The 144179-nt window shown below is 43.5% G+C and overlaps 3 protein-coding genes across 4 annotated transcripts; 2 read left to right on the plus strand and 1 right to left on the minus strand.

The window, feature by feature from the left end:
- Nucleotides 1-13890: 13890 nt before the first annotated feature.
- CMPK2 (cytidine/uridine monophosphate kinase 2) lies at nt 13891-24451 on the minus strand. Of its 2 annotated transcripts, none has more exons than XM_063125823.1 (5): nt 23598-24451; nt 22198-22312; nt 18658-18859; nt 16618-16851; nt 13891-14308 (listed from the first exon to the last, which is right to left on the minus strand). In XM_063125823.1, the coding sequence occupies exons 1-5, from the start codon at nt 24261-24263 to the stop codon at nt 14185-14187; spliced, it is 1341 nt and encodes a 446-aa protein (XP_062981893.1). In that variant the 5' UTR covers nt 24264-24451; the 3' UTR covers nt 13891-14184. The 2 variants fall into 2 exon arrangements, with proteins under 2 accessions (XP_062981893.1, XP_062981894.1); XM_063125824.1 differs by having other exon boundaries at nt 23766-24448.
- Nucleotides 24452-28548: 4097 nt separating this feature from the next.
- On the plus strand, nt 28549-46109 carry RSAD2 (radical S-adenosyl methionine domain containing 2). The gene is made up of 6 exons (XM_063125138.1): nt 28549-28828; nt 30588-30749; nt 37694-37923; nt 40230-40379; nt 40940-40972; nt 43094-46109. The coding sequence occupies exons 1-6, from the start codon at nt 28561-28563 to the stop codon at nt 43256-43258; spliced, it is 1008 nt and encodes a 335-aa protein (XP_062981208.1). The 5' UTR covers nt 28549-28560; the 3' UTR covers nt 43259-46109.
- A 2609-nt stretch (nt 46110-48718) lies between these two features.
- Nucleotides 48719-115192, plus strand: RNF144A (ring finger protein 144A). Its single transcript, XM_063125825.1, has 8 exons — nt 48719-48745; nt 91922-92067; nt 103567-103671; nt 103876-103936; nt 104866-105073; nt 106949-107096; nt 109038-109127; nt 114551-115192. Exons 2-8 carry the CDS (start codon nt 91933-91935, stop codon nt 114680-114682), a joined length of 879 nt encoding a protein of 292 aa, XP_062981895.1. The 5' UTR covers nt 48719-48745; nt 91922-91932; the 3' UTR covers nt 114683-115192.
- Nucleotides 115193-144179: the final 28987 nt, after the last annotated feature.

Below are 144179 nucleotides of genomic sequence, written 5' to 3' on the forward strand. Positions count from 1 at the left end.
CTTTGGAGCAGCCCTGCCCCCCCCTTCCAATGTGTGGCTACTATGGGCAAACACTCCTTATGACACTCCAGGGTGAGCCTTTTTTGTGTTGCCAGTGGCAGGGCTGGGTAAGGCAGAGCGACATCCAATCACTCAGGGACGGCTCTACTGTTAGGCAGAGTGAGGCAGTCACCTCAGGCAGCGAATAATAATAATAATAATAATAATAATAATAATAATAATAATAATAATAATACAATAATAATAACAACAACAACAATAATAATAATAATACAACAACAAATCTATATAAATAAAAATGTAAATGTTCGTTGAAAAAACAGACGTTATATCTCCGAAAGTTCTTCACCGATTGCTTTGAAATTTTGACACAACGTTGCATTCGAATACGCGAGCGTTGTTATGTAACTATGTTCTATATGGTGTAAAAAGTTTGTCTTAAAATCGAAGAAATAGGCCTCCTCAAAACCAGTCCTGCTGATCATTGTGACATCGCCAACCAGTAGGCCAATCCACTGCCTCTGCCTCCTCTCCTATTTGCATGTTCTCTCCTATTTGCTCTTATAGGTCATTGTGCCATCGCCAACCAGTAGGCCAATCCACTGCCTCTGCCTTCTCTCCTATTTGCATGTTCTCTCCTATTTGCTCTTATAGGTCATTGTGACATCGCCAACCAGTAGGCCAATCCACTGCCTCTGCCTCCTCTCCTATTTGCATGTTCTCTCACAATTGGCTGAGTGAATATAGATGTCACACCTGTGACAGTTACATGTTCTGAAGAAAGGTAACTGCCAGGAGTTTCCACTAACCTCCTCACCGTAAAAACATCCTTTTTTAAAAACCAAACAATAGGCCAATCCACTGCCTCTGCCTCCTCTCCTATTTGCATGTTCTCTCCTATTTGCTCTTATAGGTCATAGAAGCAACAATCTTGACAGGACCTTTCAAAGATGAAGATGTCCTCATTCCTCGCATTCCTATGATTCCAACAGATACGCCATTTCAATTTAAGAGATTGCAATTCCCAATTCGATTGGTGTTTGCAATCACCATCAACAAAGCTCAGGGCCAATCTTTAGAATTGTATGGTTTAGATCTAGACACAGATTGCTTCTCACATGGACAATTACATGTTGCGTGTTCTAGAGTCGGCAAACCAGACAATCTCTATATCTACACAGACAATGGAACAACTAAAAATATTGTATATCCACAAGCATTGTGAAATTAAACATATTAGAAACATCCCCTTTGTCTTTTCTTTCTTTTCAATTTAACCAGACTGAGCCACAGCAACGCGTAAATAATATATTTCTTACTCACCTCTCCCTCTGGTTTGAGGCGGGGAACAACATTGAATACAAAAATACATACAACTTAAAAAACATATAAAACTAATACATTATTACAATAACAGCCAGACATCTTAAAATTCAGCTGGGTAGGCCTGCCGGAAGAGATCAGTCTTTATAGCTTTTTTTAAATTCAGAAAGACCGTTGAGTTGGTGGATCCCTCCCGGCAGGCCATTTCACAGTCTGGGAGCGGCAGAAGAGAAGGTCCTCTGGGTAATGGTTGTCAGCCTAGTTTTGGCTGACTGGAGTAAATTCTTCCCAGAGGACCTGAGTGTGTGGGGCAGAAGGCGATCCTGCAGGTAACCTGGACCCAAACCATGTAGGGCTTTAAAGGTAATAACCAACACTTTATACTTCACCCGGAAACTAATTGGCAACCAGTGACATGATTTAAAAATTGGTGTAATATGGTCACCCCGAGGTGTACTGGTGACCAACCTGGCTGCCATATTTTGAACTAGTTGAAGTTTCCGGACTAGGCACAAAGGTAGCCTTATGTACAGCACATTACAGAAGTCAAGCTTCGAAGTTACCAGCGCGTGCACTACCATCTTTAGGTCTTCCAACTCTAGGAAGGGGCACAGCTGGAGTATCAGCCGAAGCTGATAGTAGGTATTCCTGGCTGTCGCATCTATCTGGGCTGTCATTCAGAGCAACAGATTCAGGACCACCCCCAAGCTATGAACACAGTCTTTCAGGGGGATTGTAACCCCATCCAGAACTGGTTGACACACCTCCAAACCCAGATTAGGGCCTTTGACAGTAAGCACCTCCGTTTTGTCTGGATTTAGCTTCATTTTGGTTTTCCTCATCTAGCCCATTACCAAGCATTCATTCAGAGGAGACACACTATCCTTAGCTGACGCTGTTGTTGAAGGCATAGAGAAATATATTTGGGTATCATCAGCATACTGACAGCACCCCACCCCACACCTCTGGATAATCTCTCCCAGCGGTTTCATGTAGATGTTGAACAGCATTGGGAATAGGATGGTGCCTTGTGGTACACCAGCTCCCTTTGAGGAGCAGCTATCCCCAAGCATCACCATCTGGAACCTGCCTGAGAGATAGGACCGAAACCACTGAAACACAGTGCCCCCAATTCCCACCACCACCACCCCAAGGTGTTTCAGAAGGATATCATGGTCAATGGTATCGAAAGCCGCTCCAGAAGTACCAGCCGGGACATACTCCCGCTGTCAATACTCAAGCGTAGATCGTCCACTAAGGCAACCATACCTGTCTCAGCTCCGTATCCTGCCCTGAAGCCAGTTTGAAATGGGTCTAGAAAATCTATACCATCCAAAACTGCTTGGAGTTGGAAGGCAACTGCCCTCTCAATTACCTTGCCCAAAAACAGAAGATTTGATAGTGGTCTATAGTTATTAAGTTCCAGGGGGTCCAGAGAGAGCTTTTTTTAGAAGCTGCTGTACCACTCCTTCTTTTAAACATGATGGAAAGCTCCCCTCCCTGAGAGATGCATTAATAATATATTGTAGTTGTAATCTAACTGCATCTCCTCCCTGGGCGACCAGCCCAGAAGGACAGGGATCAAGAGGGCAAGTTGTCCTCCTCACTCTTCCAAGCAGTTTGTCCACATCCTCAGTACACAACAACTGAAACTGATCCAGCGTAATCCTACTCGCAGAGTTGCTGAACACACTATTGTCAGCTTCTACTATAATTACGGTGTCTAAGTCAGCTCTTATCCGAGAGATTTTATCAGTGAAATGATTGTTGAAGGCATCACAGCAAACTACCGAAGGCTCTGAGATCAGGTTCAGGGGGGAAGGTGCCTGAGTTGGACCCCTCACCACCCTGAGCAGTTCTGCTGGACATGAATTCGCAGGTGCAATGCATGCAGAGAAAAAAGCTTTCTTTGCTGCACGTATTGCCACCCCATAGGAATGAAGATATTCTCTATGTCGTGTCTTGTCAGATATAAGTCGAGTTTTCCGCCATCGGTGCTCCAGTCATCGTCCTTCCAGCTTCAACTCCCTGAGATCTTCTGTGTACCAGGTTGACCAGTTAGAAGCAGGTGGGAGAGCACATTTGGGGGTGATCATGTCGATAGATGGTGGGAGGCAGCAGCAAGGTGTGGGAGGAGAGAGAGCTATGGGCCATGCAGCTGGCCCTTTGCCCCTTAAACTAGCCTGCTGCTTTCATTTGTGGTGGATGGTGCTGTCCCATGGCCAGTATCAAAGAAAGATTCCACTGCCTGTCCAATCCGCTTTTGTACATGGAACGGGAGGGGGCGCCATCTTGCCCTTTGCCTCAGGCAGTAAAATGCACTGCGACCCCCTCCCCCACTCCTTTTCTCCTCACACACAAGCCCAGTGCAGCCTCTCCAAGCCTCCCCACTCCCTGCCATTATACCTCTTCTTTATACTCAGAAGGACACCATGAAAGCACAGTTTTACTCAGAGTTAAAGTGCCATCCCACGAGCGTTTTACTGCACGCTCATCACTGGGCCCCCACGGATTGCTCACATGTCGTTGTCTGCCTCTCGAGTGTCTTCTGCCCCTTCTGGCCTTCCTTGCGCCACAAAAAACCCAGAAAAAGCCTGGTTGCTGCTCTCTCCTGCCGGACTGAATGGGCCTCGTTCCTTCCTGTTTACAGGAAGTGATGTCGGAGCGACGACAGAGAAGCGATGGGAGCCGCATGTTTCTACCTAGATGTGATGGGGCTTTTTGTCTGTGTTATAGTAGCATTCGTGTCCTGCAGCAGAGAAGAGCAACACCCTGAGCAGCAACGGGGGTGTGACAGGGTGTGTGTCCATAATGACTTGTTCCACCCAAAGCAAAGAGTGAGGCAGAAGTGATCTATGAGCAGACCTGGTGGAAAGTTAAGGCTAGAGGAGCCCCACTTTACTAGGGGAGTTAATCACCCCCAGGGCAATAGGGATAGGCAAAGAGGGCAAAGGCCTCAGCTCCACGAACTGGGTGGGGACTGTATACTAGGGATGTGCTCCGCTCCGATTAGGAGCGTAGAAGCAGTAGCGGATTGGCCTGCTCCGCCTTACCCAGAGGCGGAGTAGGAGCGGACCGCGGACCCCCTAGAAGCAAGGCGAAGAGAAGCGACCATTTTTCGGAGCTCCTAGTTCAGGCGGAGCGCTCCGGTCGCCATCTTGAAAACATTTTGCCATAGGATTGCATTGCGGCAAATAATCGCGCATAACTACGTTGTTTTTGAAGCTATCATTCTGAAAATTCTTGTGCACAGAGAGTCGTGGATGGGGGTCATTTTGAGACCACTCTCACCTCTCTGCGTTGTCTGGGTCGCGTGCTATACTTTTGTGAAAATCGGGTCAACCGCGCGGCTCAAACGGCGTTTTCGGCTTTTCGCCCATAGGATTGCATTGAGGGAAAGAATCGGGGATAACTGGGGGGGGGGTTTAAGCTATCATTCTGAAAATTCTTGTGCACAGAGAGTCGTGGATGGGGGTCATTTTGAGACCACTCTCAACTTTCTGCATCGTACGGGTCGCGTGCTATATTTTTGTGAAAATCGGGTCAACCGCGCGGCTCAAACTGCGTTTTCGGCTTTTTGCCCATAGGATTGCATTGAGGGAAAGAATCGGGGATAACTGGGGGGGGGTTTAAGCTATCATTCTGAAAATTCTTGTGCACAGAGAGTCGTGGATGGGGGTCATTTTGAGACCACTCTCAACTTTCTGCATCGTACGGGTCGCGGGCTAGACGTTTTTAAAAAATCGGCGGGAAAAATACCTTTTTCAAAGGGCTGAGGGGCAGAGTCAGCTCCCGGTCATGATGATCCCAAAGTTGGAGGAGGGCATAGGCAAAACAGGTAACTTGGGATTCTGGGAAACTTCTCTTTCTTCATCTGAACGGGCTTTTCCCCGTGTTTTTTAACACAGTAGCCCCACCAAATGCACAAACACAACCTGAAATCATATACTAAGCCAAGAATAAGAGATAGAAACACAGCACTGCTCCCCACCCTAACCTTGGTGAACAACTGAATCGATGTGGTGCAAGGGGATGAGCTCCCCTAGGGCATCTCATCGTGGACGTGCCCCCACTCTCTCCTGCACTGGAAGGCCATTAGAGCCTTCCAAAGAGAGTAAAACGGTGGAGCAATGCCTATCATGAGTTGAAGTGAATGGTCACTTTTCAGTGGTGGAGCAATGCCTGTTATGAGTCGAAGTGAGCGTTTTACTTCTTCTCAGAGCTGTTGGTGGCTGTCAGTGTCTTGAACTGGCAGCTACTTCCCCCTCCCCCGGGCACGTCCCCCTATTGCTGGTAAAAGACAGATATAGCCTTTTAAAAAAAATTCTTCTTGCTGTTTATTGAGCAACACTGCTGCTTTTAATTCCACCCCTCCTTTGTTTATTGATTGATTTATTCCATTTTATATGCATTACTGGCTTATCCTTGGCTCACTTCCTTATGCCCCCAGAAATGCCAGCTGCATGCCTGCCTGCCTTCCCTCCCTCCTCCCCTGCCCACCTCGCAGGGATGTTGTGTGTGGGGTGCCCGATTTTCAAAAATTCGCCAAAAATCAGGGGATGATGGGATTGCTTTGAAACTTGGCGTGCGTGTGTATATCCCCATGAGGTGTCATGGTGCCAAACATGAGGTTTCTAACTTGAACAGAAAAAAAGTTGTATAATTTTTTAGCTTTCAATGCAAGCCTATGGGGGGGGGGGGAAACGGAGCTCCGGATCCGGATCCGGAGCTCCGGGCGGAGCGGAGCGGAAGTGGGCGGAGCGGGGGCGGGGCGGAGCGGCCCGATCCGGAAAATGGCGGATCTGCAAGTGAAGCAGAGCGGGGGGTCCGTGCACACCCCTACTGTATACAGCCCTCAGGAAGACCCTGCACATTTAAACCATTTCTCCCAGCCAGTGGGGAGAGGGTTGCCATAGCTCCTTTGCATTTCTGTTGAAGATGCCTGCTGGCCCTTCCTCTTCCTGGCCAAAGCCAAGAGCTCCATTCCCTACATCCCAGGCTCTGAAAAACACAAAGCAGAGAAAACTGACACAGCCATGCATATGGGAGGAGTGGGGAAAAGCCATCTGAAACCACTTTGCAAGTTTAATGTTCTGTGCAGCCACAACCCAGGCCTGGAGGACTGGGGGCACTTAGAAATATATTTGGAGTTTCCTCTTCCTGTGCCCAAATATAAGCCTAGTAAAGTGGGTAGCCAGAAGACATTTCCTTCAGCACCAAAAGTGGAATGAACACACTTTTGGTCACCCAATGAAGCTGAACAATGAGAGCTTCAGACAGACAAAAGGAAGTATGTTTTCACACAGTGCGTAGAATTCACTACCAAAAGATGTCGTGATGGCTACCAACTTCGATTGCTTTTTAAAAAAGAGATTGGACAAATTTATGTAAGATAAGGCTCTCAATGGCTACTAGTTATGATGGCTATATATTAACTCCGTTATCAGAAAAGGTATGTCTCTGAATACCAGTTGCTGGGGAACATGAACAGGAGAGAGCTATTGCCCTCGTAACGTGCTTGTGGACTTTCCATTGGTATCCGGTCATCGCTGTGGGAACAGAATGCTGGACTAGAAAGACATTTGGTCTGATCCAACATGACTCTTATGTTCTTATCAACAGTTCTAAATGTCAGATTTCTCTTTACGTAGGCATCAAGAAAACTTTGGCTATTGTGCGGTATACAAATGTTATTTATTAATGAATGAAGGAGACTGAACCATCCACATACTCTGGTTGGACTGCGTAGTGGACCAAAATACGTTTTCTAGAGCTAAATATAAACAAAGGACCTCCGCAAATGGCTGGTTGCCACTAATGTCAGTGTGGTGTGGGGAACCAATGTGGTGTAGTGGCTGAAGTGTTGGACTGGGAGTCGGTAGATCTGGGTTCTAGTCCCCCCTCAGCCATGGAAACCCACTGGGTGACTTTGGGCCAGTCACAGACTCTCAGCCCAACCTACCTCACAGGGTTGTTGTTGTGAGGATAAAATGGAGGAGGATGCTGCCTTGGGTTCCTTGGAGGAAAAAAAGGCAGAATATAAATACAGTATTACTTTTCACTGCAGAGGTTACACTAGTCTTTGGATGTTGCCAGTCTAAAGTTTATACTCACCAGTCACAGAAGATGTTAAGGGTTCAAGTAGGGTTCAAGTAGGCCAAGGACAGCCTACTTCAGTGCCATAGTTTTTTTTCGATTGTAAGCCTGTGGGCAGGGACTGTCTTAAAAATATTTTTGTAAGCCACCTTAAGAGCCTTTTTTGGCTAAAGGGCAGGATAAAAGTGCTATAATAAGTAAATAAGTAGTTCAGTATTGGAATATATGATTTCTAAAGAAGTTTTTGCCTTTGAGCATACCCAAAATGTTTTTCTTTCACAGCTAGGAAAGTGCAGCAAAACAGGGATGAGAAGTAAAGGCTTTCAGGTCAATCACTTGTTGAAGGTGCATCCCATTTTAGAAATTAAGCACTGTGTATATCGAACCATTTCAGGTGGGCAGAGGCATGTTGTCTTAAAGTAGCCTTCCCCAACCTGGCGCTCTCCCGGTGTGTTGAACTCTGATGTCAGTGGGGCGGTGAATCCTCTCTGGGTTTCAGTGAGAACTCTGAAGGAGCTATCACTTTGGATAGCTCCTTTAGAGTTCTGAGTGGTTCTGACTGAACCCCAGAATGGATTCACCGCCCCACTGACATCAGAGCCACCATCCTCTACTGGTTGGACAGCAACTTCCATAATTCCCAGCCAACAAGGTTGTATGACTTAAAGCATTTTGTCAAAGGAAGGCCTCCTGCCTTGTGCACAAAATCCTGCCTTACCCAACATCACCAGCTCCACCATAGAGCTGAAGTATGGCCTGGAGCCTCAGAGTGAGTGTAATACATTCTGCTGTTTCAGCATTCTTTATCTCTGTTCCCTATCCTTCCAAAGCTGGAAATGATTGCCTTGACAGAAGGTATTTGTTGTTGCCTGGATGGATTTGAGATGGTGTCCTGCCTAGCTCTCTTCTGCCCTCTGGTGGCTTTATTTGCTCATTTCTTTAAAAACCACCACCAAAGAAATGTCCTAAAGAATCATGAAAATGACAAAGAGTGAGTAATACAACTTGAGAGACTAGTATACATTGTGGAGGCCATTTGCAGACAAAAGCCTTCATCACCAGGCCCGGCTCGCATGGGCGTGGGGAGGTGATTGCGCGGGAGGTGAACAGGACCCGTGGCGCCTTCTTATTGGCCCCACGATGGTGGTACCACTGGTTCTGGGAGGGGCGAGCAGCACTGTTTAAAACTTCGCCTCACCTCTCCGCACCACTTTCAGTTTTGCAGCTCAGTAGACACACACATCAAACTAGTAAAATCTGGTTTGAGAAAAATCAGGGCCTTGCTTATCCCAGACAAAATGGAAGCTTGACGTGACCAGACTTGTTCTAATGACTTTCTAGTCGTTTCCCCATCATTACATTTACCAAAAGTGATGTTGTTGTTCGGGTTGCACAAATGTATATTGTTAAATATAAGTAAACTTAAAATAAGATGGGATGTTTTTGCTAGACTACCATTCTTCATTTATTTTCTTTCTTTTTTCAGTTATGCTCTGATCTCCCTCTTAATCTTCTGAAAATATGGACTTTCTTTTTTGGTTTCAGACATTTGTAAATCGAGATATTTTTACATCTATAATGGTTTGTAATGACTGAACGTTTTAAAATAATTTTTGAAATGTTTAAAATGTAAAATCAATTGGGCATCTTACAGGAAAGTATGATTCTGCTTGTAAAAAAAATGTTGTACATACTTTTTGAGGGAGAGAGTTCACTTATAGCACCAAGCAAGTTGAAATAACCTTCCTCTCTGTGGAAATGTATCTCATAATTTGCACATCTGGGAAAAATCTAAAAGATTCCTCTAATTGTTTCAAAATGGTTGAATCTACAGGATATTATTTAATCACCAAAACAATCTGATCCTTGTAAGAGCCTCATAAAATAAGGAAATGTAATTAACTTTCCTAATATGCAAACTGTATTGGGGTTGGGTTGGGTTGGTAAAGCTTGATGCAGTTAGATTAGGGTGACCATATGACCGGATTTGCCTGGATTTGTCCGGGTTTTTGATGGCAAATCTGGGAGGGGGAGGGGAAATCCAGATTTTTTTTCAAAGACCAGCTCTAATGGGAATTAACAGAAATGCTTATAACTCCGTCATTTTTTAAGATAAAAACATAAAACTTGGCACAATGGTAGCTCTTAGGAAGGGCTTTAGTCATACCAAATTTGAAACAGATCCGTTCATCCATTGATTTTTTAGGAATTTTTTAAAAATTGAGGTTTAAAAATTATTTTTAAAATCGTCATTTTTAAAGATAAAGAGATGAAACTTTGCACCATGAAAGGATTTAGGTAGAGCTTCAGCCACACCAAATTTGAAACAGATCTGTTCATCCATTGATTTTTTAGGAATTTTAAAAAATCGAGGTTTTAAAATTATTTTTTAAATCGTCATTTTTAAAGTTAAAGAGATGAAACTTTGTACTATGATAGGATTTAGGTAGAGCTTTAGCCACACCAAATTTGAAACAGATCTGTTCATCCATTGATTTTTTAGGGATTTTTTTAAAAATGAGGTTTTAAAATTATTATTTTTAAAACTGTCATTTTAAGGATAAAGAGCTGAAAGTTGGCACCATGATAGCTTTTAGGTAGAGCTTTAGCCATACCAAATTTGAAACAGATCTGGGGCCAGTAGCAAACCCTGTTAACAACAACAGCAGCTTGCAATGAGTGAAGATACAGTCAGAAAAGATATTTGAGGGAAGGGGAGAATGTAACACAGAGAATATAACAAAAGCTTCAAAGTACAGCAAAACCTACAAAAGTAGGAGTGAGTGAAGTTAATTTCAGATACATTGAATCTCTCACTTGTTCTTTATTTCAGTGATTTTAACATTAAGATGTTATGTAGAACAGATTTGTCTTAAATGTGTGCTGTAAAATAGACATGTGACCAAGGCCATGTTCAGGTGGGCATGCCCCCTTGGTACTGGACACGCCCCCTTGGGGGCGACCATGTTGTCCTCCTTTTTGGTTTCCAAAATATGGTCACCCTAAGTTAGATACAGTGATGCCTACGGTTTTAGTTCTTCCATTTATATTCCAACTTTCCTCCAGGGAGTTCAAGGTTCTTCTCCCACTCCATTTTATCCTCACACCAACCGAGGTTGAGACTTAGGCCGTTGCTAGATGAGGAGTTAGCCTGGTGTGAGGCCCGGGCTCCCTGCTGTGCATCCAGATGACACACAGGGGATCCCGGGGTCAGGCCGGGCTAAGTCCTCCCTTGACCCGGGATAACCGGATCCGCTTATGGCCCGGCTTTTCTGAAGCCCTGGGCTGAAGCCGGGGCTGCGGAAGGTCTAGCTACTTCCGTGGCTTTTCCCGGCTGCTCGCTTATTCACGAGTAGCCTGGAGAAGCCACGCACTGGGCACAGCATTCCATAGGAGCGCTGTGCCCATTGGGCTGGGAGGGGGGAATCACGGTGGGGGGGGAGATGGGGGCCGGGGGAAAGAGCGGACCCGGCAGGAGAGATGGCGGGGAAGAGCGGAGACAGGGTGGGGAGATCATGGACGGGGGGGCGCAGAGAGGACATCGGACATGGCAGGCAGGTGATCGAGTGGGCTGGCAAGCGGGCAGGGGGGCATCAGACATGGCGGACGGGGGGAAGAAGAACAGGGCCAGGGCATGGCGAGTGAGTGGGCAGGGGGGCATCAGACATTGTGGGGGGGAAATCAAGGGCAAGGGGAGTGGGGAACCCTGTATTTTTTAAAAAAAAACTACTTACTTTTCTGTTGGTGCGCTCCTGAGCACATGGCCCTTTAACTCCAAAAAAAATGGAGGACTCGACAGGGCTTTCCCTTACCCCATCATGTGTTACGTGTAGAAAAGGGCGACGGCCCACGCCAGCTGTAGCGCGGCGTCGCCCCTACTCCCCACCAGATTATCAGGTAGGTCTAGCAAGGCCCCCAGTGACTGGCCCAAAGTCATGAGATCAAAATGTCTACATAAAGTAGAACGTGTGGTATATGGAAGACGGTATGCCAATTTAGGTTCTGGATTTCTGGGATAAGAGTCAACCAACTCCATTTCAAAAAGTTGTCATATTTCAGCTGAGTAAGGCTGCACTCCTAAACACACTGGCTTGTGCATGAGTGGTAATTGGGCACTGTGGTGGTAGATGACAGGCCCAAAATCAAAAGAGGGTGGAACCACTCTTCTCTTTCTCTCCTCCCCCCTCCGCCCCCTACTGTCTTTTCTTTCAGTTTCTTTTTCCTCTTCACCCTCTTCCAGGCCGTTTCTACACCTGCCCTTTTTCCAGGGATCATCCTGGGATCATCCCTGTGCATGCAAATGACACACAGAGGATCCCGGGAACAGGTAGGGACGATCCCTCCATTTGCCTGGGATAATCCTTAGGTGTAGAAAGGGCCGCCGTTACCCCAGATATTAAGAGTCATCAGGGGGAGAACAAGCAGATTTAGCCCACTCGAGCTACACTATCAGCCCTGTAGATTTGCCTACTTCTGGTGTAGAAAAGCTGAATAGAGAATGTCTTTTCTCCTCTCATGATATCAGTGTCATTCAAAGAAACACGTTGAGGATAGTTTCTAGCAGCAAATGTACTTCTCCGCAACATGCAGATTTAATTTATGGAATTCAGGTGATCACTACGCACCTAGATACCTTTTCAAGATTAAACAAATGCACAGAGCATACATCAGTATTAATGGCTTCTAGTCGTGATGGGACCTACTATATTCAACATCTGGATACATCACTGGACATCAGTTGCCAAGGAGCAACAGCAGCCATTGATTTGTTGACTTCCTAGAACAATCTGGATGGCCACTGTGGAAAATAGGTTGCTGAATTAGGTTGACCTTCAGAGATTCAGTGCACGAGGCTGAAATCTTGAATCCTTATCAGGGCTGTTTCTGGCTTCTTTGCAAGATTTGGATGGGCTCTTTGTAATGGCAGACACATGATTTGAATTGAATTGCGAACTTTCTTTCTTCGCAATGCCCTGTTTCATTACACAGCATCGTTTAGCGGCTTAATTATAGATCAACGCAGCTGTTAGTAAAAGACATCAGCAGTGTGAAAGCTTTATTGTTTTATCTCTGATCTTGCAGTGATACGTGGAAAGGGAATGAAGTCAAGAGGAAAAGTGTGGGGCCAGCTTGGGAATCCAGGAGGATTGGGACTGTAGGGGTACTGGATTTGGGACACGGACTTGTGGCTCAACACCCTTGCTCTAAATGCATGGTTAAGTGCCAGCCTGGTTTATTTTATATGGATGCACGTTGACAAAACAGAGTCAGAAAGAAAGTTAACACAGTGCAAGAGAAATGACAATAGCTACTTTATGCAAGGCATTTTACTCCAACGACTGAAACGAAAAATCGTTACAAAAACAAGGAGAGGGAAGGAAAACTATTATGCCAATTGGCTGCTTCGTATCAGTGAAATCAGAAGATCTCAGGTCTAGCCACTGAACATATATACAATTTCTACTGAAAATGTAATGAGTCTGGTATAAAAAAAAACCATTGGATTTCTTTCCTCCATACAGATGTTTGAAAAGACCCAAACCTTTATTGTCTGAAATGGTTTAGATAACAGAAAATGTTAACTGGTAGTGGGCCAAAACTCAAGAACGTGGATCTAAACTATCTTCCATAGTAATCTAGAGCTGGAGCTGAATTCAAATCCAGGAGGCTTTGCTATTTGCTTATGCCCCCTTTTTAAAGCAGTGACCAGAAACTCTCTCTGCTGCCATTTCAGTGTGCTAAAATGGGAGTGGAGCAAAATGAGTTGCATCAATATGCAGTAGAAAAGTAATCGTATGGCAGACTCACACAGACACAATTCTTTTCAGCCACAAGTTTACATCTCTAAATCAGAGTCATTAATTCTCAGGCCATTATTTATTTCACATTTTTGTGAGCTTTCATTAAGTAGTCACAAAGTCAAATCAGAGTAAGAGCAGGAAGCAGTGCCCTCGCTCTGAATGACAAATATTTTCACTCCATTTTACCCCTGAAAAACAAGTGAAATACACCTGATTTACCTCCATCCTAGTGAGATTTCTCCATTACAAATCCCTAGTGCTCTTCACTAAACTGTAACTTATGACAAATGGAAAAATCCATGACAGTAGTATCAATCCATCTTAAGTTTGCAGTGTGAACATTTCCATGCATAGCCTGCTTTTTCTGACATAAAGGACACCAGATTTAGTCAAAGTAGACAGGGCTTTCTTTTACACTTTTGCTCACAGTGTCTGATCTTGAGTAGGGTGACCACATGAAAAGGAAGACAGGGCTCCTGTATCTTTAACAGTTGTATTGAAAAGGGAATTTCAGCAGGTGTCATTTGCATATATGGAGAACCTGGCGAAATTCCCTTCATCGCAACAGTTAAAGGGGCAGGAGCTATAGAGTGACCTGATTTAAAGAAGGGCAGGGCACCTGCAGCTTTAACTGTTGTGATGAAGAGGAAATTTCACCAGGTTCCCCACATATACAAATGACACCTGCTGAAATTTCCTTTTCAATACAACTGTTAAAGATACAGGAGCCCTGTCCTCCTTATCATGTGGTCACCCCAATCTTGAGGCATGTGCAATTCATAACCCTACTTCCGTATTTTAAAGAACAGCTGGTCCAATAAAACCCTATTGCCTCTTTTGCCTTATGCGTCTGACTCTGAGAAAATGCAGCTACTAACAGTCCTATCCAACACCAATTTGCTGGGGAATTTTGGAGTGACTCCTTTGTGTTGAAGAGTATTGGCACTAGTGCATTCCCAACCAACTACAGTAAATGACAGTGCTTTTTAATCACATGTAGAGCAGCTTTGAGAACCTCTTCTCTAGAGGGACTGGCGTCAACTGGTTGGCATGTAGGATTCTCCATCCTTCTGTAAGACTCTTCGACTCTACCAAAAGAAAAGGGGCAGGTAGCATTACAAAAAAAATCAGATACGGTCCATACTTAACAGCTATCAACAGCAAAACTTTCACTGTAGCCTTACTCAGAAGTAAGTCCTATTGAGAGCCTAGGGACTTCCTCCCTAGTAAGAACATAAGAAGTGCCATGCTGGGTAGACTGAGAGTTCATCTAGTCCAGCAGTCTGTTCACACAGTGGCCAGCCAGCTGTTGACCAGGGACACGGTGCAACAGCACCCTCCCACCCATGATCCCCAACAACTGGTGCACACAAGCTTACTGCTTCAGATGCCAGAGGCAGCACATAACCATCAGGGCTAGTAGGCATTGATAGCCTTCTCCTCCAGGAATGTATCCAACCCCCTTTTAAAGCCATCCAAATTGGTGGCCATCACTACATCCTGTGGTAGTGAGTTCCATCATTTATCTATGCACTGTGTGAAGAAGTCCTTCCTTTTATTTGTCCTGGATCTCCCACCAATCAGCTTCATGGGATGACCCCGGGTTCTAGTATTTTGAGAGAGGGAGAAAAATGTCTCCCTATCCACATTCTCCACACCATGCATAATTTTGTACACTTCTATCATGTCTCCCCTTAGCCTCCTTTTTCCAAGCAAACAATCCCAGCGCTGTAATCTTCCCTCATAGGGGAGATGGTCTAGCCCCTTTTAGTTGCCCCTTTTCTGCACTTTTTCCAGCTCTATAATATCTTTTTTTAGGTGTGTTGACCAGAACTATACACAGCACAGAATTCTAAGTGAGGTCGCACATAGATTTGTATAAAGGCAGTATGATACTGGCAGTTTTATTCTCACTTCCTTTTCTTGTAATGCCTAACATGGAGTTTGCCTTCTTTACAGCGGCCACACACTGGGTTGACATTTTCATTGAGCTGTCCACCACAACCCCAAGATCTCATTCTTGTTCTATCACTGCCAGCTCAGATCCCACCAGGTTATACTTGAAGGGTTTTTTTTGCCCTAATGTGCATCATCTTACACTTGCGTACATTGAACCGCATCTACCATTTGGATGCCCACTCTCCCAGCTTGGAGAGATCCCTCTGGAGCTCTTCACAACCCCTTTGTCTTTTAACAACCTTAAATAATTTGGTGTCATCGGCAAACTTGGCCACTTAACTGCTCACTCCTAATTCCAGGTCATTTATGAACAAGTTGAAAAGAATTGGTCCCCATACCGATCCCTGTGGGACCCCAATATTTACTTCCCTGCATTGGGAGAATTGACCACTTATTCCTACTCTCTGCTTTCTGTTCTTTAACCTCTCCTCTTATTCCATGACTGCTAAGTTTGTTCAGAAGTCTCTGGTGGGGGACTTGATCAAAGGCCTTTTGGAAGTCCAAGTAAACAATGTCCACTGGATCACCCCGTCTACATGGTTTTTTGACACTCTCAAAGAATTCTAGAAGATAGTGAGACAGGACTTGCCTTTGTGGAAGCCGCGTTGATTCTTCTTCAGCAGGACCTGCCCTTCTATATGCTTACTAATTTTGTCTTTAACACTGCTTTTAACCAATTTACCTGGAACAGATGCAAACCTAACCAGCCTGTAATTTCCTGGATCCCTTTTTAAAAATTGATGTGACATTGGCCATCTTCCAGTCCTCTGGTACAGAGGCTGAGCTTAGGGACAGGCTACATATTTTTGTTAGAAGGTCTGCAATTTAATATTTGAGTTCTTTGAGAACTCTAGGATGGATACCATCTGGGCCTCGTGATTTATTTGCTTTCAATTTGTCAATAAGGTTGAGAACTTCATCTTTTGTCACCACTAAGCTTTATAATGTGAGGTGTTTTGTTTTGTTATTGGATCCTGGCATTTTATTTTACTATTGTTTTAGCTGTTTCAAGTTGTTTTAACTTTCTGTACATTAAAGGTTTTATGTTATGTTGTATTATGCTGTATTTTAGAGTTGTTGTTAGCACTTTGGCTATTGGGAAGTATAGACATATAATAACTGAATAAATGTCAATGAATGAAGGAACTTGCTTTCCTAGTCTCGACCATACTCTACCAGATTTGACCCAGCTTTATTAAACACAACACCTCTATTCCTAGCACTGAATCATCTGTCAATCCATGTCCCATAGACTCCTTATCTGGGGCATCACAACCAGCCAGGACAGTTGTAAGAACCATAATGGGATGTGCACAGTTATGAATGGGATGCCCACATGCATAACTCATTTGTTTAAATTAAAATGATTTTTGGACCGCCTTTAAAGGTAGAACCCTCTTGTATTGACACTTAACCATATTATAGTTTTAGTACGTACTTTTGACGGAAAAAAGTATTTCCTTCCAGCTCAGCCTCCTCCCTTGTTTTCTCTAAGCCTCGTTCCTGCAGTCTCCTGATCCTTTCCTCAGGGCTAATGGTTAGCAACAAGACAACATCTGGCCGTAGAAGATCTTCAGGCCAGTGATACACCTGGTGATGAAGCGGAGGGAGATTTTGCACTTTCCCACTTACTTCGGAGGCAATAGCGTATGCAGCCGTGCTGTGCCAATACCTATCAGGTGAAAGGTAGCGGTGTGAGATTCATTCTGAAGGCATCTCTCATTCTGTGCTTCGAGAACATCCCAAAACAGAATTTTGCACATGAAATAAACTTTGCAAATAGGTAAGCCTATGTCTATCAAAATTAGTACATATTATTTATGCTGATTTTGAACGGCATTCGTCATATCTGCACCGTTTCTCAAAGGAGCTTAAGGCAATATACATGATAAGTCCCATCAGCCCCAGCCAGCATGGTCAATGTTCAGGGATTATGGGAGCTGTAGTCCAAAACATCTGAAGGGCACTGAGTTGCCTACTCTTGTTCTATCCAGTATAGCACAAAGGCATCACTTTAAAGTTTTGTCAGGGAGGATGGAGACAGTGGTGAAGGTGTTCAATAGTAACTAGGGACCGTTTTGCTTCGTTTCTACTTAGACAAGTGGCTGGAGAGAAGTTTAAATGGGACAATAGTTATGTGGAATGAGGGCACTGGGGACTGAGGGACAAAGAACTTTCTTTGGGATGTGTATCTTTGTCTTTACATAGTCAAACACATTCTGCCCCGGCTGCTGGAAAAATCATCAGAATCTCCACTGCATTTTAACAGGAACTGACAGCAAGCTTCCACCGGTGTCTTCTACCACGAGGACTACAAATGTGGTCTTTCAAAAATTATCTGGCATTCTAAGTATGTCAATATAGGCTACAAGTTTAAGCACAGTTAGACGAAAGCATGTTCACCAGAAACAATGAGATTGTTTCTAAAAAAACAACCACCGGCGAGGGTTCTATGCACTGTTCACACAGCATGTGAACCATGGGTTAGGATGCTTGTGTGTTGTCCGATCGCAGCAAGTTTTCGGCAAGGTGGATTATCGAGTTGTCTGAACGCAGCCAGGGTGGGTTGTTAACCACCCTAAACAATCCAACAAAAACAAGTTCTCAAGGTGGCTTGTTTGAGAAAATAAGCCACATTACATGGTTAACAAGACACCCTGGCTGCATTTAGACAACAAACAAACCACAGTTCAAAACAACCTATACTTAACCACTGAATGAGGGCTAGCATGCTGTGTGAACTGATCCAAAGAGCTCGACATGCCATTTGGTACCTTTTTTCTCTCTTTTAGGATGCTTTTAGGATTTTTTTAATGATATTTTAACAATGTATGCTACGTTTTTAATCAGTATTTTATGTATTTTATACTTACTGCTGTTCCCTGCCTCCATCAAAATGGAGAGGCGGGTAAGAAATAATAATAATAATAATAATAATAATAATAATAATAATAATAATAATTTTCTCCTTTGAAGAACAGAGGCCCACGCTATCTCTCCCTCCCTCTTCCCCCCTCTCTCTATACATGTAGTGTTGCTTTTGGAACTCCTCAGAATTTCTTTCAATACAGGCTTGTCATATGGCATGGGGAAACTGCGGCTGGAGAAACACAAGTTCAAAGTCCCCTTGGGTGTGAGGAACTAGTTACACAGTCTGTGGTTCTAGGCCAATTATTTTAGGGTAATATTCAGTAATCAAAAACCAATGACCAACCACACATATATACTTGAGCTTTGTAAAGGCTCCAAATGCAAACAGTGTTAAGTAGGACAAAAGTAAACTCCATGCTAACCTCAAACAGGAAATGGATAATGTAATGATAAAACAATTCATGATATCTTCCTAGCTTTACTGGAAATAGCAGAAACATCGCAGCTTAGCCAGCATGGCTATCAAGGGACTGGGACAAGGGTTCTCAATTCCCACAACTCCGCTCCACATAATGTGCAACTAAGAAGATAATTCATTTTTACAAACCTGTCTACAATCACTGTCGACTTCATGGATTCTTTTGCGATTTCAGAAGCAACGATGTAGTTGGTCAGAGCATAAAACGCTCTCCGTATGAGTGTCGGTTCATCATCAAAAATCTTTCTCCACCGGCTGACACAAGGTGGAGGAGTTCTCAAGAGGACAGCGTTCAGTGAGTCCTTCAAAGTTTGAGTTACTGTTGTTTTGCCTACATTTGATACAGGAAGGAAAACATCCCTCATTTGTCATAGAGTGCAAGAGTTGTTTGGGTTTAGAAGAAATCAGATCAGATAAAGATCATGTACATAAAAGCCCAACACTCCATCCCGACTAAGGGCTAAGACGTCAATAAGAAGACCAGGAGGATCCCACAGTGGTTGAAGCACTAGATGGTTATTGCTGTGGTTGAGAAAAGGAAGCAGGAGCTCAAGGCCTACCCCTGGAATGGAGTTGAGACTCCTGCCACCTTCCCCAGTGACACTGCCTCAGAGCCACCACGAATTCTGGAGCAAGGAAGTACAGAGTGGCAGGGAAGCAGGAAAAGATTACAAGACCCTCCATCGTCGCCTTCCCCACCTGCTAGTGCTGCTTCATGAGGCAAAGTCTGGACCCCTCCTCTCCTCAGAGAGGCCATTCTGACCAACTGTCTTGCGAGCAGGGGAGGAAGAGGAATTAAAGTATCGCCATAGCTGTCTCTTAAGATACGCTCCACCCACCCACCCCGCCAAATTGTAATTATATACATCCCCTCTCCTTCTTTATTCCTTGTGTGTCCTGTCTTAAATTTAGATCTTTAAGCATGAGGGCAGTGGCTGCAGCTGGGACCCTTTTAGCTAAAGGGTGGGGAATAAATGTTGTAAATAAATTAAGGGAAACGCCAAGCCAGAGGATGGCATAGCATAGTTCAGTCTACCCCAAGCTGGTGCCTTCCAAAGCTTTGAAATTACAACTCCCATCATCATATCTGTCCACCATGTTGGCTGAGGCTGGTGGGACAGGTAGTCCAAAACATCTCGAGGGCACCAGTTTGGGGAAGGCTGGCAAATTAGGAAGTTCTTTGTTCGAATCTTATCCTTGCCATGAACTCACTGCATGCTCTTAGGTAAGCCACCATTCTGCCAGCCTCAACTCCTGCCCCCACCCCCCACCCAACACTCACACACTGAACCACTACAATGAAGTAGTACTCATCTACCTGGCAGCGTTGTTGTATAGCTTTATGGTGAGCAATAACGTTCATGCGCCTGGCAGGGTTGTTGTAGAGATCACAACATACATGAAGCACTTTGGACACACAAGGGTGCCAGGTATTATTATGGATGCAGAGGTCCTTTCTGTAGCCTCCCCTGGTCTTCCTTGACTAAGCCTTTAACTTTCCGCCATAGAAATGATGGGAGGCAGTTCAAAAGCATCCCCTGAAAGCCCCTTAAATTTGGCAGCATCTGTCATATGCACATTAAAAACCACATACCATTATGCAGCCAGAAATTCAGAGCTTAACTTCAATGTCCCAGAGTGAATTTTTTACCTCAGGAGGGGAATGGAGGTTCTGTTGGGAGAGGAGGGGGCAGAGTTGTTTCCCCCCTTTCTCTCTGCCCTACTTTGATTCCCTCACGCACTCTCAATTTATGTTCTTCTGCCTGCCCTCCTGTTGCGCTTGTCCTCGTCTATACGAAAGCAGGATTGCTGCTCATTTAAATTTAATCCAAATTTTAGCTGATTCGCATGTAGGCAACGAGCGTCACACTGCAGCAGCAACAGCGATTTATATCCTGATATTTTTTTAATAGTGTACTTGATAATGCGCACATTCGCTACGAAGGAGAGACGAGTAAATCTATAAATTCTATATGCGGAACTCTGCATATTCGTATAGTCAAACCAGGATGGGGGAGAAAGGAACGAGGCAGCAGAGGAGGAAGCGAGAGGGGACTGTCACTGCCTTTGTTTTCCTAAGCTCTATCTGCGGAGCTCCCATAGAAATCAAACTGAAAACAGCGGGTGCGAAGGAATGAGGCAGCCGATAGGTGGGAAGGCAGGAAATCAGCCAATCAGATTGTCCTACCCTCAAAGCTCCACCCACATGTCAAAATGTGATTTAACTCCCCAACGACACATAACCATAATGCGGTGCACACTTGGACATTGACCTAAAAGTCACGGTAAATAATATGCGCATTATCATGGTTAAAAGCCGATGCTGCAGCAAATGGACGGCTGCGTCATGTGTCCTAAAATGGGAATCTGCGCATTTACTTCAGTGTAAAGAGCCCGTGTAGATGTGCCCCTTGCCTCACACCACAAAGAATAGGATCACTGAAAGATGGGCTTTCCCAATGGCCATTTCCATTATTTCCCTAAATTCCCACCCTAGTCTGTGCTGTGGAAAAAAGATGTGGAGTTCTTCCTGTTAGGTCGCATCCACACTACAGACTTAAAAAAAACAAGTTTCGGAGTCCTTTACTCTCCCATGAAGATCTTGGAAATTCTGTAACCAGGGAGATCTCAGCACCCTCAAACAAAAAATCCTGGGATTCTTTTGAGGAAGCCATGACAGTTGAGCTAGTATGAAGCAAATACAAGTCTGTAATACACATAACAGACTATGAGGCAAAGATGTCTCATTTTGACTGACTTTAAAATCTATTCACCTCTCCTCAACATGCCATCCAGCCCATTACTCTTTCATTTATTCAATTATTTATTTGCTGTTGTTTACTTTGTCTCCTTTGGACAGTTGAAGAGCCCTCAAAACAGCTAACCTTCAGCAGACACACATACGCATTCATAAAGTCTTTCTAAAATGTGCCATCCGCACGCTTTTATATTTAACTGTGCAGCAACGAAGCAAGCAACCGTTGTAATCCTGAAGTCTTATGTGACACTTGTTGGGGAAATGTGAGAATGGGAGTCAGTGATAGCTTGTAGTTAAAAGAAAAATGTATGTTTTAATTTACAATTAGTTCAATTCCTTTTATTACAGTCAACAGACCAATAAGTGTATGTTTTAATGGGAGGGGAGATGTTACACATTCTAATGTTATGCATGTTATTTAGTAGTCCTGTTGAGTTTAGTGGGGGTCTCAAATAAGCACCAGGGGTCCACAAATATTTTGGGTTGGTGGGCACATTTGGAACGTTGAGAGAGCATCATGGGTGCCATTAGAGGGTTTTTTGTTTTTGCCAATTCATAAAATAGCAGCCATGGTGGACATGGCTGATAACAAAACATTCATTTCCAAGAAAAAAGCTGGTGAGTGTAAAAGAAAGATACGCAAGGACCACAAATAAAGATGGTGCTGGTGGGCAACACTTTGCAACATGCCAGCCTCTCAGTTTTTTAAAAAAGGTAATTCAAAAAATCACACCATCAGAAAAAGGCCTGCTCCTACTTTGTTGAAGCAGGTGTGATGCCAGGCAGTTTTTTGAGAAGTAGAAAAAACGCACTCCACATGCGTATGTAGAGAATTGTTTTGCTACATAAAAGGTACATTGATACTTTAGTGCTATTTATTTAGGGCTTCTTGTTTTGCCTTAAGTTCTTACCTGTTGCATCCAGTCCCTCAATAACGATCACAGGGAACTCTCCCTTCTTTGGATGCTCAGGGCACCTATCCACAAGATCAAGGACCACTTTGGCTTCAGGAATTAGAGAAATACACTGGAATGAAAACATGCATTAATCCAAAGCACCCAGTGTTGAAGTTTTGTTCTTGCTCTTTCCTGCAAGCACATCCCTGACTGATTTCAGCACTCAGGCTGTCCAGATGAGAAAGAGGACAGGGCTCCTATACCTTCAAATAGTGGTGATTGAGGGAAATTTAGACAGTGCAGCTTGCCAGACGAGATACACCTGCTGAAATCCTTCTTCTATACCACTAAAAGAACAGCCCTGTCTTCTTCTTTTTTACATGACCATCCTATGCACATTTAAGCACATAGGAATTCATCGCAAACGTCTGGTTGCCTTAATGCGAGCTCAAAGTTTTATGAGATGAGGAGAAAATAACACAACCAAATAGTGCTGGTTTTCCAGGATTCTTTTTTTTGGGGGGGGGGGGGAATCCGAGTTCACCTATCCCCTGCAGCCCCTTCCCAGGGGGCCAGGAGACATCCGCATTACCTTATACAGGGGCACCGTGGGTATAGAGAGATTCACAAGTCCAAGTTTGGACATTAGAAGAAACAGATAAAGGAAAGCACAATACTTCTCATTCTCCACCACTGTTACTTATTTCCTTTGTCCTTAAATCCTTTGGTCTGATCCCATAGCCAACCCGCATGTGTGCAAGGGTCGGCATAGGGGATTAATTTCTCCACAGAAGAGTGCCAAGGTGCAAGCCTTCCTGTAAATGAGTTGGGCCTGTTCAGACAACATGCTAAGCCATAGTTAGACCACTAACCCTTTTTCAGCAAACGTTTGGTGAGCATGTTTAAACCATGGTTATGTAGCCACCATGGTTAGAAATGGTTTGCATGAAGTGCTAAGCCATAATGTTTAGCTCAAAATGCTTAACCCACCATAGCTGTGGCCCAGATGCAACCTGATACCTACATAGTACCTAGCTAAGATTAATCCAGCGTCCAAATGCTGAGTTTGAGAGGCTGCAACACCAAGCCAGCTTTCCCTCCTCCCCACCTCCAATCCTGTTAAAGTGTTCCGGGGAACTAAAAACTTGCTCATTTGTTCTGTAACATTTTTGCTTGGTCCTCACAATGGTGTTATCTGACTAGATTCTGGAACTTTGTGACCTAGAAACCTTGCAGACGCCTCCCCTCCCCTCCTGTCACTCATATGCTTCACACATGCTCAGAAGTGCCCTTTTTGCTTTAGTATTTCATATATTCCAAATCCAGGGCTAAGTCATGAGCATGTTGAAAAGCCGCAGGAGGACTATGCCAGGGAAGCCCTGCTTGTGTGAACGGGCCTCTAGGAAAGTACTAACCTCCTCCAGGACCCCGCGGGCAGCTTCTAGGGAGCTGAACACAGCGGTGTCGAAAAGGTGCGGAACGGCAGGATGGAGCTCCGGCTCTTCCGCAGCAACCACGCGCGTCCTGCCAAGCAGCTCTCTCCCCTCTGCTGCCCCCTTCAGGCACCACAACGCCCGCCACACCTCGCCGTCTTCAGCCGCCTCGTACACCGACAGATGGGTCGGCGCGGGCAGCAGGAGACGCAGCAGCTCCTCCAAGGCGCGCTCTGTGTCCGGCAATCGCTGCTGGTCTTGAACTAGGAAGCCTCTCTCCAGCGCAGCCTCTTGGGGCCGGTAGGAGAGGAGGGCCAGGACTTTGCTCCGAGGCGAGAAAGGCTCCCGGCTCAGGCTCTGCTGCAGATTTCTGTGCAGCCTGGCAGCCCGGACGCGTTCTCGGGGGCTTGGCGCGGCTGGGACGCAGAAGGAATAGCATCTCCCGGGACGAGGCAAAAAGCACCGGGGCGGCGCGCCCTGGACTGGGAGGCGCTCACGCGGGCTGCTCAGAGTGAAGTAGACCAGATCCGAGCTTGGGGATTCCACCACGAAGCAGCGCTCCGGAGAGGCGGGTTCTAAACGCAGCGCCATGGCAGGCCTCGACCTGAGCAGCAGCAGCGAGGGCACAAGGGCGCTGCGTTTTAGCATTGGCGCACGAAACCCGCAGCGTTGGGCGAAGCCGCCTTCGGGGTCGGGGAAACGAAAGCGATCGGTGCTCTTGAAACAGGGCGGCTGCTAAAGCGAACGGCGCTTCGTTCTTATTTCCTGGGACGGCAGGCGCGCGCGCGCGCTGCTGCGAGAGCTTGCCGGGGAGAAACAAAAGTGACTCGTTTTCAAACGGCATCATGCCGCTCGTTCTTGCAGAGAAACGAAACTTACGTGGTAGGAGGAAGTAATGTGTGCTGCAAAGCAAGACCTCGCCCTCCCAGGGACGTTCGCCAAAGCAAAATAACAACCAGAAAATGAAATGGAAACTGACATGAATGGGAAATGAAACTGACACATGAAAAGATTCCGCGGGGACAGCCGTATTAGTTTCAGCACACGCGCGCGCACACACACACAACTCTTAATAGATCGGGACTGCAATCCCGTGCACATTTACTTAAGACCCATTGAACCCACTGGAGCTTCAGAGCACACAAGTATAGGATTGCACTATTAAGCTCACTCTTATACAGGGGCTTAACGTAAACACTGGGACACAAAATGGAAAAAGTACACCCTCTGATGATTTTATAAAAAAGATCAAAGTATACAGCAGGGGTAGACAAAATTAAAAATTGGCCCATGGGCACTTGGCAGTTTGAGAAACTATCCTGGGCACCACCACAAAATGGCTGCCATGCAGGGGCATAGCAAATCACAAAAGACAAGTAACTGCCCAAAGATTGAGTACAAGGCAATGGTGGGGTCTGAACTCCCACAGTTTTGAACACCAACAGAAACCTATTTCACAGGAGGCAAAATCTCTTTTCTCTCCCCCATCCTGCTGCCAGCCAACTCATTCCCCCTGTCTCTCTCATTCTGAATCATCACCCATACCCTGTATCTCTCTCTTTCTCACACACGCAGACCACAGCTATCCATCTTCAATCTATACACACAAGCATCTTGCGTATCCATCATGCATTCCTACACATGCATCCCTTCTCTTCCTCATTGCAAGAACACAAAAAACTCAAGATCAGTTTTTCAGGACCCTTCAAAAACCCACCCAACCCTTTCCCTGCCTTTCCCTCTTTCTCACATACATGCATCCCCCATCAATTCAGACATACGAGCACACCCTCCCTCTTACCCCAGGTAGCTCCAAATTCCACCCCACCCCATAGCCCCTGCTGGCTTCCCTGAACCTCCATCTGGCTTACCTGCCGTCCTTCCTAGCCCACCTCCCTGCTGTCTGCAGCTTCTCTTAGGTTACCCAACAAAAGTAACAAGAGTTGCAGTTTCTTCTTTTTTCTTGATTACTGGGCACACTGCAGAGGAAAGCATCAGCCTGCAGTCAACACCAGCCATCTTCATTTCCTAAGAAGGTCTCTGAGCCCCATGTTTGGGTCAGAGGCATTAGTGGGAAATGAAGATGGTTGCAGGCAGCTGCAGGCCCTCACGTTACTTTGAAGTAATCACAGCTGCTGGTAAAAAAAAAAAAAGGAAAAAAAGTTAATTGAAAAAAGTGCAAGATAAGACCAGATAATCTGCATTACCATTCACAGCATCTATAATTGGTGCTGATAACAGCACAACAATCTTCCTAGTTTTGCTATACTAATTTAACATTGGTAGTGAGATGGACTACTCTGGTCTGAAAGGACCTCCCAGTGGGCAAAGCATAACCAGGGACAAAAGCCACAGACTCAAGATTATGACTGGAATCAATTAAGTGGTTTATTGATATGTAAAGCTCAATAGAGCAATGGAAGAAAAATAATAGTGGGAATTCAAATAACCACATGGAACAAAAAAGGAAAACCCATGAAACTAAGGCTATTGGTTTATAGAAACAGCGCAATTCACCACAGCAATGAGGAAATAATATCACAGGATGGCACCAGCAAATAAGTCGCTTAAGAATGACATTGACAAATCAGACAAATTTCTACATAAATCCTAAACCTGCATCTTTCTACCAAAAAATCCCTCCAGCACATTTAGTTGAAAAGAATGTTAAGTTCCAGAACCAATTTTAGACTGCCTATTATTGTGGAAGAAAGGTCATAGCTATATTTTGCTTCAATGCCATCATTTCTATCAATTTGGTGTTGGAATCCATACATGGACATATGGATGATTCCACCTTTCATGGGTGCCCATAACCTATCTGGAACCCCTGCTACCCGTTACCATCCACATACATGTCACTTTGACACACTTCTCTTCAAAACAACCAGAATATATTATGACTTCTTTATCCGCTGTGACGCCTCTTGCTGCTCCTTTGGTATCTTATTAGGCCTGGGGTTCTTTATCCTTATCACTGACTTAAACTTTGCTTCAGCAAAAATTCTTGGCAGAGGTTGGTTTTTTCCGTTCCTGTCATCCGTTTTACTTCATTCTGGCTGAATTTGGATTTGGTGGTTCCTTGGGCCAGATTTACAACACACACAGCAACAGCATAGATGCTGCTTTCCAAAAGGCTGCAAAGGAATACATGTAAATATTCCAGCTGTATGAGCAGGTTGATATCGTGCATTTACCCCCATCAATAAGAAGGCCTCATGCTGTCTGGGAAGGAGGCTTCTGTGTGATGCTAATGGGACAAAGTTTTGACACAGGGTGCTTCCAGGCAGAAGGTTCCTAACGCTACCAATCAAAAGACATATATAAGAAGAGCCATGCTGGATCAGACCAAGGATCCATCTAGTTCAGCACTCTGTTCATATAGTGGCCAACCAGATGTAGACCAGGAACCCACAAGCAGGATACAGGTGCAACAGAACCCTCCCACCCACGTTCCCCAGCAACTGGTGTATGTAAATTTAGGCCTAATCTACACCAAGCAGGACATTGCACTATGAAGCGGGATGAAAGCGGTATATAAAAGGCAGGAGCCAAACCAAGCAAGATATAGCAGTATGAAAGCGGTATATGGTATGTGTCAACGGGCCCCAACAGTTGTCAGTGCACTTCAATACTGCTATAAAGCAGTAGTGTGGCCCCTGCCATTTATACACCGCTTTCATAGTGCAATATCTTGCTTGGTGTAGATTAGGCATTACTGCCTCTGGTATTGTGGGAGAATCTACACTAGAGCTCCTACTGTTTGTGCATGCAATTGTTGCTCTGGAGGCACACATTAATGAATGCAGCACAGTATCCATTGGATTTATTACATAATCAAGTGCCACACACCAATGCATAGTGTTGTAATTGTGGAAGAAGTTGAGGGTGTGTGTGAAAGGTTCTATGCGTTTTATCATTTGGGTCTATAACTCTTACACATGCCACAATGGGGTGATCACACCATCACGTTGGCTGAGTTCGGAGGACACACTAATCAACTGGGAGGGGGGTAATAGGAACAAAATGGGAAACAACCATTGATTAGCATGTGGTCTAAACTCAGCCCGTTTCATTCACAGAATTTTATGGGGTGGGGTGATGGCAGATGGCATCATCTATCATTCACAACCTCCTGTATTTCCCAAAGTTCCTTCAAACTTTCTTACTGAGAAAAATCCATCGAGGAAGAAAAGATAGAATAGCTACAGACTGCCTTCCATTTGTTAGTGCTAGAAGTCAGGACTCCAGTGGAAAGAAAGAAAATCCAGGAAAAAAGTGGTGGAAAAACAGAGAAGGGTTACAAACGGGAGACGTTGCATTGCGTGGGTCAGGGCCGTGGCACCAAAAACAGCCCCCACAGAAAGAGGGAAAGAAAGGACGTTCACTGCCAGGCATAAGTAAGGGAATATTATGAACCACTGAGGAATTTTACTATATTTAACGGTATACAAATGCTACAGGTAAATAAATAAGGGAAGTTGGAGAAGCTTTAGGGTTACCTTCTCCTTCGCCCTTTAAAACAAATCAACAACCTGGGAAAGGCTTGCACCTGTAGGGTTTATGTCTGTCAAACAAAGGGTAAAATCCAACACAACCCCTAATTTAAGTCCCATTCATTTCAATGGGTCAACTCAAAGTGGCTTACATTGGATTTTACCCACAGGAACTCGCCTTCGGAGTGGGCAGTGTAGCGGGTCTAGCGCGTTTCCTTTCGAAGCCCGTCCAGCGTGTTATCGCCCCATTCCCCGCCGCCCTTCGTCCCCACGCATATGGGTCAACATCGCCTTGGCGCCCGGGGCCAGCCAAGGTTTGCTGCGCGGTAACGGAAACCGAAACTGCACTCTCCGCCGCGGCGGTCACATGCGCCCCGTTATCGGCTCGCTTAAAAAGCCGCGCGGCTGCCGAGCACCGCACAGACGCGAAGCGTGAGACCGCGGCAGCCATGCACTCGTCCCCCAGCCAGCTGCTCCGCCTCCTGCTCCGCGCCCTGAGCGCCCTCTGGAGCGCCCTGGCGCCCCCCTGCCTCTGGCTCTGCCGGGCGCGGCCGGGGAAAGGCGCCCCCGCCGCGCCGCCGGTGCCGCTCAGCGTCAACTACCACTTCACCCGCCAGTGCAACTACAAGTGCGGCTTCTGCTTCCACACCGCCAAGAGCTCCTTCGTGTTGCCCCTGGAGGAAGCCAAGCGGGGGCTCAGCTTGCTCAAGCAGGCGGGTGAGTGCGCGTCCGGGGGGCCCTGGCCGGCTTTGGGCACAGGGCCAGTGCTGGACTGGCAGCCTTTTGTTTTGCGGGGACGGAAATCGGCTGGGAAGCGCCTCTTGCCAGGGAGGCGTAGCGATGAGAACCTGTTGCAGGTTTGCTTGGCACAGAAAGAACCCTAACGACAGGGGAGGGAGAACAGGGGCATCCCTTACTCTCCAGGCATTGGTTTGTTTATTTAAAGGATTTTTATACTTATTTTATTTATTATTTATTTATTACATTTTCTATACCGCCCAATAGCCGAAGCTCTCTAGGCGGTTCACAAAAATTAAAATCATAGTAAGACAATCAACAGGTAAAAAGCACAAATACTTCCCTTCATGGATTGATTCTGGGAGCGTTAGGAATATGCATGTTTAGGCAGAAACAAAGTCCTACAACTCCCAGCATTGGGCTTGTCTAGACTATGGGTTTGCCCCTGGGTGGATTCACAGTAGCAGCGGGTCATCTACGTAATGCAGCTGCCATTGTGAAGCCATGCAGGGCAAACTCCAGAAACTCTGCTAAAAAAAGTCGGGCACTTACCCTGACTTTTGTCTGCGGAGGCATGTCACAGCCAATGGCGCCCCCTGATTGATTGCCATCGGCTGGACAAGGAAGGAGGCAGACCTCCAGGACCTCAGGAGAGTCCCCTGGTAAAATAAATAAATAAATAAATAAATAAATGCGGGGGGGGGGGGGGGAGGAGAGGAACGGGCCCCATTCCTCTCCCCCTCCCCAATTTTTTTTATCTGTATCTGTGAAGTTGCATAGATGCTGCTGCTGCTACATCTACTACTTTTAAAAAAGTAGTACTGCTACTTTTAAAAGTACTACTACTACTTTTAAAAAATCCAGGGGTGGGGGAAAGAACGGGCAGCCAGAGGGAAGAGAGGTAGTCTGGGTGCCCGTCATCCCTTTCCTCGTTCTCTGGCTGCCTCATTCCTCCCCCATCCCTCCCAGTGCTCAGCGCAGCAGCAGCTGTGGGGAAAGTCTGCACTTGCGTTCCTTCCTGTGCAGATGCCATGAAGGAATGCAAGTACGGGAGCTGGAGGCCCAGTCAGGCTTGCTCGGGCATGCTGGTAGCTGTAGGACCTTTTTTTTTGTCTAAACATGCATAGGATTGCACATCAAAACTATAAAATACAGTGCATGACAATTCCAGCAGCCCAAGAAAAGAAAAAGGTGCTGCCTGTGGATGATGGGAGTTGTAGTTCAAGCTATCTAGAGGGCGCCAGGTTGGAGAAGACTGCGCTAAGGACTTAAACCAGAGCGCAGAAGCTCATTTGAAATGCCAAAATACACCTGTTGCCCCTAGGTGTGGACACTCCCCACCCCACCCCAAGACTGCCTGCCGAAGCCCCACTTTTTCCTCAGTCCTCATTTTCCATAGAATCCAGAGGCTGACTTGAGAAAATCACACCACGGGAAAGTAGACCGATCTCATAAAGACCGCATGATATGTATGTAAGAAAGGGGGAGTGCTGATAGAGCACATACGTGGCATGCAAAAAGAAGTCCCAGGTTCAGTGCCTGGAGAAAAGACTCCTGTCTGAAACCTTGGGGAGCTCTGCCAATAGAGTAATTTGGTATGAGATAGTTTCATATTTTCATACATGAAAAAGAACAGAGTATGGTGAGAGGTTGTGGTTGTGGTACATGTGTCCTATCTATCTATTTAGCCACCCATCTTGCTATATTTACTCATTTTTCCTTCTGTGCCACATTCTAGGTATGGAGAAAATAAACTTTTCTGGAGGGGAGCCATTTCTGCAAGAGAGAGGCGAATTTGTGGGGAAGCTGGTCCAGTTTTGCAAACAGGAGCTGAAACTGCCAAGCGTTAGCATCGTGAGCAACGGCAGCATGATTAAAGAAAGATGGTTCAAGCGTTATGGTAAGAGAAAGAATAATCAGGTGCTTTATTATAATTATTATAGAATTTATTTGATGTGCTGGCAGACTATTTTGGGGGTGGGTGGAGAGGTAGGAATGGAATAGATTATACTAGAAGAAGGCAGTGCTGGTTAGCTGGAACCCTGGACAGAAGTATTCCACAGCACGTTTTTGTTGTGGGTTTCACTTGTAGCAATGAAATGCTCAGGATTGGGACTGGTAGCAGGGTGAGAAAGAAAATGGTGAGGGAAAATGGTCCTGGGGTGAGGGAGAAAATGGTGTCTTTTAATCCCTTCCCCACTCCTGAACCTCACCCGCCCCCCTGAGAGCCCTACACAGCACAATACGGCTCCTGTTCCTGGCTGTCTGAGCCTTGAACATGAGCACTTAACTTGGGCGTTGGGGATGCGCTACAACATTTTGTTACAACTTTTTCATCTATTTTCATTCTTGGCTGCCACCTAGATGTGTCACTTTTATCATAAGAAACATATTCTGGCATTTCTAGGATGTCTGAATCTCTCTCCTCTTTGTTTATCAAGAACCACTTGCCATTATTTAAAATGTGTCATTCGTTCTTCATCCTGCTTGAACGCTGAATCTGCCAAATTGGCAAGCTTTTGGTTCAAGTGGAAGGTTAAATGCCACGATTTCTCCTCTTAATGTGAGCTTCCCACCTGCATGTTTTGTTTGCTCCTTGCGCAGGTGTACAAATCCGTAATGTGCGCAGGGATGTGTAATGTGGAGGTCCACATTTCTCTTTGAGGCGAAAATAGAAGTAAATTAAAAATAGAATTACAGAAGCAAAATGTTACCAGTTGGATGAAGAAAGAAAATGACATTGACGCAACTGTGGGAACTCCTTTTTATGACATGGGATTACTTACTGCTTTGTAAACACTCATTAAAAGAATTCTCATTACTAGCATTTAAAGGAGCAAGTATTTACTAGGGGTGTGCATGGACCCCCCGATCCATTTCTCTTCTAGATCCGCAATTTGTGGATCAGGCCGCTTCATTCCACCCCGCTCCACCTATAGTCCGCTCCGCTCCGCTGCGGAGCTCCGGATCCGGATCGGAGCTCCGCTTCCCCCCCCCCCATAGGCTTGCATTGAAATCCAAAAAAGTCTACAACTTTTTTTCTGTTAAAGTTAGAAACCTCAAGTTTGGCACCATGACACCTCATGGACGTATACACACGCATGCCAAGACTCAAGCCAATCCAAGCCAATCCAAAAATCCCCTGATTTTTGGGGAATTTATGAAAAACGGACATCCCATTTTCAGACATGGACTGTTCTCTGACAATTTGACAGATTAAAAAAAATGGAAGCCGGCACCCTCACAGATGCCATCTAGATCCACAATCATGCCAAGTTTCAAGCAAATCCCATCATCCCCTGATTTTTGCCGGGGCTTAAACCTTTTAACTCACCCCAATTCACACCCCTTTCGATATCTCCGTCAATTTTCACGTTAGAAACCTCAAACTCGGCACCATGATAGATTATCCATGGATACACATGCATGCCGAGACTCAAGCCAATCCCATCATCCCCTGATTTTTGGGGAATTTATGAAAATCGGACAACCCAGTATCTCAGGGATTTAAAGCTGCAGACAGCTCAATGGGGCCATTTCAAAGGAAATCCCAACATGCCATGAATTGGGGAGTAGAGATAAACCTATATGAATCTTCTTCCACACTTGAAAAATTGATTTGGAACTTCCAAAAGTCTAAGTGAGCGCAGGAAGGACTTATACCCTGAGTCAAAGCAACACACACACAAACCACCCCTGCGAGGCGGGCAGGGGAGGAGGGAGGGAAGGCAGGCAGGCAGCAGACATTTCTGGGGGCATAAGGAAGTGAGCCAAGGATAGTTTCAAAGCCAGTAATGCAAACCATCCCTGTGAGGTGGGAGCAGCACAGAGAGATGCCTTTTCTTTTGCATCCCATAACTAACTAGGAGGCTAGGAGGATAAGAGTAAAGCTTTGCGATCCTTGCTTCAGAGTTGATTGACTGCACTGTGATCACAACCATTACTAAACAACAAAATAATAATGTTAATAGCAGTACTAATTAATATTAATAGCAACAATAACAACAACAACAACAATAAGGAGTTGAACCACAATGAAAGCCTGCCTGACTTCACTGAAGAGGAAAAGCCAGGAGAGCTTGGGCTATGGGGTGTAAATAATATAAAATGGAATAAATAAATAAATAAGGGGGGGGTGGAATTAAAAGCAGCAGTGCTGCTGAAAAAACAAGAAGATTTTTTTTAAAAAAGGCTATGTCTGTCTTTTACCAGTAAGAGGGAAGTGGACGTGCCCAGGGGGAGGGGGAATTAATGCCAATTTGACTGTCCCTGTCTAGGGACCACTCTTTAAGAAGCAAACTTACACTTCAACTCATGATAGGCATTGCTTCTCCACTGGTTACTCTTTGGAGGGCTCTGATGACCCTCCAAGGGTGGGATAGTGTGTGTACACTGGGCATGTCCACATGCCCTAGGGGAGCTCATCCCCTTGCACCACATCTATTCAGTTGTTCACCAAGGTTAGGGTGGGTAGCAGTGCTGTGTTTCCTATCTGTTATTTATTTGCTTAGTATACAATTTCAGGTTGTGTTTGTGCATTTGGTGGGGCTACTGTTTTAAAAAACACTGGGAAAAGTCCGTTCAGACTAAGAAAGAGAAGTTCCCAGTATCCCGTTTTGCCTATCCCCTCCTCCAACTTTGGGATCATGTGATCATGACCGGGAGTTGACTCTGCCCCTCAGCACTTCAAAAAGGTAAATCTCCCGGGTTTTTTACCTGATTTTAAAAAAAAATATAGCAAGCGAACCGCACAACGCAGAGAGCTGAGAGTAGGCTCAAAATGACCCCCAGCCACGACTCTCTAAGCACAAGAAGTTTCAGAAAGGTAGCTTAAAAAACAACAGTTATCCCCTATTCTTTTCCGCAATGCAATCCTATGGGCGAAATTTTCCAAAATGGCGATCGGATCACGCCGCGAAAAGAGAAGCGCTCCGTCTATGGGCGCTTCTCTTCGCTGTGCTTCTAAGAGTCCATGGTCCACTTCTGCTCCGCCTCTGGGCAAGGCGGAGCAGGCCAATTCGCTTCTGATTCTCGGATTCTAATCGGAGTGGAGCACACCTCTAGTATTTACATTCCAAACTAGGCAGTCAAGTTCAAAAGTAATGCGAGATGTATGAGCCCTTGCCATGATGATCTGGAATGAAAGTAAGCCTGACAACTTCCTTAACCTTCCACACAAAAACACTTGCCCCAGTTTAGCAAGGGAGATCCACATATGGAAATCGCCTTTTGTTTGTGATGCTGATATAAGCACACGTCCTCATCAATTTGTAGTATTTCTCTGGGCCCCACTGAATTGGCTAGCTGCAACTTTCAATACTGATGGGAATGCAAGTGTGACTAGTTGCATGTGTTTAGAGTGGAATGAGGGCCGTTGTTTGTAAGTATAATATATTTACGTTGCAATCCTATGCATGTTGAGACAGAAAAAGTCCTACAACTTCTACAACTGCTTGGAATTGTTGGACTTTTTTTGCCCAAGGATGTATGGGCTTGGACTCTTATATTAGTGTACTAGCTGATATGCCAGGCATTGCTCGGGTCTATGAATAATGTTTATTGAGACCTTAATGATATAGGGGGGATACAAATGTTTTAAATAAATAAACATTTATTTGACCCCTAAGATATATGTCTGTGAGGTAATCATCTTAAAGCAGCGTAGTTAACTTTTAAACAAATTAAATTCATTTCTTTTTTCCCTCTCTTACCCTCACGACAACCCTGCAAGGTAGGCCGGTCCTAGGCCTGTGAGGTAACTTTAAAACAAATTAAATTAGTTTCTTTTCTCTCCCCTGGCGCTCTCCCTTCAGGCCCAGGATGGCAAGCCACTTCCAGATGATGGCTGCCAGAGCCTGAGAAATCTTCCCTCCCACCCAAGGCATGCTGAGTGTTGTAGGCATAAGCCTTGGTCCCTGAATAACATGTTAATATTTGAACACTGTCTGAGGTGTGGTGGGAAACAACTGGAGAGTAGGCCGTCTTAGTTATGGCACCCTGCTTATGGATTTCTTTTTCCCAGGCAGTCTTGCTTAGTGACTGCATTGACGGTTTTTAAGTGCCAAGTAAATTTTTTAAAAAATATATTTTCCAAGGCCGTTTAACTTTTTTATGCTGCGGTTTCCCCCCGTTTTATTTATTTATTTATTACTTTTTTATACCACCCAATAGCCGAAGCTCTCTGGGCGGTTCACAGAAATTAAAACCATAATAAAACAACCAACAGTCTAAAAACACAAATACAAAATACAGTATAAAAAGCACAACCAGGATAAAACCACACAGCAGAAATTGATATAAGATTAAAATACAGAGTTAGAACAGTAAAATTTAAATTTTAAGTTAAAATTGTGTTAAAATACTGAGAGAATAAAAAGGTCTTCAGCTGGCGACGAAAGGAGTAGAGTGTAGGCGCCAGGCGGACCTCTCTGGGGAGCTCACTCCACAGCCGGGGTGCCACAGCGGAGAAAGGTTTTCACTAAACCACAACATTCCAAAACAGATGCAGGAATTACTGAATAAAGTTTATGGATATGACTATACCATTGAAACAGAAGAATGAATGGAGGAATGACTGATAGCTGAGGCTAGAATGGAATGGTGGGGCGGGGTGAGTGGCAGTTGGAGAAAGTCAGTTAGAAGGAGAACTACTACACTTCCCAGCATGGCTTTGGCAGCCCTCAGGTGCCCATGTCCTCTGAGAGGTGCTTTCCTCTTCTCGTTGCCAATGCTGCTCCTTGATAGAGCAGTGAGGAGTAGCATCCCCGAGGAGGGGAGGTAAGCAGCCCTTAGAGGACATGCACAACTTCAGCCAATTCCTGCTGGGACTGCCTCCGCCCGCACTTCTCACCCACAAAGTCCTCCATCAGAAGCCTGTACTGAAGGGCTGAGACTGGGCCGGGCACTTGCCCCCCTTCGTCAAGCTTGTTTTTGGGCATGCACAGAGTTCGTCCCTTTCCTTCCTCTTAAGGGTGAAGGCTGCATGTGTGCTTCTTTCAGTTTCTGAGAAAACAGCAATATCAGGACGGGGTGCCTTTGAGCATGTCCAGAGTTTGGCCTCTCAAAGACACGCTGTTGTATCTAGTTATGATTTTAAAACCACACATGGCAGGTGGTAGGAGGCACCGCAAACAGATGCAGCCCATTTATGTGGGTTGTTTCCTTTTATGTGGAATTGGGTTGACTGCTTGGGACTGACTTTAGGAATCATAATGGCCACCCAAAGCCAGTAAGTCTGACCTCCCACCTAAGGCATGCTGGGAGTTCTGCCCAAGGCATGCTGGGTTGTAGGCGTAAACCTAGGTTTTTATTAAATTCTTTAAAAATACGTAAAACCCCCAAATTCATGTTTTTTTGTGTGTGCTTTTTCTGATCCATGTACCCAAAGACCTGTCTGGGTGAACAGTGTTAAGGCAGTACCATATCTGGAAGTGGGTAAACATTTTAGGACATACATGACACAAACATACTTTCCGTCTTGTCGGTAAAAGAAAGAAATGGTATACCGAAAAAAAGAGAAACTTGAGAATTATGATCTGATTTGATCCTTTGTTGAATATTTTGGAATTCGTTAAAGTTTGATATTGGCCACTAGGTCAAGCTTTGGAGAACTTAGTTTTCACTTGCCTTTTTCACTTTCATCTTTACTTTTTCTTTCTGTTGTTATTTTCTGAAAGGTCTGCTTTCTTATCTACTTTTCCCATTTGCTCTCCTTTCATTTGGCTTTCATTATTATTATTATTATTATTATTATTATTATTATTATTATTATTATATTATCTGCCTCTCCCTCTGGATCGAAGCGGGATACAACACAAATACAAACACCATACAATACATATAATTGATTAAAAACGTATAAAACCAATACCTTATTAAAAGGCATCTTAAAATTCAATTGGGTAAGCTTGCCAGAAGAGATCTGTCTTTCTCAATTGGATTAATGTAGTGCCATTTTAGTTGGCCATTCTTATTGCCACATTAAGCCTTTTTAAAACGATTTTTTATTCTTCCACCTCCCCGTTTTTGGCTCAAAAATCTGGTATTGTTTGATATCGCTTTTCCCCATGCACTCATGGTTTTGATACTTGCTTCTTAGGTTTATCTTTCATCTTCGATGCCTTTATATTCTCTTAATTGGTCTCTGTGTTCTCATGAGTCATCGTTTCTTGTTAAAACTGCATGTTCCTTCCTCAGTTTCATATTTTTCTCATTACTTGTTTTCTATGGAACCCTTTATTAGCCAGGATTTATTCAACTGATTTCCATTATTTGAACAAATACTTTATGAGTGGTTTGTGACTAAATTTACCTTCTCCTCCCTGAATTTTAGGATTTATTTATTTATTGCTTTCTAAGTTGGAGGGGATGGTCTGGGTTTTTCTTTTTCTTTTTTTAACCTCATCAAAGCTTGTTAGCATTAGTATTAACATAAAGGTCATGTGTATAATGTTTTGCTCGTATAACAGCAGCTGGCAGGAGTCCTCAGGAATAGTTTAGATTTGCTGAATATCAGTATAATGGGTAGTTTCCAATAAACAGTATCCAATATTAATTTAACTTAAGTCCATTTCAATGGATCTACTCTAAGTAGGACTAACATTAGATACAGCCCATTGGAATTATTGCGTATTAACAAAAGAATGTTGTATTCATTTTGATGTTTTTAAAAATGAGTTTATTGATAATCAGTTAATAAAAAAAGAATAAGGGTTTAAAACGCTTTCTAGGCCTGTTTTTCTCTAGTCAAGTTTACAATTGATGGTCTGTAAATGCGAGCCTGCACTTACTACTTGATAACTTGACTGGTGGTGTTGACTACCGGTGATTTTTCTTGTGTTTCAGGGGAATACCTAGACATTCTGGCTGTGTCTTGTGATAGTTTCTGTGAAGATATCAATGTTTTAATTGGCCGTGGACAAGGGAAAAGAAACCATGTTGAAAACCTTCAAAAATTAAAGCAGTGGTGCCATAATTATGGTGTGGCTTTCAAAATAAACTCTGTGATTAACAGATTTAATGTGGAAGAGGATATGAATGAGCACATTGAAGCTCTGAATCCTGTCCGTTGGAAGGTAAGAACCACTTCCTCTTGGCAAACTCTATCAGATGGTTAATAAGGTATACCCCACAGACATTTTTTCTATCGTGTTCTAAAACATGGAAGCTAGTGACTCTTAAGGATATGTGTATAACAACAATGCAACCTATTGGATTGGCTACAGTTGGAATCCATGTGATCATTTGAACCAGCATTCCCCAACCTGGTACCCACCGGATGTTTTGGACGACAACTCCCAGCATTCTTGACCACTGGCCTTGCTGGCTAGGGCTGAGAGGAGTTGAATTCCAAAACAACTAGCAGGCACCAGGTCGGGGAAGGCTGATCTGAAATATTCTGCAAAATGGTTGTGCTTCAACTCTGTGACAATGTGTGGACAACCACAGGTTCCAGTAACTGCACTAGGACAACATTGCTGCAGTCACTCCAAAACAGACTGCACAAAGTTTAGAATGATATTTGTGCTCAGTCATCCTGTTCCATGCTATTCTTGCTTTAAGAGAAGGGTGTCTCTTGTTGATGTTGTAAGAGACACAGGGGTATTGTTGTAATTCCATGACTCTGTTAGCTCCTTCTTTGCAACATGTATTACAATGCAGCGCCCAATGTGACATCATCATGACACCCTGTCCCTTTCTGTTGTCTGCCTGACATTGTTGTCTACACAGCCTGGGGACATCATGTCATGTGTTATGTTACAGAACATTTTACGAGGAGCTCTCAATAGGTGGCAGTAGATCAATGAACACACGGTTCTGTGACTTTTGGAAACCGCTTTTTTGCTCCCATACTAGGGATATACAATGAAGCATAAACAACATTCCTCCCAAACTCAAGGGTTATAAATGAACCTATTTCTTTTCTTATCTTCATTGTCAAAACCATGGGGTCCTTGTAGTAGATGCTCAACATTTTTAAGTACACGGGTGCCTGGACTTCCAAGCCTTATTTTTGGGTTCCACATTCTGCAATACTCTAAAGGTTCTGAAAGAGCATAAAGTCACCGAAACTGGTTCCCAAAGTGTCCAAAATAATTAGGGCTGTAGTGTTTGATTGATTCATTAGATGAAAGAGGCCGGGGAGGGAAAGAATTCTGATGAAATTTCTTGTGGGGAGGCAGGGGTTCCCTTTACTTTGTAAGTGTAGGAGGTGGCCAAGGGGACCTTCATTCTGGTGGGGGGTTTTACTCTCAAAATGCCCTGTGTGCTGTCACAGCCTCATGGGCTCTTAACACAGAGGCTTCTGGCCCAGCAACAGTTCCTTGAATGCCCAGGAAGCCACATGATGTTGCATAGTCTCCTGAACATTCAGGAACTACTGCTGGGCTGAAAGGCTCTGTGTGAAGAGCCCTGCCACAAGTAAGAACAGGGCTTTTAGACGTTCTAGGAAAGCTCTTTTTCTCTCCCCCACCCACTTTAGCTGTCCATCCTAAAAGCCCTGTTCTTCCTTTAGAAGGGAAAGCTAAGGGAGGAGGAGGAAGAGGAAGAAGAGGAGGAGGAGCTCTAAAAGCTTACAGCAGGGTGGGGCTCTTGGAACAGAGGCTTTCAGCTCAGCCAGTACTTCCTGAATGCTCAGGAGACCATGCAGTGTTATGTGGCCTCCTGGGGATTCCAGGAACTGTTGCTAGGCTGAAAGGCACTGTGTGAAGAGCCCTTGATGCTGTGGCAGCACAAGGGGCATTATAATAATATTAATAATAATAATAATAATAATAATAATAATAATAATAATAATAAAAAAATAATAATAATAATAATAACACCTTGGCCACCTCCTACACGTACAAGGAAAATGGATCCCCTGCCTCGTTTTGCCATTAAATCAAAATTGTCATCCTCCCTGAGAAAGGCAGAAAAAACAATACATTTCACAGGGAGGAAAGGATTTCATGAAAGTAGGGGGCAGAATTTGGCACAGCACTGGTTTCCAGCACATTGCAAGCCAATACTTGGGTGGTGATGGGGTGGCATTTGATTTGGTTAGCTCACAAGTTACAGAGGTTTGCCAGAGGGGCAATATTTAGAAACTACATCCAGTGCAATTAGCCTCCTTGAGACAAACCAGTGATTCCATTGCTGCTATAGTTGAATAATAGCGCTCTTGGCTGCTATGGGGGGGAGGGGAACACTGTGGGGCACATCCTTTTGTAGCTAAGAGCTTTATAGTAGTGAACCTTCAGTAACTAGAATGTTGTTACCCTTGATATGTTGTATTTCTGCATGAAAGAGACTGACAGACTCCCTTCGTCACATCATTGTTTGTCATGGTAGTTGTGACTGGCAAACATCCTCTCTTAATCATACACATTATGTCTTCCAGGTATTTCAGTGCCTGCTCATTGAAGGAGAAAATACAGGGGAAGATGCTTTGAGAGAAGCAGAAAGATTTGTCATCAGTGATGAAGAGTTTGAACAATTCCTACATCGTCATAAAGATGTCTCCTGCTTAGTGCCTGAATCGAATCAAAAAGTAAAGTTACAGTGCTGACTATTCATAAATTCAGAAAGCAAGATGTTTAATTTGAGAACTAGAAATCCAAATGTGAATTGATCTGTTTTGTATTCTGAAAGGCACTTGCTAACAGAAAAATACAAGTACCTAGTTTCTTGGTTTCCCTGGCTGTAGGAAAGCTTTATATGGGTGACAATATATTTGTCAGAATTCTTGCAAGCTTGCAGTGTGTGTTTACAAGCACCTGGGTTGTGTATGGTTGGACCAATGGATTCATCAATGCAAAATGTAAATCCAGGACATTAAGAGGACTGGATAATTCTTCTAAAAGTTAAGAGATACAGAATTGCAGTAACCTAACTGTTGCCGATGAATGCTCCAAATTGGGTCATATACATCTTACAATTGCATTTTGCATAAACAGAAACTGAGATTGGGTATAGAATTCAGCATCCTGAAAAATCTCAGTTTTTATTTTAGAAAAGCAGTTTCTATCACTTTCACCGGTAAGCAACCTGGTGAAATCCAGATGTTTTGGACAACATCTTAATTAATTAATTTCTCTTCCCTTTTAATAGATGAGAGATTCATATCTAATTCTGGATGAATATGTAAGTCTTTTTCTTTCATTATTTTATTTATCTCACAAACACACCTTGAAAATTTCCCCAAATCTATGAAGCAAGGGCTTTATTTCAGCCATTGCCCTAAGAAGATAGCAACCTTAAAAATTTCCCCAAATCGATGAAGCAAGGGCTTTATTTCAGCCTTTGCCCTAAGAAAATGGCAACCCTACCTGCACTTCCTTAGAAGTGACTCCTACTGACATAAGTGGGCCTTAATTTCTAATTCCGTATTAAATATTGTTAATAAAATATTGTTAGGATTCAGATCCAATTCTTCCTAAATCAAAACTTCCTTACAGTACAATTGTTTACCTGTTTACTCAAAAATAAGTCACGTTGACTTCAGTGGAGCTTACTCCTAGATAATAGGATTTCCATCAAAACATAATCCAAGTCTCCACAAGACTAGGATTTTACGATGTTGCCTTATACTGAGTCAGACCTTTGGTCCATCAAGCCCACTATCAATGACACTTAACTGGCAGTGGCTCTCCAGGGTTTCAGACAGGATTCCTTTTCAGCCCGATCTGGAGATATCGGGAATTGAACCTGGGACCTTCTTCATACAAAGCATGGGCTTTACCACTGAGCTACAGCCCCTTCCTTTAACGAAGACTAACAAAGAGAGACAATTCAAGTAGTTAAAATTCAGTTAGCCCAGCTTATATTTGAAGATCAGACAGGGAATTATACTTCGTGTGCAGGAACCCATTGACATCCAGGGGGTTGGACTCGATGACCTTATAGGCCCCTTCCAACTCTGCTGTTCTATGATGTGCATAGCCTATGAAAGATGGGAAGTGTCCTCTTATTCACAGCACAATGAGTCTGAGCAAGATTGGGATGCTGCACAGCTATTTGTCCATGAGGGTCCTCTGTTATACATCTTCCTCACAGCTGCTGGGTACCAGAAGCGACCTTTGGAGGGTGAAGAGCAGATCACTGTGCAGCCACCGGTTCTTGGTTGTACAGTTCTGGAATATAAATTGAGTCAGGCTAGGTTTCCTTTGTTATGAGGAAAGATGACACCTATACTTGAGGGGACGGGTAGAAGCCCTACTTCTGAATCATTTCCCTGTTTGTCTAGTAGTCAAGATTTGTATTATCAACAAATTAAATTAAATTTATTACATTTCTATACCGCCCAATAGCCGGAGCTCTCTGGGCGGTTCACAAAAATTAACTGGCTCAGGTTTGATTCCTGGCGACAGAAATAGCCAAATGTGTATTTTTTTACCTTGCCCAGGGGACCTGCGGTCCAGAGGGTTGTGGCATAAAAGGGCTGAAAGGGGTTTGAGGAACTGTCACACATGTTCTTAAAAGTGCATTTTTGTTTGTATTCCCATGACTGTACTTATGTTGGCCAGAATATGTCTTTCTAATATGCATTCTATTCCACATACAAATAACACAAGAGTGGGTCAAAGGTTCTTTTACAGTTGTGTAAGAAAATACTCTTTACAGCAGGGGAAAATATGTATTACCTTAAATGAAATTGTTCAGAATTATTAGCTTCAGCAACATAACTTGCATGTGTGTATGCGTGAGCACAATCATAAGAGTTTACTGAGCTAGAGGTAGACACCAGGGCATCCTATTAGCACCAATTGTAGGTAGGATGTCAGAGAAACCTGCAACTGATTCAAAAGAGTTTGTCTTTCCCTGAATCTGACCTCTGGATTCCTCATTGGATGGCTTTTTCCAAGTTGCATGGATTCCGTGGATTTACAGATTTATTTTTAATTGGGGGGAGATTTGTGCAATTTCATTCTTTTGCAAATGTGCCAGTGCACATTAGCATGAGTACACATTAATACGAGTGCATCCTAGCTCAACTGCGCATTAGTGCAGATGCACATGCATTAGCTCATGCACTCTTGTGCAAATGTGCATTTTCAAATGAACAAATTTCTCCTACAAAAAAATCGATTCCATCAGTAAGTGGATGATGGAACGCAAGGTGCCTGACAATCTGTGAAACACAGACGGAATGGATATAACAAATCTGTACATCACTATTTGTAGATTATTTAGTATGTGATGGCGTTGGGGAAGGCTAGTTTAGGCTGTACAGTCACTTAATTCTCTTCTCTGTTGTTTTTCCAGATGCGCTTTCTAAACTGTGTGAACGGTCGGAAAGAGCCTTCCCGATCTATCCTGGATGTGGGTGTAGAAGATGCTATACAATTCAGTGGATTTGACGAAAAGATGTTTTTCAAGCGAGGAGGGAAATATGTCTGGAGCAAAGCAAATATGGCACTGGAATGGTGACTTAACCAACTTATTCTCTGCATGTGCCTTGCAATGAAATCATGTACAGTACCCATTTTGTTCCTCTCTTTAGAGAAAGACACATACAGGGATTTTTTACACAGAATTTTCTCTGCATTTTAACTGCTATAGGTCTATGCCAGTATTCCAGTGTGTGTCGCTTCTTGCAGGCAAAAAAAGGAGGCATAGGTTTGCCCACAAGTGGGAATTAGCTTTCATTTACTTATATTTAAATAATGGGTTGCAGCAGCAGCAGCAAACAAAGCTTAGTATATGTTGGTTTTGGAGAGGGAAATACCTCCTAAGAACACAAGATGAGCCAGGCTAGATCAGACGAAAGGCCTGTCCAATCCAGCATTCTGTGCACACAGTGGCCAACCAGCTATTCTTGAACGTTGGGAGAAGATCTCTCTTGTAAGTGTTGTACCGATGAATCTGAAAGTATTATCCAGCAGTACCCAATGCCAGTGGGGCATAAATATATAAAGAGGAAAGGAGATGATAATTGCTAACAAGGATGTGAGTGCTCAGGTACTCATTTATATAGGGGGGGTGGACAGGCGGCAATTGTTATAAGCCCAAGGATTTGGGATAACTATTATTAAGCAAATTGAAGATATGGTGGGATAGTAGACATGGGGGCTGTCTACACATGGGGAAAGCCCTATGGTGGCTGTGGTTCTGCACCCTGTCAATTACGTTTGCAGCCACTGTGGGGCTTTCCCGTGATGCTGCGTTTTGAAAAAGTTGGGGATTTGCCCCGACCTTTTCAAAGGGAGCAACGGCAACACGGCACTTCCGCCGTGTAATGTCGCTCTGCTGCCAATCTGAGCCACTCAGGGGTGGAGCCTGGTGGAAGGCAACCAGCGATTGGTTGCCTTCAACCAGGAAGAGGGTGGGGGCAGCTCCGGGACCTGGATGGCTGCCCAGAAACCCCACACTCCCTTCTCGGCATTGGGATTACCTGACACCACCTTGGGAGAGAGAAAGTGTGACATTGAGGAGGGAGGTGGCGCCAACCCAGCGCTGTGAAGACAGCCCCATGGACATCACTTAGAGCACTACTGAGGGTCAAGAAGAAAAAGACTATCTTCAATGAAGATATTGGCCCAATACATAGAGCTAAACATGTAAGTTTCAAAGATGGAAAACTCTGAAAAGGCCAATAGCCCAACCATGGCTAATACAGCTTTGGAACACATATTTCTTGTAGCAAAGCTTATAGAACAAATAAAATGGCACAAGCTCTTTTTTTAAATTGGGCATTATATTTAATACACCAGCAACCTGATCCATTAACTGGGTCTGTGCTTGTATTACTCTTTAAAGAACACTAGAACCCCACTGATTTGCCCAGTTCTGATGTGCTTTAAAGCCTTCCTCATGTTTATTACCTCAAGACCTGTTATTAATGTATTTGAAGTGTTGTAAAAAAATTCTTTGTATAATACAAGACAATTTCTGGGAGTCAGGGCCCCCTTCACCTCCACCTTTGCCAATATAGTCACTGAATTTCCTTTGGTGGCAACAAATAAAGTAGTGATTTTGCAAGAAAACAAGGTCCATGGGAGAATGTGCCATGTTTCCTTGCAAAATTGGCACTTTGGCTGCTGCTGTGGTGCTAGAAAATTTGGTGGTGGGAACAGGGATGTTGCATATATGGCCATGGAGGGCTGCATGTGACCCACGCCTGTTGAAATGTATAAAGGGAGGGGATGCAGAACTGTGCCCACTTTCTTGGGAGTATGTCCAAGTGAAGTCACTGGAACATTCGTCTTAATTGTGCATAGAATTCGGCAGCAAGTTTATGTTTTATTAATTGCATTATAAGTGAATAGCCAAAAAGCTGGATAAATCATTGATTGTTTATATATATTTTTAAAAAGAGAATTGAAGAATTACACATGGTTTGTGTATCTGTTCTTATAGTTTTAATACAGATGTATATTTGTAAGGATTATTATTATTGTTATTAAATGTTGTTAAAAGATTCTGTGCCCTCTTTAATAAGGCCTTGCAATTAAAAGTCTCATATTTCAACATAGGTATGAATGAAGCTTTAGCTGTAGAAACCCTCTTGGGGCTTTGTGGTTATACTTGGTACATTTATAGGAAAACTTGTGTACCTGTTCATGCGTTATTCCAATGGTCCCTAGGGTCCTGCATTCATTTCATCTCACAATTTTAGTTTTTCCTCCCTCATTTGTCTGCACAAGGCCTAAAGATCGATCCTGCAAGAATAGATGCAAGTGACTTCACTCAGGGTGGAACTAGAAGCTACAAGGGCTACCATGTTGCCTTTGTAGCCTGCAAATGTCACCTACAGGCTATTTTTTAATTGATTTTTCCCAGCTGGGGAGAGAGGAAATACCAGCCTCAGAAAGGCATTTACGGGGGTGGGGGTGGAATCAGCAGGTATGGAGTACATCCTCCACCCATCAGTGAGTCCGCCTTGTAAGTGCTCCGTGTCCCTATATTCTCATGATCTTAGCAAATGCGTTTAAGTATGGATTTGCCGAAAGAATTCAGCCCTTGGCAGTCGTATTTATTTGGATGCGGAAATGGGATTTTTTTTTTCAAAGTCAAATCTTCCAAATGGCAACTAAATTGAAAGAAACAACCCCTAAAATAAACCCTTTAGCTAAAAGCCCTCCCTTTGGTCACAATTTTTATTTTGTCTGTTTTAAGAGCAACATGGTAATATTTGGAAGATGAATTTTAAGCTAGTTATGATGACCCTTGTACATCTGCCAGGCATAAATTTAGAACAAAGCCACAGTGTCTATATAAAGACACAATATTGTATACCACTAGGGGAAAAATAAATGTGAAAATACTTCTTAAATTGCAATTCTCTTAATCTCTGTTTTTATGGCTACAACCATAATCATATACAACTCTAGTGGGACCAAAGAGTGTCCAGAATTTTCCCATGCTTATATTTCCTTTATATAGACTTTTTACATTAGTTTTCCCCTCTCCCCCTTCAAAATATGAAAAATACCACAGAAGCAATTATGGGGCTTGATTCCATAGCAGTTTAGTAAAATGTGCCCTGTCTTCAGATATAATGTTGCCTAAATAAAGCCTATAAGCCTACACCCAAACCACATATCTTTCATTATGGATTGTTTCATGCCTTAAAACCATCAATGCACATACATGTTGGAAGACGCATCATGGCGCTGCTATTCTAACATTTCAACCAGTGCTACCCCAGCGTTACAACCACAGTTTTCTGTTGATCCAGAATATCTGCTACTTAGCCGCTGACAGTATTTCAGGCCTACAGAATTGAAAGATATTAAGCTTATTGGTCTCCCAACTTTCTGCAACAGCAGGTGTCCCAAAGACTGAAACTACAACTAATGAATGTGTTTCAAGTCTTTTCATAAGGCCTTTCCCAGACAATGTTTATTGTGCAAGTCTTTCTCATTGTGTACTTCCTGGGGAATGGAGATGGCAACAAATTGCCCAAACAAGATTTTCTGTCCTAGGGAGCTTGCAGACAGAGTGCGCTTAGTGCTAGCAGTCAAGAGCCATTGTGCAGGTATTCCATTTTTTCTTCCTTAATGGTGTGTGTGTGTGTGTGGTAAGAAAACAGATGAAAGAAATGGTGGGGAAACACAGGATTATAAATAGAAGACCCGACCCCCTGTAAAATTCTGAGAATGAGGAATGGCAATTTTTTAATAAAAGCTTCATCTGGAAGGACCCCATGTGTGTCTCCTTTTCCAGGGCCCCCCTCAGTATTATTGCTCCCCCACGCATGTTACGATAATTAAAAGCGTGAAGATTTTTAAACTGTTTAATAAGCAACAAATGGCATGGATTGAGATTGAAATCAAAATCTCTCATTTCTGGAGATTTGGAGTCCCAAAGTGGTCCTGAATGTATGATCGTGGCATTGGATTGACTACATTGACCGACACTGGCAGATTTTTTTAAAAAAATAAATTCAGTACCACCAGTTCTCAAAAGTCATCAGCTGCCATTGCTATGCAAGTGTTCCGTACGTGACATCAAAAGCACCACTTTTATTTTTGCTTTTCTCACATGCATCTGTAACTTGAATAATGTTCACCCTACTTCTACTGACCCTAATTTTTGTATATCTGTTTTTAAGATTTTTAATCTTTGTAAACCACCCAGAGAGCTTTGGCTATGGGGCGGTATATAAATGTAATAAATAAATAAATAAATAAATAAAGGTACTATATTTAGAATGGTTCAAAATGGATACTGTTGTTTTTATGTTTCCGATGGTTTTTAAATTTTTGTGTACTTTTTAATGTTTGCTGTTTTTAACTTTTGTAAACCACCCAGAGAGCTTCGGCTATGGGGCGGTATATAAATGTAATAAATAAATAAATGAAGGCTGTGTTCTGCTTTCTGTCTTGAGAGTGTCTACAAGTGCTTAGCAGCACTTTGGGCACACTTGAAAATGCCCCCTTTACTATTCACACCAGCTCTTGAATGGCCATGTATGGTGTAGTGGCTAAAGTGTTGGACTCAGAGTCGGGAAATCCGGGTTCTAGTGCCCGCTCAGCCATGGAAACCCACTGGGTGACTTTGGGCCAGTCACAGACTCTCAGCCCAACCTACCTCACAGGGTTGTTGTTGTGAGGATAAAATGGAGAGGAGGAGGATTATGTATGCCGCCTTGGGTTCCTTGGAGGAAAAAAGGCGGGATATAAATGCAATAATACATACACGCACTTCATGTCCATCATGTTGTATGTGCCAGGGCAGAGTGAGGCAGCTGTATCATGAAAAGGTTGTGAATTATTAGTTATGATATCAATGATGTATTATAATACGTTTTACTAACGAAGAAAGGGAAGAGGTGCTTGTTACATTTTCTGCTTGAATAACTTGGCCATTGGTCGGTGTGTGGTATGTGTACGGGCCTCCATTTGCTGCTCTGCCTCAGGTAAACACCTGGTGGGCCAGTTCCGACCTACTACGGAGCTGCACTGGCGGCCCAGAGAACTAGCGGTGCCAACGCGGAGGCTCAACCCCTGCAGGGCCGGCAGGGGGCGCGCCGGGCGTGCTCCGTGCTCCGAATGTAGCGCTCGCTTCAAAGCAAAGCCGCTACGGCTGCAAAACCACTGAAGCTTAATGGCGTCCTTGTGCTCAGATTAGCTATTCCCTTTCCCGCCTCCCCCCCCACCCCGTTCACCCCACCTTCTTCCTTCCTAAGGGGAGGGGAAAGGAGAGGAGGGGAGAAAAGAAAAAGCGGCGGCGACTGACAAAGCTTCGTTTTCGCTGGGGGAAAGCGAGCAGGCAAGGCGGGCGGCGGAGGCGCCACAATGCGCAAGGCTCCGACACCCTGGGAAGGCTGCACGGGAGACTGAGAGGCGAAGGGCATCGCGTGGTCCATGCAAGCGGCGGCGGGCGCAGCAGAGCGCAGGAGGCGCCGGCTTGGAAGAAGCGGCGGCAGGAGCCCTTCCTCTTCTTCTTCCCGAGCGCATCAGCAGGAGGCGGGTAAGGCGCAGCGCCCCCAGGCTCTTTGTGTCTGCTTCCAGGCGGCATCCTCCGTGGGCTCTCGGTAGGCCGCCCAGATCTCTCGCTCAGGGGCACGAGGGGCGGCTTGGCCAGAGGCGAGAGCGAGCGCATTCCGGGCACACGCGCCTGCTATCCATCCATCTCTCTCTCTCTCTCTCTCTCTCTCTCTCTCTCTCTCTCTCTCTCTCTCACACACACACACACACACACACACACACACACACACACACACGCCATAGCTAGACCTAAGGTTTATCCCTGGATCGTCCAGGGGTCAAACCTGTTCATCTAGGTGACACACAGGGGATCCAGTGCTCAGGCAGGGACAACCCCTGGATGATCCCAGGATAAACCTTAGGTCTAGCTGTGGCCGCACACACACACCCCATAGGCGTTCACTTCATATGTGGCACATCGCTCCATCTATTCCGCGGTTTATATTTCATCGAGCCTTTTGTGTGCCTCTTCATCCCTTGCATGGCCAGCGTGGCTGCTCAGGAGGCGTGTTGCACATTTGTCATCGCGAGCATCATAGAGTTAAAGACCCGGGGAACGAAGAAGCAGCAGTAGCCAGGAGGATGTGGGGTTTTCCTGGAGGAAGATTTAGGCCACAGAGATGTAGGTCCCCATGGCTTGGGCTGTTCCCTTGGCTGGGCAAGTAAAGCATTTTGGGGAGGGGTGTATGTGTGTGTCTGCTATGGAGCCTGGACTGTGACTAATGGACCTCCGTTAATGCTCTCCTAATTATGTTGAACCAAGCAATTAGCAGTGCACAATCCCATGATGGTGTGGCATTGGAGAGTCACCAGGCACATTAGAGTAGGAAGTGTGATTGGCTGACCAATTACAGTCCTTTATTTCCGTAATGATATAGCTCATTAGATCATGCCTCCCCCCACTCCCACAGGGAAAACTCACCCAGAAGTTGTTAATCACAGGGAGGTGTTAATTGGGTTTACATGCTTTCTTTCCCTTTGAAACCTTATGAAAATCTTCTATGGGGTGGTTAAGCTATTAACATCACAATCATATACATGTCTACTCAGAAGTATGCCCCACTGAATTCAGTGGGACTTGTTCCCAGGTGCATGTGTGTATAGGATTGTAGCCTAAGTTAATCTTCGGGGTGTCAAGCATGACCCACATATTTATTGCCATACTGTTAATGAGAGACAGACACAGCCGGGTGTGGAAGGTACTTCATTGCCATAACTACATGGTGCGTATGTGTATATGTATCTGTGTGTGCGCACGCCCACCCCACAACTGCATACAGTTTGGGAATTCTGCCTTGCAATCCTGTGGCATAACCACATTTGGCACCCATCCTGGCCTTGCATTCCTTTTATGAAATGGTTTCTGTATTGGTACTTTCTCCCTTAGTGTCCACCCCACAGCCAAGGTAAGAAGGGGAGTGCAGGTGAGCAGAGATGTACAAGAAAACAGGTGGGGTGTGGGGAATGCAGCCAGTAACCACAGCCTCCCTTACTTTAAGAGCCAGACGGCCTTGGCATCTCTCTAGCTGAGGAAGAAGCAAGGAGAGCAATCTCCTCGCTTAATCCTTTCCACTGACAGCTTTTCTGCAAGGGAAAAAAGGGCAAGAACTGACAACCTTTGGCTGTACTTGAAGGTCTGTTGAGGGTTTGGGAATGGCTAGCAGAACAGAGGGGAAAGCTTTGGGAGAGTATTTAAGAAGCTTTCAGGGGAATTAATGTGAGGTAGCTGGGTCTTTATAAAGACTGGAGATTTCCCTTTGTTGGTTCTCTGATTTATTGAGGCCGGTAATATTTTGCCACTCGGAAATGTCGACATGGTCAGGCAGAGATCCCCCCAGCTGGTTGCCCTCAAGGTGTGTCGCCCCACAGCCTCTATCGTCCCCAGGCAACATGGCCAGCCAAGGAGCCTGCTGGCTATGGATGATGGGGGTTGTAATCAAACACATCTCAAACACATCTCAACAGCTATGAAAGGCTGTTGTCAAGTCATGTCCTTTGGCCTCTTTCATTCTTATACCAGTGACCATGTTCAAATGAACTGTCTCTTCAGAGTACATAGTCAAGAGCAGCTCCACCTGTCCTTTCAAATTATGGGTATGGATGAAGTGGGGGGTTTGTCTTACGTTGGGGCCTGTTCATATGTGAAAGCCAGTGCTTTGCCCTGCCCTGGCCTCCATGATCCCCTGTGACTGTCCCTTTTTACAGGATCACATGGAGAGAGAAAAATCAAGGTGGACACAGATCTCTGTGATAGCTCTGGCCGGAAAAGCAAATATGTGACTGATGAAATTGCAGCTGGCGGTTGCTGCCTGCATCCATTGTGGATGCTGGTATTTCTGCTTGTGATCCTGTACTGGGGTTGCTTGGGCTGGGCCAGTTGAAGACAGAGGGAAGGAAAAGTGTCTGCCCTGCATGTGTGAACCAGGCCTTTGTGATTGTAAAGGAACCAGGTGGTGGGAGCTTCTCTGGATTCATTCTTAGAGAGTACAAGGGTGTGATCCAGCTGATGTTCAGCTTGTGAACATGTTGTTACTCCTATTCCCATGCATAAGGTGCTTCCAAATGGAGGGCTCCTAGCACTACATATTAAAAGGCATTGTGCAGCTGTTCCATATTTTTCTTCTTAACGAATTTTCTGCTGTAAGAGAAAAGATGGCAGAAGCAGTGGGAGAACATGGGAAAGTTACAAGTAGAAGATGTCTATTTCTGAATGAGGCAAGCAGATGGTGTAATAAATGCCTCATCTGCTAGCATGCTAAGGGTGCAGTCCTGTGCGTGTTTTGATGGTAAAAGGTCCTACAACTCCCAGCATGCCCCAGCCAGCCTGACTGGGGCATGCTGGGAGCTGTAGGACTTTTTTTCGGTCTAGACATGCATATGATTGCATCCTTAGACATTCCGTGGTAATGGGCATGGGTGTTGTTGTTTGTCTTTTATTTTGCAATATGTTATTTATGCACTTTGCAAGAGTGGTTTTCAAAATCCAGCATATGTGAGTGTAATGGGGAAAGGGTGAGCTTTGGGGTGGACCCCCCCCCCCTTAGGGTGACCATATGGAAAGGAGAACAGGGCTCCTGTAACTTTAACAGTTGTATAGAAAAGGGAATTTCAGCAGGTGTCATTTGTATGCATTCAGAAACTGGAGAAATTCCCTCTTCATCACAACAGTTAAAGCTGCAGGAGCTCTGTCCTCTTGACCAGATACAAAATTGCTCCTGCAGCTTTAATTGTTGTGATGAAGCAGGAATTTCACCAGGTGCTGCATGCATACTAATGACACCTGCTAAAATTCCCTTTTCTATACAACTGTTAAAGATACAGGAGCCCTGTCCTCCTTTCCATATGGTCACCCTACCCCCCTCCCATTTTCTTCATCAACCTTAGGAGCTCTGATTTTGTGAATGATCAGCCTCCCCATGTTGCTGTTGGATGGCCCAGCTTCTAGGCTGCTCATGAAGTTTGTGTCTACTAAAATGGCTGAAGATTATGTGCGTCTAAAATTAGACTAGAAAGAAGCAGCAGAATTCTGTACGAATAAGTGTGGGAGGAACTGTGTGTTGAATCCTGCCTCCCCAAGGCCACAAAATGCACGGCAGCCCCTTGTGTGTTTCTCTCAAGAAGCTCTAGCCGTCTAATCCAAATGCTGACTGTTCTCCACTCCCTCTAACTCTGCTGCAAGGTTGGGCTCATATGTTATTCTTGGTATGTGTTTTAAAGTGAGCCTTACTAAAACCGCTAGCAGGAAACCCACAGAAATGGATGGAGAACGCTCTTCATTTGCCACAGGGAAAGTGGAAGGCAATAGATTGGGCAGGGGGTGGGGAGTGGCACCAGAGAAGAGAAAAATGACACCTTTAGTTCTGCTTTTCATGTACCGTGGTAGCAGCCCTTGGCCTTGATTCTTAACCTTGCTTTACATAAATTGATTAATAGCAAGAATAACAATTTAACAAATAAAACACAGAGAGGGGGTGGCAGTAACTACTATCAAGTCAAATCATGTTCAAATTACTGTACGCAGACTTCCAAGTTACACAGTTTCTTCCAGGGAAGGTGCTCCATGTCATCATCATCATCATCACCATCATCATCATCAAAATGGGGTTGGGGGGGGGATGGCCTAAATACCACAACAGAGTTAGGCATGTTTAAATCCATTGGTTTAAATGGGCTTAAGTGTATTGGATTTAGGTGTATGTGTTACAGTGTGTTTGGACTATGTGAGATCTGGAGTTTTAATATCTGAACCATGATTCTACCATTAGGCAGACTGAGACAGCTGTGGGTGCAGGGGACAGCAGCAGTACGTTGGGAGTACAGAACTGTGTGTGCCACATGCCCCCTAAGCTAGCTTGCAACCCTTGGGTGCAGTGGAAAATCCTCTTCCATCAGCACTGTTGAAATAAGATTGAACTGTCAGTCTGGTTAACATTTGTACATAGACTGGGAAGGGGAGGAGGCCATATTGACCTTTGCTTCAGGCAGCAAAATGTCTTGGGATGGCCCTCATCTGAAGTACTGTGATGGGTGACTTAGGCTGCAGTCATAGGCACACCGACTTGGGAGTAACTCTCATTGGACTGAGTTACTTCTGAGTAAACCTGCAAAGGATTGCCCTGATAATTGAATGAGGTACCCTGAGAGGGGCAGAACCTGACAGTTGCTAAGCCTGACAGTCGGAGAACACTCCAACCGGGTTTGGACGATCACAGGGGAAAAGAAGTCACCATTTCCCTAATTACCCAGGATGTGATGTGGATTATCGTGTCATGTGAACCCAGCATGGGTTTTTCTGTCACCGTGCACTGGCAAGGTGTGCGGCAGGGGTGACTTCTAAACCACCCACAACCCCTGCAACAAGCCACAGCTTGTGAGGTATTTTAGAATACCTCACTGGGTTTGGACTACATAACAACCCGGGGCGCAGGTAATTAGGCAAATGGTGGTCGCATGAGTAGCACGCATGGGGTGGGGAAAAGAAGCCATGGTGGTTTCATTTCGTCATGTGACCATCCGAACCTGGCCTCTGCAGTGTAGCTTTTTAAACCTGCATTTCCCATGGTGCTGGAACTTTGTGTCTTTTCCAGTTTGGTTTATATTTGGAGCATATTTTGATTAATGTCATGGGTCACCCCAAGTTCTTTCAAATCTAGTTCTCTTACAAGAATCTATTTTATTCCAGCAAACCTTCAGTTCTAATTATATGAGCCTCAGTGACTGGCCTTTGCCCTTTATGTCTCTTGTTGCCTACTGATTCCCTGCCATTCAAGCTTTGTAGCAGAGTTATGTGGGCCTTATAGTTTCTGTTCACTACTAACAAACTACAGTCTCCGCCAACCCCATGTCTTCCTGCTTGTCATTTAAAAGAAGGATGTCTACCAAAGATTTCTCTCCTAGTTAACTGAGAGCCAGTGTGGTATAATGGTTAGAGTGTTGGACCAGGAGTTGGGAGATCCGGGTTCTAGTCCCCCCTCAGCCATGGAAGCTCACTGGGTGACTTTGGGCCAGTCAAAGACTCTTAGCACAACCTACCTCACAGGGCTGTTGTGAGGATAAAATGGAGGGGAGGATTTTGCACACCGCTTTGAGTTCCTTACACAGGAAAAAGGCCGGGTATAAATGAAATAATAAATAAATGATAGAATAAAAATGGTTATAGATGGAAGGTTCATTGATGGAAATATTTAGAGCACAATAAGAATTAAAATCCTAAGAAGGAAAGCCCTACAAAGGCTTGCTTGTGCTCTATTGTGAGTACAAACTCTCAGAATATACAGTATTTAAATGTTTTATATAGAGAGAAATAATGAGGGGAAAAGCTTTCCTTCTGACAGCCTTCCCCAACCTGGTGCCTTCTAGATATGTTGGAATACAACTGCCCTCAACCCCCAGCCAGCCGGGTCAGTGGCTGGGTTTGATGGGTGTTGTAGTCCATTACATCTGGAGGTCACCAGATTGGGGAAGGCTGCTGTAAGTTAATTTTAAAAAGTTAGCCACCTTTCTTTCCTGGCAGGTCTCTTTGCTTTTAACTATTACCTGATAGGCAAAAATGTAATAGTTGGCATGGAGATGAACTGATGGCTAATGCTGCATGTAACTTTAATATATAGTCAGAGATGTAGGTTTCATTAGCAGGCACTAAAGCAGAATGAACTTGTGAAGTCATTCAGGAGATGAACCAGCTGCAACTGTTCAAATTAATCATGATATTTTTGTCACCGTGTGCCAACATCTCCATTACCAAACAGACTTTGGAATTGTACTGGTAAGATTGTTTATCCTTCTGGTTAGTTTTCTTCTTCAAAAAACAACAACATTATCAAAACATGCACTGGATTTTTGAATGGTCAACTATTTCAGGTTTTAGATAAATGTAAAAGTTCTTTAAAAAATAAAGCTTAGGTAGGTTCAACCACAGCAGGTACAGACATAAAATATTCCCAAATGGGGTTTCTTTTACAGCCTACTGCTGCCATGCTAGGTATCGCCCTTCTACAGTCGGGGATACCTGTGGTAGAAGTTTCCTCAGGAGTCAGGACTGCATGAATATGAGCTGTTCACTATTGGTTTCACTTTCTATTCCCCTCCTTTGTCCCTTGCGTTTATATCCAGACTCCTCCTCTTTGTTCAGATCTACCCCATCGCCCCAAATTTTCTACTCATTGACGTTCTCTATCTTTGCACTTTGAGAGAGGCAAGGCCAACAGAGAGCAAGAGCGAGCATGCACTTGTTTATACCACCTGCAGTGCAAAATAGGATTGATTAGGTAATCTCCCATCTCCATAAACTGCTATTAACATATTCATAGAATATAATTTTAGAAGTTATATAATTAGTATTCATGATTATATCTTTGTCCTAGGCTCCTTTTTTTACTAATTATTTAAGACATTTTAAAAATCTAATTAAAATTAAAAAATTCAACTTTTTTTTTTTAAAAAAACACACATTTTAAAACGTTTTTTTTTAAAAAAAAAAACCCAGATTTTTATCAACCCTGGTGGGTTCACACAATAAGATAACCCATACTCAAAAGTTGAGTATGGGTTGAGTGTAGGTGGTTGTTGAACCATGGGTTGCTATTGAAATATTGGTTGTTAGGTTGTGTGAGCCCAGTCATGCTAACAAACAATGGTTTAACAAACCACAATTCACAACCCAACAACAAACTATTGCTTCTCGTTATGGGTTGTTCTTGGTTAGCAAACCATGGTTGATTAGCTGGATTTACACAGCACAAGCCGCCATGTTTCAACAACAAACCACACTCAATCTTGAGTGTGGGTTGTTGTGTTGTGTGAATCCAGTCACTGACCTGGTTCTCATGATCATTGTGGCTGAAACAAGCCACGGTGGCTTGTTCAAGCTATGACACATGCGGGGTGCCATTTTCCTAATTACCTGTCCAGGCACAGCTCGTCATTTTGTCAGCCATGCCACCTGGATTTGGACGACATGATAAGCTGTGCCTGGGTGGGTAATTAGGCAAATAGTACCCAGCACCGAACACCATTTAACAGTGCTTGTTTAAGCTATAGTAATTGTGTGAACCAGGTTGCTGTGTCCAGAATTTCCTGCCCATTGCTCGTGGCATTGGCTTGCAAAGAACTTTTGGCCTTGTGTTAATGGGCTATTTGTGCAGAGTTCCACACATACCATCAGCCTGCACACAGCTGCCTCTGTCTTTAATTTTGGGAAAGGAGAAAGTTGTTTCGGTCTAATTGCGTGTTTTGTTTTGGTAACTGATTGTTCACTTAGCTCCGGTTATTTTATAAGCTAGTCACCATCCTGCATGATATAAAACAGCCAACTATCTTTGTTTTGACTATTTGTGCTTCTGAATGGATGGATAAATGGAAAGACCTGCTTCAGTTTGGTTCAGTAAGGAGACGGACTGATGCTTCTGAGAATACCAGCATAGCGTTTTACAAATGCCACTATATTGTTTGTGCTGAAGTAAATTGTCCATGTTTCTAATGGCTATGTTTGGCCTTTTGCATTCTTGTGGTTAGGGTTTAGTAAACGCTTGCTTTGCGGTACTTTTTTGATGGAAAAGTGCCCCAGCACCACCAAATCAGTAGGGTTATTCTTGCTTGTTGTAAAGTAACTGGTTTGAAAATAGCAACCGTTGACAAAGTTTACAGTATAATACAATTCCCAACTTTTTATAGGAAAGTATAAAAGCCAGCCCCACTTTTATCTATTTTGGTATAATGGTACAGCAAGTTCTTGGCACCTTTACAGCAATTGTAACCATGAGTGGCTCAATTGCTTCATTGAAAGCCGGTAGTTGATGTTTCATTTAAGATCTGTCCATATAATCATCCTTGCTGTCCTCTCCAGAAGGATTTGAAAGAAGGAGGAGGAGCCAATATTAGCCACATCCTTATGATTTTCAGCAAAGTACAATAGAACACACGTCTTTTTGAATTCAGTCTTTGGGAAATAGACATTCCAGCCTGGCTGGATCTCTTTAAAGATGTAATCATGTTTGGAAACTAGGTTCAGCTAATGCAGCTTTTGGAATGTAGGCGTTTTGAGCTACCAGCAGAAAACTAGACATACACACACAGACGCACAAATGAGCCTTTGATTTCTGCCTCTATAACAGTTCCTAGAGAGCTTCATGACCTCATGTAGAATGTGCTGGTGCTCTCTGAATCTGAGCTGGAAAACTTATCTGAGGCCTGTTTCACACATGTTTCACTTGTATCCCTTGGTTTTTTAAAACAACACTTGTTGGCTGACAAATGCATGCGTGAACTCATTCCACTGAAAAAACACAGCATATTAGTTGAGACAGAACTTTCTCATCTGCTGTGATGGCCCATTGCCACATGTAAGCCATCATTGGATATTGTAGTCATCAAGTGATGAACTATTTATTTATTTATTTATTAAATTTATATACTGCCCCATAGCCGAAGCTCTCTGGGTGGTTTACAAAAGTTAAAAACAGTGGACATTTTTTAAAAAGTATACAAAATTTAAAACCATCAAAAAAAAAATTAAATTAAAAACAACAGTATAAAACAGTATCCATTTTAAACAACAACAGTTCATGCCTGAAACAGGCCTGAGATACATACTAATCCAGCTAGATAGCTGTTCTCCAACTTTTAGAAAAGCCTTCTGTCTTAGTTACCAGTGTCTAATAGATTACTGCTTTTTTTAGTAGAACGCTCACACCAATGGATTTTTTTGTGTCAGGAAAAGCTGCTTCTTGACCTATTTCTGGATGTAGAATTCTCCGTTTCTTGTGCTTGATTCTCCTCAGCCACCGCAGTGCCAGAAGTCATCAGGACTAGAGCCAGGAACCTTTGGTTTGTGTGGTAAGACACCCAAACTGTGGCTTGGTGTATTTTCCCAGGCTGTTAAATGTTCTCAGGTTCTGGACTGGCTCCGCCTTCCCAGGCTGGCAATTGGACACTCCTAGACTGGAAGAGCTATAATAGGCGGTGACTTTGTTGGGTGGGACTTTGCCTGGCAACAGTGGTCTTCCTGGCTCTAGCATATTTTGGTTTGCTCTTTGCTCCTGAACCCTGGCTTTGGCATTGGTTCCTAGCTTGACCACCCCATCAGCCACCCACTACCACAATTCCTGGCTCCTTACTTCCCTCCGACAGCTGCCTGTGGCTCAGCTTACATGCTCTTGATATGCTGTTCCCTTGTGCTTTGTAGCTCTGTTGCTATACTGTGCCATTGTGGTTGCCTGAGAAATACCATGGGAATTTCCAAGATTTTTGTTTGTTTTACTTTCTTGCATCCCCATTTCCTTTAGTGTTATCAACCTTTTCATGTCCCCAGATCATGTAATTTCTCACACATCCTTAATCTGAAAAAATTAATCTCTTTGTGACTCTCTTTGATCCAGTAGCACACATGTTGTGGTTTTCTTTATCATTAAGAAGAGATGAATGGGATCCTATTTTAATGTGACTTGGAACGTTTACTCCTGAAATGTCACTGCCAGTTACTGGCTGCAAACTTTAGTGGATGTATGTGCGTATGTAGCAAGCTGTCCAATACAAAAATAATCAAGGCCAAACTGATTTTATACTACACTGGGTTTTAAATGTAATTTGGCTTCAGTGAAAAGATAACAATCTTAAGAAAGCGTTGAGTCCCTACATTCTATACTAGTGGCTTCCGAGGATCATGGTGTTCTTGCTCATAGTGCCATTGTTAGCTCCAAACTGTATGTGACGTTATCGAGGTGGTTTGGCCAGGCATGCAAAGTTTTTAAAACTAAATGACGGGTGGGCTGAGCTGGATTGGGATCATGGTGGAGGGGAGCTTTAAGGTATTGGCTGGGTTCACACAACACACTAACCAACACTCAGTGGTTGATTGTGGGTTGTTGTTGAACCGTGGGTTGTTTCTTGAACTGTTGTTTGAATCCAGGACATTTTCCACAGTGTGGCTTGTTAGTATGGTTTATTAGTTATCTTAGTATAGTATGGTTTATTTTTCTCAAACAATCCAGCTTGAGAACCCATTGTTTGTTGTTGGGTTGCTCAAGCCACCCTGCAGAAAATGACCTCAGTTGGGACTATTCAAGAAACAACCCACGGTTCAACAACAACCCACACTCAACCACTGAGTGAGGGTTAGCATGTTGTGTGAATCCAACCATAACTTCTGCCATGGTTCTGATTGGAATCACCCACCCGCTACCCCTGCTTGCTATTCACAAGGGAAAGAACACTCCTATTTTGTATTGTGTCGTTTGGCCCATAGACATCACACAGCAAATCTCCTAGTCCAAGGCAACAAAATTTGGATTTCCAGAGTGTTAGCACCACATCCCCTTGTGGAGTATTTTGGGTTGTTAACAGGTGCCTGCATGTATTTTTGGAGCACTTAGGTCTACCCACTTCCTAACTGCCATGCTACTTGTAAAATTATCATGAAGTTATTTTTCCACAATGTCTTTACAAAGTGAGTATTTCATTTGAATCTGGTTGAGAGCAGATATTTGCACTGTACTGAAAATTAATTTGCCCTCATGTGTAAATGCCAACTCTTGCCACAAATGGGTACAAGATTTTTTTTAACCAAGTGTGGTAAAAACCACTATGCAGTGAGCTTTCAACAACAACATACCACCTATGCTCTGACTCTTGCCCATCCTGGCTAATAAAAGCTGAGAGAGAGAGAGAGAGACTGGCCGAGTGGGTTAGTGTTGATGCTAATGCCTAATGCAAGGCACAAAGCCTCAGTTAAGATTGATATGCCAGCTATGCCCCTTTATAGAGCCTTTTGATCTGGCTACAGTGATCTATGCATTAGTTTCCTTCCATCTTGATTTTTGTAACCCGCTCTGCGTGGGGCTGCCTTTGAAAACTGTTTAGAAATTTCAGTTTGTTCAGAAAGTTGCAGCCATGTCTCCTACAGGGGTTGGATACAGGGCTAACGTTACTCGCTCCCCCTTTTGAACCAATGGCATTGGCTCCCTATTTCTTTCCGAGAATAATTCAAAAACCCGGTTTTGATGTATAAAATGACATGGGTCCAGGTTACGTGAAGCATCACCTTCCTCCATTTAAATCTGCCTGTGAACTGAGATTTTCCACAGAGACCCTTCTCACTGTCCCTCCAGGTATTCATAAAGTGAGAGGGCCTTTTCTGCAGCTGCTCGCCACCTCTGGAACTCCTTCCCCATGAAATCTCTATGAGTCCTTCATTTTAAGAAGGCAGTTAAGTTTTTTCTTTTTAATCTGGCTTTTGAGCCCTCCTGGAGATTCTTGCTGCTGTGAGATTTCTGTTCTCCTTCATATGGAAGAGTGGGATATCGATGATTTCAACTAAAGAAAGAACGTCAATATTTCATCCCTTGAATATTTAAATTAATTAGAAATTAAGATAATATATGGGTCTTTTATTTTAGCAGCTCATACAAAAAGGCATTTGCTTTGCTCAGCTGATTTTCTTTCTTCGCTTGTTTTTCCCTAGAATTCTTCACTAAAGAAAATAATGGGCTTTAATTTGACATGTATCATTTAATGTCCTCATCATTTCGTTCTTGCTTGCCCTTCCTCCATCAAACTATTTCTCTTCCTGCAGCATGGGAGGATTTATGCTTGCTGGCTTGAATCTTTGGGTCTGTTTTCCCAAATTACAATGTCACAACATAATGTTGTCCTTTTTTCTTTTGGTTTATGGCAGACTTTGTATCGATTATAAAAAGCTGTGAAATGCATTTTAAAGGTATCATAATTGGCAGAAGAATGCAGTATCTTAGGATCTGTTTACTTTTCAGTAAAGCACAATGAGAAGACCAGTTTATTACCTCAGACATATGTTTGCATCCTTGTTGAATATGTCAATCTAATTGGACTGTTCTACACAAGGGATGGCACTTGAGAAGTCTGGTTAGGGCTATCTCCCATCTTGTAATTCTCTCTCCCTCAAGATCAACTATTTCTTAGAATTTACAGGTAGGAAAACTTGCAAATATGTCCCAAAATTTACTCCCATCCCCACCCCCAGAATAGCCCATATGTCCACCATTATTTTAGTTAATACCTGTGGCATATGGATAAACTGAAAGGAAAAAGGAAGAATAACAGATCCAACTCCCCCCCCCCCTCGGACAGCCATCTGTTCCTGCTGCATTAGACCTCGAAATGGCCCTTTTTGGGGCAGATCAGGGGGTGATTTGGATCTCCTGGATTCAAATCACCCTTTCTCCCTGAGAAGGGTTTGGATGAGGCCCCTTCACTGCACCAGGCTGGAACCAGCATAGCTGATTTCACAACACCCACTCGTCTCAGTGGTGGGACAATTTTATAAGGTTAAGACACATCAGGACATAAAGCCGGGTAAAGCCTGGCTGCCGTGGGCTGGCTTGACTTTGAAGTGGCAGGTGATCTGCCACTTAACTCCCCTCCTCTCCCATTTGGGATTGCTCTCTAAACTCCTCCATTTTGCATACACTTCGTGGCCTGGCAAGAGATTCTGCTCACCACAGATGACCAGGATAATGGCTATTTATAAGCCTGAAGTGAGAAGGGATTTTTTACGTGGAATACTGTTGCATGATTTAATGGTTTAATGTGTTTTTAGCTGTGTATATTTATTGTTTTTTATTGTATGACTTTATCTGTACACAGCCCTAAGATTTTAATGATATAGGGCGGGATACAAATATTTTAAATAAATAATAAATAAATGATGGAAGCAAGGACTTCTAAAGCCTTGACACCTCATGGCGGTTAGGGTTTTGGAGGCAGGGAGGGGTGATTAGCTGGTTGTAGGTGGCAGTATTTGTTTCTGCTGTTATTATGTTCTCCTCCTAACCTCATTGTGCTAAGTACCACAGTGAAAGCCGAGTGAGAGTCAGTTTCTGATCCCGAGAGTTTACAATCTAAAAACAGCCGGGGCAAGCTCAGGACAGTGGTACAGCAAGGTGATGATTGGTGGGGATTAAGATCCCTGTCCTCTCACTTCAACTTGGCATCCACTCTGGTGGCCGAGCCATTAGTTACACAAGGAACCTGCCCAGTTTCTAAGCTACTTTGAATTTGATGCTTCAGTGGAAGCCCAAGAGAGTAGGAAGTACACTTCCCCTCTCAGACCCTCAAATAAATTTGGTTCTTTTTGGTATGGGTTGCATTTTCTTTGCCCGCGTAGTGGTTGATGCAGCTGTCTGGAGAAGGGACACAGGGAGTCCACCACAGCTAGAAGGTTTTTGCTCACATGGTCAGTGTTTAACTGATCACCATATTAAGGAATCAGCAGGATTTTTCTTTTCTTTTCTGCAGATGGGATTTGGCAGGAGATCCTGCATTTTTTAAAAAATGGTGGGATATAGCTTACTTGCTTGAGTCATCACATCTTTCTTGCCAAATTAAGACTGTCATCTTAGGGCCAAAGTACACATTCTGCTTCATCCTCGCCTCTTTAGTGGCCAGCTACTATTTCTCATCTGCAAAAGTCAGCCTTGGGCCTCATAGAGGTGGCAGGTGGGAGGAAGGAACTTAACCCTTCCCCCCTGCAGCTCTCTCCCCTAAGCTGCTTTCCATGTAGCCTTGATTCCAGACATGCTTCTATTGCAGACGGAACAGCAGGGTTGCGGGGAGCTATGATAGAAAACTCACGGCTGGGAGAAGGGTGAAGTGCTGTCTCCTACCTCTCACATTTTCTCCATGCAAATGGGGGAGGGGGTTGATTTAAATCAGCAAGAACAAAGGTTAATTCAAATCACTGATTTAAATGAAGTTTCCCATTGAAACTTTTTCGTATATTTTCTGAACAATGGTGCAAATCATGCTAATATACAACTAAATAATATTTACACTGTTTCATACTTCCAAGCAGGGTTTGCGTCCCTGTGAATATTTTTCAGGCTTTCCCTTATTAACTATATTTATTACTCATTTATTTAATTTATATCCTGCTTTTCTGCCAAAAATGGCCCTCAAGGCAGCTAACCGCAATAAAATACAGATTAAAACAAAATCATAGTTAAAACATGTTTATTTATTACATTTCTATCCTGCCTTTTTATTCTCCAAGGAACCCAAGGCTGCTTACATAATCCTCCTCCTCTCCATTTTATCCTTACAACAACCATCCTGTGAGGTAGGTTGGGCTGAGAGTCTGTGACTGGCCCAAAGTCATCCAGTGAGCTTCCATGGCTGAGGGGGGAGTAGAACCCAGATCTTCCAACTCCCAGTCTGACACACTGCACTGACTCAAATTTAAAAACACGGTCAAACACTTTACCATATAAACTGCACCCAACCAATTAAAACCCCATTCAGCAACAGACCAGCTTATATGCCAAACACCTGTCTGAATAAAAATGACTTTGACTGCTGGCGGAAGAACAACAGAAAAGGAGCCAACCTAACCTCAGCAGGGAATACCTGAGTTTGGGAGCGGCCACCAAGAATGCCCTGTCTTGCGTCCCACTAAACATGTCTCCTGATGGTGGCAGGACCAGCAGGAGTTTCTGAATGCTTTTCAAAGGCAGCCCAGATGGATGTAACTAAAGTATGCGTGAATGTGGCCAGATCTACATCTCTAGAAATGAGTGCAATTGGCACACCAACCTCAGTTGTGCAAACAGACTTCTGGCTACCGACAAAACCTGGACATACAGGTTCAGGAGTGAATCCAGGAGAACACCCAAACTGCAAACCTGAGTCTTCGGGGTGAGGGGGAGTTTTACCCCATCCAGCTCAGGTTGAATTGCTAATCCTGGATCTAGCATTCAACTAACCTGGGGCATCTCTTTCTTGCTTGGATTAAGCTTCAGTTTGTTTATCCAGTCCATTCCCGATCAGACACTGATTTAAAACTAGAACAGCTTATTTGGATTTAGATGAAAATGAGAGATAAAGTTGGATGTTAAAAACATACTGCTGGCGCCAAACCTCTAAACTCCAAACAACTTAGTGGTTTTATGTATATGTTAGATAGCATGGTGGGGGGCGGGGGGGGGACGGCAAGATGGAATTCTGAGGACATCACAGGCCGACAGCCATGGCGTTAAACAGGAATCCTCTAGCAGTACCTTCTGAAATGGCTCCTCCAAGAAGGACTGCAGCCACCATGGGGCAGTACCTCTAAATCCCATCCTAGGGAGACTCCACAGAAGGATACCATGATTGATGGGAATGAAAGCCAGCAAGATGTCCAGAAGAACCAATAGCGACACACTCCCCCTGTCCATTTCTTGGCATAGATTGTCCACCAAAGTGGCCAAAGCAGTCTCTGTCCCACAACTATGACTGAAGCCAGATTGAAATGGATCTATTTATTATTTATATATAATCCTATATTTCTAGGATCTCAGGCCACGTACAGCTAAAATTATACAACAATATAAAGCAATAAATATACACAGCTAAAAACAAATTAAACCATTAATCAACCTAAAACCAGTATAGAATTTAAAAGCAGTAAAACCAATTAAAACCGTTAAAACAATGTGCAAGCTTGATGAATTTAGCCATCAAAGGCTTTGTTAAAAAGCTATGTCTTTACTTAGCACCGGAATAAAGTCAGTGTTGGCTCCAGTGGGGCCTCCAAGGGGAGGGCATTCCACAATCCTAGATAATATGGCTCATCCAGAATCTCGTAGAGCTGAGAAGCCACCACACACCAGGGCCTAATCTACACCTGCCATTTATCCCAGGGTAGTCACGAGGTCATCCCTGAGCATCCAAACGACACACAGCTAATCCTGGGGTGAACCAGGGATGAGCACTCAGTTCTCCCAGGATAGCCGGGACTGCTTTTTTCCTGTTTTTTCCTGCCGTCTCGGCACCATCCCGAGGTCTGCAGGCAGTGTGGCTCTTCCTCCCGGGGTCCTCCCTCTTCCCCACGGGTATGAGGGCTCAGGAAACTGGCACAGAGTTATGAAGGGGGAGTCCGTGGGCATCGGGAGTAAGGGGGAGAACATTTTCGCCATCTTTGGGATGGAGCATAGTGTCCTCCAGCACCAAATTTGTTGTTTGTGGGGTTTTTTTTTAAAAAAAACTCACCTTCCCGCAGGATCGTGCCCACATAATTGCGCAAATGTCTCCTCTTTTTTTAAGAAATGTCGCCTCGGGCCGCCCCGCTTTATTTCTGGGACAACTTGCTGGCGTGTGGCCCCTGAGGGATGATCACGGAAGTGGAAAACTCTGTGATCGTCCCTCACCTCTCCCAAAAGTGCTGCAAGCATAGGTGCGCCCCAGGACTGTAAACCCAGAGTCTTGTTTGCTGCAGTAGTGGGGGAGGGGTCCATGAGAGTATAAGGGAAGGCCAACTTTTTACTCTGTCCCTGCAGCTATGCCTTTAACATCACTGTGATATGCAGGAATTGGCAGGTGTGGCTTTTTCCTGCATGGAGATACATGCGGTCACATGCAAATAGCTGCAGTTCACACTGTTTTTAAAGTCGTATTTACAGAGGCTGATTGAAAAGATGATGATCTATACAGGCAGGACTTGGCAACTCTATGAATTTGGTTTCATAACCAGGAGGGATGATTTGTGGCCAGTTTATAAAAATTGAGGCTATTTACTTATCCAGGTTTATAATGGGATTATAATGACTACCCTTTCTTGGGCTAGGTTTCTGCCATTGAGGAGCAGGATATGGAAGGTTGTAGTATTTTTTTCCAGAGACCTAGAATGGAGATTCCAAAAAACAAAAAGAACTCCACTTGATTTGCAACTATTGCAAAGTGGGATGTGACTGTGTTACCTGTTCATTTTCTCTTCTTTTTTGTTAGTTCAGCTTGTTTGATTTAACTAATTTTAACTCTGTGTACTGGGTTGCACAAACAACATTATTTGTCGTTTTTGTTGCTTATTTTCACACATTGCTGATTGTTCACTAGCAGTGGTGGAGTGGACCCAGAGCTCAGAGAGTTGAATTGCCGGGACCTTTTGATTAGCTGGGACAATGACATCATCTGCCACTCCCCTCAGATGTCAGGGATCCCCCTAAATTTAGCTGTAATCATCACACTAGCTGGGGTGTGTGTGTGTGTGTATTTTCCTAGCAACTATATATATTTTTGTGAGCTATCTCTGTGGTAGTCTGAAGTATCTGGGGGTGGCTTGGTCTTGAATGAGCATTTAAGATCTGTTAGCTTTACAAAATAGCTATTCTTAAAGGAGATTTTTTTAAAAACCTGCTAGAACTAGTTTGTTGACTTTGAGACCAGCTATTTCTCCCTGGTGCTGGGGAAAGGAACTCCTGGAAAATTTTGAGCTGGTGGTTTTATGCTGATTGGCAACAAGTTGTATCCCTCTCTTTCCCTTTGAAATGCAATCTCAGGTCTTTCCAGCCAAAGTCCAAATGCTACACTGCCCTTTGCCAGCTCACTATTCTATGACTGTCAGCTCATCCTAATCAATTGGGAATTATGCTACACATAATACACAGATAATGGATCAGTGCAATTGCCTGGATTTTGGTAATCCCCTTGGAAACATGGCTATGGGGACTGTCATGAGGAGCGCCTGCTTTTCAAACATTTACCATGTCAATAGGTTGTGGTGGCTGCGGGTTTTTATCTGGTTAAAAGCTGGGCCCTAACAGTGAAGGAACTGGAGTTGTTTCACCATAACCACGCTCCTCTGCTCGAGTTTCCAGCTGTTTTCTTGGCAGACCTTCTACACCTATAATAGCTGCCTGACTTTTAGCAATTATGCATGGGAGGCTTTTCCCATCACTACTTCACTTGGCCTAGGAAGACTTCTCTTCCTGAATGTATGCATGTCATGCAGGTGTTAAAGGAATAAGGAGCTGTGCCACACACACAAACACACAAGGTGGGAATTGGCTTACTTTCCCTTTTTTCCTGCCCAGATGTATTTACTCCTACAATTGTTACCCTTCCCCCCCCCCTCCCCTAGCAGGCGTCCTATGCCTTTGAAAAATACACAACAAGCAAAATTTCAACCTAAGCAGATTTCCAGCTTAGAAGTGCAATGATGGCAAAAAAATAAATAAAAAAAATTAGGCTTCCTGAATTTGTGCCCATCATGTGGCTGTAAGCTAATAAAAGAAAAGGAACTCTGCCAGAAAACATGGTTGCATGGTCTTCTAAAGCACCCCACCCCCTGGTTATTTTGCATTTGCATGATCATATCCATTGCTTAAGATGCAAAGGGGAAGGGTGAGTAATTCCATCACTCTAGCTTTTTAACAGTGCAATCCTATCCTACATATATACTCAGAAGTAAGTCCCAAGGAGTTCAGTGGGGTTTTGTCCCAGGTAAGTGGACATAAGATTGAGTCTTAGGGCTCATCTATACCAAGCAGGATATTCCACTATGAAAGCTGTATGAAAGCGGTATATAAAAGGCAGGAGCCACACGACTGCTTTATAGTGGTACTGAAGTGCACTGACAACCGTTGGGGCCCATGACACATCTACACCAAGCAGGTTATAACACTATGAAAGCAGTATATGGAATGTGTCAGTGGGCCCCAACAGTTGTCGGTGCACTTCAGTTGTCGGTGCACTATAAAGCAGAAGTGTGGCTCCTGCCTTTTATATACCACTTTCAGAGTGGAATATCCTGCTTGGTGTAGAAGAGCCCTTAGTCTAACTAGTGATCTTCTGCTTTTTGTCTGTTGCATTGGTGGGACTTTGAGTTTTCTTGTCTCCATATCCTGTATGTTCTTATAGGTTTGCTCTACCTGTGATAGAACAGGTAGTGGGTGTGGCAATAACATATATCATAAGCACTTAACGTTCTTTTACAGTAATTTAACTATTCCTCATGAATTACTGTATATTTCTATACCCACTTCAGGGCACCCCTCCTGTGTGTGGTGGGGAGGCAGCCTAGCACACCCAACTCAGAGTCTTGTCGGTAAGATCAGTCTGTTTGCACAGTTACTTCCCATTTAACCATCATTCTTTGGTTTCAAGATGTTGGTCTGTGTGGAAGACAGATTTCACAGAGATGAAAAGCACATTTTAACTGCAGTTCATGTTAGCGGTTTAGCTTAAAATGAGGCTTTGACAAAATACCTCAAAGACCTGTAAATCAAACCGCTTGAATGTCTCTTTGTAGACTTGTCAGCTGGTGCTAAATATTTTCATCAGCCATTTCACATTTCAGTTAAATCATCAAACAGCTCCAGTTCACAGTTTTGAATAAAGCTTAACACATCTATCTTGTTTCTTACTTTTCATTGGTTGTATCACTACTCAACGTTTTCACTCCCACCACAAACACACATGTACATTTTTTTTCCAGTTTGCCTGCATTTCTGACTACCAGGCTGCTGCTCTTTCAAAATAGTGCTCTTGTTGCTGCTCCTTTCTACAGTTCTTTGCTAAAACCCATTATGCACAAAGATTTAGTTCCATTTTACAACCTTCTAACAAATTTTAACTCCTGTTATTGCTCCGAACCAGCCAGGATTTTCAGGTGCCTGTTTTCCTTTCATAGGACTGTACCAACCACATCTAGAATTTGTGGAGGGGGTTGCTCGTCTCCCTGCCGTAAAAACTAAACATTTCAAGGAGTACAATTAGGGACACCAACATATTTAAATACGTTTATTTGGACCCATTAAAAATCATGAAGCAGTAACTAGTGTCTGAGTTTCACAGAAATCTTCATCAGACTTGATGTTAAACAAAGAGCTCGTGGGAGGGAGAGAGATTGCTGCTAAAGTTTGTGATGGAAGCCCAGTCGGCCATATAGTAGGTTTAAGGTGGCAATTTATATTTAAAACTGCCATCTTGGCCCTGTGGAGAAGAAGAAGGACCGAGGGACAGGAGCAGGCCGAGGAAACATCGGGGCCTGCTCCTGTTGGACTCTTCCCCCACCCCCACAGGGCAAACTGCCATCTTGGCCCTGTGGGGAAGAAGAAGGACCGAGGGGACAGGAGCAGGCCGAGGAAACATCGGGGCCTGCTCCTGTTGGACTCTTCCCCCACCCCTACAGGGCAAACTGCCATCTTGGCCCTGTGGAGAAGAAGAAGGACCGAGGGGACAGGAGCAGGCCGAGGAAACATCGGGGCCTGCTCCAGCTGGACTCCCCTCCTTCGAGAGCAGGACAATCCCATCAGCCCTTTTCCCAGTCCACTTAATTCTCTCTCTCTTTACCTCTTCCCTCCTGAACTCCTTTTCCTTGTGTGTCATGTCTTTATTAGACTGTAAGCCTGAGGGCAGGGACTGTCTTTTTTTCTAAGTGTAAGCCGCTCCGAGAGCCTTTTTTGGCTGAGGAGCGGGGTATAAATATGATAAATAAATAAATAAATTTAGGAAACAAGATGAAATACATGATGGCATTTCTCTTTGGACTTTTTTTTTAAAATCACAGGCATGGAGAGGGGCCTGTGATCTGTGCTGGGTGATGTTTGTTGGGAAAATTGCCAGAGGAGACAGGGCTAACACCGTCCCCCATCATGTTCCTTATCCAATTTACCCTCTCTCCCCTGGGGTTGCTTTTCCAAAATATTTAAAAGGTCAGAAATGAAATCTCTCATTTCATCTAGTTTGATCCTGAAGCTGCAGTTCTAAGCACACTTGATAGTGAGTAAGCCTGTTGAACTCTGTAGGTGAACATAAGACTGCAGTAACATGCTCTATTGTCTGGGCTATGATTAGATTATTCTGCCCATGGCAAGAAGTTGCAAGTTGCACCAAGACACATTTTATTTAAAGATTCTATTCGTTTTCCAAAACAATATTATACAAACCAACAGAAAAAAACAGAAAAAAGACATATAAAAAGAAACACATTGGGTTTAAACTGATAGAGGGTCATACAATAGCTTCGGCTATTGGGCGGTATAAAAATGTAATAAATAAAAATAAAATAAAAAATAAAATACATTTAACATATACATATATTTTCCCTTTACTTTAAAAACCAAAATGTAGGTGGAATCCTATATTTTCTTTATAATTCTTCACCATAACAGATTATATTTAGTTTCGCTTACATAGTCTAAGAAAGGGCATTGACAAATTACTTCTGTGTATGTTCCTGATTAGTATCTAAAATAAAAATACCATATTGTATAAAAGTCAGATGTTTTTGACTATTTTCAGTTGGTACATCAATTTTTCTAGCATAGCTATTTGCCACAGTTCCATATACCAAGATTTCAGTGTTGGAAGTTCTGCCGTTTTCCAACTTTTAACTAACACTCTTCAGGCTGCCATCAGCAGGTATGCAATTAAGTCTTCAAATGTCACTTTTGCATTTTGCATATTATTAATAGGACCAATGCTGAGGTAGTATGTACTGTATGGTTTGATGTGTGATATTTGTCATTTCTGAGAATATGATCCAAAACTGTGACACTACAGGACATGCCCACCACATATGGATAAATAAACTTTGCTGATTGTTTCTTCAACATTTTGTATTATTTTTGTTGGCTGTTCTTGCCAGGCATACTGGTGTGGTATACCATTGGTGTAGCAATTTCAGTGCATTCTCAACTAAGGGCCATTTATGTATGTATTTGTTTATTAAAATTAGTTTTAGAGTCCCACCCTTCTTTTGAAGACATTGAAGTGGTGTACCAGGCATGAATAAAAATAATGATTCTAAAAGCATAGCACACACTCAAAAACATTATCATAAAACAAATAACAACTTTAAAAAAAGCAGGAGAGTCTAAAACCATAAACCGATTTTTAAAAGCCTGGGAAAATAAGTCTTCATCTGATGTTGAAACACCAGTAAAGTCAGTGCCAGTCAAATCCGTGGGAGGAGACTATTCCAAAGCTGGGGTGAAAGCACAGAGAAGTCTCTCTCCCTTGTCCCAATTTTGCATACATCCCCAGGCAAGGGTACATGGAGAAAAGCTGCCTCTGATGATCTTAAGGCCACTATATCTTAAGCTATAGTAGGGCAGGAAGCAAAGACCTCTCTATTTCTGAAAATAGTTGTGGTGGGTTAGCTTTTCACTTGCTGGAAAACTCCTGTGGTGGAGTGTTCCAAGGAAGAAACATTTGCCTGCATGTGTTTTATTAAAAGTACAGTCAAATGACGGACCATCCATGGCCCTTTCTACACCTAAGGATTATCCCAGGAAAATGGAGGGATCGTCCCTGCCTGCTCCCGGGATCCCCTGTGTGTCATTTGCATGCACAGGGATGATCCCAGGACGATCCCTGGAAAAAAGGCAGGTGTAGAAAAGGCCTATGTTGCCTGTCTCTGTGTTACAAGGGTTAAGCTAGACGTGACTTAATTGACTGTATTCAATTAAGATGCATATTGTCATGTAAATAGCAGCCTTAGGGGTGGTCCAGTATCATCTGGGGTGAGGAACCTTCCTTCAACACCCCCCCCCCCGGGTGGTCCTGAGAAAACCACCATCCAGCTGCTACTTGCACCCCAAGACATTTTACTGCTTGATGTGGCGGAGCCAATTCATGTGCATGTGTTTATGGTCATGTCTTGGCCAATGAGAAAGGAGCAGGAGTGCTGTCTTCTTGTTCAATTGGTTCATCATCTGGGGTGGTCATATCTGCACTGGTCCATTAAATACATCTGTTCAGGAATCCTAAACTTCCAAGAACTTGCCCTTTGCTTTGTTACTGTTGTTCTGTAATGTAGATTCCCCTGCTCCTTTTCCAAACCACAAGTCTTGTTTTTGTTCTATAACTAGGCTGTATTCAGCATTCTGTTTAAAATGTCAGACTTTTAAAGGGCTCCTTAACTCTCTGTCCTCGTCATACTTTTTGACCAATGCCCAATCCCTCCCTCCTTCCAATTGTGCTATCTCATCTCAGCGTGTGACGTACTTTACATTCCCTTGATTTAAGAGGAGCTAGAAAGCATGGAAGAGATTGTTAAGCTGTTGAGCAGCGTCTTGAAATAAAGGTGCTTTATTTGAAAACATATGCCTATATGTACACATGAATGTTGGATGCTCAAATGGTTGTTCCTTGTTTTCTCTCTAACACTGGATAAAGAAGAATGAAGGGACAGGTTTTTGTTCTTGATGCCTGGTATATGTTGGAAAACACTTCTGTCTCTTCTGAAAATGTGTCGTATATGCAAGAGACATAAATGGCTTCAGGATAATCTCTCTCAAGATTCTCAAGAATGCTGGCATCTAATGCATGCTGAAAAGCCATGGGCTTTATCTACAATGCAAGGGCTTGACATACACATAAATAGAAAGCCCCTAAGAAAGACATGCAGTCAAAAATAATAAAAAACCAGAATGGCAGGGCACAGGCGGTGACCCCGGTAGCATCTCCCTTTCCTGATGCTTGACATCAGAGTGTCTCTCGCTTTGTCATTGTGAAAGCTGATTCCCGCTATGATGGTTTTAAAAATGATTTTCATAACCACCTGGCCCAGTAAATCCAGTTAGTGATACAGATGGAAGTGGGCGAGAGGAGAAGGTAAGAATGGAGATAATAAGCTTGGGGATCCACAGCCAATTGAATGGGCACTAGTGTTCCTAGTGAAGGCATGTATTTACAGAAGTCGATCTTACAAAATACAAATTTGTAGGAAAAGACCACTGAAATGTCGACAGTATAAACTTTGTAGTAGCTAAAAGGTAGGACATTAAGGCTGCAATTAGAGAATACACCCTTACCAGGATAAGCCCAGCACCTGTTATGAGAAGTCCTAGGCAGGAGGCTGTCTGCTGCCCCCTCCCCACCCTGAAAGGCCCCCAGCACAGTTAAACCTTAATGTTTAAACCTGGAGTTGCCCCAATTTCATATAAAGAGAAATGGGTAAAAGATGGGCTCTATGGGCAGAGAGCTAATCCTGTCATTCCCCCGCTCATAGTTTAAGAACATAAGAAGAGCCCTGCTGGATCAGACCAAGGGTCCAACTAGTCCAGCATTCTCTACACACAGTGGTCAACCAGTTGTTGGCCAGAAACCCACAAGCAGGACATGAGCTCAATAGCACCCTTCCTCCCATAGTGTACATAGGCTTATTGCCCCTGCTACTGGAAGTAGCACATAGCCATCAAGGCTAGCAGCCCTTGGTAGTCTGTTCCCCCACTAGCCACTTTTTCTCTCTTGGTGAGCTCTGGTACCAGGTCAGTGGAATGAAAAGCACTTTGGGCAGGGATACTTCAAGGACCAGAAGCAAATACAAGGACAGTGTAGGCAACCAGCAGCTGGGAGTGTGGGGTGGAGAGAGGAGAGAACACCAATTGCCAATACCAGCAGTATAAGGGATATACCAAAAGATAATACAAGCGTGGTAGGCGGTGAGGAGGCAATGTTTTCTTTGTTTTTTAAGTTCTAAACGTGACCAGGGGATTCGTCCAAATCTGAGAGGCAAAGTTTTATTTGAAGTCTTCCCTGAAGCAGCATGCACGGCCCAATTTCAACTAACATACGCACAGTGCCAGAGGACAGTTGTCTTTTCTTCAAATTCAAAAGCAGCTTGCTATTCAGAAAACCTGCAACAGCTCATTTAGCTCTTTGGTTACCAGCCTAATAAAGCCGGGGTATAAAGAGTGACCCCTTCGAACAAAAATAACAGTCGTATTGTGACCCAGTGCTTTCAGGCTTGCTTTTAGTTTAGCAGTCTTTCTAAAGTTTGACACCCCACCCCACCCCCCAGTCCTTTCTTGGAATATTGACCTAAATATCTAAAGTGTTCGCTGCCTTTTTGTAGGATAGGCAGTGCAGACAAAGGAGAGACTATTGTGCTAGGGCTTGCATTAGCTGTCTTGACAACAGTTGTCCTGTACACTCCGTTTTCACTTCTCTTTTATAAGGGTCTTATGCCAAACAGAACATGAATTTCACTGCCCTTAGAAACAATTTATGTTAGATTCCTTTTAAGGTATCTGAGATAAATAGTTCAAAAGATATATCACCTTTCCCCCTAAAGCCAGAAGATAGCTAGAGATAAAGTGTGTAGGTTGCTTAACATTTGGTAGCAAATTCCAGGGCAAATGAGAATAGAGTTGTCTACATTTTTGGCACTTTACTAAACAAGCCCAAGGTAAATTACTTTTTAAATTTATTTTTTTTTAAAAAAAGTGAATCATTTGCTTTGCTTTTGGCTTTCTAACTGGGATTTTTCTCATTTAAAATCCATTGCTTGATGAGGACTCTCAGTTTAATAATATTTTAGTGATGTAACAGGAATGTGTTCTCAGTTTTAAGTAACAGTAAAACTGCTGTCATCCAAAGAAGGAATTAGGGACGCAGAATTCATTTAACAGCTAAGAGTGGCTTTATATATTATATAATCTTATTTAATCAAAACAGGATCCTATAGTAGTGGTATCATGTTAACTGTTCCTGGTTTAGAGCTGCAGTTCTTAAACTCTGTTCTTTTTTGATGTCTGTGTCCACCGTCTGGGATGCTGCCTAAACAGGTTTCTAAATTAACTACAACCCAACTCCCTCTGCATTCCAATTCAGCTCTACAGGATGACATTAAGTGCTGCTTCCTGTTGCACACAACCCTCCCCATAGTGAAGCTATTTTCAAATATATGGAAACATTATTTTATTTTGGAACCTAGGAAGCCACCTTATACTGAGTCATCTAGTGGTTCATCTAGCCCAGTATAGTCAACACTGACTGGCAGCAATGGCTCTCTAGGATTTCATGTAGAAGTTTTTTCCTGCCCTACCTGGGGATGCCAGGGATTATACCTGGGACCTTATGAATATGAAGCAAATATTCTACCACTGAGCCATGATCCCTTGGTTGCTCTATGTTAGCCATAGTACCGTATTTCTTCGATTGTAAGACGCCATCGATTGTAAGACGCACACTAATTTCAGTACCACCAACAGAAATAAAAACCCTAAGACACACCTGTGATTCTAAGATGTTCTAGAGATGTTTATATGGGGAAAAAGTGCATCTTAGAATCGGTATGTGTTATGTCTAGTAAGTGATGAAAAAAAAAGTTGATGTTGTCTAGATTGGGGTTTTAACAGCAGGCATAAGCTCAACTATGAACCTCAGCCCAATTTCTGTCTTGATTAATCCATGAGTAGCATGCAGACTCTTAATTCCTGCCCACCTTACCCTTCAGGCAGATTTGTGTGTTAAGAATGCGAGTTGAGTGGATTGCTTGAGTTCAGCACATGGTGATACAGCCTTTTGAAAACTCACACATTCATCCAAACACACAAGGCCTATTCAGGTGTTCCAAATCCCCCAGACAATGAGGGGGAGCAGGTAGCTCTTCGCTCTTGTTGTCGTCCCTCTTGCCCTCCACAACTTGGAGGGTGTCTGTAGCAAGGTGCCTGCCCTACTCATGTAGCCCCTGCCCTACTCATGTAGCCCCCGCCCCCACAATTTATAATCCTGATTTTCCATGACTTTAAATTGCAATAGGGAAATTAACCCCTGAATGGGCTCCACTGTGCCCATCACAAAATGGTGAAAAATGGGTTGAATGCTGTGATATAAACATGGGTTGAATTAAAGACTTGAGCATGTAGTGAATCATGATCATTGCCTGGTGCCAAACACATCTCAGATGCACTTGACCCAAATACTCGTCATCACACCGATCTGAAATGGTTGCAATTCCCTCTTGTTTCGCCTTTTGCTTCCTTGCCTGCTTGGAGCCTTGGCTAGTGTCAGAACCAACTGAACAATGAATTCCTTGTGCCTCAAGGCTTATGGCTTGTGTTTCTCAAGCATCAGCCGCCCTGGTCTCCCATGTCCATGCCAAGCCACTTCTAAAACAGAGGACCATCTGGGGAATCCTGGAGGTCTGGATTGGGACCCCAGGAAGGTCATATTTCCCCCCTGGGCCTCAGGTTCTCCACCCCGACATATAATTTTACTGTTCAAAGAAAAAAAATACATTGTGTTACACCTTTTCTTAAGGTGACCATATTAAAAGGACTCCAGGGCTCCTGTATCTTTAACAGTTGTATTGCTAAGGGGATTTTAGCAGGTGTCATTTGTATGCATGCAGCACCTGGTGATATTCCCTCTTCATCAGAACAGTTAAAGCTGCAGGAACTATACTAGAGTGACCAGGTACAAAAGAGGGCAGGGCTCCTGCAGTGATGAAGAAGGAATTTCACCCTCTTGTATGCATGCATACAAACTACACCTGAAGAAATTCCGATTTCTATGCAATGGTTAAAGATACAGGAGCCTTGTCCTCCTTTCCATATGATCACCCTACCTTTTCTATTAACGCTTCTGGCTCCATGTTAGCAATGAAAGGCTCCATCTCATCCAGACAAACTACTTGCAGTTACCCTTTGGGAGACTGAAGCCATTTCTTTTGAAATGGGAAGAATCACTAATGCTAGTTTTCTACAACTGAAAGCATAACCTTGCCTACACGGGTCACATGGTAGTTTTGTTTTCTTTAAATTGCCTCTAAAGGGAAGGAAGAGCTCCATCGTAGGAATGTGGTGAATGCTAAAGTACATTTTAATTGTGTCCTGTGGTCTGAAATGAACACATTTAGAACCGTCTACAGCAGGTCTCCCACTGATAAAAAGGGGTCCTATGGGTGGGTTCAGGACAATGCACAATAAAGTCTATTTTTGGTTAGAAAAATGTTAAGCACGGTCTTTTCAGAACCCACCCCCCCATTTTGATTTTGTTTCTTTGGAAGCTAGATTGTCATGGGTGTAATTATCTGAACTACGGATGTTGGAAAACTTTGTTTGGTCTGCATTTGAAAAGCTAACCAATCTAATTCAGACTTCTCAGAACTGATAGGTATATTGGAGTAACGCAGTTATTCTTTGGATTGCACAGTTCTCTGAATTTTGCAATGCAGTTCTCAGCTCAAAAATGTGCATTATAACGGGAAAATGCATATTTTAGGGACAAATGCTTTCCCCAAAAATGTGCATTTTAGGGGGGAAGTGTGTACAACTTAAATTAATTTTTGTACATTGAAAGAAGTGGCAGAAAACAGCATGGAACAGCCTTATGTCTGAATTTAAATGAAATTGACACAGACTGGAAATAGATTGATCCTTCAATCCCTCGTTGAATTAATGTGGACTTAATTTCATATAATTCATTGGGTTTGGGTGCCAGGCAAACACCAACTTGGAACATATCTGTGCAAGGCTTTAAAAGTCTAGGCCTGAAAATCTTCATCTTTGCCAGATGCATTGGGGAGAATGGATCACATTGCTGACCTATTTCTGTCAGCTTTTTTCCTGTTCATATTTATGTTCTTTCCAGTTTGGAAATTTTCTCAGACACATGCAAGGACTCTGAATAGTAAAAGTTTATATTTGGATTTCTTATCTGCCGTTATGAGGGATTGCCAGTAGCCATGATTTTGCTCCCTGCTTTAAAACGTTTGGTATTTCTTAATGCTTTAGTAGGAGAAGTCCCCTGATCTTCTGGACAATTCTGCAGGTGTTTTAGCTGGAGAGCAGAAGGAATGTTCTCTTGCCCATCCTGACCCCAGTGCTGCTAAACGTTAGTTATGGCTAAATCCCAACAAAAGCAACGGAGCAAATATGCAAGTAATTTAATCTCCAATTTAGACAACTCCATTCTGATCCTCCAAGCCATGACCATCAGGAATGGTCCCTGTGATTGTGAATGGCAAAGAAGCCATTCTTTGCCATTGTGTCCAAACCTAGGGTGACCATATGGAAAGCAGGACAGGGCTCCTGTATCTTTAACAGTTGTATTGAAAAGGGAATTTTGGCAGGTGTCATTTGTATACATGCAGCACCTGGTAAAATTCCCTCTTCATCGCAACAGTTAAAGCTGCAGGAGCTCTGCCCTCTTTTGTATATCTAGCTAAACTAGTGATCAGATACAAAAGAGGGCAGGGCTCCTGCAGCTTTAACTGTTGTGATGTAGAGGGAATTTTACCAGGTGCTACATGCATACAAATGACACCTGCTGAAATTCCCTTTTCTATATAACTGTTAAAAATACAGGAGCCCTGTCCTCCTTTCCATATGGTCACCCTACCGTCGTCCAAACCGACAGACTATAGTATAAGCCTCTCCAAATGAATCTTTGATGCTGGTTTGCAAACTCGGTTTGTAGAGTTCACTCAAACTATAGTTTGCCAGTTTAGACATAATGACAAACTGGGTTTGTTCAAACCAGGAAGCAATGTACAGTACTTGTGTTGGTCTTTTTTGTAAACTGCTCTTGGAATATAAATGAAGGGTGGTATAAAAACACCTTTAATAAATGTATGCAGGCAGACTTTAACAACCCATTCACAAACAATCCAGGGGAAGTAAACCATTGATCGTGGCGAACAAGAGAGGTTGCATTACAGCAGCTAAATTATGCTGCCTTTAAAAAATGTAGTAGATATTTGGGAGTGAGTCTGTTCTCTAGTTCTGAATGGCAAGCCCTTCCCTTTCTGGGAATAAAGCAGTTCTGATTGGTGAGCTGGGTTCGTTGGCTTGGGTGTGGCCTTAGCTAGACCTACCTGTTAATCCGCGATTGAGGGGTGAAGATCTCACGATGGTTTTATCACAAGATCCTCCCTCTGTTTACACGCAGTGCACGATGACCTCAGACGGAGAGGCGTTGCGCCCGCCATTTAAAAAAATTTCTTAAAGAAGCAGCAGAGCACGAATGCTCGTGCGCAAAAAGTTTTTTTGTTTTTTTTTTAAAGGAGGAGCTCTGCGCTCCGTGTGCAGCTCCCAGCTCCTCACGAGTAACCGCGAGGAGCTGGGACAAACCATGGTGCCCAGCCACACGTTCCGTGGTCTCAGGTTGAGCCCGAGACTGCAGAAAAACTGGGCCTAAAGGGGAGGATGAGATCCAGGGGCAAGGGAGGGATCATCCCTCCCTGATTCCGGGATCCCCTGTGCATCATGTGGAGACGCACAGGGACGATCCCGGGTTTTGCCCCGGGATTTCACCAGGTCTAACTATGGCCTGCACCATTTTCATTCTCTCTCTCTCTCTCTCTCTCTCTCTCTCTCTCTCTCTCTCTCTCTCTCTCTCTGGTACTGCTCGGTGTTATGTTTTAATTTCTCTTCTTCTCCATATGCAGAACTGTTTCCCCTAGTACTCTCCTTATTTATTGATTTGATTTGATTTGTACCCCGCCTTTCTACAAAAAGAGCACTTAAGCGGTGTACAATCACTAATAAAATGTGATAAAAGTAATTCAAGGCAAATACATTAAAGCACTATTAAAAACACAACAGTAACAGAGTAAAAACAGCATCCAGCTCAACAGGCCTGCTACACATTACAGCAGTCTTTGCCTGCTGGCGGAAGGACAGCAGAAAGGGAGACGCACTACTGCTTTATAATGGTATTGAAGTCCACTGACAACTGTTGGGGCCCAGGACACATCCCATATACTGTTTTCAAACAGCTTTCAAAGTGTTGTATCCTGCTTGGTGTAGATCTGGCCCTAGTCTCCCTCGGCAGGCAGTTCCACAGACATTGAAAAGGCCCTCTTTCGCGTCACCTACAAATGCACCTCTGAAAGCGGAGGTCTTGAAAGAAGGGCCTCTTCCAAAGATTTTAGGAAGTGGGAAGGCTCATATGGGAGAAGGTGGCCTTTCAGGATCCTGGTCCCAAGCCGTATAGGGCTTTATAGGTCAGAACCAGAATTTGAATTCTACCTGGAAGCAGACTGGTGCGCAGTGAAGCTGTTGTAACAAGGGACCTGTGTGCTCCCTAGAATCAGCCCTGGTCAACAATCTGGACACAGCATTGTGCACCAGCTGAAGTTTCTGAACACTTTTCGAAGGCAGCCCCATGTAGAGCACATTGAAAAGGAAGGAAAGGAACCTCTCGTGCAAAGCACTTGAGTCATTACTGACTCCTAGAGGGACGCCTGCTTTCGCTGACGTTTTCTTGGCAGACTTTGTAGCGGGGTGGTTTGCCATTGCCTTCCCCAGTCACAGTTACCTTTCCCCCAGCTAGCTGGGTACTCATTTTACCGACCTCAGAAGGATGGAAGGCTGAGTCAACCTGAGCCAGCTGCCTGAGAACCAGCTTCCGCTGGGATTGAACTCAGACCGTTGGGAGAGTTTCGGCTGCAGTAACTGCCGCTTACCACTCTGCGCCACACAAGGCTCTTCTAGAGCACATTACATTTGTCCAAAAGAGATGTAACTAAGGCATGTGTGACTGTAGCCAGATGAGACGTCTCTAGGAGTGGGCACAGTTGGCACACTTGCCTTAGCTGAGCAAATACATTCCTGGCTTCTGCTGAAACCTGTCCAGCACAGGTTGAATCCATATTCTGTGATCTGCCTTTCAACTGACCAAAAGCACTTCTGTCTTGACTGAATTAAGCTCCAATTTATTTGCCTTCATTCCAGGCAGAACAGCTCCCTTGGATTTAGATGGAAAGGAGCGAGAGAGATTTGGGTGTCATTAGCGAATTGGTGGCATCAAACCCCAAAGCAGTTTCAATGCTATTTACTTGCTGTTTACTGTTTTACTCTGTACAGCACCATGTACATTGATGGTGCTATATAAATAAATAAATAATAATAATAATAATAATAATAATAATAATAATAATAATGTATATGTTAAACAGCATGGGGAATAAGATGGAGCCCTGAGAGACACCAAATGCCAGTAGCCACAGCCTCAAACAGGAATCCCCACCCCCTGAGATTGTCCCTCTAAGAAGAACTGGAGCCACCATGTAACAGTTCCCCCCCTGTTTTTTTTGCTGCCTCCCCCACTGAAGAATCTTTGGAACTTCAGCCTCCACCCCTTCAAAATACCTCCCAGTGGGTTCAATTCCTGGGTTGTCCCTCCCCCAACAATCCACAATAGCCTAGTTGCAGCGGGCGCAATCAGGCAATGAGAACTAGCATACACACCCGCTTCCACTTTGTTCACTACAACCCACAGTTTAAATGAGTTGTGGGCTGTTGTGTTGCTCAAACTGGGTCACTATGAACAAGTAATATCAAATATTGGGTTCTAAGATTCCTTGTACAGGAAGGAAATATGGGCAGGATCTATGCTACTGCTTTATAAATGGTATCGAAGTGCATTGACAACTGTTGGGGCATTCCATATACCATATAAAAATGGTACATTCCATGTACCATTTTCCAACTGCTTTCTAAGTGATATATCCTGCTTAGTGTAGATCTGGCCTGGGTGATTCTTTTCTTCATAAACAAATCTCAGAATAATTATTGATTCTTCAGGAACATTTTTCTATCTGTTTAAGAAAAAAAAATCATGGCTGACATGTATTTAGGGTGTTTGCTCCCAGTAAGCAATTTATTCATGCCCAGCTAGATAGCGTAACAGACTGGAAGAATCATGGAATCAGAGTAGAAATTCCTTTGTGGACATACACTTAAAAATATTTCTATTTGCAATTCATGCTGGTTCTCCCCCAAAGCCACAAGTTCTCAGATATTTCCTCAACATCTAAAGACCAAAATTTGGCTACTACAAATGATACTTTATTGATTTGAAAATACCTTACAGTACATTTCAGTACAGATCCTCTAGAGAGACATTCCTTGTGGCACATGAAACAAAAACAAAAAAAAACCTTTCATGAAAAGTGGGAGAAAGTTTAACCATTCAGATTTAATTTGTTACTGGAAATGTTTGGGGGAAAAGTTGGGAAATGCTAAGTTAAGCATTCAGATGCTATTTAGGTTGTACAGTTTTAAAAAAAGAAATCCCGAGTTCATACCCTCTTGGAACCCAGGTCCTATTTTTATATTGGAGATGGTAATTCTGGGCTATATAGCTGCCCTTAGGGAAACAGTGGTCATTAAAGTAAATAGGAAAAAGCTGTAATGAAAGAGTGTGGCCCAGAAAAAGATTCACTTTTGGCACAGTGGAATTGCTTTAAATAGGTGTGCATGTCCCAAGAGCTGATTTTGCTTTCCCACATGATTCAGCTGGGCTACTATGGATGGATCTTCATCTGTGTTCTTCCCAGAAGCTTGAGTAGAGGGCAGGCCCTGTGGGTTTAGGATTGGTTTGATCTCAAACTGCACAAGCCGAACGTTAAAAGATTGCTACCATCTAAAATCTTGCCAGTTTTAAAATAACTCTCTTTTTATTTTATGTTAACCACAGTCTCAAAATAATTTGAGTATTTATTTGAAGAATTTTATTTTTATTTGCTTTTAAATTGAAGTAATACCTGGTGATTGAGGCCTTAGCTAGACCGGGCTTTATCACGGGGCAAATGCACAGAGGGTTCTGGGATCAGGGAGGGATCATCCCTCCCTTGCCCTGGGATAGAGCCTTCCCCTTTGGGCCCGCTTTCTCTGCGGTCTCGGGCTGAGCCCAAGACTGTGGAACATGTGGGCCATTGCTGCTCTTTGACCTGGCTCCGCTGCGCCCATCAGGGGTAGGGTAGGGGGAGCAGGGAAATTAAGTTAAATTAAAAAAAATCTCTTCATCACTACAGTTAAAGCTGCAGGAGCTATACTGCAGCTATACTGTGACCACATTTAAAAGAGGGCAAGGTACCTGCAGCTTTAATTGTTGTGATGAAGAGGAAATTTCACCAGGTTCTCCATATATACAAATGACACCTGCTGAAATTCTCTTTTCAATACAACTGTTAAAGTTACAGGAGCCCTGTCCTCCTTTTCCTATGGTCACCCTAACCTAGGCAATGGATAGTCATGCTAATACCACTTCCCTATAATGGTCATGCTGATACCACATGCAGGTGTCAGCACAGAGAAAGGTTTGGGACATCGCCCCAATAGTGGCTTTTCAAGCACTTCAGCAGGATGCATGCATTCATATAACCCGCTTGATGCATGGCAGCACAAGCAAAAATCAATACAAGCAGAGTAAAACCATGGCTCTCAATTACAAAAAGATTTGTGAGGTGGTCTCCTTTCAGTGGCATAAATAGGAAGATGATGCAACAGGGAGAGAGTACTTTTTCTAGTTTTCCCGTTCTAGTTTTAGCCGTCTTACTGCTTGTTTGATTTATCTCTTAGCTTAAACAAGTCTTTAAGCTAATCCTGAATTTAAGATAACAACAACAAAGGCCCAGTAAAGCAACCATGGAAGTTCAGTAATCATCATATATTCATAATGTTTTTTAACCAGGATTGGGAAAATATTTCGAATTCCTAGAATTTGTAGATACTCAGCCCTTGGGTGGGTGGGCAGTAAGCCAGGCAGTAAGCCCAATTGAAAGCAGTGGAGTTTACTTCTAAGTAGATGTGCATAGGTTTTCAGTGTAAGCAATCATTGTATGTGACTATTTTGGAAACAATTTGGTTATCTGTCCTCAGGTGATGGAATCCTAACGAGGTAATAGTACTAAAGCAATTCCCTTTTTCTGATATCATCCATGGGTAACAACTTCTGCTAAAGTGGGGACACGTTGGATGTCACGTCAGGACATAGTTGGAGGAGGATTTTGTTTGATGTCCTACCAAAACCACTGTGCTGCTTGGAATGTGAAGTTCTGAAACACACAAGCAGATGCTTTGTAACGAGTCCTTGGATTTACTCAGGAAATCACTATGTGTGAGCTCTTCATAGAGCCCCAAATATTATTAACATTGACATAGGTAGGCTACCAAAGGTAAAACGGCCCAAAAGGAAAATTCCTCCCAGAATAGTTTCTTGGCAGGACAACTCGTACTTCTTCACTGAGCTCGGTCAGCACAATATGGCATGTGTTGTCTGCTACTTGTGCATCCAGTCAAAGATACCAGTGGGCATATATTCCACTGAGGTGCATACGCAAATGAATGGAAAGTGTGCAAGATTCCATCATGTGCAAAATGATGGTGGATATGATTTTTGGGCCTCCTGTCTGCTTTAGGATCGTTCTATTTTTATAGCTTCTGGGCATGCACCTGTACAAAGCCCATCAGCTTTCTACAGGTTTAATCCTGTCCCAATAGAGGGAAGTAGCTCATCCCCACCCCCGTACCCCACTAATGACTCCCTGTTGGGGGGGAAAAGAAAGGCAGTTCTTGGAACATATTGCAACTGAGCCATAAACTAGAAATTAAAATACATTTTCAACCCTAAACATGCTTACTTGAAAGTTGATTACATTAAAATCAATAGGTCTTAGAGCCAAACCCTTTACCTGTGTAGATCTGAGCCTGAATGCATGTCCCCCCATCACCATTGCCAGATTTTGGGGGTGGTCTAAACTACATTGGGGCCATAACATGGAGAGTTGGGGGGGCTTTAAACCTTTGCCCCCTGCTTCATTCTCAGTCCATATCGGAGATCCCGACCTTGCAATTGCTTTGCCCGAAAAAGGATCAATTAATTCTTTTTTGGCAATACAAATTGCAAGTGCAGCAGACCCAATTCGAATTGGGACCACAGCAGTAGGGGGGGAAGGGTTAATATTAGAAGTCCTAATCCAGGTTGGGGACCCTGTGCTACGTGAGCGCCTTTCCTATTCTTGTACATTGATCCATATCCCAGTTGCACAGCACCCTAGGGCAATGCACTAATACCGCAGCAAATCCTAGACGTAACTAGGGTAGCAAGATTGCTATGTAATTAAGAGCAATAGTGTGTTGTGACTTGGGAAAGCAGTCACAAGACCTCCTAGTAAGGAGCTCAAACATTTCCTTTCGCTAGGGTACCCTGTTCCCAGGCTCTTCCATCTGCTGTTGCTAGTTGCCCAGCAGACAAGCAGTTATTATTATTATTATTTATTTATATAGCACCATCGATGTACATGGTGCTGTACAGATAACACAGTAAATAGCAAGACCCTGCCGCATAGGTTTACAATCTAATAAAGTTGTGGTAAACAATAAGGAGGGAAAGAGAATGCAAACAGGCACAGGGAAGTGTAAACAGGCACCGGGAAGGGTGAAGCTAACAGTATAGAGTCAGAACAAACTCAAAGTTTAAAAGCTATAGGGAAAAGAAAAGTTTTTAGCTGAGTTTTAAAAGCTGTGATTGAGTTGGTAGTTCTCAAGTGTTCTGGAAGAGCATTCCAGGCATGAGGGGCAGCAGAGGAAAATGGACGAAGCCGAGCAAGGGAAGTAGAGACCCTTGGGCAGGCGAGAAGCATGGCATCAGAGGAGCGAAGAGCACGAGCGGGGCAATAGTGTGAGATGAGAGAGGAGAGATAGGCAGGAGCTAGACCGTGAAAAGCTTTGAAGGTCAACAGGAGAAGTTTATATTGGATTCTGGAGTGAATTGGGAGCCAATGAAGAGATTTCAGAAGCGGTTTGTTACATAGCAGCTGGACTACTTGATCTCCCAATCCAGGTACAGCGAGAGTGTACCTTGTAAGCCTATGCGGCAGGGTCTTGCTATTTACTGTTTTACTCTGTACAGCACCATGTACATTGATGGTGCTATATAAATAAATAAATAAATAATAATAATAATAATAATAATAATAATAATAATAATAATAATAATAATACCTGTCACTCAGTTCCCTTAGCTAACATGGAATTCAATGGCCCCCATTCAGACAACACGCTAAACCATACTGCTTAACCACAAAATGGTTAATGGAATGCATGCATTCTGTTAACCATTTTGTGGTTAAGCAGCATGGTTTAGCGTGTTGTCTGAAAGGGGCCAATGAGGGTTACTTCCAAGTAGATGGGTATAGGACTGCAGCCTTAATTCATTTAGCTCCAACAGAAACAGAAAGTTAATTTTAAATTTGGCATTCCCTTTCTTACTTTACTTAGCTCAATAGCATTGCTAAGCCACTTTGGGAGTTTGCCTGAGAGAAACAGTCTAAAAATGGAAGAAACAAAATTAAAAAATTAATTTTGAGTTTCTTCTTGAGACACTCATGGTAAGAATATCCATGTTCCAGATGAGGCACTTTTGGGGGGCTTTGCTTAGTTTAAAGTAAGCAGAACCTAAGGAGGTTCGCTTGGCACCTACAATATATGCTTTTAGACGCCAGGTGAAGACCTTTTTATTCTCCCAGCATTTTAACAGTCTATAAATAAATTTTAACTTGGTGTTTAAAATTTGTAATTTTGCATTGCTGCTGTTTTTATCTGGTTGAGCTTTTATATTGTATTTTATAGTATGGTTTTATGTTGTTGTTTATTCGTTCAGTCGTTTCCGACTCTTCGTGACTTCATGGACCAGCCCACTCCAGAGCTTTCTGTCGGCTGTTGCCACCCCTAGCTCCCCCAAGGTCAAGTCTGTCACCTCCTGAATATCATCCATCCATCTTGCCCTTGGTCGGCCCCTCTTCCTTTTGCCTTCCACTTTCCCTAGCATCAGCCTCTTCTCCAGGGTATCCTGTCTTCTCATTATGTGGCCAAAGTACTTCAGTTTTGCCTTTAATACCATTCCCTCAAGTGAGCAATCTGGCTTTCTTTCCTGGAGTATGGACTGGTTTGATCTTCTTGCAGTCCAAGGCACTCTCAGAATTTTCCTCCAACACCACAGTTCAAAAGCATCTATCTTCCTTCGCTCATACTGTTGTTTTATACTTTGAATGTTTTTAATTTTTGTGAACCACCCAGAGAGCTCCGGCTATTGGGCAGTATAGAAATGTAATGAATGAATGAATGAATGAAATAATTCCCAAATATAAAACTTGTTTCAGTATTTTATGTATTTATTCATAATACTTACATACCACTTAATATAATGAAATCTCTAAATAGTTCGCTGATAAATGTTAAAACCCACATTTAAATAAGGTATTAAAATCAATTTCAACTGCAGGAACAATACAAATCACATTTAAATACACTATTAAAAGCAATTCAGCTGCAATAACAATACAAGAAAATACAAGGAACAGTAAGGTGGAGCAGCATATGATTAATAGCAATGAATTACAGTCAGGCTTTCTCTGGTATTTTAGTAATATTTATTTATTAAATATAATATTTATATTTAGTAATATAATTCCCCTCCCCCCCCCCCAGTTCTTTCAAGTTAGAGCCATCGGGTGGGGTGGGGGGATGGGATGGCTTGGCCAAAACTGGGTTTTTCAGGGAAATTCACAGCTGTGACACTAATGGCCTTTTGCCTGCGTTGGGCCTTCCTTCTTCCAGGCAAAAGGATGCTAGTGTCACAGCTGGGAATATTTTTCTGTGGCTACCATTCTGTAAATATAACATCCAAAACAGGCCCTGTCACATTTTATGGCTATTTTGGGTGGATGTGTATGCATTGTGAATGGCTATTTACAAAATAAAATAGCCATCAGGAAGCTTGTGGGTTGTAGTTTACGGTTGCTTTCATCTATTGTAAACTATACCTCCTGGCAATCTCTTAATTGTTTCAACAGGATACTGCCACTATCGCAAATAAAGTACATATGCATACCACTGTGCAAGTTTAAAGACTGTTCTTATGTATTTTTATATGGTAACATGTCACACTTTGTTGAGTGGGACTTACTCTTACTCAAGTGGGCATAGGATTGCAACCTTAGTGTTCCAGGTTATGAAGTTCTGAGACACATCCATGAATACTGGAATTATGGGTACATATATTCATATCCCACTTGCTACTTTCATATTTTCAATTCTCCCACATGGAGCTTCAGTACTGCAGTTTGTGTTAATACTTACAGTATACACACGCGCGCACAACAGAATCTAACAATATTTCCTCATGCCAGATCCCAAATACATATACTGTACATGTAGTCCTCTATTATTCACCAGTTGTTCACATAGTAGAAGCAGCAAGTGCTTCCAGAGTCTTTATGCTGCACCACCATTTTGCACCAATGTAGCGTTGTTGATCGACCCATCGTGTTTACATGATAGTGATGCCCTGCGTATGGACCTTGGAAGTTAACTTTTAAGGACTCTCAACTCTGTCTTGGCACTGAAGACCAGATGGAACACTTCCACACAACCACATATCATGTTAGTCCGAAGGTTGCTTCTTGCAACCCACCTGGGCAGGGGATTGGGGGGGGGGGGTAAGTAGGGGGGCAAATGGCAGCTGATAAGGGGAGAATGGGAGGGGGGAGTAACCCCCTTCAGACTGTTTTCTCCATGCAAGGTTCCAGGCTCATATTTAACCAGGGGTGCTTTGCGAGGGAGAAGAGCTTTTGGATTTAACAACATCCCATCCCATGTAATGTTCAGTTTAGTTCTCAGCTGCCTGGCCCTAGGCTGCTCTGTGTCACTTGCAGCCAGGTTAATGGCAGCCATTGTGATATTTCTGCCTGCAAAGCCTCATGATGATCTCGGAATACATCATCCAATGATACCAAGAGAGCAGAGGACAGTGGTGGAGGATGGGACTTCAGGAGTGAAGCGATCAGAAGAGAAAGACAAACGAAATACAGCCTGTTTATACTGATAGGTTCTTAACTGAAATTTGCTAACAGTAGAAATCTGCATCTTGTTGCTTGCGTTCCCAGATGCTTGGCCTTTTCAAAGCCTCTCTCAGTTGATGTCTCTCTTTTGTTTCCTGTGGGTCATCTCTAATAACAAAAGGAGGGATAGAGCCTCCCCACCGCCCAGAGCAGAAACTCTGTGCCTTTAATGGTTCCATGGCGATGCACACAGTCTAGCTCTACAGCACTTCTCAACAGGAAATAACACAACCCTGGATTTAAAAATATTAAGCGTTCTACTCCCACTTGGCTACTGACAAGTAAACAGGCCTCTTTGTTCTCTTCTTTGCAACAACCAAGGGCTTGGGGTTTTTTTCCCCCCCCTTCACCCATAGACGACAGACGTCCTTTTCTTTCTAAGCTCGTTGTGTTACATTTTGTACTTTGATACGGAGAGATCCAAATCGAAAACATACTGACTCCAGATTAGTTGTGAGGGTGTACATGTGCAGAAATAGCCACTTTCTCCTTTTAAGAGGCACACACGCTTGGCAAATGGAGAAGGCTCTGTTCCCCCACTTCTGCGTAACTGAAAAGGAAAGTAGCACAGTAAGCCACCCACAGAACATTAGAAAACGAAAACAGAGCAGTGACTTGAATAGCAATAGAGGGGACACATTTCTGACATTCCCCCTGCCCAATAAGTGATTTTGTAATGCAGAGATAAACGGTGCTTCGTGGTGCTCAAAAATGACAGGCAGGTTTTATTCTCTCTAACTCAGTGAATGCGGGTAATTGAGCTTGGAAGTGAAATTGGGCCGCCCAAATGTAAGCCATGGGTTTGTACATCCAACCCCCACCCCACCCCAAACTAAATCCCCAACAAAGATCTATGACAGCCTTCCCCAACCTGTCACACATCTGGAGGGCACCAGGTTGAGGAAGGCTAATCTTTGAGCTTCTGACACTTGCAGAATATTGGTGACAGTTGAGCCTTATAGAGGTAAGACCAGGCGATATCCCTTTGATTGCCCCGGGATCATCCCTGTGCGTCCACATGACGCACAGGGCATCCCGGGAACAGGGAGGGATGAAAAATGTGATTGAAAGAAAATACATGTAAAAACAGAATTACTTTTTACAAGTCAATGGAGCACAAAGCTTCTGAATGCAATTAAGCATTGGATTTTGCATGCGAGGGTGTATCTGATGCAAATTAAGTAGAATGACTTTTGCTGTAATCTGAGGGGTGTTTGGGCAAGGTAGGGCGCGGGTTGGCTGGAAACCCAAACCAGCCTCATGCTCACCTCCTAACATGCAATGTGAGGATAATTAGGAACATCACATGGCATATGACCGGCACACACGGGGGTGGTTAATAATCCACCATGGATTCTTACCCACCCTCATGTCGTGCGAACAGCCTGCGTCCCCAGCCTGCTGTATCGCCGTGGGCATTTGCAGAGCCCATTTTAAATGTTTAAAATTAGGGAGAATATTGAGGGTGTCATTTGGGGAGAAGAGGAAAATGGAGAACAGGCGAGAGAGGGAATTGGTCTGTTCAAGTATGCTTAAGGTGGGGATTTGAGTTGGGGTAGGGGATGTGTTCCCTGAGGTTAAAGAACTCTCCTCCCAGCCTTGTATGGGGATGTTTCAGAAGGGAGGAAATTAAAAAAGGACACCCTTTCTTACTTCACAGAAATGTCTTTGCCCAATATATCGCTATAAAGTGCTCAGGTCTGATACTGGCAGCCAGTTCTGAATCGGAAGTCTTTTAGCACTCAACATGTAGTACAGTGGAGGCTTCAGGTTTCAAGACAGTGGAGAAAGAAAGAAAACAAGTCCCCCTCTTTTTTCTTTTTCTTTTTAAAAAATCTTCTTCCACCCCATGAGCTACAAACATCTCTAGAAGCTTCCTATTCCAACCTGATTGGTGTCCCAAAGAAGAGCACTCTTGTTGAGGGCTGGGGATACACTGCAACATGTTTATACGATTGGCAATGAAGGGTGGAGGGAGCCTAATAAACCCAAACAAGAATCTTTATGATTTGACATATATTCAAAATAATCCTCTCTCTCCCTCCCTCCCTCTCTCTCCCTGGCTCACACACTCACACAGCCTTAGGCCTTAGCTAGACCTAAGGTTTATCCCGGGATCGTCCCAGGGTCATCCCTGTTCATGTAAATGACACACAGGATATCCCGGGAGCAGGCAGGGATGACCCTGGCACGATCCCGGGATAAACCTTAGGTCTAGCTAGCTAAGGCCTTAGACTTTCACCCATGGAAAAGAGTTTGTTCCAGGTCTAGTGCATCTCTATTATGAATTGTGATTTGGAGCTAATATCCTGTTCAGTGACTTTTTATTTCCTTTTTTCCTTGGAACAAAGTTCATCCTTCTGGTTTCTCAGAAGAAATGATCCAGAACATGCACTGAAAATAGGATTATTTGATTTTTCCCCTCTTTCTTTCTTTCTTTCTTTCTTTCTTTCTTTCTTTCTTTCTCCCATCCGATTTTTGCCAGCCAGTCCATGCCAGTTATAATGAAAATCGCCCATTACGCGATGCTGCTTTGTGGCCAAGAGTTGAAAGATTTTTCTTGTTTCCTGGCAAGCAGAAGGCCAAACTGTAAAGCAATCTTGTAACCCTTGAAGGGCTTCTGCCTGCAATAAATAGGAAATCTTTTCCTATTGATCTATAACAGTAACTTTTCCTTTTGAGCTAAAATATGAAATGGGGAAAAAGCTATAAAATGGTAATTATGTCACCTGACAATGAATTATATAGGTGCATTATTGTTTACTAAGCATACATGCATGTTGTTTGTTATTGTTAGTATTAGGAAACATATCGATTTGGGGCATTTAAATTTTAAAAAAGTAAAGAAAAAGTTAAACCATGAATGACTTACTTGTGGGTCAAGCAGTGGGTGTTTGTGGCACTCCTGGACAGGAGCACCTGGCCCATGGAGTTGGCTACGGCATAAAAGTCAAGCCGGCACTCCTGCATGGCTCTCTTGTGTTGTGCTACTTCCTGCTCTCTGGTTTAGTAGATCTTAGGTAAAAGCACACCAGCACACAAAAAGGCTGCATTGTGCACCACTTGAGTGGCATTGTCCAACGCTTAGATTCCACTTGTAGTATACGAGGTTGGGCACGGCTGATATAAGCATTTGTTTGGCCAGGTGATACGACTTGCACAAGATTCTGTCTACGAAATTAGATTGTGCATCATCAGACACAACCATCTGAAACAGGAATATTGTTTGAGCCCATTGATGCCATAAGACACATGATAAATAATGTGGTTTGATAAACCAAGGTATAGTGCACATTGAGGGGTTCAAATGTGCTTGCAGAGCACCTAGTAAGTAAGGTTGCCCTTTCCCCTTCTAGGAACGTGGGAATGTGTGTTGTTTCAGTGGAAATTCTCCCATCTCACCACACACACATTTCCCAGCATTGAAGAAAAAGGGAGCTTTAAATTGAGCCAGACTAAATTCACAAGGATTCTGCTAAAACATGATATTGATGCACTCCTTCCTCTTTTCAGATTATTCTGCAATGACTACAGCAAGATATAGACCTACTTGGGACTTAGTCCTTGATCCTCTTGTGTCATGTAAGCTGTGCCTTGGGGAGTATCCAGTGGAGCAGATGACAACAATAGGACAATGCCAATGCGTCTTCTGTACTCTGGTTAGTAAGTTTCAAATGGTGTATACATGGTGCTACAGCCCATGCTATGCCCACACCCATCTTAAGGCCTGATGAAGTCAACAGGAGTTGTGTTTGTGGATTTGAGGGGGTGGATTGCACATGCTGTTTTATGTGAAATGTGCAATGAGTACATGGTGCATGTTGTAGAGGTATTGCTTAGTCCTGGGGCTATTTCTGCTCCTCTTGTAAAACTCCTGTGCTCATCTCCAGACATACAAACCTGACATGACAATGGCTCGGTTCACACAATCACCGCGGCTTAAACAAGCTACAGTGGGGGGTTTTAAGCCCCAATGCATGCCAAGCACAATAGCCTAATTACCTGCCTGGGCATGGATTGTCATGTCATCTCAACCTAAGCAGCATGTCTAATTTGAGGGGGAAACAATCCTCAAATGACCCAACAGCAGGCCATGGGTTGTTTGAAGGTTGTTTCCCCCCTCAAACAAACCATGCCACCCAGGTTTGGATGGCACAACAAGTCATGGCCAGATAAATAGGCAAACAGCGCCCAGCACATAGCTTTTTAAAGCTGCTGTGATCATGTCAACCAGGTCAATGAGGGTTCTGACTGCTTAAGGGACTATCAAAATTTTGGGGTTGGTCAAGTTTACTAGTTACAAGCCCCCATGCAGCACTTGGGTAGACATCAGTGATGCTGGAAAAATATTTTTGCTGGTGCCACTGCCTAGAACGACAACCTGAAATGTAGTACAATAAAATAGTTATTTTAAAATGGTTGGATTTTAGACAATGAAAGGTGTCTAGTGGTTAGTGTCAGGCTAGGAGGAGAGAGAGCCGAGTTCAAACCTCCTCTAACCCATGAAGCTCAGTGCATAACCTTAGCTCAGTCTCTATCTCTTAGCCTAATCTCCTTCATAGAGTTGTTGTGAAAATAAAATTAGTGAATGAAAAAAAAATGTTTGCCACCCTGAGCTCCTTAGAGGAATGGTGGGATAAAATATAACAAATAATAGAAGTTAGCAAAATAAAGTAGCAGATAAAGATCTGAGTTGAGTTCCCTGTTCAGGAATGGGCTTGCTATGTCACCTGCTTCTGTTGCTAATTTTTGGCCTAATGTATCTCCCAGGGATGTTAAGGAGATAACATGGGATAAGTCCCTTACGTGCTACCTTGAGCTCTTTTAAAAAAGGAAAAGAAGGCTACAAAGATGATGATGGTGGTGATATTAATATGTGCCTGTTCCAAAAAAAATTAAATGAACAGGCACCTGGGGCTTATTCAGACCCAGTTATTATGATCAATGTCTTTTATTTTTGGCAGAGCGTTCATTAAGCCACGTGCCTTCCTTTGTAAAAATACATCTGGAAGAAAGAGGGAAATGGAACTAAACTGGCGGGCGGGAGGATGTCTTCATGCTAAATCAGCAACATCTTGAACAGAAAAGCGAAAGAGCAGTCTCTTAAGCCATTGCATGGAGCAAATAGCATGCCATAGAAAAGAAAGGCCATCTGGTTAAGTTCATAAGTATATTGAGGGCAACGTGTGTGGGAGTCAAACTGCATCCATCCAGTTAAAAAACCCAAAAGTTGGTTCACATGAGGAAAGCAAGATCAAGGGAGGAGAAATTAGAAAGTAACTGGTTTCAAGAAAGAAAAAAACACACTTCACCCTTATTCACAGTAGCCAAAAATTCAGGGTGTGTAGGGTCACAATTCTCCCGCTAGGAAAACAAAACAAAACCCAAACCAATTTACCTGCAGCTTTCTTCTTCTGTGTCTGTTTGCAGCCATGATGATCTGGGCCGTTTTGCCTAGGTAATATGGGAACACTTCCATGTCTTTAGACACTGTGTTCTGCAGTGCATTGAGGCAAGAAAGCATCCCTGTGTTGCCTAGGCAACCAGGCAGCTTTTCCATCCATCTGGTATTTGCATGTCTTTTATTCACTAAATTGATATCTGTACCCCCTCCCCCCCCAATGTATTTTGCAGTAGCTTCCAAATATTAGCATTAAAGAGAAGAACATATTTTCTTCTTATTTTTTGTTCTTGCAAGTCTCGACAGAGAAGACTGGTGTTGCTCCCTGGCTCTAGAGACAACAACAATAATAAATAACAATAATAAATCAGGTTATGACTAGGGCAGAGGGAATGTTCTAAGTAAAATTAAGCACCAGAGGAACAAAACGTCTTAAAACATCCTGCCATATGTCACAGCAAGAGGATTGGCCTAGATCGGGGTTGGGGTTGGGGTACCTCTTCCAGACTGAGGACCGAATTAGAAGCTCTCGGGGCCCACATTCCAATGGTGGGCGGAGCTGAAAGCAAAAGGGGTGTGACCCAAATTACAAAAAACACCAGCATATTTTCACTTAAAGCACTTAACTGCCAATAACTAAGGCTTAGGAGAGGTATTTCAACCTTTTAGAATAAGGGAAAAACCTGGACAAAAGCCAGGAAATCACCAAATGATTGACGGTTGGGAAGCATAGGTCATAGCGATTTGGGGACCCCAGACCTGAGGTTCCCCACCCCTGGCCTAAATGGTCCATGCAGTTTGAATGTTACCTACTCGCTGCTAGCAAGTACCAATTGTCCCCTGCCAGTGTCTTTTTCCACCTACCCAGTTGATTGCCACAGTTATTGCAGGAGACAAGCTTTTAAATCCACAATTTTCAGTCTGCAATTCAGCACATTGGATCCATGTGTAGCTCTATCATCACGTCTCTCCATCGTTCTTCTGTTAAAGTATTAGAGTTAGTAGTGAGCTTTAAGGTAGGACTCTGGAGAGTAATTGAACTTAAGCATGGAGAAGCCTAAGCATATTGGTTGGAAGTGCTGGAACAACTTTTTCTGTTTTGTGTGCATGTTGGGGAAGGGGGAGGGTGACCTCAATGTAGAGTCATTTTTCTAAACTCCTATGCATAGCAAAAGAGCCGAGCATATTATTTACAAAGCGATCTTTCAGAACTGCAGAGTCAGAAAGAAATCAGATCTTCTATCGGTGCTCAGGTCTGCACAGGTGGAGAAATATTATAGAGCTGAGTAGTTCCCAGTCCCTTCACAACCCCTGAAATGTTGTTGTAAAGGAGCTCATAAGGTATAATTTTCTTGGCACATTAGCATAAAGTTGTCATTTTTGGATTGAAAAAAAGCTGGGTTGGCTTTATTCAAAGTGTCCCTATGGTGGAGGAATACAATGTGCAGGCCCACACATCAGCAGTTGGCATGGGCGGGCAGCAGCTGAGGGCCCACAGGCTCAGAAAGGCCCATCTGCCCCTGACCCTGCTGCAGTTGCTGCCATCCTCCTCCTCCTCAACCTCCAGCTTCAGCAGGCGAGTGGCCTGGGGTGGGAGTGGGGAGCTTTGGCCAGCAGGCAGGCAAATAGGGGGCCTCGTGGGGGGAGATGAGGCACTGGGGGCCTGTTAGCACTAGGTGAACTGCCCATTCGAGACTGGCACCAGCCAACTGAGCTTTTTTAATTATACATCAATATTTTTTCAACAATACAATTAAAGATTTATTATCCTTTATAGCACCAGAGCTAGTCTCTCTTTTTTCATACCGTGTAGTGGTGCTTTTTCTCCTTTTTTTGTCATTCTGAGTGCCATTTTTTGGGTGGAAAGGTGGGATATAAATTAAGTAAATAAGAATGTACACAGATCTCCTCACCTGAGTTCTCAGTGAGAACTTCCCCCTCCCTTTCCGTATCCTCATTCATTATCCTGAATTGCTCAAATTCAAGACGCAAACAGGTGTTGGCCTATATAGAATGATAGATCTTTCCTTACATTTTGTTGGTTTGATAGGAAAAGCCAGTCAAAGAGCTGAGCACACGCTCTTATTGTAGCCATACTTATCCCCTCTTAATGTGCAGCTGCCACCAGGCTCCTTTGATGCTTTGTGGGAGTGTCTGCTGCTTATGTTTTTTCATCTTGTTCTCAGACATATGCCTAGTCCAGTGCCGTTCTAAGGGAGCATCCCTTGTAGCACCATCTGAGGCCTTGTATAAGTCATGGCCCTGATTAGAAATGCAGTGATGTTTTGCAGGAAATTACTTCTGGCCAGCCAAGTAGGATTAGCACGCTACCGAGCTTGCTGAAATGGACCCATTTTTAAGCCTACATTTGTCTGCTGTGGGGGCGGGGAGAATATTCGAGCTTTCCAAGGTTGTCAAGCTGTTCTCTCCTGGCATAGAGAAAACACGTCGAATGCTGGCCTGGTTTTGTCGCTAGCCTTGCTTGTAGAAAAAGCTACACAGAACAAGTGGGTTTGATTCTAATCCTCATTAATGTTCTTCAGACTTATCATTCAGTAGGTCAGCCGTGCAAATAGTCAAAGAGACCATCCACTCCCTGATCAATTTGCCTGGGCTTTCGCTGTCCTTCTACCTTTTCAGTACTCCAATTGCCCAGACTATGGGGAGGGAAGCTGCTCGCACAGATGCCCCATGTCGTGCACAAGGAGGAGTTAGGAAGGGGTAGCTGTCACCAACATTGCACCGTTCTGCTAACACTCAGCTTTTCCCTACCACACTTAGAGCTAAAGATTCTCAGCCTACAGTCAACATCCACAGCATTGCTATGTAGACTGGGTGGGCTTCATTCTTCTCTCTCTTCTTTTTCATACCCAGAGAGAGAGAGAGAGAGAGAGAAGCTGCCATCCGTTTCTGGTCTGTTTGACTGGCTGGATAAACCCTCCCTTTCTGTTTCTCCTTCCTTTTCTTTTTTCATTTGCACGTAACGAGAAGCCACGATGGATGAATTTCCCTTTGGGGTTTCTTGTTGTGGTGGCCATTTTAATATTCGGAGCATGGTGCCATAGCTTCTGTTAAGTGCAAATCTGGCTAGGGTGGGTTGTTGATGTAGTTGACAAGCCACCCTGAACCTTTGGGTTGTTTTAGGGTTGCTAGTGGCTTGCCAACCACTCTAACAACCCACCCTGGATGGGTTCACACTTAACAAGAAGCTACGGCGTGCTTCCATTGCACTTTGAATATTTAAAAATATTTTAAAAGGCCACCAGCATGACAAGAAGCCCCACAGGGAAATGTACCCACGGTGGCTTCTTGTTACGTGTGACCCTGGCTACAAACCCTGCTCACATGTCCTGATAGCCCACCGTGGATTAATTTACCCACGGGGGCTGTCACATGCTGGGCACGTAGCTTGCCGTGGCTTGTTGTGTTGTGCAAACCCAGATGGCAGGCTTTGTTTGAGGAGTTAGACAGCCCTTTAATAACCCTCAACAAGCCATGGGTTATTTGAGGGCTTTGCTTCATCATGCAAATACGGTGTCTACAAACAAACAGTATGACGCAACAGACCCTGTGGGTATACAGTGGTCTGTCATGTCATCCAAAGCAAGTCAAAGAGAACACAGTGCCTACAGAAACATAGGAAGGCTGGCTGGCTAACTTCTCTCTTTTCATCCTATTCTCCCTTCCCCATGTAAGACAATCATGAAGTGAATTGGCATACCTCTTCAATGGCCCAAACCTTCATAACTGCTATGACACTTTAAATGCTAAGTTTTATATGCCTTTTACATTTGAAACATTATCGCATGTCACTATTCTAAACTGGCAAGCCTCAAAAGCCAAAATATATGTGACATCTGTAAGAAACATTAATACAGGCTGTGTTGTGCGTCTCATAAAATGAAGGATCCTCACTGGGAGCTCCTGTACTTTATGCTGAAACTGGCTGAAAAATTATAGATTTCATGTGGGGACGGGGAACTAGGCCTTTGTTGTATCCTACATACTAATAGTGAACTTGTTCCTTGAATGACTATCCAGGCAGAAGAGGAGGGTATCATTGGCGGGGCGGGATTTGGGAAAGCCCCAGTACAAAATAATCTTTATAACAAGAGCATGGGGCGGGGGTCAGCCAGAATGTGCTCAGTGGCATGCTGGCTGCCTACTGTGGGAGGAGGGGGGAGAATTTTTGTTGAAGGCCCAACCTGTGCTTCTAGCATGCAGTAACTCTGTACTTAGTAATTTACTTCCTGTGGACTATGTCATTCCTATACACTGTGGAAAGTTTTCATTCTGTCCCTTTCAAGAATAGCAGCCTACCTCAGTAATAAGGACGAGTCCCTTTGTTTTCTGCCTTAAGCAGAGCACCTCTCTGGGGAACGATAGCTGTGAACAGGCCCAAAAAACATTTGGTAAAAATGGTATGTAAGGGCGTTTAAGGGAGTAACGTAAACATTTTCACACACCCCAAAATGGCAACTTTTGCAGTGGATATCAAAGCTGCCCCCCCCCCCCGAAATGAGCACTACATCAGAGGAGATTTTATTTGCAAGAAAAATAAAATGTGTCAGCGATGCCTATCAATTTTATTTCAAAATGCTTTAACATGAATGAAACATCCATTTATTATTGTCTTTACAAGGACTTTTATGTGGTACATTGTTTAAGTGCAAAGAAAGGTCCTCCTAATGAACAATAAATGTGCTTTTCTATTTATTGCTAGCTTTGATGCATGAAAGTTTAGTATTATACGTTTCCGCACAAGCTTGCTACTCTCTGGCTTTTTGTGTGTAATGACAGCACAATATTTTTGTGAAACGGCTTTCATCATTTCCTACTTGGCAGTTGACCAATGAACTAAATATTCTTGTGATGGTGGTCATGAATCTGGGGGATATGGTTGAATGAAAATGGTCCCCATGATCATATTAATGTAGCAAGGGGATCTTCTCTACTCTTTTTGCTTGAAGATGTCAGGAAAGGGATAGAAAAATCTGTCTAACCTTGACAACAGCCATAATCAGGGTGTGAAGAAATCTTTTTGTTTTTAATTGATCATTCATAATTGCAAAGTGCACTAGACTCTAAAAGTTCTTTGTGGGGGCTAAATGTTGTTTGAAATGTATGCAGTTTCATTTTAATTGTAAGCCTATGCAGCAGGGTCTTGCTATTTACTGTTTTACTCTGTACAGCACCATGTACATTGATGGTGCTATATAAATAATAATAATAATAATAATAATAATAATAATAATAATAATAATAATAATAATTCGTTATTTGCAAATGGGGAGAGAATAGCAGGAGGCTGGTTCCATTTTACAGAGTGTCCATCCTGCCTCTTCAAACTGGATCCCAGTATTAATGGTGCTCCTTTTAGATAAGGGGCCCTTTTGGCAGTTTGACAAATTCTTGTGGGCACCACCACAACATGGGTGTGCTGCAGATGAAAGCATCGGCCTGCAGCTACCTGCCATCTTCATCGCCAAAAAATATCTCTGAGCCCCACGTGCGATCCGGAGACATTTATAGGAAAAGAAGATGAAAACAGCCAGAGTTCCTCACTTTGTTTTGAAGCGATCCCAGCTGCCAGTAAAAAAAAAAAACCTCAATTAAAATTAAATAAAAATAATGTGGGAGGGGTAGGGCACCTCTGTGGGTGCCAAGGAAAGTGCACTCCAGCCCACAGGCGCTGCATTGCCAGAATGGATGATTGAAGAGATGCCTGCCAGACGGCAGGGTCTTTGTTGCTATGGAAATAATAAATTGAAGCTCTTCAAGTGTATTGCGTGGGTCCTTGGAAGTGACTTTATTCTCAGTGATGCATTTATTTTTATAATATTTGATTTCTTTCTCTTAAACATGGTGATCCACAAGGCAGTTAACAATAAAACAAATATAAATAACAGTGAAGCCAAACTAAGATAAATTAAAAAACAGCAGCAGCTTCAAATGGTACCGAAAGCTGAGGAAAACAACAATATTGTCAGTCTTCAATCTCCTATTTTCAGGCATAGCCAGAATTTGGGAGAAGGTTGCATTGCACATGTTTTAATTACGTAATACATTTCAGATGAGGTGTTTCGTTGTTTTATTTTTGCCGTTGAAAATAGCCACAACGGTCTTCAAAATTTTGGTTGCAAATTTCTTCCAGGTCCCGCTTTAGGTGATGTTTGTTTGTTTGTTTTTGAGGGGGAGGGCGTTGGACAAGATGTCTTCAAATGTGAGCCTCAGTTCTTCACCAAGTCCTTGTCCTCCTCACTTGCCAGGGAAAGAGCAAGTGAGGAAACAGGTGCTGCTGCTGCTCACCTCTGCCGGTGTCACTGCTCTCTCGCTCATCCCCTCTGAGCCAGAGGGCAGGTAAGCAAACAGGTAGCGAATGTGAGCAGCAGCAGGAGTAACTTGGTATTGAGGCCCTTGCCAGGGTGTAGACTTCGTAAGGTGTCCAACCTTGACACTGCCTTAGGTTTGCTCTGTGGTGCTGAAAAGAAATCTTAAACTGATAATAGATTGTTTCCAAAGCAGTCCAGATTATGTTATTGCCTTTATTGGCATCAAACAAAAAGGCCAAAATAATCCTTCACAGAAATCTTTGTCAACAAAACCCAAAGTTAAGGAGAAAATATGGCAGGGAGGGTAGAAGCATGTACACCAATTTATTTATTTATTTATTTATTTATTACATTTTTATACCGCCCAATAGCCAAAGCTCTCTGGGCGGGTCACAAAAATTAAAATAAAACATGTTAAAAGCACAATTACAGTATAAAAAGCACAACCAGGATAAAACCACAAGTTCAATCACAGCTTTTAAAGCTCAGCTAAAAACTTTTCTTTTTCTTAAAGCTTTTAAAACCTGATGTTGTTTGGACTCTATACTGTTAGTTTTACCCTACCCTGTGCCTGTTTACCCTACCCAGTGCCTGTTTGCATTCTCTTCCCCTCCTTATTGCTTTACTATGATTTTATTAGAATGTAAGCCTATGCGGCAGGGTCTTGCTATTTACTGTTTTACTCTGTACAGCACCATGTACATTGATGGTGCTATATAAATAAATAAATAAATAAATAACCATGCAGCAAAATTGATATAAGATTAAAATACAGAGTTAGAACAGTAAAATTTAAATTTAAGTTAAAATTAAGTGTTAAAATACCGAGAGAATAAAAAGGTCTTCAGCTGGCGACGAAAGGAGTACAGTGTAGGCGCCAGGCGGACCTCTCTGGGGAGCTCATTCCACAACCGGGGTGCCACAGCGGAGAAAGCCCTCCTCCTAGTAGCCACCTGCCTCACTTCCTTTGGCAGGGGCTCACGGAGAAGGCCCCCTGTAGATGATCTTAAGGTCCGGGGCAGGTACATATGGGAGGAGGCGTTCTTTCAAATAACCTGGCCCCAAACCGTTTAGGGCTTTAAATGTCAATACCAGCACTTTGAATCGGGCCCGGACCTGGACTGGCAGCCAATGAAGTTGTAAAAGGACTGGCGTAAATGTGATCTCGCCGGCCAGTCCCTGTTAGTAAACAGGCTGCCCTGTTTTGTACCAGCTGAAGTTTCCGGACCGTTTTCAAAGGCAGCCCCACGTATAACGCATTGCAGTAATCCAAACGAGAGGTTATCAGAGCATGGATAACTGTAGCTAGGCTATCTCTGTCCAGATAAGGGCATAGTTGGTATATCAACCTAAGCTGATAAAAGGTGCTCACCAACTTGAGCTCTTGGAAGAAAAGCAGGATAAAATAAAGAAAACTGAAATGATGTAGATACCTACCCTAATTCTCAGCCATTGAAACATGGGGAGATTAAAGAAGTCAGCCTGGGAAGGACTCCTCCTCCTCCTCCTCCTGCTCCCCCTCACCACTGCTGGTGCTTTTGAAGACAGCTTATGGTACTATGGTAGCCAGATTTATGTATGAGTTTGGTTTGGTTTTGGAGATAGCATTTAGCATACATTCAAAGAGCTGTGTCTGTGTGGTCCCTTTCTTTCCTTCTACATAACCATCAAAATCCAATCTGCCTGAATTTTCAGTTTTAAAAAATACTGAATACCATCTATGAAAGAAATGCTTTTAATTTGGGGGATTATCTGCTGATGTGAATAAAGGCTACCTGGATATGCCACAGGCATGCCTTTTCAGAAACGTGGATTCAGTTGTGTTCTTTTGTAAAACACTGTGGGTAGAAAGGGCTATATATGAATGAAATAATTATCAAACACTGCTCCGGTATTGTCTCCTTGAAGTTGGGAACAGCTTAATAGTTGCTAACAGCATCTTGGAAAGGGCAATGAGAGTCTGCAGTTCACATTAGGGGGGAACCACAACCCCCCCCCCCACACACACACGTTTTATTGGTCTTAAAAAAGCTACTCCAGTGGTTTTTGGTTTTTTCTATGTACTGTTAATAGGCCCAGAGTACTATGATCTTGGAATAAATGTCACTGAATACCTTCTTTCGCAACCACCGCCAGCCTGAGGCTGCTCCTTCTGCTGTTCATACACACCATGATTTCCAGCCTGCTCTCCTCCTTGTAGCCCTGAACACTCCCCTGACTGGCAGCATGCGTGGCTAACTTACAGTGTTTCCAGCAAGCCAGGGAGGCTGGATTGATGGGCACCTTCCAACCAATCCTTTCCTCCCGACTGAAAGATCTTTACAGCGTAGTGCGCAGAGCAGACAAGAGCACAGTGCCTATAGTCAGTCTCAGGGATGAAGTGCTGTTTAAGTCAAGAAGGGACCAAAGAAATGCAGAAATTGTTCCAAGGGCGATATGGGTGGGTTTATTGAACTGCAGCTGCTGCCATGCCAAATGGCAAGCCCCTTTTGAAAGTGAGAGCATGTGATAGGGCATGTGGGTGGTCTGCCATTGAAAGGGGAGAAAGTGCAAAAAACAACTCCACAGCCCACTAGGTCAGCTGCACTTAAGCCTTTGGTAGCTCTTTGGGTCTCGGGTGACTTTAATTCTGCCGTCCTTTACCTTCAACACTCATGGGCCTGGTTCAGTCGTTCCTACCAAATCATAGTTCAACCATTAGGAATACTTTTGCATGTTCAGCGGGCCTTCATGTGTGCTGATTTTTCCCTGCACTTTCTAGTTCATAGTAAATTTAGGCTGCTTCCAATTTGGCATGTGTGAGGGAACAGTGCACAAGTCCCCAGCACATTCCTGACTTCCAAACTATGATTTGGTCATGACATCTGACCTGGACCATGGGCAGTTCAAACTTTGTGGGAGCCATCTGAAGAGTGTAAATACATACTCACACAAGTGAACTACTTTTGTGTTCAGTGTAATATTAGAGAAAGTACTTGCAGAAGTTTACACTATGAAAAGTTCTCAAGGAGCCAGTGTGTTGTAATGGGAGACCAGTGTGTTGTAGTGGTTAAGAGTGTTGGACTGGAACTGGGGAGATCCAGGTTCTAGTCCCTACTCAGCTGTGAAGCTCACTGGGTGACTTTGGGCCAGTCACTGACTCACAGCCTAACCTACCCCACAGGGTTGTTGTGAAGAGAAAATGGAGAAAATGAGGACCATGTCAGCCACCCTGGGTTCTTCACAAGAGGGGAAAGGGTAGGATATGAATATAATAATAAATAAGAGTAAGGAAAACCAAAAATTACCCTGCCTTTGTGAGTAGATCCCCTCAGATTTGCCTCTGTCTGATGGTTGTAACACCACTTGAAAAGTTTTAAAGTCATATTATGAGTGTATTAGTCAATATGTAATATTTACAGCCCTTGTATCTGACTTCTTTACAGTGCCTGAAGCAGTATGTGGAACTTTTGATCAAGGAAGGTCTAGAAACGGCAATTAGCTGCCCTGATGCTTCCTGCCCGAAGCGAGGTCATCTACAAGAAAATGAAGTACGTTTCCTAACCTAAATTTGCCTTACATACAAGTCCTGCCCAGTTATTATTACAGATATTTTTGGTGTTGAGATGACGGTGATTTATTACATTTCTATACCGCCCCATAACCAAAGCTCTCTAGGTAGATTATGTAACTGCTGCACCAAACTCATTGCCTGTCATTGCTCAGCTCCTCATTTGTCTCTTTCTTTACAACAGATTGAGTGCATGGTTGCATCAGAAATCATGCAGAAGTACAAGAAACTACAGTTTGAAAGAGGTACAGTATGCAATAGTTGTCTTAACTCCAACACCCACAGCTGACCCCAGATGGTGTGGGAACAATTTTATTCTAGATCTAGTTTTATTCCCATTTAGTGGATCTTATAATATGTCCCCATGTGTTTCTACGCTATTCATACATCGGGTGGATAGGTGTGTGTTTTGACAAGAGCGCTCTCTCTCTCTCTTTCTCTCTCCCTCCCTCTGGGCATGTCTAGATAGGGCGATATCCTAAGAATCATCCCAGGATCATCCCTGTGCAATCCACAAGACGCACAGGGGATATCGGGAGCAGGGAGGGATGATCCCTCCCTTTCCCTGGGATATCGCCCTACCCTTTAATCCCAACTTTTCCCGTGGTCTCAGGATGATCCCGAGACTGCGGGACACGTGGCCAGCTGTCCTGGTTTCATCTCGACTCCTCGCAAGTCACTGTGAGGAGCCGGCCACAGGGCACGGAGCTCCTCAGGAGCTCCCTGCCCATCGGGGGTGGAGTGGGGGAGCAGGAGGTTTTTTAAAAACAACAACATTTTTGCGATGGAGTGCTCCTGTGCTCTTTTTCGATTAAAAAAAATCCAAAATGGTGGGCACGACGTCCTCTTTCTCTCAGGATGTCACACGCCGTATGTAGACTGAGGGGGAGGATCTCGCGATCATTTTATCGCGAGATCATCCCCCTCCACCGCCCTCGTCTAGCCATGCGCTCTCTCTCTCTCTCTTTCATTCATTTACGTCCGATGCCTAAACAAAGTTCAGATCATCTTGCTCAGTACAATCTACACCATGCCTCTCTAGGGTTTCATGCAGGGTTCTTTCCTAGCCCTACTTGGAGATGCCTGGGATTGAACCTGCGACCTTCTTCATGCAAGGCCTGAGCTCTGCCACTGAGCTTACAGCCCTTCCTGCCTGTGTCTTGCTTCCATACAGAAGTGCTTCTGGATCCTTGTCGGACTTGGTGCCCATCTTCTTCCTGCCAAGCAGTTTGTCAGCTGCAGGAATCGGGACCTCAGAATCCCCAGCTGGTACAGTGCAAAGCGTGTGACATAGAATTTTGCTCGGCGTGCAAATCCAATTGGCATCCCGGACAAGGCTGTCAAGAGAATATGCCAGTCAGCTTCCTTCCAGGGGAGACAAGGTACAGGGCTTATTAATCATGAAATGATGTTGGCACAGTTCTTAACATGTTAATAGCAACTCCTTCACTCAGCACAAAAAAGGCTGATTCCCATTGTCATTGCCCTGGCTGTCTTACTAGTCAACTATTAATTTAAAACCATTTCTAACTGTTACTTAAATAACTCTTATTTAAATAACTATCCGTTATTTAAAACCATCATAGAGGAGCAGAAAAAGCCAACCGTGTACAGAAAGATTGTCGTACATCTGAAACCCAGGTATACACAGTTGGATAGGGGTGGGCACAAGATAGATTGGGATCTACTGGTAGATCTCTCTGTGGTTTGTGGTAGATTTCCAAAGATTTCTGGCTCCCAACACTTTAATAGGAGCAAATAAAATTGTAACAGGGTCGGGGGGAGAGAATCTGCTGAGGCTGGCCTGGTTCTAATTGGTTATCTTTCAGTCCCCTGGATCATCATCTGTAAAATAGGAGTATAATTGATTTGCTTTGGACCACTGCTTTTCCACTGCTGCTGGCCAGTTGTGTTAGAATCTGTGGTCTTTGATAACTTCCATGTAAATTTGTATCTATTTCTATGTGCATTTCGTAATAGATGATGAACTCTGCCTGCTCCCGCTAGCCATGATTTGGTGTTTGGTTAGTAATCCTCAGTAAACAACTAAATGGATCTCACAAGTTTGCCCACCCCTGTACTAGGGGTTTCCCAAGACTATGAAAGAAATGAAATGGTTTCTCATCAGTGCATTTACCTTTAGCAGCACGGCTCTTTCCTATGCTGCTTGGTTCGAGTGGAGGTCCATGATAGCAGGAAGGGACTCCATACCATGGCTCTGCCCTACAGCTTTGTAGGGATGTCCGCTGCCAGGAAATCTGGCCCTTTGGGGGCTTATCGGACTTCCGTGGCGTGCCCAACGGAGCTTACTTTTGTGAGCCAAGCTGAGCGGTTTCCCTGAGTTCCGAGGACTTTTAGCGCAATTTTTTTTGTCTCAGCTTTTTTGTCTCAGAGATTTGTGCACGCTTACAGCTACAAATTTTGCAAATTTACACACATTTCGTTTGTTGTGCAAATTTGCATAATTGCACGAATTGACACAATTTGCAGTCCTAATTTGTGCAAATCTTTTTTATGCAAATAAATAATTTATGGAAATTCCGTCAGCTGGCCCTATTTGTTGCACACGAGTCAGGCCAGCTGCTGTAAAAAGAATGGAGTCCAGAAGGCTGACTTCTCTCCAGCCGACTTCCTCCGACATCCCTACACCTGTGTTATTCAATTCCCCTTCAGTGGTGACTTAGGAAGGCAACCCAATACTGCCCCATAGCCGAAGCTCTCTGGGCAGTTTACAAAGATTTGTGTCCACATTTTTTCCTTTTGAGCACATACAGTTCAGAAGACACCTTAAACCACGGCTTTAACCATGGAGGTTAAGACAGAAAGCCAGGCCCCGTTCAGAAGACACCTTAAACCACAGGTTTAACCACAGAGATTAAGCCAGAAAGCCAGGCCCAGTTCAGAAGATACCTTAAACTATGGCTTTAACCATGGTGAATAAGGCTTTCTGGCTTAACCACCGTGGTTAAAGCCGTGGTTTAAGGTGTCTTCTGAATGGGGCCAGTATCAATCTTGAGTATTGGTGGGTTTATTGCTGGTTGATCTAAATTTTTTGAGTTTAGTAGCAGCCATTCTGGTGAAGAATGTGTTGTCTTGGTGGGAAATTGAAAGCTCTCTTTGCATGTCATTGTGTCACAAATCCATCTAGACATAGAAATGACTTCAGTTTGAAAGTTAGCAGAGTGCTGAAGAAATGCAGCATTTAAAAAATTCAAGAAATATTTCTCCCGTAATATTACCAAAATGTCTCTTACCAGCTCTGTTTATAAAATGGAAGAAGATGACGCTCCCATCAAACGCTGCCCGAAATGCAAAGTGTATATTGAACGGGATGAAGGCTGTGCCCAAATGATGTGTAAAAACTGTAAACATGCCTTTTGCTGGTATTGTTTGGAATCGCTTGATGTAAGTCTACTTTACATACTTCCATTTAAGACTGGGAGATCATCATTCATTGAAATTACCCCTGTAATTGATAGTAAATGACCCACTAGTTTAAATGAGACATTCTAAATGCATGTTTACAGAACGTTCAAGAATTGTAAAGAGGAATACTCAAAAAGTTAATGAGTGCTAGATATTAGTCTCTATAGATATAACACAGACTATTGGACATATTCTAATTGTTCATTGTCATGCTGTTCAAAGACACCATTGCAGGAAAGTATCATTGTTGCAAAAGGTTATACTTGTGACATTACTGCTATTAAAAAAATAAATCACCATTTCGAAGAATTAAATGGGTGAAATATTACAAGGGTCGTTCTACAGACCCTGGTGTAATTTGCTAGTCAGACTGGAACTGAAGTTTCCTCACATTAATTCTGCTGAGCCTGCTTTTTCCAGCAAGAAGATGACTAATTATGCTGGAAAATGTTGGGCAGCCTGGCAGAAAGGGCAGTGATGCTGGATTGTGACAGTCCTGGGCAGCAAGGACATCAGCCCAGAGAGTGGCTTTTTTCATCTTTTCTTTGATGGTGCTTTGCTACCAGTGGTGAGCATTGGTAGCCTCAGTAACAAGGCCCACCCATAGGGAGACATGCCCAGCTGCCATTTCCAAGGCAGGAAGTGCACCCCCAAGCCTGCTGAGTTGGTGGTTTACCTCCAAAGGGGACCAACATCAAAGGAAATCTCCCCTGCCCCCCCCCTCTGGGGGACCATTTCAGTTCATCCTTATGAATATATTTTCAATTTCCTAATACTGGGGATATTTCTGAAGATCTTTCTGCAGAGAGAATTACTCTTAATGCAGAGTTCATGGTATTCCAGAAGGAATACAAGGGGCATGGCTAGATGATGGGGGTTGAGGGGGATGATTTCACGATTTTATGATCGCGAGATGGTCCCCCTCGACTATTGGCGGCGCGTGACGTCCCAGGAGGAAGAGGACGTCGCACCCGGCATTTTGGATTTCTTTAAAGGAAAATGAGCGCACGAGCGCTCAAATGAAATTGTAAGTTTTTTAAAAAAACAACAACATACCATGCACTCCCCCCACCCCAGCCCCAATGGGCACAGAGCTCCTGAGGTGCTCAGTGTCCAGTTCCCGGCTCCGTGCGTTTACTAGCAAGGTGCCAGGACAAAACCACGACATCCCGCTGTCACGGGATCATCCTGAGACCGCGGGAAAAATCGGAATGAAAGGGTAGAGCAATATCCCTGGCCAAGGGAGGGATCGTCCCTCCCTGCTCTCATGTGGATGCACGGGGATGATCCCAGGATGATCCCTGGGATATCGCCCCATCTAGACATGCCCAAGGTTGGTGCCTGCCTGACCTACAAAGGCAGGGAGTTCCATAGGAAGAGGGCCACCACACTGAAAGCTCTTCTCCTGGTGGACTCCAGTCGGGCCAAAGGTCTACGTGGAACTACCAGGATTATGCCCTCAGGTGACCTTTCTGACGAGGCAGGTTGATAGAGAATTAGTCGCTCTCTCAGATATCCTGGTCCAAACTTGTTTAGGGTTTTGTACACTAGTACTAGAACTTTAAACCCTGCCCAGTAGCAAATAGGCAGCCAGTGCAGTTCTCTCAGCAAAGGAGTTGCCTGCTGAAAAGGGGCAGCTCCTGTGAACAGTTGAGCTGCTGCATTCTGCACTAGCTCCAGCTTCCAGAGCAGCTTTAAGGACAGCCCCACGTATTGCAGCAATCCAGCCTTGAAGTTACTAATGCCTGTACCACTGTGGCCAAGCTATCCCTGTCCAGGAGAGGCCATAGCATATAAAGGATTTGGCTTCACATGTCTGTTACACGTCTTTCGGAGAAATTTTGATCGTTTGGCAAAGGTTAGCTCCCACCATCACTAAAAAGATTTTTTTCCCTTTCTCCCTCATTGATTTTTTTCTAGGATGACTTTCTTCTTATACATTATGACAAAGGGCCGTGCCGAAACAAGCTAGGTCATTCTAGGGCATCAGTTATTTGGCACAGAACACAGGTATGTGTTAATTTGCTTATTAGTATCTTTGCCATCGTTCTAATTATTTTCATGCAGATCTAAAGTGAATTAGTGGGACTGTGGGCATAAGAAACGGCATAAAGCAAACAGGAAGGATGTAAAAAAAAGATGTTTAACTGCCTGACTTGCTTATAAGTATTGCTGATGACAGGTGATCATAGTACCTTACAGGAATCATAGTACCTTACAGAGCAAACCTAAATGGAGCAGAGCAGCAGATCTCCCAATGCCCTCCAAGCCCTACTGGCCCACACCTGCTAAGGCAGAAGCTGTGTATGGAGAGGGGGTGGGATTGCTTGGTTTTTCAACCTGGCAGATCATTGCATTCAAAATTCCTACCTCCATAGAATCATAGAATAGTAGAGTTGGAAGGGGCATATAAGGTCATCGAGTCCAACCCCCTGTTCAATGCAGGAATCCACCTTAAAGCATCCCTGACAGATGGTTGTCCAGCTGCCTCTTGAATGCCTCTAGTGTGGGAGAGCCCACAACCTCCCTAGGTAGCTGATTCCACCTTCGCACTGCTCTAACAGTCAGGAAGTTTTTCCTGATGTCCAGCTGGAATCTGGCTTCCTTTCACTTGAGCCCATTATTCCGTGTCCTGCACTCTGGGATGATCGAGAAGAGATCCTGGCCCTCCTCTGTGTGACAACCTTTCAAGTATTTGAAGAGTGCTTGAACGCCCAGTTGATTGGACTCCATGGCTGGCATAGCTATTAGGCCCAGGGGCAGGGGGAGAGCAGCTTTGAATTCAGTGGAGCCCAAGCTTCCTTCTCCAGCACAGAGAACATTTGTTCTGGGCAGGACTAAAAATAGAAAAAATAATAAATAAATCATTCTCCCTGAAACACCCAGTTTGGGGGCATTCTGCCAGCTATTGCTGGCAGGATTACTAGCAGAAGAACTGCTCCTGGTAGTTTTCTGCCCACCTGAGCACAGTGGGGACCTCTGCTGGCCCTCTCTGATGAGCATGACACAGCTTGGCCATTGTGGATTAAATAACCCACAATGAGCCATGGTGCATGCCAGGTGTGTGTGGCTGCCGTTTTTAATATGCAATCCCCAATTGCGGGTTGTGCCTTGTGGTGTGAACCCAGTCACCATAGGTTATTCAAGGGTTAAACAACCCCTGCATAATCTTTGATTAGTAGTAGGGTTATGTAGGGGTTGTTTAACCCTTGAATAACCCATGGTGACCAGATTCGCACCAAACAGCATAACCCCCAATCGTCACGATGCACATTGAGAATGGCAGCCACATGCAGAGAACTGGCCCTCTGTCTCTCAGATGGTAGCCAAAAGCCACCAATGTGCCATGTGAGCCACATGCAGAGAACTGGCCCTCTGTCTCTCAGATGGTAGCCAAAAGCCACCAATGTGCCATGTGAGCAGCCCTCCAGACTCTCCAAAATGGGAGGAAGGTTCATAGTCCAGTGTCAGACCACGTGCTTTGCCTGCGTAAGGTCCCAAGTTCAATTCCCCAGCGTCTCTGGGAAGGGCTAGAAAGGAACCCTGCCTGAAACTCTGGGGAGCCATTGATGCCCATTCATGCCCATCAGTGTCAACTATCAAGGGCTAGGTGGAGCAAGGGTCTGACTCTGTATAAGGCAGCTTCCTATGTTCCTATTCACCCTAAGGTAGGGGGTAGGATTGGGTTCTTAGGGCTTGGCTAGATGAGGGGGATGGAGGGGGATGATCTTGCGATATGATGATCGCGAGATTGTCCCCCTCGTCTACACGTGGTGCGCAACATCCCAAGAGGAGTGGACGTCACGCCCACCTTTTTTTTTAAAGAAACAGGAGCTGGAGCACTCCAGCGCAAAGGTAGGTAGGTTGTTTAAAAGAAAAAAGCCCCAGCCCCGCTCCCCACCCACCCCCAATCGGCACGGAGCACTTGGTTGTTTTATCTTGGTTGTGCTTTTATATTGTATTTTATATTAAGGTTTTATACTGTTGTTTTATACTTTGAATTGTCTTAATTTTGTAAACCGCCCAGAGAGCTTCGGCTATCGGGCGGTATAGAAATGCTATAATTAAATAAATAAATTGCAGAGCTCCATGCCCTGTGCTTGGTTCCCGGCTCCTCGTGTTTACTCGTAAGGAGCCAGGACTATACTAGGACATCCCGCAGTCTTGGGATCATCCTGACACCGCGGGAAAATGTGAGAAAAATATGTACAGCCATGTCCCAGGGAAAGGGAGGGATCATCCCTCCCTGCAACTGGGATCCCCTGTGCGTCATGTGGATGCACAGGGACGATTCCAGGACAATCCGTGGGATATCGCCCCGTCTAGTCATGGCCTTAGTTCTTATTTAAGGCAAGTTATAGTGAAAACGCAAAGTCTCTTGGATGTTCCTTGAAGTTTTCAAAAAAGCAAGTACCTGAGTTGCAATGAGGTGTAGACAGTACTATGATATGTGGAGGGTCTCATTCCCAGCTATTCTCTTTAGCTCTGTGGGTACATAGCTGGATTTTCGCTGAGCAGGAAAAAAAAGAGTGAACTGCCCTGGGATTTACAGACATTGGCCCCTAAAGCCAAACAGCATAACCCCCAATCGTCACGAACTTAGTTAAAATGAGGTGGTCTACGAAGCAAACTGCATCATTTATTTTGACACTGAAGACGAAAAGAAGAAAAACAGTAAAGAGAAGCTGTGCTTCAATTGTGATGAAAGTCAAGATATTGCAGTTGCAAGCATTTTTGAGGGTGCTAAAATTGCACTTCTCAGATGATTTATGATAGTATACTGCAAAGGGGGAAGCAGCCATTTTTTGCAGGACATGCAGTGATTTGACACTCCACAAAAAATCAACTATTTAAGTCATTGTAGGCTCTCTCTTTTTTAAAACAACAACAACAACAACTTAGAATAAAGAACTCCAAGTACGTTATTACGTAATAGAGTAATGTATGCTATACCCTTCAGGATTAATATTGTTCTGCACTGCCACCTGCTGACAAAAAAAAAGTGATTGTTCAATCCCGGTGAAGAGGTTAGGTAATAAAATCTGAAGCCAAAAGAAAAGAAAAAAAGGTACATGGTGACTATGAAGTAGTTAACGTTGGATTCCATTTCCCCTATTAAGCGAACAAACAAAAAATGACCACCTGCCAGTCCCCACTTTAACTCTGAAATCACATTATGCCAAAAGCTAAAGACAACTCCTTAGGAGACTCTCTCCATCTGCTCTGATGTCCTTTAGGCAGACACTTGTTACATCGGTCAGATCATAAATTCATTACCTTCTGCCCAAGTAGCTTTGGCAATCTCAGCAATTGTAATCCTCCATTAAAACAAGATCTTAGATTCATATTTAATATTACTTTGCCAAATCTCATGCTTTAGGCTTAGCCCTATACAGTCCTCATCCTGTGTACTAAACCTAAGAGTATTTGTGCGTAATAATCTTGCTGATACCCTTTCCTCTGTGACCTCATCTTCTATTGCAAATCGAGCAAATCTTTATTACTTAGCCAAAGGCCATCTTCTATTGAAATCTAGACAAATGCTCATTAGGAATGGAACCTTCCTTGTGTTACTCAAGGAGGTGCCATGCTCAGCACCATGTATGCAGGAGGAGGGAGGGGATGGCCCACTTGGCCTGAGTCAGAAGGACTCTTCCTAGATTTGTAATAGTAAACAGGTCATTCTTGTTTGGAACAATAACATCAGGCAGGTGTCTGTCTACAATGAATGTCTTGACAACACCACGGGCTGTATCTAGTGTTAGTTGAACTTACATCTCATAGAATCATAGAATAGTAGAGTTGGAAGGTGCCTATAAGGCCATCGAGTCCAACCCCCTGCTCAGTGCAGGAATCCACCTTAAAGCATCCCTGACAGCTGCCTCTTAAATGCCTCTAGTGTGGGAGAGCCCACAACCTCCCTAGGTAATTCATTCCATTGTTGTACTGCTCTAACATTCAGGAAGTTTTTCCTGATGTCCAGCCAGAATCTGGCTTCCTGTAACTTGAGCCCATTATTCTGTGTCCTGCACTCTGGGAGGATCGAGAAGAGATCCTGGCCCTCCTCTGTGTGACAACCTTTTAAGTATTTGAAGAGTGCTATCATGTCTCCCCTCAATCTTCTCTTCTCCAGGCTCATTAATTTTAGTAGATCTACTCTAAATAGGATTAACATGGGGTACAACCCAAGTAATATTTCTGCTAAAAGTGATAGATGAATGCTACAGATGAATAGGGGGTGTTCTACAAGATGTTGGATTGCTTATTTCCCAAGATTTTGGTTTATATATTATGAATCACAATATATAATCTGTTATATATTGTTTCTTGGACTCTCTGGGACAAGAACCGTGAGATACAGTGGCTTGTTGAAACAGCTGGGGGCATTAAAGTCCACTGCACCCCTGTGATGCAAGGAAAATAGTCAATCTCAGTGCTGGAGCTGCTGCAGCCCCTGACAGCGTTCTCCAGGAATTTGTCTTAACCCCCGTTTAAAGCCATCCAAATTGTTGGCCATCACTACATCTTGTGGTAGTGAATTCCATAGTTTAACTATGTGCTGTGTGAAGAAGGACTTCCTTTTATCTGTCCTGAATCGCCCACTAATCAGCTTCATGGGATGACTCACTTCACCCCACAGCCTTTCATGAGAGAACGATTGTCATAAGTGACAGAAAGGGACAGCAACGAAATCACAGTTTCCAAGCTAAACAATCCCACCTGTTGTAACCTTATTTATTTATTTCCAATATTTCTATACCACTCCCTATCCAAGGATTTCGGAGTGGTGAGCAAACGGGGTAAAAATAAAATAAAAACAGAATAAAAACATTAAAATTTAACATTTTAAAAGAACAGGTACAGATTAAACCAAGGCCAGTCATTCCGGGAAAGCTTCTTGAAACAATGTTTTTCAGGAGGCGTCAAAAACAATACAGCATTGGTACCTGCCTGACCTCCAACGCCAGGGAGTTCCTTAAGAAGGGGTCCACCACAGTGAAGGCCTTCCCTCATAGGGGAGATGCTCCAGCCTCCTGATCATTTTAGTTGCCCTTTTCTGCTCTCTTTCTCTCTCTCTTTCTCTCTCTCTCTCTCCCTCTCTCTCTGTGCCTGGGTTTCTGGACCAATGGTTATTTGCTGTATGTAACCTGGTGATCACTTCACCCCACGGCCTTTCATGAGAGAACGATTGTCATAAGTGACAGAAAGGGACAGCAACGAAATCACAGTTGCCAGTTTTGAAAATAACCCTTATTTTAATTTCCGAGTGTGTTGCTCAAAACAAAACAAATTTTAAAAGGCAACTCCTTGGTGCATTTAAACAGTTAACAAAAAGCTTAATGGAGATACACAAACTCTCCCTCGGTCCTCCTTAAAGCAGAATTTGAGAACTGCTGACGCTTATCCCGTTCATTATTATTATTATTTTCCAGGTTGTTGGGATCTTCGCAGGATTTGGGCTGCTCTTGTTAGTGGCTTCTCCTTTCCTTTTACTTGCTACCCCGTTTGTTCTTTGCTGCAAGTGCAAGTGTAGTAAAGGAGATGACGACCCTCTACCGACTTAGACCAAGTAAAAGTGGGACTGGCTCATCATCGCAGTACATTTCCTCGCCCCTTTTTGCACTCAATATTGATATAGCCTTACTTTCCCTGATCCCGACTTCAAGCAAGACCTGAGGTGCCACCATTCCAGGAATCACGGTTACCACAGTTTCTTACCCACAAATGGGATTGTGAAGAACAAGGCACCCTGGTGTGTTCAAGGCTGGCATGAACCAAGTTGAAAATCAGGAATGGAGCAGTCAATAACACGAGACATTCCCTGTTCACCCAATCGCTACGTTGGCAGGAATGGAACTGAGACGTTATACCATCAAAACAAAGACCTTCACATATCTCTTGGCATCAGATTGGGGTGTCTTACTGCTAAATATGTGTGTTTTTAAGAATAACTTACCATTTTAAATCAGAACGTTTCAGATGTAACTTTAAATACCTGTTTATAAAGCTAATTAAAAACTAGTTAATATTTGCCATGGGCTAGATCCAACAGTCATGCGAGCAGACCATATGGAAAGGAGGGCAGGGCTCCTGTATCTTTAACAGTTATATAGAAAAAGGGAATTTCAGCAGGTGCCCTGTCTTCTTGACCAGATACAAAAGAGGGCATTTCAGCAGGTGCTGCATGCATACAAATGACACCTGCTGAGGGCATGTCTACACCAGCCCTATATCCCGGGATCGTTCCTGTGCATCCAAATGCCACACAGGGGATCCCGGGAGCAGGCAGGGATGACCCCCTCCATTTGCCTGGGATATCCCTTAGGAGTAGAAAGGGCCTGAAATTCCCTTTTCTATACAACTGTTAAAGCTACAGGAGCCCTGTCCTCCTTTCCATATGGCCACCCTGTGCTTATGCAATGTGACTTCCACATGCACAGTGGGATTTCTCCATCTTCTCCTCCCTACCGCAGCCCTTTAAATCTGCCCCAGAGATCCCCCAAGCCTCTGGAGTAGATTTGGGGCTCATGCAGAGGCAGGGGTTTAGTGGGAAAGGGGAAATCCATTCTGCTAATGGTTTTCCTTCCGCTGGTGGGAGAATGTCAATTTATAGAACACCATAGCAAAACATCAGAATATTCTTGCTTCCCGCACCTGTCTCTCACAGTAGGGTACAAATAGGCCATCCTATGCCTTTTGAGTTTTCAAAGACAAGAGCTGATATTTTTGCCTACTAATGTTTTGGGGGATTATGTGAACTATTTGTATGGACGGGTATTTGTTTTTAAATTTTTTCTTTTTTTGGCAAAGATTTGAGGTTGAGTTATATAACCTAGGCCGGCTACCTAATTCAGGCTCTTAAAAAAAAACCCAAAACAAAACAAAAGCCCACATTGGTATTCATTTCTCTTTGAAAGCGTGACTCCCCCCCCCCCCGGCCTAGATTTTATTTTACTTATTAATTAACTATCTGCTACATAAATAGGGCTACCTCTAACCAAGTATCTTTGTATGTGCATTTAGAGAGAATTCCATTTAAACCAAATGTGCAAATAGATGTTGTTGTGAACATTGCGAAGGTTTAAGGCGCATGAATCATCTGTTTTGCCGGCAGATAACAATATAAAGAAAATATGGTGATGATCATTTCCTACTTAGGCACTGCTCTGTGAATAGGAAGGAACAGGCATAGTACTCGGTACAACTCATTTTACTCCATCACCCTCCCTAACTGTACCTTGGTGCATGCACTGGCCGCTACACAAAATGGGAGATCTCAATTAGATGGTTTTCCAACCCAGTATTCTGCCCCCAGGGATTGAGGTTGGGTAAGTATATGGGATGCAAATGGACCTCCTGTCTTGTGTAACGGCTAGCATACAGCAAAGATCAGATGGGGAAAGGGAAGGAGGTAATGAAGTGCCATCATGCCTGATGCTTATTCAACAAAGTGTGCTAAGCTGTGTCCAATATGGGAAGGATAATGCCCCAAAGTACTTCATTTGTACAATAGTCAGCAACTCCATCATATAAAGTATATACATTTCTAACTCAAAAGGGTTGTATGTGTTTTCTATTTGGGTTCCATTAATAAAATGCCTGAAATGGTAATATGTAAAGCCTGTTAAAAATTTAATGTATTTAGTCCATTTTGAAAACAATTATATTTTATGCTGTGTATTATGACATGGTTTGTTTTAAAATCACCCTTTCTTCATCTTAACCTTTTACCATTTTGCTACTTTATTTATTTTCCTGACTTTTGTATAATTTGAGGTGCTGCAATTCTCTCGAGGGAGCTTAATGTCGACATCAACTCACTACTGATACTCAGCATTACTGTTTTGCATTATTTGGAGTGAGAGCTGTAGACAACTCTCTAAGACATGTAGATTTGCAAACTCAGAAAAGACAGTAGCTAAAACTGTAATATAGCTGTATGCAACCTGTTCCTGAAGAATGAGGGAAGTGGGAAAAACTTTAGATGCATGGATAACACCAGAGAAACAGGAGCTATTTCAGGGCATAAGTGTATCTAAAGCACATTTGATCCCTGCTATCCCCACATGCTAGAGAATTAATCCATTGGCTACAATCTGCACTACAGCAGGAAAAAGAACTCACTTCATCCATTTTTGGGATCTCTGCTTTTATGATAATATGCCCAATCGATTGCATAGTAAGTTGTTGTCGAAATGCACCTTCAGACATTACGTGAACCCCATGGTATTGGTGGCCACAGCGCAATAAGCATGGAATGTCTCCTCCCACTTGTCAGATTAGACAGCCCACCAAGTAGAGTTCACATTTGGTCCTCTGCTGTATTTCCAGCTCTTCTGTTATAACCACAACGGATAGCAAATTCACTTTGCCCAGTTCTCCCCTTTCTCATTCTTTAGATGAAAATTATCAGTCAACAAGCATCAATAGAACCTGCTAATGTGGTCACTGATTTTCGTTGTCTTCTCTCTGGTGCTAATTGGAGCTTGTTTTTATTATCCTAATTCATGGGAACTGGAGTGATCTTCGTCAGGATTGCGGTGCAGGAAGAAAGAGATAAGTTTCTTCATGTGCTGATGTCGTGATCTGGATCCTGCCACCCCCATTCTTACATATCAAGTAAACACACACACACACACACAGCAGATGGAGCTATACATTTAAAGCAACAAACTAGCTTGACACCCACCCACAAACCCTCCAGAGACATTCTGCCACTCTGATTACCACAAATGTCTAAACTTACGTCACACCCAGATAAATGCCATTAGTGTAACATTTCTTTGCTATCATACTGCTGTCTTGGTCCTGACTTTGGAAGTGGCATTCTTCCTAACATCTGATATTTTAAAAAACGCTTTTAATTGGGAAAAGGTACTCAACACTGTACTTTGAAATCAGCTTCACATCTAGCATATCAGACGTATTACTCTGCATTTTAAGTTTGGGGCCTTGCCTTGAATTAGATAGTTGCTATGTGTTGGCAATCAACTGATAGTTGCATATTCTGGCTGACAGTATTATCCTGCTAACAGATTGTAATATAAGATGAACATATTTAAACTTTAAATTCTAAGGCTCTATATGGGAACACCAAATATTCACCTTTTCCTTGTAATTCTGATCGTTCTCAAATGAAAATTGAATTCTCACCTCCTGATACCATTTGTATTTAATTTCTGTACTGTTGCTTACTTTAAGTACATTGCCTTAAATATTCTCGAGAAGACTGATGTCAGCTCATCCCATAGCCTGAGCCATTTTCCCACCCCAGCTGACCCTAGATATAACTCTGCTCTCATAAAAACAAGAGCAGGACATAGAAAAATGTTCTGCTTTGATTTGTGTATATCAAATTGAGTCATTTGCATGTGCAGTTGAGTAAGTACCTATGACACTTTGCAGGCTTGTTGTGACTGATCATGTGAAACTTTAGGGTATCATTTCAGTTGTTTTCAACTTGAACCCTTTTGCGATACAAAACTGTCATTTTCCATTGCCAGGTATCACAGACTTTATGTTTAACGTTTATTCTGTGTGTACCATAAGACTGCACATAAGAGGCAGGAAGTATTTGGACCAGTTCCTTTTATACAATAAATGGTCTTGTATACCTAGCACAATTATCTTTCTATCCGGAAGCAGAGCAACAGGAAACAAAATACATACCTATATGTGATTTTAAAGATTTAGCAAAGGGGGGGATGAGTAGGTTATTTTTAGAGATGTTAACAAAATTCTCTGCTGAATTTTACAGTCGATTGGGGTTTCTGAATTACTTGATCTTATTTTTAGAGCAGCACCAATAAATTAGAAAACCAGCAACCCCATTCTTCTATTTTTGATTGCCATACTCTATTCAAACTCGTTGCATGGTTTCTTGCAGTTTTCAGTTCCCGTATTTTCCTTCCTAGTTGCTGATGAGCATGAACGTGTGCGTGCATGTTGATAATTACAATTTTTAAGCCCTCTGATCGTACCAAGATCCTTTGGGGTCCTTGTTTAATCAATACGCAAATAAACTCCTGTGCTGTAAAGTGTGTGCGTGCGCGTGTGTGTAGATGTGAACTGAAAATTGCAGCAAATCATGCATGCAGCAATTCCAAAAACAACTAGAGATTTTCCAAGTTAAACAGGAAAGAAGGTGGAGAGAGGCAGAATTAGACCCAAGCCATGGGACCAAAGCAAAACAGAGAACTCATCCTTAGTTATTATGTATCTATCAATGCTTTTTAGACTACAGACTGACTAATCTCAATACGAAGCCTTGGCCATTACGGGCTGCATATATAAATCCAGCACGCATCTTAGTTTTGTAAATAAGGTCTCCCAGGCTGGGTCTCTGCTGAAGATGGACAATAATGGAAATAGCTGATGTTTTCCTACATTCATGCTTACTTGCTTCCAGTTGTGTTTAAAGCCCCATCTTGCTTTGTTATTTATGTAATTCTCTCTTAACAAGAGTCCAGGGACATTAGGTACAGGTATGCGCCGTATAACTGAACCTTCCTTGCCCATTTTACCATGGATGTATTTTTAACCTCGCATAGAGAAGCACGGAGGAGCCATGCATATGTATAAATGATGTATTTGACTAGTCTAAAAATAATGATGATAATGATAAATTTTGTTTCTGTATTTGAAATGTAACTACATTTTGTGCCACTAACACTGTGATGTATAAAAGAGCTGTTGAATGCCTTTGAATGTTGTTTTGTACTTTGAAGCATAATCAAGAGTTTTATTTGTAATTTCAATAGATATTTTAAATGAATCTGTCTCCTGTCTCACATTTTTTGCCTCCCTCTGTTAGTCTGCTATTGGCCAGTTTACACAACTTTCTATGATGTGGAGAAGTCAACACAAAGCTATGCTCCCCCCACCCCACTCCCTGCCAGAACTATGCAAAGAAGGTTCCAGTCCAGATCCCCCTTCCTATTGCAATAAAAAGCACATGAAAACTTAAGATCCCGGCCACCAACAAGCCACAAATAGAACAAGTTTGTTTTTTTTCCTACCAGAGCTTCTTTTTCTGCCACCTGCAGCCATCCTTACATCCAGCTTCCAGCAAGGAAAATACCAAGAGTCTGCCCTCATCAAAGGCCACAACCTGGGTTTGGAGGTGTGTCAACCCATTCTGGATGGGGTTACACTCCCTGTGAAAGACTGTGTTTGCAGCTTGGGGGTGCTTCCGGATCCGTCACTCCAAATGACAGCTCAGATAGATGCGATGGCCAGGAGTGCCTACTATCAGCTTTGGATGATACATCAGCTGCGCCCCTTCCTAGAGTCAGAAGACCTAAAGGCGGTAGTGCACACGCTGGTAAATTCGAAGCTCAACTTCCACAATGCGCTCTGCATAGGGCTACCTTTGTGCCTAGTCCATAAACTTCAATTAGTTCAAAATATGGCAGCCAGGTAACCCAGGTTGGTCACCGGTACACCTAGGGGGGACCACATTACACCAGTTTTAAAATCTCTTCACTGGCTGCCAATTAGTTTCCGGGCAAAGTATAAAATGTTGGTTATTACCTTTAAAGCCCTACATGGTTTGGGTCCAGGCTACGTGTGGGATCACCTTCTCCCGTACAATCCGTCCCGCACACTTGGGTCCTCTGGGAAGAACTTCCTTCAGCCAGCCAAAACTAGGCTGACAGGTATTACCCAGAGGACCTTTTCCTCTGCTGCTTCCAGACTGTGGAATGGCCTGCCGGAGGAGATTCATCAATTTAACAGTCTTTTAGCATTTAAGAAAGCTGTAAAGACTGATCTCTTCCAGCAGGCCTATCCAGTGGAATTTTAGGATGTTTAAATAATGTATACTATGTTTTTAATTCAGTTTTATGTATTTATACTTCTTGTTCCCCACCTCGATCCAAACGGAGAGGCGGGTAAGAAATAAAATTATTATTATTATTATTATTATTATTATTATTATTATTATTATTATTGTTATTATTATTTCATATTGGTTTGATGGGACTGAACAATAAAAGAGCCTACAGAGTCTTGGGTCCCTCCAGTCTATCCTGTTAACCCCAAACAACTAATAGAGTAATGGGCATCTAGCCTTCATGCTTCAATAAAAAATATCCTACGTGCTACCTATAGTCCACACAATTAATCCTGATACCATCGGTAGATGATTGATCTATTTATTTTATTTACAATATTTATATACCGTTCCCCATCCAAGAATTTCAGAGCAGTGGACATATAGAATAAAAGAATAAAAACACATTAAAAGTACATTTTTAAAAGAAACGTAGTGCAAGTAAAATCCGGCTGGTCATGAAAAGAAGGCTTCCTGGGACAACGACGTTTTCAGGAGGCACTGGAAGGAATACAATGATGATGATGTTAAAGTCAAACCTGTCCCTCAAAGCTCTGGGGCCTTCAAAAGCCCCAGCTTATTCTGTCCATCCTAGTTATAGCATGGTGAGGGTACACTTCCTACCAAACTCAATGTACTGTCACTGCAGCCATGGCTAGACCAGGCCTATATCCCGGGATTGTCCCAGGATCATCCCTGTGCATCCAAATGACACACAGGGGATCCCGGGAGCAGGCAGGGACGACCCCTCCATTTGCCTGGGGTAACGCTTAGGTCTAGCTACGGCCTGCATGTCTGCACAGGGATGGCACATCCAAAGCCAGCCTACACATAGGCCTCAATCACACCCTTGGTTTCCTGAGGAACCTGCCATGTAACAGGCTTACACGCACTGGAATTTATGAATGTAGTCTGACTGTGGATATGCAATCGCCACATGGGCAGCAAAGGACAGGCACACCCTTGTAATGGGCCGGATCAAGATAAAATATCCAATCAACCTGGCCCCGTGCCATTTTCCTGAATTTTTGACTCAATAAAGGGCCTTTATGGACATACTTTGGCCACATAATGAGAAGACAGGACACCCTAGAGAAGATGCTGATGCTAGGGAAAGTGGAAGGCAAAAGGAAGAGGGGCCGACTAAGGGCAAGATGAATGGATGATATTCTGGACATGACAGACTTGACCTTGGGGGAGCTAGGGGTGGTGACGGCTGACAGAAAGCTCTGGCGTGGGCTTGTCCATGAAGTCACGAAGAGTCGGAAGCGACTGAACAAATAAACAACAACATGTTTCGATATGACTCCTAATAGTTCTGTGCCCCCCTGCCAGTGGAAATGGAAACACTGAGAAACGGGAGAGAGAACAGCATGCTCAAGGCAAGCCTGAGGTTTGTAGGAATAAATGCAATATTTTTAAATGCCACCAAAGGGGAGTAAAACTGCTAGAAAGAAAGAAAGACCCTTCAGACAATGAAGACTGAATATGTTCAGTGGACATGAGGAATCACAGGATTTTGGCTGTTACTCGGAACAAAATTGAATGCATGCACACACACACACACACACACACACACACACACACACACGTCCAAGGGGAAATATTGGATTGGCTTGCTTGATCCTTAGCATACCTCCAGCCTGTGGGTGGGATGTGGCCCACAGGAGTTCCCCATCTGGCTTGCCAGCCTCTCTCCAGCTGATCAGAGATAAGAGCTTCTCCCTGCTGAGCCCTGAGAAAAGGAGCCTTTCTAGATGCAGAGTGGGGGAAAGCTCTTTGATTTTGGGCGTTACTAGACGAGGCTCTAGCGCGCGTTACCTTCCGCAGTCACGTCGAGGCTTCCAGATGACGTTCACGAGGATCCGCCGTTATCCCGCGGTGAAGCCTCTTTCTCCCGACTTTAAAAAAGTGAGTTTTAGGACGCCTTTTCCTGCTGTCCCGCGGTAATTCGGAGTACGTGTGGGAGGATGTGAGGTCACTGCGGTCCGCACTGGGCAGGAAAAGGCGTGCTAAGGGGGAGTGGTCAGCGGCTTCGGTCAAGCCGCCTCCGCCATTTGCGCGCAGTCCGGCAGCTGGGGCAGCGCGGCGGAGCGGCTTTTTTTTTTTATTTCCCCAGTGACAGTTTGCGCAGGAACGGAGGACCGGAAAAGTGGCTGGTGACTCCTTGCGGTGGGCAGCTACCGTGGCCGCATAATGGCGGTGCTGTACGCTGCCTGTTAGTGTGGGTACCAGGCTGGCAGAGGGCAGAGCTGTTTGTGGGCTGCTGCCATGGCTACGGCCAGATGTGGGTTGGCTCCTTGGGATGGGGCACAGGGCACAGAGGCGGTCATCGCCGCCGACACCTCAGAGGCATGATGGGAGATGTAGGCACAGAGTGGCCATGCAGACGATTGACCTCGGGTCATATGACACCCGCCACGACCCCCATCAGGAAGTGAGCGCATCAATGTTGACCCTCAACAGCACCAGCAGCACTTCGGCTGGCACTGGCACTGCCGCCGCTGCCGCCGCCAGGGCCGGCGGCGGCATCGCTGACGGCTGCGCAAGTTTGCGGTCTTTCGGACGTGCGCAAACCGTGCAGCGAGCGAAAAAAAAAGCCGCGGCAATCAGGCCGGTGTGGCTGCGCAACCGTTCTCGCGGCGGCAGCAGCACAACCGGCGCAAACTTCCGCCACAAATCGAAGGCAGGTGTGGATGATGAGGCGTCACGGCTGAACGGGAAAAGCCGCTTTCACCGCTCCTCAACGACGGAACACCCGGTACGTCTAGCAACGCCCTTTGTTAGCACTCAGCAGGGGAAAGCAGAAAGCCCTGGAAAGGCAGTGAACTACTCATGGGGGAAGAGAGCAATCTCTCCCTTCCTGGTCAGTTTGCCACCTTTCCCTGCAGAGTGTGTGTGCGTTTGAATATATCTGAATGGGGTGAGTGTATTTGTGTAAATGGGGTGAATAGTGTGTGTGTGTGTGTTCTAGGCAAAGCATTCTGGGGGCTACATGCCATTGTGGCCCTGCCCACTTCGGTCTACAGCCTTGCCTGCTGCTAGTATGTAGCCCATGATGTGCTCACCTGGAGTCAATGCAGCCCTCAGGTTCCCCACAGCTGCCTTAACAGTTTCTCTAAGAGGAAGGCATGGGCACCTTGCTGGGACCCTAATTTGAACTACTCTTGTTAGGGGGTAAAATGGGAAAAGGGAAGCAGGTAAAAGGGAAGCAAGTGCCATCGCGCCTGATGCTTATTCATCCAAGTGTACTAAGCTGCCCAATATGGGAAGGATAATGCCCCAAAGTACTTCATTTGTACAATAGTCAGCAATTTGTACAATAGTCAGCTACCGCTCAGAGAGCTCCGGCTATTGGGCGGTATAGAAATGTAATTAAAAAAAAAAGCAACTCCATCATATAAAGTATATACATTTCTAACTCAAAAGAGTCCAACCCCTTGCTCAATGAGGAATCCACCTCAAAGCATACTTCAGATGGTTGTCCAGCTGCCTCTTGAATGCCTCCAGTGTGGGAGAGCCCACAACCTACCTAGGTAACTGGTTCCATTGTCGTACTGCTCTAACAGTCAGGAACTTTTTCCTGATGTCCAGCTGTTCTTTATCTTCGTCCAGCCAGCCCTTCAAATAGTGGACACCTTCAAACAGAAGACCGTCTTCGGTGAAGTAAGACTCATGGCCATCTACCTTCCTTGCATAGAGATCTCCATGTGTATGACAATACATCTAGGATACCCCTTTCGCATACAATCCAAACATGTGGATAGCAGGGAAGTATTTCTTTCCTGGATGCTATTGAGGCCATAGCTGTGGCACACATCAGCCATCCCACAGACACTGCAGCCCCCTTCATGTGTTGAGGGGGATCCGATCATAGTGAAACCCCTTAATGTGAACGGCTACTGTAAAGACTTTCCGGCATGACTATCACACATATATTTTATGCTTCAGTAAATGTTGGTTATACATTTTGTCATTCTGAAACCTGAATGAGTAAGGGCTCAGCTGAATGCTGCTTTAATTATGCAATTCTGCCTATATTTTTTACAAGCAAGTGGCTTTTTAATTATCTCATATTTTCACTTATTTTGTTAAAAGCCAGCAGGGTGCAGTCTCTGCACACATCATTACAGCATGCCGAATGGCTTCCTTACTCAAATATTTAACATGCATCACATAAAAGAAATCCACTCTAATGCTGATTCACTAAATACTATTTTTGTGGAATAAACACAATCAAAGCTCACTAAGGGTGCAATCCTATACATGTTTAGACAGAAGAAAATCCTACAACTCCCAATATTCTCCAGCTGGTTGTAAGGCTTCTTTCTGTCTTAAACATGCATAGCATTACACCCTAAATCTTTGCTGACAATCGGATAGACACCAAAACGTGCTGAGGCACTACAGAATGTTATTGTGAAAACTTGTCTTTTGTTATATATTAGCATGCTTTTTTTCTTCTTTTTTTGAAAAGGATACCAATCCAAAACACAGATGTAAGGGGAAAAATTGATTACGCCCGAAGGTCAGGCATCACAAGCGTTTTCTTCTTAAGCTGGAACTTTCCAAAGATAAGGAAATGTTTGTTGGAACTGAATGCTGAGGAGAAATGTTACAAAATAGATCCCATGTGAACCACATTTGGGGGTAGGAAAGTAAAAGTAACACCTGCACGACAGAAGCTAATCCAGAAAAACGGTTTTGTTAAACTTTCTAAGATAATATATTTGACCATTAGGATGTCAATGATGGAAATTCCCATTGATATATATATATAAATGTTCTCCTTCCAGGGAGCGAGCTATCTATGCGTGGGGAAAGCCCCACGGTGGCTGTGGATCTGCACTGCCTCATTCATACAACGCAAGGGCAGCTTTGCAGCCACGGCCGGCAGGGCTTTCCTGTGAAACTGTGCCACTCATGTCCTGCCTGTGGGGAGCTAGTTGACCACTGTGTGTAGAGAATGCTGGACTAGTTGGACCTTGGTCTGATGCAGCAAGGCTCTTCTTATGCTCCTATATTCTTATGTATAAAATACTCTAGCAAGCTCATACCCGTTCACTTGTCAACCATGTACGTACGTACGTACGTATGCATCTCTTTCCGCAACATTGAAGGGAACAGGAATCCCATGCTCATATGAGAGTCTCCTATACATATCCTAAGTTCATTCTGTATTATATGTTTGTTTTTCTTCCCAGGCAAGGGTTTGAGCAGCTATGGAGACGGTTTGATTAGGAAAATGGTGCACATGCTGGTGGGGGAGGAAGAACCCCTTCCTCCAGCACCGTTGTCCTGAGATACTTTCGGCCACCTGCAGCAGCTTTTAAGCTTTGCGGGGAAAGACAGGTGATCTCATCACAGGTCCCTTATGTCATGCATTACTTGGTGTTCAGAAACTCCAGTGTGCCTGGTTGCATGGCTGCAACAAGCTAGCCAAGTTGATGTCAGCTCCACCATACACTTCTGAATCCAGAGACTAGGGGCTTGTCTACATGAGGGCTTATCCCAGGGATTGCCCCGGGATCAGCCCTGTGCATCCACATGACACACAGGGGATTCCGGGGGCAGGGAGGGATGATCCCTCCCTTTCCCTGGGATAACCAGGATGGCTTTAATCCCTACTTTTCCCAGGGTCTCAGAATCATCCCAAGGCCACGGGATGTGCGAGCACCCATCCCAGTTTCATCCTGGCTCCTCATGGGTAAATGCGAGGAGCCGGGAACTGGGCACAGGGCACGGAGCTCTTCAGGAGCTCTGTGCCCATCGGGGGTGGGAGGGGAGAGCAGGATCTTTTTTTAAAAAACTTTTTTTTTTACCTTTTCAATGGAGCACTCGTGCACCCATCTTCCACAGAAAACACACACACACCAAAATGGCAGGCGCGACATCCTCCTTCCTCCCAGGGCGTTGCGCACAGCATGTGGACTGAGGGGGAGGCTCTTGCAACCACCATATTGTGAGATCCTCCCCCTCCCCTCCCTAGGTCTAGACATGCCCTAGGAGGAGTGATGCAGAGGAAGAGATACAAGTACTTCCAGTTTTCCACCCTCATTTTTGGTGGAATTAAGTGGGCCTTTGATGCTGCCAGAAACAAAAGGCATTTAGAATTCCCTGGGGAGAGATTTCTGCAATTCAGGCCAGACTCAGGTGTACATTGTACATTCTTAGGGTGGCTATTGATTCATCTGTATAATCCAACCTTCCATATGTTCATGACTAGCTTACTTGAATAATTCATGTCCTTATAAGCATATGTACACAGCCCAATCCTATGTAGCTGCTGAAATCATGGCAGGAACATGGGCTTGTTTTTCCACAATTAAAGTGAGACCCTATGTCTGGTATGGGACCGAGCTTTCCCAGGCCAGGAAAACCACCCACCTCCCCCACCATTTCCCTTGCTGAAACTGAGCATGTGGTTCTTCATCTTCCCATGAGCTTCCTCCACTTGCTCTCAGAACAGCATCTGGAATACATATACAAAGTGTTTGTTATTCTCCCGAAATGGAAAAGAAGAGGTCGATGGGTGTGCTCTACAAACGAAATATGGGTTAGTCACTAAGTGGACCCAGCGTTGAAATGACAAACATCATAGAAACATGTCTGGTTTCCAGTTGGGACCTTTCTAGTCCTGTATTTCTAGCATTGTGGTTGTATCCTACATATTAACGAAACACCGGTGTGCACCCATATTCCTCCTTAAACAGAGTGAAGCATTTTTAATGCCTCTCCTGGACAGGGATAGCTTGACCATGGTGGTACAGGCATTGGTAACCTCAAGATTGGATTACTGCAATGCGCTCTATGTGGGGCTGCCCTTGAAGCTGCTCCGGAAGCTGGAGCTAGTGCAGAATGCTGCAGCTCGGCTGTTGTCTGGAGCTGCCCCTTTCCAGCATGTAACTCCTCTGCTGAGGGAACTGCACTGGCTGCCTATTCGCTACCGGGCCAGGTTTAAGGTTCTTGTACTTGTGTACAAAGCCCTAAACAATTTGGGACCAGGATACCTGAGAGAGCGCCTTCTCCCTTACCAACCTGCCCGGTCACTGAGGTCATCCGAGGGCCTGCTCCTGGTGGTTCCACCTAGATCCATCCTCCGATTGGAATCCACCAGGGGAAGAGCCTTCAGCGTGGTGGCACCCCTCCTGTGGAATTCCCTGCCTCTGGAGGTCAGACAGGCTCCAACCTTGTACTCCTTTCGGCGCCTCCTGAAAACATCTTTATTTCAAGAAGCCTTTCTTTAACATGCAGCCTTGGATTTCTGTGTTATTGTTTTGCTTCTTTTTAAATTTTGTTTTAACTGTTTTATTCTGTTTTTATTTTCATTTTACCTTGTACACCGCTCCGAAATTTTTTCAATGAGGAGCGGTATATAAATATTCTAAATAAATAAATAAATAAATAAATAATACTTTGGCCTCTTCATCATTCATCTGCATCAGGTATCTATCTATTCACTATGCTTCTCCCCCTGGGCTCAGAATTGACAGTGGAGATCCAAATCTGCAAAGTTCATACATTTGACGATCTTCAAAGCTTAAATCAATAACATTTGATATAAATATATTTCCTGCTTAACGTTTCATATCCGTGGGTGAATACCAATCTTCCAACCTGAAGCAGAGCAATAAAAAGAAGCTTTCTGACTCTGAATATTGATAAGTGCTCAATCACTCCTTTGTTCTTACGGCTTTGACTGATCTTTATTCTGTTTAGAACGATTAATCACATTAAATGTAAAATGATGCATTGAGTTCAAGCATCAGGATGAGTGCTTTGATGATGGCCTTGTATTCCAAGTTGTGGATGATAATAACTCACTCTCAGATGTCTCTGGGTAAGAATTATCACCGGCACTTATCTCTTCCTGAACATTTCCACAGACTGAGCTGGTGTTTTATTAGCATACGGGGAGTGGATGATCACACTGTCAGCATTAACATGTTTTTGGCAAGCTCTTGCTCTCCAAGGCATTTCTGGCAAAATCCTCAGTTTATTCTTGTAATTCAGTTTCTGCTTTTGTCTGAAATGTAAACTGCTAAATTGACAAACTCCTCAAGAGTGAAAGCTATGAGGGCTAGGAAAACCCAAAGGAAAGGAATGTAACTAAAAAATTAAAAATTGATCATGATCCAAGCTCTGCTGGGCTCAGATGCAAATAGGGGATTCCTCCTGGGTAGGTGGTGCCTACTTTATTCTGTGGTGATCAATGCTCCATACTGTACATGAAATGTGGAATTTCCACTTATATGGAGCTCTCCGCAATAGAGATATGATGCCTATATGCATAATCCTTCATGTTCACATTAGAAAGGCTATGTACATATGATATTTATTTATTTTATTTTATTTATTACATTTTTATACCGCCCAATAGCCGAAGCTCTCTGGGTGGTTTAAAAGGCCCTGAATCATTGTACATACAAATATAAGAAGAGCCATGCTGGATCAGACGTGCATTCTGTTCGCACTGTGGAAGATCAGATGCCCCAATGGGAAGACCACAAGAAGGATATGTATGTTACAGCAATCTCCTCATGTTCCTCAGCAAATGGTACATAGGGGCACACCCTGTTCAGAAGACACCTTAAACCATGGCTTTAACCACGATGGTTAAAGCTGTGGTTTAAGGTGTCTTCTGAACACAGCCACTGTCTCTGATAGGGACTACCTGGAAGAGGGCCTTTTCTCCTGTGGCACCCCAGTTGTGGAATGAGCTCCCTAGAGAAGTCCATCGGGTGCCTACATTGTGCTCTTTCTGGCACCAGGTGAAGATCTTTTTATTTCCCCAGTCTTTTAGCCATACTGTTTTAAATTTGTTACTGCTTTTTAAACCTCTGCATTGCTGCGTTTTATTCTAGTTGTACTTTTATGCTGTAGTTTGAAGCTTTTATAATTTATATTGGTTTTTAAACTGTACTTTGTGGTTTTCATTCTTGTGAACCACCCAGAGAGCTTCAGCTATTTGGTAATATAGAAATGCAATAAATAAATAAATAAATAAATAAATAAGGAGGTAATATACAGCCATCACGACAAGTAGCCATTGATAGCGTTATGCTCTCTGAATTCATCTAATGCCCTTTTAAAGATGTACAAGTTGGTGGCCCTTATGTGAGCTAGCAAATTCCATACTTGTACCATGTATTGCGTGAAGAAATACTTCCTTTTATACATCTTGAATTTCCCACTATTCAACTTCATCAGATGACCCTGGATTCTCGTAACAGACATTTTTTTCTCCCTATCTACTTTCTCCATTCCTATATTCCAGCCCCCCCTCCCCGATGTTTTAACAGACTTTCTCTGCACCTTTTCCAGAGGTGAGCAGAACTATACCGAGTGGCCACAGCATAGATTTGTATAAGGGCAATGTAATAATGGGTGATTTTGTTTTCTATGCCTTTTCACAGCCACTGCACATGGGGTCAATGATTTGTTACCCACAAACCACAGGATCACTTTCTTAGTCACTCACTGCCATTTCAGGCCTTGTTACCGTCTACAAGAAGATAGGATTCTTTTGTCTAATTTTATGCTTACACTTGCTTACATTCAGCCATATTTCTCGTTGTAATGCCCTTTCTTCCCAGATTGGAAAGATCTTCTTGAAACTCTTTGCTGTTCCTTTTTAACTATCCAAGGCCTTAGCTTGCCTGCAGTTAGGAGCGAACAGTGAGGTGGCAAAGTTTGCTAATGACACCAAATCCTTTTGGGCCTTAGCTAGACCTAAGGTTTATCTCAGGATTGTCCCAGGGTCATCCCTGTTCATGTAAATGACACACAGGGGATCCTGGGAGCAGGCAGGGATGACCCCGGGACGATCCCGGGATAAACCTTATGTCTAGCTAAGGCCCAAAAGGATTTGGTGTCATTAGCAAACTTTGCCACCTCACTGTTCACTCCTAACTGCAGACAAGCATATTAAAAGCTACTGGTCTCAATACAGAACTTTTGAGATGAAGTGCTACTTTCTAGTTCTGTGGTGGTAACTAGGTGGGGTTTTTTGGGTGGGGGGTTCCTTCCGTAGTCACATATCAAACATATTTTAAAGTTGCAGGTAAAAACTGAATGAAAAATACTTGAAGAAGTGTTTGTCAAGTTAGAAAAGTTAGACATGAGCTTTACATATACGTCTTCCGGGCCTGCTTTGGAAATATGCAAGATCCATGAATCACACCCATATTTGACTATTTGCTCATGATGAAAGACTTCTGCTGGCTGTTTTTCATCCAATTCTGTTCTTTACAGTACTTTTAAGATGTGAGTAACAGGAATGTTATGTTCAAACCAGCTGTAAGAAGCCAGGAAAAGTTCTCTAGCCATTTACGTGGAACTGTTAGTGCAGCGTGTGGATCATGTGCCTACCCTCAGATTATATTTAAGAAATTCCTGTGGCTTTTTAGAAAATCTCTAAAACTGCTCATTTTCAGGAAACATACAAGTTCCATGCCTTAATTTAATATATTATTCATAAACATAGGACTTTTTAGAAGGGAAGTAAAAAATAAGTATCTCCTACTGGTTTTAAACACTTGTTGCAGTTTTTATTGTTTTATTGATAATATTGAGTAGGATCCAGACTTAGGTCTAATCTACACCAAGCAAGATATTGCACTATGAAAGCAGTATGAAAGTGGTATATAAGAGGCAGGAGCCACATGACTGCTTTATAGTGGTATTGAAGTGCACTGACAACTGTTGGGGCCCATTGATACATACCATATACCTCTTTCATAGTGCTATATCCTGCTTGGTGTAGCTCCTGCCACTTTCATACCACTTTTATAGTGCAATATCCTGCTACGTGTAGATTAGGCCTTAGTCAAAGTAGACCCATTAAAATTGGGGTTATTTGTGATTAACATCAGTTGCATTGATATCAACAGGTCTCCTCTAAATGTGATTAAATCTGGATTTGATCCATTGTTTATGCACATACAACTCGAAGAGATGGCATATGCATGGAAATAGATAAATAAATAATTCGTTTCCAGGTTCAACACTAAAAAAATCCTCCCATATTACAGCAATCCTGAGATCACAGCTAGGATATAAATTCCACAGTTATATTTCCTAGAAAGTGAAGAATCTTGATAAGAAGTATAGAAAATAAGCTAAGATAATGTATATATGTCAAATGCGAAAATACGGCAATTATTAAATCATACAGTTCTGAAATCAACAGGAGCAAACCGATGCAGAGGAGAGACGGGTAAGAAATAAATTATTATTATTATTATTATTATTATTATTATTATTATTATTATTATTACTAAAATTGATGTGAAAGTGGGTATATTACACTTGTGCTCGCCCTCAAAACCTTGCTGTCCTCTCAGAGACGGGATGTAAGGCATCCCCACTCCACCCGCACGTCATAGGAATGGAAACATAGTCATGTCAAACACGACTGGTTTTGCGGAAGGCGTCAATCTTTATTCGGTTTGTCATTTAAGGGGCAGGTGGAGGAGAGAGTCTCTTAAAATCACGCCACTCTGTGATGCTTTAAGACGGTCTCATCTGAGCATAAATAGTCTTTCCTGCTTATGCTAGGGACGAGATCAAAGTGAAAATGGCATCCATATGGGTATATTGGCAAGCCGCTCTTTTCCAGGTGTGTGTTCTATTCTCTCCTGGTTCCTTGGAGCTGTCTGTGAGCAAGATAATTATACAAGAGAACAATAAGCACTCTTGAGGACCAGTAGCCAGGGGCAACAATGCTTATGCAAATCTTATCCACTCCGATCACGCTCACTGCTCTGCTGGCTTTATGAACCAGCTGGACCTAAAGTTTTCCTTACAAAGGAACGGAACAGGACCCTGCTAATTTAAATCTGAGGTTCCAAAGGAGAGCGCGTCAGCTGCGTTTTCATTTTTATGGCACTCTTCAATTTCGATTGTGAATAGCAAAATTAACAGAGAGAGAACAAAAGACATCTAACACATCTGTTGAAGAAAGAAACCCAAATGGTTTTAAATACATGGTTTATATATTTATAATTTAAGCTATTTTTGAGCTCCCATCTTTATAATCTAGCATTTCCACCCCAAGGTGGATCACAACATTAAAAACAGCATAGCCAATCTGACCAAAATAAAAACAATATCAATACAGCAGCATAAAATATATAAAACCAGCGTAACACTTGCTAACAAAAAGTCTTGCAGGTTTGGGGTCGGGTGGACTGGAGGCTCAACCTTGTTTCTCAAGTGCTCAGATTATTTTTAAATAGTGCCAGAAAGACAATTAGAAATTGTAAATCATTTTTAGTGAATCAAAGTTGTTGTTGTTGTTTTGACATAAAACATACTTTGGAAAAAAAGAAATTATATTAACAAAAATAAAGAAAAGACATTGGAGCCACTAAATGCAATATAATGAATGCTAATTTATATGATTTATTTATTTATTTCATTTCTCTACTGCCCAATAGCCAAAGCTTTCTGGGCAGTTCACAAAAATTAAAACCATAAAGTACAGTTTGAAGTATAAAATATGGAAACTTACACCACAATATAAAAGTACAACCAGAATAAAACCAAGCAGCAATGCAGAGATTTAAAATACAGATTTAAAATTTAGATTTAAAACAGCAAAGTTAAAAGACTAGGATGGTAGAATGCTAAAGTACTGGGAAAATAAAAAAAAAGTCTTTGCCTGGCACCAGAAAGAGTATAACATAGGTGTCAGGTGAACCTCTCCAGGGAGGTCATTCCTCAGCTGGGTGCCACAGCAGAAGAGGCCCTCCTCCTAGTAGCCACCTTTTGTGACATTATCTATTGATAAAATCTGACTAGCTGGTGGCTTGTAACAGTAGCCTTCAACCATCTCTGATAAGGACCCAGATTTAACTGCATGATGATGAAACCCTCTTTCATTGTTTTCTATAATGTTTGCCCTTCCTTTTCCTTGGCCAAGGACCATGGTAGAGGACCAGAAACTCACATATCATGTACTTGTTTGTTTATTTATTATATTTCTGGTTACATAGGTCAAATAATACATCACATATGTACATTCGGAGTCAATACAAATATATATACTTATTCTCACCTGAGTTCTAGATTGTTTAACATTACATTAATTCAATTCAATTCAATTCAAATTAATTCAATTTAGGGAGCCCCGGAATGAAATCTCTTTACCCATCCACCTATGCTTTCCATAGCTCTACATATGCCGATGGAGGTGTTCTCTCATCTTCTTCTTTGTTCACAAAGTCAATAAATTTCCTCCATACCTCTACAAATTTATTTTTACTTTGTTGTCCCCGTACTTTCCTCAGTTTTTGCATCAACGTTTCTAAGAGCGCAATCTGCCAAACCCTTTGATACCAATTATCAATATGAAGCCCTTTCCCATCCTTCCAATGTTTAGCTATCAACCACCTAGCCGCCAATAGTAGATGGCTTACTAATTCCTTATTTAAGAGTTTGATATCTAATCCCCCACATATACCTTATTTCTTTGATTCTAAGACACACTTTTTTCCCCATATAAACATCTCTAAAAATGGGGTGCGTCTTAGAATCGCGGGTGTGTCTTAGGGTTTTTTTCTTCTTCTGTTGGTGGTACTGAAATTAGTGTGTGTCTTACAATCAATGGCGTCTTAGAATCGAAGAAATACGGTATTTAGCAGAGCTATGTGAGAAGATGGGTGAGCCCATTGTCCGGTTATCAGACTGATCTCCTGGAACACTTTTTCCCAATAAATGATCACCTTAGGGCAAGACCACCACATATGTATGTACGTCCCTACTCCGGAACATCCCCTCCAACACTCTGAGGATGATCCTGGGTTCATCAATGATATTCTTCTGGGTATCAAATACCATCTATGGCCAGTTTTTGTATTAATTCAATATTTTTACTTGTTGTTTTAAATGAACCTTTGTCCCACAAAACATCCCAATCTTTTCCCTCAATTTGGATTCCTAAATCCGTTTCCCAGACCATCTGAACTGAATAATTTGTACCGGCTTCCTGAGTATATGTACTTGTAACAAAATGTTGCCCATCCCTCCACACATACAGTTAAGATTGTAATGTACTAAATTCTCCGGCAAGCTGAAGTGAATTTAAGTGACTTAACATTTATTGTCATTCTCTGCCCACTCCTTCCTACATCCTAACAAAATGATTCCCTGTATGACAGGCAGGTTTACATCAGAGATACCTCTTCTGTCCATAAGCATCAGGCAGTATATTAAAGCTTACATTGTTGTCCCCCTAAGGAACCAGAGATGGCAGCTTTCCCTTCTCCACCGCCTTATTTTTAAACCTCAATGTGTTCGTTGATGTACAGGAAATCCAAGACTATGGACATCTGGCTTTGCTTCCCAGATTTGCCACAAAGGTCCATTATGATCTTTGACAAGTACACTCTCTTCTTTATATGTTTCATTTCCCACAGAAATTGTGGTATGTGTCCCCCCATTTTACAAGGGTTTGTTTTAGAATAGACAATTGCAAACCATTTTTAGTATTAAAACAACAACAACTGTCTCCTATAGAACAGCAAGATGTGTGTTTGGAAGAGGACAAGTATACATCTTTAAAGGAATCTGTTCTGAGGGGGAATCCTAATTAGCAGCATAGCAGGTGGAAATCTTAGCAGAAGTTCAGAGATGCTAGGAAGAGGTTGGCAAGGTACCACTTCCAGCCATTAGAAATTATCAATAGAAACCCTTACTTTTGACTGAGAGAATGGGCAAATCCAACATGTTATCCCAGGCTATCTCTTCAAAGAACCACAGCAGTTCTGGTAGAGATGGATGAGTCTTTCAGTTTTGCTTCTTCCCACATTCAAATTGTTTTAATCTCAAATCCTTACCATCCCATTTATGATGAAATGTTTGAATTTTGAAATGTTCTTATCAAAAAGGTGAATCAAATTAAATTGTCACCCATCTGCTCTGCCCAAATTCTGTAAAAGAGCAACCCTACAGTCCCTGGGCAGTCGTCCCAGGGAACATAGGATAGCTCAGATTCTTGCCCCCCCCCCCCCACTCCATGGTCACATACAGCATTCTGACCTCACAAGGGGGACCCCCCCATCCCTACTCTGTTGCAGCTAGTGTGGAGAGAACCAGGTTGGCTGCCTCCCTGAGGTTGGAAAATTGACTTTGGAGAGTGGGGAAAGGGGGCGCTCCAGAGGACAGGGTGGGAAGGAGACCAGAGAAGCCAGGATACAATTTATCCAGTGTGGCGTAGGGGCTCAAGTGTTGGACTGGGAGTTGGGAGATCAGGGTTCTAGTCCCCACTTGGCCATGGAAACTCACTGGGTGACTTTGGGGCAGTCACAGCGTCTCAGCTACTTTCTGGATGTCGGTGTGGATGTATTTTGGTAGTTCCAGTTTCTAAAAGTTTTCTGTATAGTTTTTTTGATGTGATTCTGGTGACTGATGTGAGTAACAAGATAATTGAGACTATTTCCTGTTTCCATAATCAAGTTATAAATAGGCACTTCTCCACACAGTAGTTCTTCCTCCTTTCCTCTTGAGATAATGACACTTTCAGGGGCTAAGGGGTTGCTCAGCCTCAGAAGTAGAGTCCACCACATCTTGCAGAGATGGACCTGCAGCCATCCCCCTCTGAGGGTCCAGGCTCCTCCTGGCCTTCTGCTGTGGATTCTGTGGTGCTGGTGAGATTTGCCCCCCTGCCCTGAGGCAGTTTGGCCTTTGTGGCATTCCTGGATGCTGGCAGTGTGGCGGGGAACCCAGGAAAGCTGGAGGAAAGGCCAACCATTGGACTCCCTCCTCCCCAAACCTGGAACCACCACCACCATTGCTACCGGGACTTATCTTCGCATGCATCCTCTTCCCTGAGAGCTGAGCTTTGATTTAAAGGTAAGCTTGCGGGAGCTCTCTCCTTTTAATACCTCGATGGCCACAAACTAAGGGAAATGGCCCTTTATGGCTGCCATAGTTTGTGGCCATAGCGCTAATAAATAGCAATTTTGAATAGCAATTCAGCTCTCAAGGAAGAGGATGCTTGTGAAGGTAAGTCCCAACTGTGGCAGCAGGAGGTGACCAGGGAGGGCAGGAGGTGACTGGGGAGAGTAGGGAAGAAGAAAGAGGTGAGTCTGGTGAGAAGTGGACTTATTTGGACTCATGACGAGCCTTGTGCCAGCTTTGCCAGGCGGGCAGGTGGGGGGAGCGGCCCAGTACCACCCAAAGGCAGCCCTAGGCTTCGGTACCAATCCACTTCAGCCTTGGCCCAAGCTGGTACCACCTCAGATTTCGGCTGAGGCAGGCTGAATCTGCCTGCCTTGACTCAGATTTGGGGATTCGGGCCGAGGCAGTGCACAGCCCTAGCTAGAATGCTTGTTTTTCCCATATTTTTCCTATGCAAGTTTACTCAGAAGTAAATCCCTCTGTGTTCAATGAGGCTTACTCCAGAGAAAATGTACTTAGAATTGTAGCCTTAGTCCTGTACGCACTTACCTGGGAGTAAGTCCCACTGCAATCAATAGGACTGCTTTTAGAGTCGACATGAATAGGACTGCAGTGCTAATCACCAGGGACCCTTACTGATTTCCCAGCAAACCAGAAAATTTAAGATCTCAGCCAAAATGTATTTATTAGATTTCTAGCAGTGGGGTCCAGCTTCTTCCCTACATCCCCCGCATCTATTAAGAGAGACACTGGCACCTTTGTGGAATTCTGTTGCTGGAGTCAGCTGCGGATTTTGGAATAACCATCAGCTACATCAGCAAATGTTTCAGAAGTGCTTTAACGAACAGGTTGTACAGTAGATATTAACAGTAGGAAAGTGATTTGGGATTATTACTTTTTCTTTCTTTCTTTTTTGCTTCTTTTTTGAGATGCTGAAGTTAGAGCTCATTGCCACTGAATCAACAGTATATTCAGGCCTATTATTTCCCCTTCATTATCGGAGAGTCGCTCAATAAAACCAAATGTGTTATTTGTCCGGCACAGTGACAGTGTATTTCCTTAATGACACAACATCATTGTGTGCCTTAGGAAACAGCTGCACCAGCCAGGAAAGTGATGACACATACTTGGAATTTTCTCCATCTCTCAACCATGTTTTTGATCACTATCCCATGAAACGAATAAAAGCTATCCGGTGCAAATGTTAGGCAGGTGCTATCCAGCTGCACAACAAACACGGAAAGTGTCGTTCATGAGAACATTATCTATCTTCTCTCCCTCAACGCCCCCACCCCACTTTCCTTTTACCCAGCCATTTGAACTTATTGAAATGGTGGGTTCTTCCGCCTCCCTGCATCTAGTGTATTAAAATGTGATCTCTCCAGTCCTTTAGCTCTAAATAAGGTCTTTAATCTATTTCTTTCTGTAAGAAGATCCTGCACTTTGAGTCTCTGTTTCCTGGTGCTCAGTGCTCAGCTTCTCTTCATGCAGTTTCAGGACCATTCTGAATTGATTTCCCTTGAGTGATAGCTTACATTAGTCTTCCCCAACCTGGTGCCCTCCAGCTACCATGGCCAATGGCGATGATAGGAGTTGTAGTCCAAGACGTGTGTGTGTGTGTGTGTGTGCATCTGGCTACCTCTGCGCCCCATAAATAGGGTGTGGAGATGGAGGAAAGGGGGCACTCCCAGGGGAAGGGAGAGGAGGAGACCAAGGTGACTGCCTTACACTGCATCCTATGGATTCAGCATAATCCAGCCTCCTTCCCTCCCCCTCCAAAGCACTGCTGCTAGATGGGCAAACTTGCCCATCTAGCACACATGCAGGGCGGCTGGAGCATGGAGGCAAAGATCACCTCTGCGCTCCAGTCGCCCTGCACTGGATTCTTGGAAGCCTCCAAGTTCAGAGTCCGCTGACTATCAACATAGGATTGCGCTGTAAGACTGGTTTAAGATATTTCTACAGTTGGCTTTACTTAATCATATTGGGGATGTGCAATTGCCACTTTCCCCACAAGTGCTATTTACATCTCACACTATTGCCCCGCTCGTGCTCTTCGCTCCTCTGATGCCATGTTTCTCGCCTGCCCAAGGGCCTCTACTTCCCTTGCTCGGCTTCGTCCATTTTCTTCTGCTGCCCCTTACGCCTGGAACGCTCTTCCAGAACATTTGAGAACTGCAAGTTCAATCGCAGCTTTTAAAGCTCAACTAAAAACTTTTCTTTTTCCTAAAGCTTTTAAAACTTGATGTTGTGCGGACTTTATACTGTTAGTTGTACCCTACCCTGTGCCTGCTTACCCTACCCTGTGCCTGTTTGCATTCTCTTCCCCTCCTTATTGTTTTACTATGATTTTATTAGATTGTAAACCTATGCAGCAGGGCCTTGCTATTTACTGTTTTACTCTGTACAGCACCATGTACATTGATGGTGCTATATAAATAAATAAATAAATAAATAAATAATAATAATAATAATAATAATAATAATAATAATAATAATAATAATAATACACTAGTGCAATGTGACCTGCACTAGCACTGGGGCAAAACTGGATATTACCCACTGAATTTGCAACTGCACTTTTTGTCTCTTTTCTTTGTTAGATCGGTGCTGTCCATTCTGTTTATTGACTAAAAAGAACATACATCATATTGGAACTCCATTTTTACATCAACATTTGCATTTGAAATGTGACTGTTGGAATTAAAGCACAATTAAAAGCTGAATTCAGGGTGCAGCTTTTAAACATTACAAAAATGTATTTCAGAGTTATTTTGGCTTGTGGCCGCCATAAACTCTCCAGCCACTGTGCTTGTGACTTACAGGTATCCCTTAGAGTGAAGAATGTGATGGAGTTAGAGGGACAAATCCTTTTAGGTCATTGGCACTATCCTCAAAGTATAGGAGAGCAGAAATGAAACCCTCAATACTCCCCATTCATTCAGCCCATCTGTGACCTGATTTGAACCTATACATCCAGCTGTCAGAGTTTGTGAATAAGTATATTGTACAAGGATTGGAGTGGTGGTGGTGGATTGCCATTCAATTCCCAAAGAATGCTGGCCTAGAACTGGTGTTTTGAAACTCTGCAAGTAGCCCACTTAGAATGAAGTTCCACCTTTTAAGTAATCCCATTTATCAGATGATTCTATGAGTCTCTGTCACTCTCACCAAACTCAACAATTACACAGTCACTGCTTCAAATACGCTCTCTAAGATACATCCAATGGAGAACTGGCACCCAATGGTGCTGTGAGGGCAGGACTTTGGGGCAAGTGTCCAGAACCCACTCAGCAGAATGAGCAGGAAGACCCCCAAACACAGCAGGGCTGGTTGACCACATTTTGAAGTAAAAGAAGTAATACACATGGCCGTCTCAAGAGGGCTCCCGTCAGTAAGGCCATTAAGGCCCAAGTTTAAAATTACCTAGCTGCCCTATTGCTGGCACCAACATTTATAATGGATACAAAATCAGAATTTAAGGGAAATGTTGCACTTCTGTTCAAGTACTGCTTTGAATATTTAGGTTGCCATGCTAATATACACCATGCTTTCAGTAAATCTCCACTATGTTCATTCTAGACCAGGCTATGGTAATTGTTATCATAGATCTTTTAACAAGCATTGTGTGTGCTCCTTTTATCTGTAGTTAAGAACATAAGAACAGCCATGCTGAATATGACCAAGGGCTTTGCTAGACCTACCAGGTGTTCCGTCGTTGAGGAGCGGTGAAAGCGGATTTTCCCATTCAGCCGTGACGCCTCATGATCCACACCTGCCTTCAATTTGTGGTGGAAGTTTGCGCCGGTTGTGCTGCTGCCACCGCGAGCACGGTTGCACAGCCACACTGGCCTGATTGCCGCGGCTTTTTTTTCCGCTCGCTGCACGGTTTGCGCACGTCCGAAAGACCGCAAACTTGCGCAGCCATCAGCGATGCCGCTGCCGGCCCCGGCGGCGGCAGCGGCGGCAGTGGCAGTGCCAGCTGAAGTGCTGCTGGTGCTGTTGAGGGTCAACATTGATGCGCTCACTTCCTGATGGGGGTCGTGGCGGGTGTCATATGACCCGAGGTCAATCGTCTGCATGGGCACTCTGTGCCTACATCTCCCATCATGCCTCTGAGGTGTCGGCGGCGATGACCGCCTCTGTGCCCTGTGCCCCATCCCAAGGAGCCAACCCACATCTGGCCGTAGCCATGGCAGCAGCCCACAAACAGCTCTGCCCTCTGCCAGCCTGGTACCCACACTAACAGGCAGCGTACAGCACCGCCATTATGCGGCCACGGTAGCTGCCCACTGCAAGGAGTCACCAGCCACTTTTCCGTTCCTCCGTTCCTGCGCAAACTGTCACTGGGGGAGTAAAAAAAAAAGCCACTCCGCCGCGCTGCCCCAGCTGGCGGACTGCGCGCAAATGGCGGAGGCGGCTTGACCGAAGCCGCTGACCACTCCCCCTTAGCACGCCTTTTCCTGCCCAGTGCAGACCGCAGTGACCTCACATCCTCCCACACATACTCCAAATTACCGCGGGACGGCAGGAAAAGGCGCACTAGAACTCACTTTTTTAAAGTCGGGAGAAAGAGGCTTCACCGCAGGATAACGGCGGATCCTCGTGAACGTCATCTGGAAGCCTCGACGTGACTGCGGAAGGTAACGCGCGCTAGAGCCTCGTCTAGTAACGCCCCAAGGGTCCATCTAGTCCAGCATTCTGTTCGCAAAAGTGGCCAACCAGCTGTTGACCAGGAACCCACAAGGAGGATATGAGTGAAACAGCACCCTCCTGCCCATGTTCCCCAACAACTGGTGTACATTGGCATACTGCCTGTGATGCTGGAGATAACATATAGCCATCAGAACTAGGAGCCGTTGATAGCCTTTGCTCCATTAATTTGTCCAACCCCCTTTTAAAGCCATTCAAATCGGTGGCCATCACTACATCTTGTGGGAGTGAATTTCAGAGTTTAACTATGTACTGTGTGAAGAAGTACTTCCTTTTATCTGTCCTGAACCTCCCACCAACCACTATCCTGGGATGAGCCTGGATTCTAGTATTTCAAGAGAGAGAGAGAGAGAGAGAGAGAGAGAGAGAGAGAGAGAGAGAGAGAGAGAGAGAGAGAGAGAGAGAGAGAGAGAGAGAGAGAGTTCTTTAATCCTTTAATTCCAAATCACCTGCAAGAATTCAGACTTTCAGACTTTTCTTCCCAACCATGTCCTGTCATCTCATCAGATCACATGAAAAAGTCTTTCAGGCTAATGCCAGAGACACGTGCAAATGAATGATGGTTGCACAGTTTAAGACTGCCATGCAATGTTACACATCAAAAGAAAAGGATAAGTTCATGGAGACTATTAAATCGATTATTCTGAGCAACTGCCAGAAAACGTACTTGTGTGACAACATCTGGGGACTAGATTATGTTGAGAAAGGAAGGAGGAAATGATTGAAACACCCATGAAACTTTGCTTCTATTGATTTCACCAGTGGATTTTCCATGGAAACCCATTGCTCAGGACAGGTAAAACACAACGTTGGAATTCCTCCCATGGGCTTTGTACATAATTGCTCTAATACCTGATAGTTATTATTATGCTGAGCATTTTTGGAGTGGCTGCAATTTTGTAGGAATGCATTCCCCCCCGCCCTCCAGTTATCTACAGGAAGAAGATTACATTCAATTATTTGAACCTCCTCGCCAATGTCATGTCAATGACAAGCACCTGTTAGTTCAAATACTATTACTAAGGCTTTCCTCACTAAAATAATGCTATGGAAAAGCAATAGGCTGGTGTATCCTCATGGGAAGCAGATATCTGTTAAATGCAGCATGTTTATCAGCATTTGAGCTGTCGCTAAACTTCCATTGTTTACAACAGCACACGAGAAAGATTTTTTTTTTATCTGAAGAGCCTATCAATTGAATTTATTTTGACCTCCATTCTACATTATTTACATTTAAAAATTATATTATGCTGCATAGTTCTTTTCTTTTTTTTGTGGTCAGAGACATTTTCAGCAGAAAATGGAGGTGGCTGATGGGGACAGAGAATCAGAATGATAGAATGGGCAAAGGTATTGGAACACTTAGATCCTTAAAATACTGATTTCTGCTTCACAGATGGCCCCAATATGTATGCTTTACACGTGCTGGGATGAGACCATGGCCCATGTACTCTTCCCCACCCATGCATAGGACCACTGGTATAGGAAACCAGAACCTATTTTTGTAAATGCCTCTGTGAATAGGCTGGTTCAACCAATCTTTCTTCCCCACATTTTGCTGTGTATAACCAGCATGTGCAGAACTTCTATAAGATTATGTATAGATGGTATATGTCTCCTTCTAAATTGGCTAAAATGTATAAAGGTGTATCAGGAGCTTACTGGAAATGTGAAGAACAAGAGGGAACATTTTATCATATATGGTGGATTTGTAAAAAAGCTAGAATTTTTTGGATACTAATTCATTCTTTAATACAGAAGATATTAAAAACCAATGTACAATTGAAACTGGAATATCTCCTTTTGGGCTTAATGGACGCTCAGACGAAAAGGAATTATGGAACTTTATTCTTATATATGATAACGGCAGTGAGACTACTATATGCACAAAAATGGAAAGGCGCAATAGTACCTACGATGGATGAATGGCTATTGAAGATGTTGGAGTTGGAGGAGATGGCAAAACTTACATCAGTAATTAGAGAAAAGTCAACGTCTAGGTTCAGAACTGAATGGAAACCTTTTATAGACTTTATGCAGGATCAAGAAAATAATGATTTGTTTATCTGTGGATTTAATGAATAAGAAGAAAACGTAAAGATAAAAGAAAGAGGTGAGTTTTGACTTTTGTAATTATAGAGCAAGAGAAAATATTGTTACATATTTTTGCTGTGGAGAAAATCGGAAGCTCATCTTAATTTTGTATGGTTTTTTTAATGTATTTTGTTTTATCTGTCTTACTTTGTGTATTTTGTGTTTGCTAGTTTGTTATATTTTGAAACAATAATGAAAAATATTACAAAAGATAACCAGAATGAGCAACATCCGCCCTTGTCATGAGTCATGAGTCACTGCAGTGTGACAACTTCTTGGGCCATAAAGGCAATGCTTGAAGCCCTCGGCCACCTGGGAGCTTGGACCCAGTTTCTAAGGTGAGCAACACTAGAGTGTGGAGGAACTTTGGCATAGAGTCCTCCATATGGCCCCGGATTTGTGACGTTACCATTATGGTGTGGGTGAAACCCCCACGGCAGAAAGATAATACGAGAAGGGCACTGAGAGCCATCAGCATGCACGGCAATGGTTGCAAACTCTTTCTCTGACAAAGGTTC

The sequence above is a fragment of the Elgaria multicarinata genome, chromosome 4 (assembly GCF_023053635.1).
Source record: "Elgaria multicarinata webbii isolate HBS135686 ecotype San Diego chromosome 4, rElgMul1.1.pri, whole genome shotgun sequence".
NCBI lineage: Eukaryota > Metazoa > Chordata > Lepidosauria > Squamata > Anguidae > Elgaria > Elgaria multicarinata.

Excerpts from the sequence above, each read along its gene's own strand:
- CMPK2 (XM_063125823.1), bottom strand. The coding sequence starts at position 24,263 with ATGCTAAAACGCAGCGCCCTTGTGCCCTCGCTGCTGCTGCTCAGGTCG. Across the intron at positions 22,313-23,597 it reads CCCGCGGGGTCCTGGAGGAG|TGTATTTCTCTAATTCCTGA; the intron begins GTTAGTACTTTC and ends TTTTCATTCCAG. Across the intron at positions 18,860-22,197 it reads TGAGGGACTGGATGCAACAG|GCAAAACAACAGTAACTCAA; the intron begins GTAAGAACTTAA and ends TATCAAATGTAG.
- RSAD2 (XM_063125138.1), top strand. The coding sequence starts at position 28,561 with ATGCACTCGTCCCCCAGCCAGCTGCTCCGCCTCCTGCTCCGCGCCCTG. Across the intron at positions 30,750-37,693 it reads AAGATGGTTCAAGCGTTATG|GGGAATACCTAGACATTCTG; the intron begins GTAAGAGAAAGA and ends CTTGTGTTTCAG. Across the intron at positions 40,380-40,939 it reads TGCCTGAATCGAATCAAAAA|ATGAGAGATTCATATCTAAT; the intron begins GTAAAGTTACAG and ends CCCTTTTAATAG.
- RNF144A (XM_063125825.1), top strand. The coding sequence starts at position 91,933 with ATGACTACAGCAAGATATAGACCTACTTGGGACTTAGTCCTTGATCCT. Across the intron at positions 92,068-103,566 it reads AATGCGTCTTCTGTACTCTG|TGCCTGAAGCAGTATGTGGA; the intron begins GTTAGTAAGTTT and ends ACTTCTTTACAG. Across the intron at positions 105,074-106,948 it reads TTCCTTCCAGGGGAGACAAG|CTCTGTTTATAAAATGGAAG; the intron begins GTACAGGGCTTA and ends GTCTCTTACCAG.